This window comes from Pleurodeles waltl, chromosome 10 (assembly GCF_031143425.1).
Source record: "Pleurodeles waltl isolate 20211129_DDA chromosome 10, aPleWal1.hap1.20221129, whole genome shotgun sequence".
Classification (NCBI taxonomy): Eukaryota; Metazoa; Chordata; class Amphibia; order Caudata; family Salamandridae; genus Pleurodeles; species Pleurodeles waltl.
In genome coordinates this window covers 777,346,195-777,490,373 of record NC_090449.1, presented here as the reverse complement: position 1 = coordinate 777,490,373, position 144,179 = coordinate 777,346,195, and the positions used below count along the sequence as shown (strand labels likewise).

Here is a 144,179-nt window from a genome sequence, read left to right as displayed (position 1 = left end):
TTGGAGTGAGGATGAGGTTACCTATATGCAAAGTTTTGGTATTTTGCATTTTGAGCTGCGGTGAAGAGGTCTATTTGAGGTCTCCTCAATTTTTGGAAGTATAGATGAAGGATTTGGGGGTGGAGTTACCATTTGTGGTATGTTGCTTCATCCTGCTGAGCAGGTCTGCAAACTGGTTGCCCGTTCCTGGGAGATACTGAGCTACTATGTGAATGTGGTGATGAATTGCCCATTTCCATATTGTTTGTATCACATGGGACGGTTGGGATGAACGTGTCTCTCCTTGTTTTTGAAGATAGTACATGGCAGTAATTTTGTCTGTCTGTACTAGCACTACCTTGTGTTGCAAGTGTCGCAGGCACGCCTTTATTGCTAGGAAGACTGCTTGAAGCTCCAAGTAGTTGAAGTTACCTCAGGGCATAAGTTATAATTACTTAAAAGAACTCTAACTATAACTGGAGAATTTCTAAGGGTTTGTACTTTTAAAATGTGAGCCTAACTATAATGTCCCTATAACCTTTGTTTTTTTAAGCAAATTTATTTATAGATATTTTTTCTCATCAGTCGCATGGTGCACATGATAAATGCAGTGATGCTTCTGTCATTCACATTTTCAATAAATATGAATGTTACATTAATATTTACATTTAAAAAAGGACAATAAAGTATTTTCAAATAAAAGAACTATGTTTCATTTCTAAACAAAGTTTTAGCATTAAACAAAATGTATATGTACTTTTAAATATTTAAAATAATTTAATGTCTTTGAACATTAGTTCCTTGGGGACTTTCTCTTAAGTCCCCACCTCCATTGTTTTCTACGTGAGGGTGTTGCAGCACCAGTAGTTGGCAATGAGTGGTGCTTGACCTACTCCAGCTATGACCAGAATTACATTTATATCTGACTTCTGGTATTACATGTTTTCACATGGTTCCTTCAATAAATATGATTTAATTATGTAATCATAGTACCACATTTAAATGTGGTAAAGTTTGTTAATTTCCCTTTTTAAGAAAGGATGAACACTGAGGCCCTCATTACAACTTTGGTGGACGGAAAAGGCCGTCCGCCGAAGTCCTTTCCGTCCGCCGAAGTCCTGATGGGGTGGTTGCTGCCAATGTGGCTGCCTGCCCACTGGGGCCATTATGGGTTTCCCACTGGGTAATCGGGCGGAAACTCAGTTTCCGCCCGCTGGCCTAGCAGGAAATGGCCTACAGGAAATGGTCTCCGGCTCGTAACAGAGTCAGCAGCAATGCTGTAGTGCATAGGGTGCACCAGCAAACGTTGCAATGTTGACTGTCTGCTAAGCAGACAGTCAACATTGCGATGGGGCTGGCAAGAGAAGCCCCTGCACTGCCGATGCAAAGTGCGTGGGCAGTGCAGGGGCCCCCGGGGGCACCCTGTGCCCTGTCTCTACCAACCGTTTCATGGTGGGGTTACCACCATGAAACCACTGGTGGAGAAGGGGGTCATAATCCCCAAGGTGGCGCTGCTTGCAGCGCTGCCCTGGGAGATTAGGACCGCCAGCACCACCAGACCGGCGCAGAGATGAAAACTGGCAGTGCTGGCGGTCCAACTGTGGTGCTACTGCCGCGGTCATTATGTGGCAGTTGGACCGCCGCATTGGTGGCGGTCCGACTGCCACATGCCACCCAGCTGGTCAGAAGACTGCCAGGGTCATAATGAGGCCCTGTGTGTTGTAGGTCTCACTTCAAAGTAGAATCAATTATAATGATGGATCTTCTCACTTTTAGTCACACTGCCCATCTATGTAATTTCTGGTGACTAATCACCCTCCTAGAAGCAATGCAGTAGTTCCAGCAGCAAAATAAGACATCAGCGAGAAATGACATTTCCCAGTGACAAAACATATGGTGTCCCCTAAATAGGATAAACGATTTTGTCCACTAAAGATAAAAAGGCTTCTATGGGGGTTTACATAATTAACAATAACCAGCAAATGTAAGCTTGTACCTGGACGATCACTCATCCCTCATTAAAGAGAGTTTACAATTGCTTAGCACTGATGAAAGTGTCTCATCTCACATCAGAACATTGTTTAAAGAAGTAGTGGTAACATATGATCCACTGTGCTAGACCTAAGGAGTCTTTGGCAGTACCTTATTTTCAATCTCCTTCTGTCTAGATGTTTTATCAACTCTCATCTTTCAGTGAGGAGACTTATTCTAACTATGAAACTGTGTTCTTTCTTTGTGTCTGTCTCTGTATCTGCGTCTATGTATTTACCCTCTGCCGTGTCTCCCATTTTTGAGCAAACAATAATACAAGTTCAAGGCCTTCACAGATAAATGTTTCAGAAAGTTGACAGTATTTCCTTGTTGATTTTTATTTTTTCCAAACATGTCAACCTAATCAATTACGTAACCTCTCATATAACATCCTAGCTGCTGCTTACATCAGTTGAGCTTTGAAAGTGGCAGGTGATTATGATGCTGCGGTAGGGATTGTCAGGTGCAGGGTCCCTGAGATGGGGCTGACTGCCTGCCCAAACCTAAGTATGCTTTACCCTTCTTTACATTTTTCCTATCTAAAATGCTCAATTAATTTTAATTTCTCCCTTTAGTTTCGTTTTCTTTATACAATTTTATCGTATTGAAGAGGTTGTATGTGGGAATATCTTTGAGAAAAAAATGTTCTCACTTAAATATGGTGCCTTAATTGTCATTTAAGAAAATGTTGTCTGTGCGTAGATTCTACATTATTAACTCCAATGCAGTGGTATTTCTGAAAATGATATTTAGGACACAATATTTATGTCAGGTGGCATTTAGTCTACAATACATCAGTGCATGACTTTCATCAGCATGGACACTCTCCTGTTTCTTTTGTATTTCTGTTTCCAGAGACAAGAATTTCAGATGCTCCAGTATCATATGTTGCATAGATTCACTTGCCTGAATCATCCCCATCATCGAGCTGATAGTCCCACAATAAAATTCAGAAAGCAATACTTTGCTAAACATAGCCTGCAATGTCTAATAAGCATTTAATTATTATCCTGTTCACATCATTTGAAAAAAATTAAACTTCAGACAATCAAGTTGCAGCAACCTGAACACTACTCCCCTCAGAGGCTATAATACATCAGATTTTCTCCTGCACTCCGTATGAAGGAAGCTTCCCTGAGCGCTGCTCAGTTTGCTTCAGGAAAACCTAAAAATATTCAACTATCTTAATTTCTTAACTGAATTTGACTGCTTCAGATCCTCTTCTATCACATTTGCTCTGAACATGTCAAGTACATCCCAAAAAGGTCTCTTTAGGCCTAATGGTACTTGTAGGAAGATGAGGTGACATTCTGAAGAGCCTCACAAGAGATGTGTTCACTACCTCTCGTAGGACAAAGGATTTTAGGATCTGTTAAACCTTTCCCTCAAAGACTTTAAAAGACAGAGTAGATTACAGATTTGGCTTCAGAAAATCGAGGCCAAAAAAAACCTATTTTAGGGGGTTAGAATAAGGCCACCTCAGAGGGTGGAAAAATGGCACATAAAAGAGAGCTCTTTGAAGGTCACTCATCAAAACATTGTTTTGAAAAGAAGCCTCATAAAAAGACATCAAAGGATTCTGGAAAGACTACATTTCATCGTCAGATCTCTCTTATCAATGAAGCAAAAGAGATGAGGTGCTGCCAGGGCCTTCAACCCATTAATAAAGGTACCTTTAGTACTTACTATGACATTGTTAGCACAGTCGCTGATACAATCATTGACGATACAGAAACAGACAAAGCTCCCATCGACGAGATCTGTGTTACTTCCTTCAACAATGGTAACAATGACAACTACAACATCATTGACAGCGACCACTGCAGCAGTAATAGTAAATACCTCTATGTTGGCAGCCACTCCATTGACAATCTCAGTGGTATAACCACCGACAAAGGTACCAACGACGAAGAGGCAGATGATGAAGCCCCAAAAAATTACACTAATTACTGAGAAGGACATTTCAGTGCTCTTGCTGACAGAACTTACATCACAGAGCAAGGTGTTGCCTCTGTTGCCAAATCACCTACTGGGACAGTGGAGAATTCTGATGGACAATGACTCTTTGGTCCTACCTATAGCCCAGCTGACCCTTATGTTAAATATAAGGAGGAGGATGGAGAGTACATGGAGAACAAATACTCCTTTTCACATTCAAGCTGACTCACAGATGACAAACCGCAAATGAAGACCTTTCAATACTTTGAAGATTATGAAAAGAAAACCAAGAAGAGATGATGCAAGTTATACAAATTAGTTAAAGATTTGAGACACATATTGGTGGATTACTATAAGAGATTCCCTGAGCCTTCAAAAATACAATTGTCAAAGCAATCATCTTTTCCACCTCATTCTGTGGCATGGCCATCTACTTCTCGTACACCACATACTTTGCCATCACTTCCAAGTACAAAGTTGCAGCAACCTTCTCAAACTCTTCTGCTAAGGCATCCACCAGCGGCCAATGATACTTATTCTGATGATAATCCTGAGGAGGCAAAAGAACCAGATGATAAAAGGAAGGTTGACAGTGAAATTATTATTTAGCACCTGTTTCCTCAACAGCTGCTCTGCCACCAGCAGATTCACTACCAAATTACGTTGGAGGTTTTCATGCTTTTTTAGAATTAGCATCTAAAAGATTTGATTTACCATCACCAATCAACAAATTTGATTATTTCCATACAGTTTCAAGGAGCCTGCTTAGAAATCTGTTGAAGCCATTCCTATAGTGGATTTAATTTGAAATAAAGGAGTAAAAGTCAGGAGAAACCCAGCAACAGTGTCTGCAGTTGTTCCTCATCTGGACAAAATAATATAAGGCTCTGAAAGATGCACCTGGCTGTCTAATAGGTCTTCCTCAGTCTAATTCTGTAATAATGCAGGATGCATAAAGTAGATCAAGAAACCCAACTACTCAATGTACCAAACTGATTACCATAGTACACAATGGTTTTGGGGTTGGTTGTCGCCTCTGAGAAACCTATGTGATAGAAGATTTGCACTGTGACAATCATCGTTAGGCTCGTTAAGAAAAATGTATTTTGTGTTGCTAACTGTAATTTTGTTTGCATTTGTAATTTTAGGACTGTATGCCTGATGGTCACTTTGTGGGAAAGCTTAAACTCAGTACAATAGGCCTGAGCTGGTTATTGTGACAGCCCATCGATAAGGGATGTACTGACTAGATTGGTTCACTGGGATAAGTTATGTTTGATGCTTTAGGTTTCATCTGTATATTATGAGAAGTTAAAACCAAGGCAATGGCCTGGCTTACTTATTGTGAAAAGCATTTGTTAAAACCTTTAATAGTGGACTGTCACCACTCTGTGCTCAAGTTGTATGGATCACTGGTGGCAAAACACAGGTCAGAAATTGCTACCAGTTTTTTTTGTGACTAATGTGGAGTTTTGTGAACTGACCTATGTAGTTGTAGGCTGATACAAAAAACTCTGAATTCTAGTAGGTTGCAGTCTAATCTACCTCATCAATGTTCATAAAGTAAGTTGCATGTTGTGACTCCCTATAATATGGACCTATCACAAGGATGGTGCCCTACTGGGGTTAAGAGATCACCATGTATGTGATTGCTTTTTATTTTTTAAATGCAGTCTGTTTTCCTTAAAAGAAACGGGTCTGTGTAAAAACAAAATATTTTATAATATTTTGTTTAAGCATATACGGTAGTTCCATCGACCACTGCCTACTCCTCAACAAGTGGTTTTTTTTACATTCACAAAGGGGCAATAGGGTCCGAAGGAGAACCTTACCCTTTTGTGAATTGCTTACCACACCATGTTGGCTGTCAGTATTATTATAGGCCCATATTTATACTTTGTTAGCGCTGCATTTGCATTTGACGCAAAAGCGGTGCAAACTTGCAAAATACAATTGTATTTTGTAAGTTTGCACCATTTTTGCGTCAAAAAGCGGCGCAAACGCGGCGCTAAAAAAGTATAAATATGGGCCTTAGTGTATTGTGACCAGGGTATGGTTGCAAAACATTGACACATATCATAATGAATTGTTTTTTGGAATGGATACTCTAAAGACGCCCTTTTATAAAGCCACTTTGTAATTTTTAATGAAGTAGCTTTGCAAACAGGAGGAGAGAGGAGTTTGTAAAGTCATACTAGGTATGACCTCCATAAGTATTGCTTTTCTCACATACCTATCTAGGTCGACGTGGTCAGTCCCTATATGATGCAAAATACATACCAGAGCTTTTTTCAGGGTAGTTACCAGGCATTTGTCTGGCCATGTAAACCTCTGCCTCCCTAAGGAGTGAGTTTCAGTTCCAGGCATGGTGGACCAGTCCTTTAGTTTTCCATATTCTCCTTTTATGGATCCACTTTCATTCCTTTGCTCTCTTTTAGTTGCGGTTTTAGAGCACATTACAGCTCCCTGACACACCTAACAGGCCTCATGCTTGCAGCTCATTGCATTTGCAGTGTGCCTTATCCCATAAGATCACTGCCCCTAACTCAGGCAATCATCATAGAATGGTATTACCCACAGTATTTAATTATTTTACTTTTTCAGGGTGGCCCCCAAGTTGGTTCTAAACATGGCTGGCATGCTTAAACGTTAAAACAATGATGAATATGTACAATCCCACTATAAGATGACCATGTGCTGTTATCTGCAATGTATTTGTCATTGCAAGCAAATGCCGTCCATGAATACGTTATTAGGTTTGTGTGCTTATTTTTCATTGTGGTTTTGTAAATGGGTAAGTTGGTGGATAGATGAATGGATGTGCAAGTGCATGTGTGACGCCTTAAACCCATTAATGACTAAATAAGCACTTTCATGAATAAACTTCTTTAACCTTGAGTGATTCTGGTGGGTTTTTGTACCTTGAAAGATTTTTTATTATTCTTTCCCCATAGAATGTTCTTGAAAGATACTGTCTAGGGTCGCAACTGCAAAAGGAAGACCCACACTCTCGCAGACACGAAAATAGCATGTGCAACGCTGTTAATGAGAAGCCTAAGGCCCTCATAAGTGAAGGACCTAACCTTAGTGGCCTCAATAAAATCCAACTCCACTGGGTCAGAATTTAGCAGGTCAAATAAATAACCCCTAATAACTAGTTTGATAAAGATGATGGGGACTAATATATGGGGTTTAGTGCTTAGTGCACCCTAATATGCATGACCCAATAATCAACAGGTACTTTTCCTACAGAAGATTTTCATCATGTTTGACTTGACAAAATTTATCGGGTGAAAACTACGGGACTGCAGTGTTAGCCACAAAACACCAAAATGCAATTTGTGCAGTAAAATAAGTTACCAGACATTTCAATCTATGGAGACACTTGTAATGTGGGCTTAGGAGTGGCAGCAAGATGCTAATGCAGCTCAAAGTTACCAGATACCGAATGCTCAATATTTTTATAGTAGGGGCTTATTACATTCCTAATGGACTTCACATATGTTTAACTGTCCAGCAAGGGGCACCTATTTCTTTTCTGTGCACCTTGTATGAACTGTGATCTCGCTATTATCTTTATTGCAGAGCTTACATAGTATTCAGCCTTCTTTTGTGTAAAACCCTCACATGCCATGGTTTTGCATAAGGCAGCTTCTGAGGCTGCCTTGACAAGGTACTGAAGTTCACCTCCTTGGTGAGGAAGTTATATCTCTGCTTCTCTGCTTAGGAAAACCTTCTCTGTCTCTGCTACGAGAGGGCCTTCTGCTTTGCCTTCAGGGAATCCTTGAGTAGCATCTCCGGTCAGATGTAGACATCCTTGCATATGTTCTAGATCATAAATCTGTATCCTCAAAATCTGGATGCAACAAATTTAGTTGCTTTATAAAGTGGCTAAATGATTTTGCTTTGTCCTATGCCTGCTCACCTACGATCTTTTGCGCCTTTCTCACTTGGCCTTCTGTCTATATTTAAAAGGACTACTCTCTCATCCCACTTTTCATTATAGACTAGTCGTCATTCATAGACACTTTGCAGGGCACAGGACATTATTCTGTCTAAACAAGATCACCAGAAGGCACTCGGCCATGAGTCGCGTCCCAGCTCACTGCAAAGCACATTAAGGCAGTGTGTTTTTGCATCTATGTGTTAAGAATACAGGATGATTTTATGTAAATTTTAAGACCCTCCACCTTAGTTTGCAAAGTGTTTATCTTTGCATTACCTTTTCCCTTTTTCTGACTGCACTTCTTGTATGTAGCATGACTTTCTTTGTAAATTTCTGTATGTAATACCTCTATGGTTGTTATTTATTTATGCCCCTCCACATATGTGTGTGCAATTATTACCTATTGAATTAATGGTCTTGAGTTCTGTCTTCTAGAGTTATTGCATTGCAAATTTCAGTCTACAGGAACCAGCACCTAAAAGGGAGAAGGGACCTTAGGTAATCAGATGTGGGTAACATCAATTGGGAAGGAATCAATGCATGAATTATAAGTACTAAGGGTTGTTCTTATGCTTTCAGAAAACCAAAAAGATGATTGACATCTCAAGGTGGAAATCTGGAGTTGGCCCTGGTTAGGGTTCATCCCTTCATCCTGGTGGGTCAGGCATGACTACTAAGGAGTCTGTTTGATTCATAGGGAAGTTGGGAATTACGTCATGTCCATTTTACTGCTGTGGAAAGGTACAGGTCTGACAGTACGACAAGCTCATGTATATATATATATATATATATGTATATATGAATGTAACAGTACGCTCTAACATCTGCCTAAGTGTATAGGCTTGACAAATCTAGATAAATAATCATGGTCCTTTTGACAGTATATTAATGTTCTTATAATGGTTCCTAAGCTTAAATCAGCATTCATCTCCCAAAATCAAAGCTCTAGCTGTGAATCACTCTTCAATAATCCATGTCATATGCATGTGCCAATGTAACAACCTTAATATAAGTCTTTGATCACTTTTACCAAAAATAAAGCTGTATAGTAAATTTGGTTTTCTTTCTTCTTAGAAGAAACAACAAAAAATGGTTGGCTTCATCACTCCTTTCAACGAAACTCCATTAGACAAGTATTTCTTTCTTTGACTTTTGTACAATTCATAAATGTTACCTGAATGCATAGACTGCCGTATGAAAACTGTCCTTTGTTTGTCTTTTGCAGGTTGTCAGCAAGTACGGAGATAAGCGGCAGTAGAATCGACAACCCGATGGGAAGGAGAGACCTGCCGCACGATGCCTCAATGAATGTTAACCCACAGGTTTGTACGGAAGAGGAAGGGGAATTGACGAGGAATAGTCATCATGGTGCAGCGCAAAGCACTTGAGCTCCACCCTTAGAGGGGCTCCCCACCGAAATGCGTGCAGCATGCCAAACAGTTTCCTGTGGGGCTAAATAACTAGTTGACAACCTACAACGCTCATGCCAGAAAGTGGAACTCATATCTATAGCTCTGGTCGCCAAATTAATGTATGGGATGTTGCAGATAAGCAAGGCAATAAAAAAAAAATCACTAGATGATTGGCTGTGCCAGTAACCTCAATTTTAATTATTTCCTTGTAGTCTCCAATGGTTAATTAGACACTAAGAGGATCCGAAACCAGCATTTTACCATCCACTGCCTGTACCAAGTATGGTCTTTGCTTTCTTTTGGTTTAAATCTGTTGCTGTTTCACCCAGGCCTGGTTGATCTAAATATCAGCAACTTCTGTGTCCAGATTTGCTAGCACTTGCAGGCAGCACCCAGAATCCGCTGCATTAATCAAACTAAAAAGCGTAGACGCACAAGTAATATTGGCATAGTCTTGCCTAATATGTTTTCTCAGTGGTTTGATAGGTGTTACAAGACATGACTTTATAGTTAGCCCTTGCTGACCACAACAAAGACACAACCCTAAACAGTATCTATAAGCATGTTCTTCAACGCAACTGACAGACTTCCCTTTTCGATTCCTGTTGCAATAGGATCTTCATGTGAAGTAGTAGGAAGGTCAGGGCTGGCTGGCTACTATAGGTAGTCAAAGAAGGCACTTTATTTGCCTGTTCTTTTTTCTTTTCTATTTTTTTAAAGATTCTGAGCTGTATCTGCAAAATTAGAACATCCAATTTAGTCACAGAAACATAAAAAGGAACTCGTGCTAATTCATACTTGATTACTTCTCAGAGATCTCTTTGAGAAGTGTCATCTAGGTCCTTTAAAGCCAAATAGTCTATGCAGTAAGTTGCTAAATGGTAACATATGATAAGGCATTCATTGTACCTTGTTGGAGATCACAAAGTGCTTCTTCTGCAGGAGCCTCAACATCACTTGGACCAAAAATGCATTTAAACATTATTGAGAATGTTGGACAAAAAGAAAAAAGGGAGCACACTGCCTCACACTCAAGCAAAAAGTTAGCCCCAATGCATCATGGTAAATGCAGTCACTTCATTTCGTGCTGAAAAAGTAATCAAAAGTCTTTCACCTAAGGAGGGGCAGCAAGTGCTGTGTATCTCTGGACACGTGTTTCTAGGTTTAGCCCGTCATCAGCAGAGAGCAGCCAAGTCTGTGGGGTTGCTTGAAATGCCGCCAAAAGTCTTCTCAGGTTTATGTACCACTCACTGGCGCACAGGTGCCTCTCCAGAGCTCGTCAGCTCGTTAGCTCAAGGGAGCAGTCATTGGACAAAAAGAAAAAAGGGAGCACACTGCCTCACACTCAAGCAAAAAGTTAGCCCCAATGCATCATGGTAAATGCAGTCACTTCGTTTCGTGCTGAAAAAGTAATCAAAAGTCTTTCACCTAAGTAGGTGCAGCAAGTGCTGTGTATCTCTGGACACGTGTTTCTAGGTTTGGCCCATCATCAGCAGAGAGCAGCCAAGTCTGTGGGGTTGCTTGAAATGCCGCCAAAAGTCTTCTCAGGTTTATGTACCACTCACTGGCGCACAGGTGCCTCTCCAGAGCTCGTCAGCTCGTTAGCTCAAGGGAGCAGTCATTGGACAAAAAGAAAAAAGGGAGCACACTGCCTCACACTCAAGCAAAAAGTTAGCCCCAATGCATCATGGTAAATGCAGTCACTTCGTTTCGTGCTGAAAAAGTAATCAAAAGTCTTTCACCTAAGTAGGTGCAGCAAGTGCTGTGTATCTCTGGACACGTGTTTCTAGGTTTAGCCCGTCATCAGCAGAGAGCAGCCAAGTCTGTGGGGTTGCTTGAAATGCAGCCAAAAGTCTTCTCAGGTTTATGTACCACTCACCGGCGCACAGGTGCCTCTCCAGAGCTCGTCAGCTCGTTAGCTCAAGGGAGCAGTCATTGGACAAAAAGAAAAAAGGGAGCACACTGCCTCACACTCAAGCAAAAAGTTAGCCCCAATGCATCATGGTAAATGCAGTCACTTTGTTTCGTGCTGAAAAAGTAATCAAAAGTCTTTCACCTAAGTAGGTGCAGCAAGTGCTGTGTATCTCTGGACACGTGTTTCTAGGTTTAGCCCGTCATCAGCAGAGAGCAGCCAAGTCTGTGGGATTGCTTGAAATGCCGCCAAAAGTCTTCTCAGGTTTATGTACCACTCACTGGCGCACAGGTGCCTCTCCAGAGCTCGTCAGCTCGTTAGCTCAAGGGAGCAGTCATTGGACAAAAAGAAAAAAGGGAGCACACTGCCTCACACTCAAGCAAAAAGTTAGCCCCAATGCATCATGGTAAATGCAGTCACTTTGTTTCGTGCTGAAAAAGTAATCAAAAGTCTTTCACCTAAGTAGGTGCAGCAAGTGCTGTGTATCTCTGGACACGTGTTTCTAGGTTTAGCCCGTCATCAGCAGAGAGCAGCCAAGTCTGTGGGGTTGCTTGAAATGCCGCCAAAAGTCTTCTCAGGTTTATGTACCACTCACTGGCGCACAGGTGCCTCTCCAGAGCTCGTCAGCTCGTTAGCTCAAGGGAGCAGTCATTGGACAAAAAAAAAAAAGGGAGCACACTGCCTCACACTCAAGCAAAAAGTTAGCCCCAATGCATCATGGTAAATGAAGTCACTTCGTTTCGTGCTGAAAAAGTAATCAAAAGTCTTTCACCTAAGTAGGTGCAGCAAGTGCTGTGTATCTCTGGACACGTGTTTCTAGGTTTAGCCCGTCATCAGCAGAGAGCAGCCAAGTCTGTGGGGTTGCTTGAAATGCCGCCAAAAGTCTTCTCAGGTTTATGTACCACTCACTGGCGCACAGGTGCCTCTCCAGAGCTCGTCAGCTCGTTAGCTCAAGGGAGCAGTCGTTGGACAAAAAGAAAAAAGGGAGCACACTGCCTCACACTCAAGCAAAAAGTTAGCCCCAATGCATCATGGTAAATGCAGTCACTCCGTTTCGTGCTGAAAAAGTAATCAAAAGTCTTTCACCTAAGTAGGTGCAGCAAGTGCTGTGTATCTCTTATTGAGAATGTAACATAATCATCCACACAGGAATCAACAGTGAGAACTAAGGGCATAACTCAATATGAGGATGTCTCTCTAAAGCTACATAGAAAGTAACCCACTTTGGATCGATCAGAGTGAAATAAGAATTGAGAAGACATAAACTGGACCAAAAGGGCATTGAGGAATCCTCTCACCTTTAGGGGATCCCCATTAAATGTGGCCCTTTGAACTGGCCTTATGAGAGTCGACAGGTGAATCTGTGGCTGAGATTTTCTTTAAAGCAGCATCTTCGTTCTGCTGAGTCTGAATCTGAGCTAGCTGCTGCTGGATGGTAGGCAACAAACTCTAGATTTGTGGATTTATGGGGTCAAGGAGACCAAAAACTATTTGGCATCACCATCCTTTCAAAAGATGTAAAAAGAGGACAAAGGAGTTGATTCTTCACTTTCTTAGATGCTCTGAAGAAAGGGTGCATCCCTTAAAGAGGCGATGCTGTTTTCTGAATAACTAGGGTAACAGAGTAGATGCCTTCTGGAAAGAAGTGCCTGACAGCAAAAGGAGGAAAAGATCTCAAGGTGCATAAAACTACCAAAGTGCTGATTCTCACATTTAGGATAGTTGTACAAAGACTGGAGGTTTAGATCTAGGTAAGACCAGGGCCTGGGCAGAGCTGGTAGGCCATCAGCAGAGCTGGTGCAGTAGCCGGAGTACAGATGGAGTTCACAGGACTGGAGCAGATTTTAGTTAGAAGCACAAGAGCAAGACTGGTTTAGAGCTAAAGTTACCAGGACTTGAGCAGTAATGGAGCTAGCAGGACTTCAGCAGATCTGGACACAGCAGTACTAGTTCAGAGCTGGAGAAGACATGCAGCTGGATCTGGCAAGACTAGAGAAAAGCAGGAGCAATGAATCCAACAGCAGGTGCAAGCAGAACAAGTTGTTCTGTACTGGTACTCTAATTGGCAATGGGCCCTATTACAAGTTTGACTGGCGTGAAAGCCCGTCCGTCAAACTCCCAACATGGTGGCCACCGCCTATGTGGCGACCTCCCCACCAGAGTTATTAAGAGTTTTCTGCTAGGTCGGCGGGAGGAAACCTGAGTTTCTGCCCGCTGGCCTAGCAGGAAACAGGCTATAGAATTGTTTCTGGCTCGAGCCGACAGCAATGCTGTAGCCTGCAGGCTGCAGCAGCACCCTCGCAATGGTACCCCCATGAAACTGCTGGAGGAGAACGAGGTCATAATCGCCAGGGCTGCACTGCTTGCAGTGCTACCCTGGCGGATTAGGACAGCCACCATCCTTCAGACCGATGGGATTTAAGATCCTGGCAGTCAGACCACCAGGGTTGTAATGTGGCAGGCAGATTGCCGCATTGACGGCGGTACAGACCACTACTGCGACTGTGGCGGTCCGATCCTACAACGTATCAAGGATGTATACCTGATTTTCTCCTTCTCTATGTTTATAGATTGACAGCACAACAGTACCTATCTTAAATGCATCAATTTAAAATGTATTCAATTAAATTTTTATGAAAACAACACTTTTATCGCATCATTGTTATTATGTAAAACATGTAAGGCACCATAGTATTTAGGACCACCTGAGTGCACTTAATAGAACATAGTAATAAAACATTTAGAGCACAGTAATAAAACTTTAGGGGTTGTTGAGTACTGAAGGTGCCATGTCTCTAAAAGGTTTATTATTAAGCCTTCTTATTCCATTTGCAGGGAATGTCTTGTGTGGAGGATGATTCGAATTGGGACTAGGCTTCTTTTTAATGTTGGTCTTTTCTAGGCTACCAGCAGCATCAGTGTGTTGATTCATATTGTCATACCACTGATAGACAGGTGGATTACAATAGTCTTGTACTTGACTGGTCTCTTCACTAGCCATTTCCCAGTTCCTGGAGAAACATAAGTCTTGTTGCCAAGGTTACTGTCTCTGGCACCCCACTTTTTATATTGTTTAATATTTTACACCTGCTTTTCAAACCATTCATTTAAGTATGTGGTGTCCTAGATAGGTTCACAGGGGATAGATCCGTGCTAGGTTTTCAGTATAGAAACTATAAACAATATCCATATTTAGATTCATTGTATGCAAATGTATCTTGTGTTGGTATTCTGAGAACCAACACTGGGCATCCACGTTTCAACTGTTCCTCCTCCCTAAGTTTGACACAGTGCTGACTGTAAATTCCAACCTTCTCTTGGAAAATTCATAATCCTGTTGATGTAGTTATCCTTGTCTCACAGCAAACAAGCAATGGCAATGCCAATAGGTCTAGGCTATAACTGAAAGTCCCGCTTCAGTTACTTCTCACTTTAAACGATCAACCTATCATACATGCTCTCTACCAATCATCCTTGCACTCATGCATCCATGTATTCATCCACTGACTGTCTCGCATTCACTCACACACCCATCCACATACAAACTCAACATGCATCTGCAAGCTACATTAAAAGAATACAAAGAAAAATGGTTGCCACTTGAACATTGTGGGCATTTGCTTGCAATAAAAAAAATTGTAAAGAATTAAACATCAGTGGCCAGCTATCCTAGAATGGGATTGGGCTTAGTGAGTATACATTGCATCAGCAATCTATCCTCAAAGGGCTATTGGCTTAAATGTGCTTTTTGCAATACATAGGTCAGCACTATTGCCTTTGTTGAAACTTTTCATAATAAACAGAGCAGGCATCTGGCATTTTACATAGCTTTTCCCGCAAGATAACCAACTGGTCTGCAGTCATAGAATTATAAATATGTAACCAATCACATTTGGCAGAACCAAATAAAATTACCAAGTATTATCACAGCATACATCTTCTACTCTTTTGGCTTTAGGATATGGTTTTCACAATAAATGAGCCAGGCCTACTTCCATTCTCATAATATTTCATAATGAACAGATTAGTCTTGGTCATTACCTTGTCACCATAACCAACTCAGGCTTACTGTACTAAGCCTAGGCTTTCCCTCAAGGAAGGAAGTCCAATACATGCACTCTTTCAGTGGAACCACACACCTTCTACATAATCAAAACTTGTAGAGAGGAAGATCAGTAAGTAGGTTGAGCTAATCTCCTCTCTGTACTGTTTCTTAATGGACTTTTTTTCTGTTGACCTTATAAGGTAACTGACAGCTGGGCTGTCATGCCAGAGCCAAAAATCATAATTTTATCATCCTAATGTTTACGCCGGAACTAGTTTTAGCTACTTCAGTCTTTTTCCTGACTCGTCATATACAAGGACAAGGATAAGGTACAGAAACTTTTCCTTTGCTTGAATTAAACAGATAAATCTTCATCTGCTGACATGCCTGAGTGTTTGCATCAATCTGAGTAGTACGGTATTGTTATTATCATTCACAAAGGGACTTCCATCTTCAGACAGAGTCACAGGCAGCAGATAGTATTGTAAATGTTTATCTATTGTAAAATGGAACCTTTGGTTGACTTTCTTCAGGTCTTGTAAACATTTTCTGCTAGTGTTTTCCATCTGATCTCTTGGTTGAGCTTTATTTTGGGACAAAGTTTATTTTAGAGATAAAAACTGGTGCTGACTGCAAGATAGCCTTCCCTTCAATTTAAGTGTTACACCTTGTTTCTGAGTGCTTTCTTCAGTGCATAGGTAATCTCCGGTTTGAACACCCCCTTTATCAACTATCCACCAGACTTATTTTTTGTATCTTTTCGTGATATAATTAATGTAATTTAGAAGTATTTTTCTGAACAATTCATAAGCTAGAACTGCCATTAGAGTTATGCTTTGTGCTCTTTTCGATGGCTTTCACAGACCTTTGCATAATTTTTGTTCAAAGTTTTGAGTTCCCTTTTCAGCCATCAAAATATGGCAGAGTTTTTTTTTGCACTATGGCCTTGGCAAGGAAATATGATGAAGTATGGGCCCAGGTTTTGTTATTTTTTTAATACAGTTTCTCAGCTTTGGATTCCCAGATTATCTTTTCAAAGTACTTCACACATCTTGCATTACTGATTTTTGCATCTATGTCCTTCTAGTTAGTAGAATTCAGAATCTCATCAGGTCTTTTGATTTAACTGCTTCAATGGACTACCTCGCGTTGTGGATTTTTATTTTTTGGGAAAGCACCTTTCATGCATCTTCAAAGGATCATATGTAATCATGATCTGGGTTTCTTTTTATGACAGTATGGATGTCTTCTTAAACTTTCTTATATTCCTGGCATTCTTCCTCCTACCAAAGCAGGAGCCATCCGTAACCGTGCAAGAAATAATCTTCTAATTCTCCACACTATAATTATAACAATATCCTTCAGTTGACAACTCTTTCTTAAGATTACTCTCTGCCTCTCATTTATTTCTTAGGATCACCTTATTCTGCATCTGTTGAGTATTGTGAAACATGCATCTTTTCATGATTTTGCTCTAGGTAGTATCACTTCGTATTAAGTGTTAACGCATTACGATATATCATTTATTGAATCATACCACCATTTTTTTCTATCAAGCTGTAGTCAACAACCCAATCTCTCTGTTGGCTATGGCTAAGAGATTTCTTTGACTACTGGCTAAAGGTGTTGCAGGGAGAGATTAAGTCATGGTCTTTCAAAATGGTCATCATCATCATTTTGCGCTTCATGTCACTTGTGCCCTAAGGTAACTATAACTTTTGACTGCACCATTTTACCTTAGGGCACAAGTTATAGTTTCTTGAGATAAGTATAACTGCTGAATTTTGTTTGTGTAAAATATGTTGTCCCTGTAACCTTTAGTTTTTTTGAGAATTTTAAAGGTTTTTTTTTAACTCTATTTCCTAACTATAACATCCTTGTAACTTTTGGTTTTTCAGTGAATTTCTAGGCTTTTTAAAAAAAATGTAAAGTAATATTTAATTACCATATGTTAATCCAAACAGAGCTGTGCACAGCCTTTGGCCATGCGCTGTGGGGGTTGGCTGCTGGGCATGGCCTGTGACCCGGCACTTTGGCCAACCCCCCAAAGTCAGTTAAACCACAGGCCGTCTCCCCCGGGCCACTTTTGGCCAAAAGGACCCCATCCCCAGGGGCCCAGCAACATATTTCAGGGGGAAGGGGGCACAAGGCTCCCCTCCCCAGACTGATTTCTGCCCGAGACCCCATTTCTTGTGGCCCAGTAGTATATTTAATGGGGAGGGGGGATGCTCCCACACTACCCCGGCTGACTTCGGCCATGAGAACTCAATTTTCCAAGCCAGTTACATTTTGTGGGGGAGGGTGGCACCTGTCTCCCTCCTTGGGCCAATTTTGGCCCCAGGTACCCCATCCCCCTGGACCCACCACTATATTTATGGGGGACACACATAACCCCTCCCCGGTCCCAATTCAGTCCCGAGGACCCCATTTCTCGGGGCCTGGCCATATTGTAACGGGAGAGGAGGACACACAGCCCCCTTCCCTGGCTGATTTCAGCCCCAGATACCCCATCCCCTGGGGCCCAGCACCTTTTTAAAAGTGGACAGGGTATGCGCCCCGTCCTAACCAATTTCAGCCCTAGGAACCCTATCCCCAGGGGCCCAGCCAACAAACCTGTTTGTTGAGGGCTGCAGGGGAGCCCCCACGCCCCTGCGGCCACAGCCAGCTTCCCGCATCTAGTGGGAGCGCATTGCTCCCGCCCGCAGGGAGCAGCTAGAAATGCTGCTCTCTGTGGGCGGGAGCTATATTCAGATCCGTTTCCCTGCCTGCGTCACTGTGGGCAAGGAAACAGATCTGAAGTCAGCTCCCAGCTGGTGTAAGCTTTTTTAAAGCTCCCACCAGCTGGGAGCATACTTTGTGTTTGCTCTCTCTTTGTAGGAGCTTTGAAATTGCACCCCACCCAAGAGAAGGCAAACACAGGTTTCCCTGGCCTCCCAGTGCGGGCAGAGAAACTGCTATGTCCCAGAGGTGGACACCCCCTGCATAATATTTCTGTTATACCCTGGGGAGGTGGTGATCCCGGGGACTGCAGGGGCCTGAAACGGACTCCCTTTCTATTTTGTACACATTGCCTCAGGGAGGTAGTGTTCCTCGAGGCTGCTGGGTGGCTGGGCGGCCTCCCCGCATGAGTTTGCATTTGTGCCCCGGGGAGGTGGCCGTCCCTGGGACTGAGGGGGGGCTGGGCCAGGAGGCCCGCTCATTTAAAAAATAAAAACAATGCCCCCGGGAGCTGGCCCATCTGGGGGCTTATTAAAACACCAGCACAGGAGCTCATCTTTTTACGCGATTCATCGTGAAGGATCTGCGTCCCTAGATATACAAATGTATTTTCCCTTTAATTTCTCAAAAACTAAATGGATTTATACCAAATGAGCAAAAGTGTAATCTGTGTACCGAAAGCTAGCTTTCTGACAGATCTGATGTAATTCCGTCCAGCAGTTTGGTCTGTAGTTGTGTCTATAGGTCCTACGGGAGGGAAACGCAACTTTTTTGACCCCCCCCTTTTTCTCGACCCACCTGACAGATCACCCCAAAACTTTCCATGCACAACAAGAATCACCGGGCCACTTTTTTTTGGAAAATGTTGTGAAGAGTCGAACAGTGGCTAAGATATGCACAAGTCAAAAAACGCTTTTTCTATGGAAACATGATCCTTACTATAACTACCTAGTGGTGACCGCCACCTATATATCCGCCACTAATGTACTAATATATATACACATATATATATATATATATATATATATATATATACACACACACACACACACATACACACATACTAGTGGCGGTCACCACTAGGTAGTTGTAGTAAGGACCATGTTTCCATAGAAAAAAATATATATACGCATCTACAACACTAGTGACACTCTAAATCATGCCTCTTCCTTTCTCATATGTCAGTTTTTTCATGCAGAGTTTCGAAGCATAGGATTAACACAGTGCTATCCACGCCTAGCTAAAAAAGTGACCGAGCCTTTTGCCATTTTGGAGGCAAAGTCTTTAAGCACTGTATTAGCTAATGCTATCCACACCAAGGAAAAAAATGACAAAAGTATTTTACCACTCCAGTCACACTATTACAGCTTTGGATTGGTAAAATACCATTCACGCTAAACAGGAATAAGTAAATACTGCTCCAAAAACAGGACTCTCCAAAGCTTAGAGTGTTGCATAAATTAGGCAAAACAAGAATTGACTTTTAAATGGAAAATGCCACTGAACCATAACTGCTAAGTGGCAGATGTGCCACCCATGCACAGTGATGTCACCAATGATCTAATTTCAGACGTCATCAGTGTTGTTTTTTTCAATGATGTCACAGAACATGTTATGAGTGTTGTAAATGTAAGGTAAAAAGCAGTTCATGGCTAGGGTGAAATGTATAGTTACTTCAGTTAACTATAACTGGTGAATTACAGTACGGTTTGATGTTAACATTTTATGATTTAATTGACATTTTCACCTAACTATAACATTGCTTTATTCGTTGTTTTTTTCAAAACATTTCTGAAGGTTTTCTTTATGTAATTTAAGATATTATTATTATACCCAACTATGATATCACTTTTACATTGTGTTTTTTTAGTGAATTTCTAGTGTTTAAAAAAAAAAAAGTAAAGTAAGATTTTATTACCATGTCTAACTATGCCTCCCCCGCAGCACACAACCTTTGGCCCCCTCACCTGCGACTAACCCTAAAAGAGACCCTTCCACCACACCACACTTTTTATAATTGCTTTTCCAATTCTCACTAGAATTATTGCACCTTATGTATTATATACATATCCTTTGGTGACACCCTCAAATCACTTTGACAACTAGTGTCCTGAACCCTCTAATCACAACTCCCCCACCTATATCAGATACAACATCACAATGTAAAATGCTATCATTTTAAATAAAACAGGCCTTCTGGCGTTGTCAAGTGGTCACCACATCAATAGATAACACATACCTACTGGCTTTGGCAAAAATTCACCACAATAATAATAATAACAGTGCCCACAAGTTAGGATAGATCATTAAAAGCGAAACAAAATCAAGTATGCTATTAAACTACATTAATTATCATTATGTACACTTAAGTATGTTTGTGTATAAACTTGAGGCTGTGCATAGTGGGTGCTGGCCGCAGGGCCTCAAGCCAAACCCTTGTGGACTCCCCACCCCACACACGATCTTTAGCTGTGTGCAGCAGGTGTTGCATGCAGGGACTAGCCTCTGGCCAGGCCCTTCAGCCAGCGCCTCGTAGGCACCCAAGCACCCACAGCTTTTGGACATGCGCAGCGGAGTTTGGCCCCAGAGCCTGGCCTGTGGTCAGGCGTTGCAACCAACAACTGTGGACACCCAACCCACTCCACACTCTGCCTTTGGCCATGCACAGCGAGACATAAACTTTTTACATTTATAAAGATTTGTGATTTTTCCTTATTGATTGAATTTCCTGTAGCATTTTTCCCCAAACCAGGTGTTGGTTTTGCACTCAATGCACTGGAGTGCAAAGATCCTTAGGTGGAGATTGCTCTCTTTTGCTTCCTGCAGCACCTCTTACAGAACATTCTGTTGTGTATCTTTTACCTAGGATCCTAGTGGTTCTTCTGCTCCTTCCTCTCTTGCTTTGACGTGAGGTGTTGTTGGTCCTGAAAGAGTAGTGTCTTTTCCGCCCCGCTCACGTTTTAGTCATTTAGTCAAACAGCTTACATGTAACCCTTTAGGTGTTTGCTTTCTCTTTTCTAGGGGTCTGTGAAACATTTCCACAGAATTGAGTCCTTTTATGTTCTTTTACCATCCATGGACTCACCTGTACAAAGAACATTCTCTTCCTCTTCTGGCACTCCAGAACTTTCAGTAAACATTTCAATAATTATCCCAGTCAGCCTTTGGCACAGACACTCTCAATTTGCTTAGGCCTCCTGATTTTTGCAATATGGTGACTGTCCCTTTTATTAATGTGGGATAGGTACTTTTATGATATTGTGGATGGTTACATGAAGTCTCAGCTCTTTGACTTGGAAATATCATTGAACAATAGAGCAAGTTCTGTGTTCATTGCTAAGAGTGTTGAGTCGCAGTCTTGCAATTGAGACCAAAGATATGACTATGATCGCCCTGCCCTAAAATTGACTCCGATAGTAGTCTTTGATTTGCTAGTATCTTTGGTGCCATATCATGAACTTTTATAAAACTTGGCCTACCCCCACTTATCATGTTTAGCTTACACTTAATATACTGAGTTTCAGGAAAATCTGTTCAGCGGATACACTTAATTCGGTAGTCAAACAAGGTGTTCCCATTTTAACTCCCACAGGAATCTTTGCTCTTTGCCACGGAAAAAAACGAGAATGGTATTACACCATATTTGGCATGAAACTAGTACTTTACTCACCCAGGTGCACTCGCTTAGTTTAGTGTAGATCCATTCAATACTTTTTGAGTAATTAGCATCACAGAAATGTGTTGGTGGGCTTGAAAGGGTTAGAAGTTAGAGACATCTTGTTGTTAGTCGACAGAAAATCATAGAAACCAAGTTTGCAGACTTTCATGGATCCAAGTTTAAAAATGAAAGTCCCCCTAGTGCACAAGAAAACCTGTTGCTCCCGTCATCCATTTTAGGTCTGTATGACCAAAGTTGGGTTCCTAAACCACCCAACCTAAAAATATTTAAAAGAAATGCCAGGCCCTACGGCCTGCCCATATTGTGCTCGGCCACATGGGTGGGCAAGGGTTGGTCACCTACAGAGGGTTGGGTGAAGGGCCTGGCCTGTGACCATTTCTCATTGTACATGGCCTTTAGCCTCCCAAATGCATCAAAGAGACTGGACAACACTTATTTAACATAGCTTTTGGCCCCACATGCACTCTGTAGGGCCTCGCTAACCCATGCTGAAAACAGCCTCTTTAACTTTGCCCACTCCTCTGCCCTCTTGTCAGTTCTATTGAAAGTGCAAGTGGTTTAACTTGCTAACAGCCTGTCAAATACCATACACATTCATTAACTACCACTAAAGTTTTTAGCAAATGAATCCCCACCCTCATAATGGGCCCCTTTGTGAAAGCTCTGCATGGAGCTATATATAATAAGAATAAGCTAAACTTCATACAGGTCTGTGGTGCAGCACAAGAGAAATTAGCAAATGACAGTTTTTTTGACCATCATTAACATTGTACCTCTTGTCGGATCTGTCTGAATCCAAAGATTCCTGCACTAGGCTTAGGTTGCTAACTGCCTATTAAGTATCATGCACATTCATTAACCACGCTAAAGTTACTACCACATAAGCCTTTTTTACCACCCCTATTTAACTGTGCCCTTTCTGGATGGATTAGTTTGAAAGTCAATAAATCAAGAGTTCTGGTGGGCTCTCATACATAGTATGTATGATGTTAGCGCCCTGTGCGGGGTCAGCAAATGTGCTGTCCTCATCAGTAAATGAGCCTATATGTTCCTTAGATAAGATTCAAAACAGCATTTCAAAACTACAGGCTATTAATAAGGTAGAGAAGACAGACTACAAAATGGAGATCATGGTCAGAAATTTAGGAAAACCATGAAGGTTTACTAAAATACTAAAGTGTGAAACAGAAGGCAAAGATATAGCAGTCTTAATAAATCTGTCAAAAGGCAAATGGATCAATTGTCATGTAGGCGTTCATAGTTAAATAGATGAAGCACTGCACAAAATTTGAAAAATAGACTTAGTGCAAAATATGCAGTAAATCCAGAGAGAAACTGGCAGCATCTTTAGTGTCTCAGAAAAGAGTCTGGCTTACCCCAATATTTGAGGGATTTCTATAAAGAATGTCACCATAGAAAGCACTGAAAAGTGCAATGCCAACATCGGATGAGGAAATGTATCATTCTACTTATGAATTACAGTTCAGCATTATAAAACGTCATATAATACCACCATGTTAGCACTATCCCACTATATGAATTTTGATGTACCTCGTCGGAACTAATGTAATTGATCTCAGAACAAACTTGTTAGAATAAACAATGAAAGCCTTGTAACTAAACTGTCTACAGCAGTGGTTCCTAACCTGTGGTCCGGGGACAGCTGAGGGTCTGTGAAGCCTCTTCAGGGTTGTGGGTTCTGTGAGTAGAGCGGCCCTAAACCAGATTGCAAGTCATCAAGCAGGGAGATGGATTCCTAATTTAATACAATCTGCCGATTTTGCACATATGTCACAGATTTAGTATATTCAACTCAATTTTTGTATTTTTTTATTTGTGCATATTCAAAAGTGGGGATGGGTCTCAAAATGTCTTCATTTACTAATAACTGTGAAATCGTTTCACAAATATGCATGACATTTGGTGTTTTCAGTATGATTAGCTTTCTGCTGGCATGTTGGGTTTTATGCACATTAATGGGATTAGTGGGTGACAATTTTAAGGGGGATAAATAAAATTAATGTTTTGATTAGAGCTTGTGTGTCTTATCACAGATCTATATGCAATTTTGTAGACATCCATCATGTTTAGCTTACTCTTGTGGAAGTTATTTTCTGATCGGAATCATTTCTACCTTTTAACATGAATATATTACAATTAAAAACGAAATGCTATGTTGTATATGTGTGTTCTATGGCCTACTGCTAACTAGGCTTCACCTAGGATTTGACCCCACTTTATATAATCTAAGGCTGCTGTCTTGTAATATTCATTATGTCTTCATATTTCTCATTTGATACCACACCCAGCAACACATGCACTGTTTATTTTGTATGACATCATAACTCCCCGGAGAAAGCCTTTATATACATTTAAGAAGAAACTTCTTTCTCCCTTGCTGTAGACCAGTGGTTCCCAACCTTTTGACTTCTGTGGACCCCCACTTTATCATTACTGGGACCCGGGAACTCCCACTGAATCATTATTGGAATCTGTGGACTCCCAACTGAGTCATTAATGGAAGCTGGGGACCCTGGACCAAACATTGTCGATGATTTGAAACGCAAAACAATACACAAACAAATGCAGAAACAGCCATTCTATCAAACATGTAGACAGATGATAACACATTTGATTTAATTTGCAAATGGATATAAATAAAAAATAATTTAATTTGAATAGGAATGTTGAAGCTTTCCTAAATTCAATTAGGGACACATATCATTCATACTATATTCTGTTTGATGCACCTGCACTGATCCCACAAATCAATCTGGGGATAATAATTTAATTTTTAGCCTCCAGTTCCAAATTCCTTGACATTTACAGTATGTTTTATAATTTTCAATATTTAGCCACTTTATTTTTATACACTTTATTAATCTGGTAATACTATTTAATTTTCAAAGCAGTCAAGGCCCCTCTGAGGAGGCTTCACGGACCACAGGTCCCCAGACCACAGGTTGGTAACCACTGGTACAGAGCCTGTCCCTCTAGCACATGTGTTGTATATTTCTTATTGAATAATAAATAGGAAAAAACTTTACATTTAAACATAGAGTTGGCCTGCAGAAACAATGACAATCTTTTATGGTTGTATATCTGATTTGTAAGATACAGGAAAATGTTACAATTGCTTTATAATCATTTCAAACAGTGGAGTTGTTTTCTCCTCTGTTGAATTATGGAAAGATGTCTTTTACGGTCCCATTGTCTGGCAAACATGAAATGGTTTAGTGTCAGATTTTACATGATGGAAAACGTATACTAAAATTCAGAAGTAAATCATACAAATGTGGCCATTGTCCTTTTTTGCGGTGCCCCTTGTAATTGGAAATTATATTTTTATAACGCTTACTACTTCTGATGAGGAACTGAAGCACTTTGAAGCAAGTAGCATGTTACTCCGGATGCCAGGACTTGAGGTAAAATTAAATAGTTGGTACATTAATATGTGCTTTTTTGTTTTTAACATGTGGACTAGTTATGTTAAACGTATGTTCTTGTGTTCCTATGTGTTTAGTAGTGTTTTGAGTAGGGATGAAATAATAGGAGTGGATTAGAAAAGGAAAGCTAAAAATTGTTATTGGGTGTAGCAGATATATGTGCATGTTAGGTGGGTGAATTGTCTAGAAAGGTGGGGGACTTTGGAATGGATTTTTGGGAGTTAACAGTAGTCAGAAAAGTTGGGATGAAGCCAAGAGAGAAGGGAAGGAACAAAGGTTGAAGGGAATACAATTGTTTGTATTTACTTAGCAAAAAGATGAAATTAACATATACTTGTACAGAGTCATACTTACAGATCTAAATCTAAATATGTAATGATGGGATAGGCATGCATACATATGTCTCTCTCTCTCTCTCTCTCTCTATATATATATATATATATATATGTATATATATATATATAGATAGATAGATAGATACACACGTCACTTAGTAAAGTGTTAGTGTTTTAGTAGAAGACATAAACACACACACCCATAAGTACACACCCATAAGTACGTAAAGCAGCAATAGTTACACGAGCTAACATTCATATGTATCTTGAGGCTTCAATATTTACATTTATTTTTATATCTCAATTTATTTTCATACTCTTACCGATAACTTCCCTATAATCGGATTCACATAATTGTGACATAAATATGTTTTCATAGAACGAGTGTAAAGTCATATATACACACACCCATCGACGTACATGTTATGTAAATAAGATCTATTTATTATGTACTGTGACATGCACATATATGTAATACAAAATACGTAAATAGGTTGATATATACAGTTTTTTTCTCTTTTTACTATGACTGAAATAAAATACATATATACATGCATGCAGACGTGCCCTCTGACTTGCCCACATATTTAGATCTAACTATGTGTATAATAATAACAGACATAACATACATTGTATAATAAAATTATTTATTTACTGTTAGGTTGGTCACAAAACAAAGCTTAGGAAATGACTGACCAATTGGTTTTGTTGAAGGGTTTACTGATCAAGAGATTAATAGATGTTTCAGGACTATTTAAGAACCTTTCCAGCAGTCTTCCTCCAATTATTTTACACTATATTGTCTCAATCTCTTATAAAGTTCTCCTAATCACGGTTATTTTGGGGCGAGAAATAAGAGCTTAAAACCAGCGGTATTGTTTTTCAACACTCCCAAATACATCATCTTCATATAACCATTAATAAATAGTAGAAACGCTTCGCCAGTCAGATGCTCACTTTATTCGCTGCCATCTTTTAGATCTCTGAAACGCCAGCTCAGTATTTCATCCTTTTGACGTCGGTAGATGGAGTATCATTAAATTGGATGAAAAAACAACCTGTTACTAAAGTGCTTGAAAATGTCTATAGTGTGCTATGACGCTCTAAATAAAAAAATACGTTATTATATTTATTATGAGAGCGTGGTTGTTAGTCCAAGTTAATAGGACAAGCCTAATTTACAATTGAGAAAGTTTTGCTATTTTTCCCAAATAACTTGAAGTCGGACCCTAGCCCTCTGGTAGACTAGCTCTGAAAATATTTTAAATCTTTTGCCCATTAATGATCCCTTCATGAAAGACTATGCCAATCATCTAAAATAAAATAAAATACTCTGCAATCTTATTATACATTAAAATTGCTTACATGTTTCATCTTTTAAATAATAGACTATTTTGATAACATGTGTTGGTGTCTTTTTAAATAATGGGCATGTCCCAAAAGTCACTAGTTTATTAGTTTTGTATTCTGTCTAAATCCAGAAAAAAACCTCATATATTCGAAAAGGGGTGCAACATCAAGGCTATGGCTTTAAACATGGGAAGGAGCGGAGGCGAAAGATCCAAGTAGCGACAAGGCAGAGAAAGACACATTGAAGTAGGGTTGTTGTCTGTGAGGCAAAAAGATCGAAACAGAGGGCTTCCCATGTGTGCACAGGCATCGGGAACATTATTAAAAAAGAGAGTGCAACACATGGGAGTCTAGGGACCATAAAGGAATCCCCTTGTAAACAAAATATGTGTAAAGAACAAGAGATGGAACTGATGTGTCACGATCAGAAGCACCAGCGTTAACACAGCATAATCATAAAGGATCAAGTCTCACTTCCACAAAGCCACCACTCAACAATAAAATTCCCACTGCCCTTATGTTTTGGGGACAGTGTTGATCACATGGCCACATTCTTCTCACCCAATCCCCAAAATGTGTTTTTTATCTAAATGGAGAAGATAGGTTTCTCTAATCCAGTCAAAGCTGGAACAGGGGACCCATCTGCTACTTTTTGGTTCGAACTAAGACTTTCAAAGGCAACTGCATTGGCAACATGTGTATCTTCCCCAACCGGGTCACCTAAACGGACTATAAGCGGGAAAATCAAACAAATATTGTAATGTCTCCCTGGTAAAATCTACATTTGTGCCAGACGTTTATTAGGAAACACAGAAGGATACACAGGAGAAGTTATGACGAAATGGGTGTGATACCACAGGCTTGCAGCTAGGACTTGAAATAAAATGAGATCAGACAGCATGAGTAGTTACACTTCCAACACCCCACACCAGGAGGTATAACTTCATAGCACCATTTAGCTGCTGTGCTATGATGGCCAAAGAGCAATGGGACTGCTTTAAAACATGTAATGCCCATGTGCACTCTGTGGACTGTGTATGCAAATAGTTAGCTGATTTTCTTGACGAAGCTGGGGGTGTAGATTTCGAATGCTGGCCACTTTTCTCATCCTGGCTGTTCTTTCCTGGAAGGATCCAAGAGGAAACACACAAATTTCTTTAAGTCATCAGCTGCATCCTTTTCAAAGAGGATCTAAAACAAACATTAAGTTCAGAAACTTAAGTAAAGAGAGTATGAAAAACAAAAAAATATGGGAAACTGCAGCACATCTGGCTATCACCTTTAAGAGTAGAAAGGGAAAAGGAACGTATCATCCAGAAAACAGCATGCAGCTTAGAAGAAGTGAGAAAGTTGAGACTGGAACGGAGTATATATCTTAAGAGAAATAAAGGAAAAAGAAGATCACAACAATAAGGAGGTGGGAAAGTTAGAAAAGTAAAGAGTGAACTAGGAAAGTGGAAGCATGAAAATATATTGTTAGGTAATTTAGAGTTTCATCTTAAAGGGAGACCTTCACTTCTAGGCAGCAGCTCTAATGATTTTCCCACTCGAAGGTCAAGTGCATGAAACACCCATGAGTATCTAACAAAGCCTTAAATAACACATCACTATTTAAGATTGTTAGGAAGTCCCTGGTCCATCAGGAGTATATGGGCAGGTATTCTATGTTACATGTGAATTTGGAGCTCTTGTTGTTCAGGCAAAGGGTTTCCTTTAGCTTGCAAAAATACTTCATTTAAATATTAAAGGAGTTTGATAATACTGTTGTTGATCCACCCAGAACACATACGACAGGTTACATGTTGGAATGAGGGATCCTGGTAAGTCTTAGAGCTCACATTGGGCTAACAGTAGTGATGAGAGGTTAGCCAAGATGAAGGGCCAGTTTTTCCATTAAGGGGCTCATCTGTTGGAACAAAGAATATGGTGAGAGAGCGTAGCTTATATCATCTATATTAACATGAAATGTTTATGAATTAATGTGTGACAATGCTGCATAGAAACTATAATAGTGATTTTGCTTAATACGTGCATCTGAATTGTGACCACGGGGAGTGGCCACCAATAGATATATGTAGAATAATAACGATGACCAAAATGTTTATATTACGTTTAAATAAGCTTATACTAATGTTTGCGTTATTGAATATGTGCTGAAATCCTCATAGGCCTTAAGTTAGCATGAGCCGAAGCTTTGCTGCTTGGCTCTCATATTAAATGCATTTTACTATTTTTCAGTATGCCGACTCACAAAGGGACACGACCCTGCGTGTTCTTTTTCTTCAAATTAGAAGACGAATGTAACCATGTTAGATCCGTTCTCAAGCATTCTTCATTGCTTGCAGAATAAATGTTAAAAAATAAATTGAAACAGTGTAGATTAATGTAATGTACAAGGTAATTGAAACTGGTGAAGACAACGGAACTGCTGACCAAAAGATATACAAAGAATTACAGAAAGATGAAATCATACCGGACGTGCCACCTCGGAAGACGTCAATTATGAAGACCAATCAAAGATTTGTAAAATAATATGGGGTGAAGAGTTGGGTTACCTAATGTGTATTCTGATAGGTTAAAGATAATGGGGTATAACAAATGTCCAATAGAATTTTGGGGGAATGTACAATGGAAAAGGGATAAAAACCCATGTCATGGGGAGTCATTTAGGTGGGTTAGGGAATGCTATTGATTTTATCCAGAAACTCTGTCACTCTGCTTGGTGACTTGGTGGTTTACTTAAAACCATCCTTGCCCTTAGATTTGTCCATGTTACACTTTTACCTCCTTCTGAGGAAAGTGCCCTTTTGCCCCGGAGCTGAATTTTGACTGATGGCGAATTGACAGATGTCCTGAAGACAACGGCTGAACCTGTGCGCTGATCTAAACTTTGGAGGGTAATTATGACAATGCAATTGTGATTGGTCTGTTTGCTTTTCCTTTCTAGGTACCAACTGCTTACTTTTGACAGAGACCATAGTTAGATGTTTTCCAAATTGGTGTTCTAAATTGTTTTGCAAAAAGCCCAACATGCTAATGCTAATCAGTAGGTTAGGATAGGTGTTCATTAAACTGGCGCAAATAGACAAACAACCGAGACTCTGCTTTGTTGAAATGACGCGTTATTGACACTCTGCTAAATTTGATCTATGTTCACGCCGTGTTATGTTCTGATGTTTGTGATTCTCGCTTCAATGAAATCTTATCAAAGTTGCCATATCGTGACTATGCTATTATGTTTCTTGGTGTTGAGATTTACGCACCTGCTTTTAGACTGTAACTAATAGGGAATAAAACTTATAAAATTCTACTAAACAAGGTGTGGTTATTCATGGTTGAGAGGTCATGGTAGCGTCTTTGAATTGATTAATGACTTTGACTAAAGTGAAATGCATTGTAGTGATAAATATTGATGACATTATTGATGTATTGATTGACATATTGATTAGCTATCTCGTCCTAAGGTGTCTCTCAATTGGGCCAAAAGATTCATTGGCCTAAAACGAGTCCTGATGTGTAATAAATTATCATAAAGGGACACGTTACCAATGGCATTGACTCAAAGGACTGAAAACCTCTTTGCAACTGGATGAATGAGAATACGTGACAAATTCCTCCTTGAGAAACGTTTAGGTTGATGTTGGTCTGTTATTCTAACCTTGTTTACAGGGGAATGAAAAACATTGCCGAAAATCCCCCAAACACAGGGGTGAACATTGTCATGTGGTCAATGGGACAAGTCAGGTGCTGCACAGTGTCCCTGAAGGGTGTGCTATAAATAAGGGGACATAATTCATTTTTGACAACTATTCAATATGGAACCAGTATCCACAGCTACTCAGGTAGAAGCTCCAACTGATAACATGAGAACACAACAAAACGAACAAGGAAACATTACATACAGAATGGAATGACGTAACAAGGTACGAGTCTAACATCAGTACACATCATAATGATTGAGAAACTTTCCTCATGAACCTTTCAGATTGTGAACTATCGTGCCCACATCGACCAACACAACTCAAAGATCACTCTACATGTAGGGTAAGTAAACTGTCCTCGCCAACAACAAATACAATCATTCAAGTTGCATAGAGTGTGTTGAGGCATATAGGGGTATATCTATATATATGTAAACTGCACTAGCTTACTGATAAGCAAAGTCTTAGAATAATCTGACAGCAAAGTAAACAAGAAGCTATGGATAAAATTACACAACGTAAAATACTGTGGTTTTCTCAGGTTTACCAGATTGGGTTCTCTGCAGGCATAGGTGATGTGGGGTGGGCAGACAGTTTTTGTTTTTCCATTGCTGTGCCACAGTCACAGTGAATCTAGCATTCATAGTATTTTATCTCAATGAAAGCCATTTGTAACAAATGAATTATAAACCAATTGACCAACTTCATTTTGTAGTATGTGAAATAAAACAGCAGCATTACTACTAACATACTACAAAACCTCTCCTAGTTGTCCAGTGTGGAGCTCTCTGCCACTTTGGTAGAGATCTCCACATACATAAGTAAATATTTTTGGAGATACTGAAATCAAAGGGGACATTGAGGACTTTAGAATGAGACGGGGCAGGTCACACTGATTTCCAGGCTGTATTGCTGGATCTATAAAGTGGACAGCAGAACAGGTTGAATGCCTCCGATGCTTTGATTACAGGGCTTATATCACTCAAGTTCATGCGGAATGAGATCGGGCAGGCCGGTTGCTGGCCTAGTTGGTGAATCCCACAAACAGGGGATCAGTGATATTAGAACTTGAAACCAAACTGGGAATCCACCTTTTTAGGCAAACACACATCAGTAACGAATTACTATTATTCCCAACTCTACCAGAGTGCGGATGGAGAAGATGGGGCTGCTATTGATGCCTCCTTGTACCCCTACTTTTCCAGGTGGTAACGCCTGAGCAAGGAGAGGAACTGTGCAGAGAGATTACTGTATAGGAAGTCAGGGTGGCTATCAAATCTACGGTCAGAGGAAACAAGGACGGACAGACTCCTAGTTGAGTTCTTTGCCATATATGTGGAAGATCTGGCCCCTAAGCTATTCGACCTCTATAGAGCAGTGAAGGAGGCAGAGGAACTGCCGCTCATGTCCCAAGAAGCCCTTCTGGTTCCACTATTGAAACCCGGGATTGGGATACTAAAGCCTATCGTCCATTGTCCATATTAAATGTTGATTATAAAATTCTCAGTTGGATTCTGGCCACTAGGCTTCTTCCTTATATGCCTACCCTTATTCACCTTGACCAGGGTGGCTTTATTCCTGGCCGAATCACCGCACTTAATATCAGACGTCTCATTATACTGGACATAGATACTTATAGCCTCACGACTGCAGCAGGGCTCCCAATGGAAGGAGTTTGTTAGCTTAGAATTGCCATTACTGTACAAGATTATAGAACGCTTTCAGTTTGGTGGAGGATTCATAGCCTGGACTGAGCTACTCTACTTGACCCCTATGGTGAGAGTCCACACTGGAAGAACTATATCAGAGAGTTATGCGGTGGATCGTGGGACTCGACAGAGGTGTCCACTGTCACTCCTGTTGTGTGCCCTGGCAATATAGCCTCTGGCCAACGAGGCCCTTAAGGAACGTTGTGACCGGGGCACTGAGAGGGTCAAACACACCACATATAGTTTATATGCCAAAGATCTCCTGATGTTCTTCCCAAATATGATGGAGGCCTTGCAGGGAGCCAAAGAGCTCCTAGACCAATTTGGTGAGTTCTCTGGGCTGCAAGTCAGCTGGCACAAATCCAGTCTATTCCCAGTAATAGCCACCACAGACCCCCCCACAGACTCTGACTGCTTTGCAATGGGAATCCCTGAGTCTGCAGTACCTGGGGGTATGTGTTTACCATGCTAAGCAGGATCTCTTAGAGGGAAACATTGGCATGGCAGAACATGACTTTTTGGAGTACTCTACCCATTTCTGTAATAGGACAGACTGCAGTCTTAAAAATGATTGATCTGCCCCGCCTATTATACTATTTTGCTATTCTATTCTATTCTGTTATTATTTGTCTATTATACTATTTTACTACCACTATGGATACTGAGGGCGCTATTTCTAGAAACTGAATCCCTGGTTATCTCATTCATGTGGGGATTACGACCCCCTTCTCTGCCAGCGGTTTCATGGCTGGCAGAGAAGGAGTGCAGGGCCTGCCTCCCCACCTCCCCAGCCAGCACCCTGCTTTGCAGACAGTAAACATTGCAAGGGTGCTGCAGGCTACAGCATTGCTGCCACCTCGATTATGAGCTGGTGACAATGCTGTAGCTGTTTCCCACTAGTCTGGCGGGCGGAAACCTCAGTTTCCGCCCACCAGCCTAGTGGGAAACTCTTAGTGGGGCCGGCAGAGAAGTAGCCTGTGTGGCGGCAACCTCCCTGTTGGAAGTTCGGCAGGTGGTGAAAACTGTTCGCCAAACTCCTAATGACCCCCTCAGTGCCACCATTGTCATAAAACTACTAGCCTCAAGTGACAAACCAACATTGCCTGGTGTATTACACAGAAACATGTAACTCTGAGAGATGCTGATTTCTGCCATATACTGGAAGAGCTAAATCCTTTCCTCATCATGGACTCATGTCCCACACAGGAAGGACAGAGCCAGGAAGCATCCCAACTCCTCGGAAGGCTGCTCATTATTCCTTTAGACAGAACTCCTTCTTGTTGCTCTTACAGATGCCGCACACACCACTCGGCTGAAGGTAAACAACCACAGCAGATTCATCTCTGAATAAGCTCCCTTATAGACATTGTACATCGTTGAGATTCAGTGCACTCTCACCTGAAGACAAGGAAGCCTAAAGCTGTCACGGTGCTGATCCTGTCACTCCCGGACTGTAGTAGTGGGTGAGGGTGCTTATCAGGTGGACACACATTATTCGAAAGCGCACAGCCAACCTGGAAATGATAATGCGCAAACTGACACATTGGACACAATATTAGAAGCAGTCAACACCACCACGGTTTCCCTGGAAGCCAAGACAGATGTAGTTGCCATTGACATGGACCTGCTGCATGAAGACAGAAGAAACTTGGGACAGAGTGTTACAAGCAGAAGCCTCATTAAGATAGTCCAACGTCAAAATCCAGTCTTCTACAGCAGTTACAAGGCCTTATGGACCACAGACATTTACTTGAGGGCGTGCCAGAAGAAAACACAGTGACATGGTCACTTTCATGGAAAACTGGATTATGACCAAAATGGGACGCCAGAGACTTACCTTTACTCCACTGAGAGAGCACATCAGGCACTGCCCACATGTCCACCACTGGGTACACAACCCAGGTCAATAGTGGCCAAGCTCCTCCATTTTGAAGACTGTGATAATATCTCGCAGGCTACTAGAAAGGTTCAGTACTTTACAAAAGAAAACAGTACAATCCTGGCATTCCCCTGCTACACCTTGGCTGTCCAACTCCATACAGCTTCCTTTATGGAGTAAAAATCCAAACTCAGGGAGGTGGGACTTTTATATGCCCTTCCTTTCCCGACCGAATTGAGAAATGTAATGGCACATAGAACTTTCATTGTTACTGACCCAGAAGTGGCAAGGGATTGGGAAGAGCAACATGGATCCTCAGCACAGGTTGGTACACCACAACATTGGAAAAACTAAAATGCAAAGTATGGCATGAAAAAGAGTAGATCCGGATCAACTGTGCAGTTGTGTCAGACTTCCTTTTCAAACAAGGAGCAGCCTAGGGAAGTGAAAGCCAGAGTTCTGATGGCAGCACCATCCCTGTGCACCAGCAAGACACCCTGCAAATCGGACATCTCCAATGACATCAATGAAGGGGGAATATCAGTTCTCCTTGGTGACAAAGAGGATATGCAGCCCAAAGTGATTCCTCAAACAGCCCTCAACTTTTTTAGAGGGTGGGGGAGAATGTGAACCTTCCACATGCATGGTGGCTCAAATTCATGTAGAGTGTATGGTCTCAGTCAGAGGTATTGTAATAGAATGGAGAGGCACTTAATGGGAATCAGCAAACAAACGTTCCAATCTGAATCAGGACATCTCACAGGAAGAGAGGATTAGATGTTCCGTAATAGGTAGAAAGGTCAGCTGTACTAAACCATGTATTCAACCTTAGCCAGGGGTGTCCTTGTGTGGGTGTGATCAGGGGTCCCCTTCCGGTCAGGAGAGCAGCAAATTAACTCAATGGGAAGGAATGTCTATGTAAAAAGGTTCTAAATGGCAGAGGTATTCATATCTTAGGTCAATATTTCCCAAAAAGGGGCCCAGTCAGTCACCTACATACAGCTTTTTCACTGATCTCCAAGGCACCACATGAGGCATTTAACTATGTGTTACATAGTAATAAAGATAGGTCACATCTTCCCTTGCCAGAAGTGCGTGCACAAAAACTAGCATATAAATTGTCTATATGACCATAGGGCTGGGACCTGACTGAGGTCCGGAGAGCATTTATCCCCACAGATTGTGAATACTCTCAAAACTCTCCAACACGTGTGTTACAAACACGCTTTGACATATTTGTACCACCACATCTCAGGGGACATATACACACACAACAGAATACTAAAATCAGCCATGAAATCAGCCAAACATTGCCCATTGCTATTATCTTTCCACTGTGGTCCACATTGGCCATAATCCCTAACTAGTGGTTGCAGGCATCAACACTGGAGGATGTCACATTGAAGGGTACAGTCATGGAGGAAATTCAGCATTATTTCGACCAATGGCTATAATAGCCATCCATAACCCATACAGACACCACCTACATAAACAGACAATACTGAGGTATTTGAGCATAGTATATTACAAACAGTTAACCACACAAACGGGAGAATTCAGGACCGAGCACGTAGGGGAGTACCTAAACACAACTTGGATTCAGGATCTTACACCTGAAAAAACAATGGAACTAGAAGAACGGATCTCAGATGATGAAGCTGGTTCAGCAATAAAACAACTTCAGGGGGGAAACCCAAACAGGGATTTAAATTCTTAAAAATATATCAGAATTTGCTGATCGGGCACAAATTAGATATGGATAGACCACCAGAGAAGAACTCATGCTACTGCCAACATTGTGTGAATCCATTATAACAATGACACTGAAATCTGACAAGACCCTCTGAACTGTACACCATACTGACAAGTGTCCATATTAAACTTGGACTGCAAGATCCTATTCAAGATGATAAGAGATAGATGTCACGGCTGTCCAGGGCCACCATTGCAGCTTCAAGCCACAGAATAAGTGCAGTAGCAGAGTAATAGACCTAGCTCCCATCAGTGGAAGCAGCTCCTATCAGTGGGGAGGGTCACACTGCATAGCTAGGTAAAGGGATTGGGTAGGTTCCGTTTTCTGCATGCACACTCTCATGTGGTCCTTCTCACCACATCATTTCCGGGTGTGACCCGCTCTTAGGAGGCTTCAAGTTCTGGCTAGCTCAGGAGCCATTTTGGAGCCTTTCTAGCTCTAAAAGCCACACCCACCTGTGCTCATTGCCTGCTATTGAGCACTTACCTGCAGGGGGTGTCTGAGTATTTGCAAGTGATAGATTCCAGTTTTGCCGGTGAGGCCAGCCTTCTACAGCGCATGAACCCTGTGAAATCTTTTATCAGCAATGCCAGTCTTCAACGATCTTCTTCAGCACACAGGATCTGGATAACCCAAAAAGCAAGAAAGAAAACAAACAACAGAATTCTGATCTGCTAACCAAACAGTAACATGTAAATGGGTAGTGCTAAAAAGACAACACTTACCGTCCTTGGGAGAGCTCTCCCAGCAGTGGTTCTTTCGTTTTGCTTCATCTTGAGACATTTCCACCTTGCATCCACAGAATCTGCAGTGCCCTAAGGAATAAAGACATTAACATTTACTTGGAATCTTTGACAAAATATACAGCACATTGTGATTTAACAGTGCATTTAGATACTACAATTTGACTCAACAGCATAAACAGATATAACTTTGGAAGACTATTACTCGTTATTCCGCACACATTTGAAACACTGCATTCTGCAAACGTGATACAACCTTCATTGTTCCAAGGAAGCAGTTAATTCCTGATCACTGAACCTCATGGCAGAAGCTCCAGTGCAACCTCCATGTATTTAGCAGGGAGGATCTGGTGGAGATTTCATGGGAGTCAGATAAGTTGGAGTTCCTTCTGAAAATTCTTGTTTCCCTTTATTCCCTAGAAGATCCCATTCTGCCACCAACATCCTACATAAAGATTACTGGGAAAGAGGTATTGAGTGGTAAGTTCAGTTGTTGTGGGAGCTCAGATAGGGTGGGAGTCAGGATAGCATACACACTCCTGACATATTGTTTACTCTCATACAGCTGTCCAGCCAGTTCATCGATATGCGACCAAGTGCATCTAGTGATGAAGAGAAATCTCATGTGGGACTAGACCAGACCAATAATTAACACCGGAAAGGAAGACTTAATTTCTTCTCTCAATCCCGTTCACCAAAATGGGCTGACTGATTCCCAAGTACAAATGGGTACTGGGTTTGGCTCGTCCTTTGGTGGGGTTTAGAATTATCCTCAGTGAAATCATCGTACCTCCATGAGATCGGACATCAAAAGATTAGTGACCAGAATCCTGACAGAATAGCAGCCTTCATATACATCTCATGTGGATGTGATGAAGTCATAGACCTCCATCCACCCTTAAGGGGCTGGTACACCTCTTGGTAGCCTTACAGAACGATACCAGGAGCATGAGACAAGCTTTTTGACACACTCAAGAAAACACCTGATGTCTTACACACAGGTTAGAGACTCCACAGACTCCTTCTGGTACTCCTGGTCTGGGGTGTGGACGTGGTGTTCATTCAATGATAAAAACTTTGTTAAAAACCCCTACATTCGTTTATGTAAACCCTGCCAGCTCTCCCATAGTCACATCCCTGGATATACCACTTGCCCCTCCAGTACGGTTGTTTGTAGAACCTGTCAAATATTCAAACTTTCCTAAACCATTGCCATCTGCATTTTATGTGTAGACTGGTGTATTTCACGGCTGACTAGTCCACGATGGCCTTTGCTCGCTCATATTTGGGTGGAACAGCTGGAGCTTGGTCAGTTCCCTTTAATGAAAGGGATGACCCACTTTAAAAAAACATTTTTTTTTTTTTTTACAGAGTTCAAGGTCAAAATATAGAAGCTGTTCGACCGCCATACCTTCATGCAATCTGAAGACTCAGAACTCTTCAATTTAAAACAAGGCAACAAAGATCTGTTAATATAGCTGACTTAGTTCAACCACTTGGTGGCTGAATCTGATGATCTGAAGATCTATTGGCTCAAGTTGTAAACCCACCTGAAAGTTGAGAGGACTTGGTGAATTTAGTGGTTGAACTGGGACTCCATCTTTCTGAACGCGAAGGTAACCAAGTCAAATCAGATGCCAAGGTAGTAATAGTACACACAAAAAAGCAGGAAAAACAAGACCATCGACGAACTTGAACCAATGCAGATAAGCAGACTTTGATATCCTTTGTTTAAAGAAGAACGGCAATGCCATCACTATCAGAAACTGTGTTTGTATTGTAGCAAGGCCAGCCATTTCTTAAAAGACTTTATAGCAAAACCAAAAACAAAGGTTTTGACAGTTACAGAGGAATAAAAGGGAAATGCAAACACCCGGCATTTCAGGGGACCAAACCCCAGGTACAGTAGAAAAATGCTCTACCATCATCTTTCTAATACATCTAGAGATAATTAATATTCCTACTTTCACATAGCTGCTGACCTTTTGTAGCTGCCTGGTTCCCACTGCGTTGCTTTGAAAATCTTTTTGGACTAAGAAGCCACGGGTAACTTCATGGCTATTTCACTTGCACAACAGCTAGGAATACCAGTAGTTGATACATCTAGGTCTGAAATCATTAAGACGATCCATGGAACTGAAATTTCATCAGGACCAGTTTCTACTCAGACAATCTCCAGTGATTAAGGTTCTTTGTCACAATCATAACAAAACTATCAGTTTCAATTTGATTTGTGCACCAAAATGCACATTTGTTTTGGGAATTCTACGGTTCTAAAAGCACAACCCAACAATGTATAGGCCAATGAGGACCCTTAAGTTTCTATCACCACATTGCAAAGAACTATGCTGCCATGTACATTTGAACAGGTCTGCTCTCACTCAAAGTAGTCTAGAAAAGAGCTAAACCCACTATGTTACTAAGATTTTGCAGAGATTTTAAAGAAAGGCAAAGCTAATATGTTACCTCCATCAAACTTTGGATTGCTGAATCGATTTACAAACAGGAGCTCAACTCCCCTGTAGCCGCACATATGCACTGACAGAATGAGAACATTTACATTTACAAGAATATTTCGATAAAATGCTAGACATAGGTTGCATTCAACCTTCCAGGTTTCTGGTCTATTAACTTTGGTTCTTTGTCCCCGAGAGGGGAGTAGAACATTTGCATGGAATATACAGAGCTCAACCTCCTAACTATAAAGAACAGGTACCCATTACCACTGAGTTCAACCCTACTGGATCAATTGAAAGAAGTTGCAATCTACAGTAAACTAGATCTCAGACAGGCAGATCATCTTGCACAAGTCGAGAGGGTGACAAGTGGAAGACTGCTTTTCATACCAAATTCGGCCCCTACTAATACCTTGTCATTCATTTCAGACTGTGAAACACCCTTGTCACTTTCCAATACTTTATCACTGAGGTACTTCAGAAGTTCATTAATAGACTTGTGGTTGTTTACATTGAAGATATTTGAATCTATTCAAATTCCATGGATGAACATATAACTCATGTACAGTCAGTCTTACTAAAATTGCGAGAAAACAAGCTCTTTGCTAAGCTTGCAAAATATCTGCGTAACACCACATCAGTGAAATTCCTGGAATTTATCTTCTCCCAATCAGGCATCCAAATGGACCCTAAGAAAGTTGAAGAAATGAAACAGTGGAAGGTCCCACAGAACATGAAGGAAACAAAGTTTTCTTGGATTCACCAATTTTTATATGCATTTTATAGACCGATTTCAGCCACAGTGGCACCCAATACCAATCTCCTGAAAATGTGGCAGAATTTCCATAGATGCTCAAAAGGCCTTTGAACTACTGAAAGAAAAATTCCCCTCAGCTCTGATACTTTGCCTCCCAGAACACTCATGACTATTTTGGATCGAAGATGATGCATTACAGATAGCTGTCGGGTCGGGGGAGGAGAGGGGGTGCTATTACAGAGAGATCCTACCACTGGCCAATTACACCTCGTAGCATATTTCTCCAAGAAACTAAGCCTAGCAGAATGCAACTGTGGTGTTGCAGATAGAAAACTGCCATCCATTAAGTCAGCATTTGATAAATGATGCCACTACTTCTTAGGGGCATGAATATGATAACTTTTCTAACCCATCATTGTAATCTACAGCTTTTGAAATACATCCAAGTCCTCTAAGCCAGACAGTTTTGTTGGTCACAATTTCCTAATGACTGTGATTTTGTAAACACCTTCCAACCAGGAAAAAAAGAACAGGGCGGTTGGCAGTTTTCCTAGAGATGGATATCCTCCCTTAGAGTGCAGCTCCTACCCTCCTTTCATTATAATAGCTGAAAAGATGGGCGAGCTCATGTTCGTAGATGACTTCATGGCACGGTCGCATCAGGAACAAAAAACTGATCTGGTAAAAGAAGTGTTTGATAAACACAATGGAATTCAAAAAGACAACCTGTGTTATATTCAAAATGCTGTGTACTTCCCAACCACAAATTTACATGAGCAAGCCCTACATGGCTGTCATTCGAGCCCCTCAGCTGGTTATCCGGGGAGAAGAAAACCTTCGATCTTCTAAGATATAATTTCTTCAGGCCCACTTTAATCAAAGACTCCAATTCATCTGCTTCCTGCGCTCCAGGAAAAGTTCGGAATTAGTCCCTGCAGGGATTCTGCATCTTTTACCTGTGCCACAGCAACACGGCCACAGTGTCATCAGACTTTATCATTGAGTTGCATTGCACCACCAAGGGTTATAATACCATATTTGTTACTGTTGACCATCTGACCAAGGTGGCACATCGGACTTTGTTAAAAGGCTTACCCAAGGCAAAAGAACTAGCTGACATCTTTTTCAGGCACCTGTAAGTTTGAATGGTATACCCTCAGTTTTTCCATAGCTCTCCGACTGGGCCTCTTAATTCATTTCCTATTTATGAAGGGTCCCTTGTTAAGAAATAGGGATGGAAGTTATATTGCTTTGCAGCCACCACCCTCAAAAAGATGGACAAGTAGAAAGGGTAAAGCAATGTCTGGAACAATTCCGGCATTACCAAACCTTACTTCTGGGGGGGACTTATTGTGGAACGCACAGTTTTCCTATAGCAATTCTACCAATCAGTCATTGGGGTATTCCCTCTGCTACTGTGGCAGAGGAGTTTGTCCTAGAATGATTACCATAGAAACTCAATCTCCAACACCTGCTCCTGCAGTACAGTAATTCCAAGACCATTTAGCGCACATTCACAAGACAGCCACGTATAAATCCAATGCTGACAGACATACGTGCATGGGAACAGTACAAACCAGAGGGCTTAGGGGCCAAATTAAATCCTGGCAGATGGCTCGTTGTTCTGCCAGGATGAGGACTTCGCCTCACAAACACTCCATTGTTTTCTCAGCGCTCTGTTTCTCCTAGGTAGTTGAATTGCTCTCTCCATTCAGGAACAGGTATTCTAGTGAAAAATAAACCTAGCTATTTTGTTTTGGCGTGATACAACTTAGGGCCAGATGTATCAAACGTTTTTGCATTTGCAAACGGTACGAATCGCAAAATATGGCCGTTTACGAATGCAAAAACGTGGTCTGCGATGCATGAAAGGCATTCACAGACCAAAAATAAGAAACTCGCAAAAATTGCGATTTTTAGCGTTGCGACTTGGTTTTGCAAGTCACATTTTGCGTCTCGCAATTTGCGACATGAAATACTGAATCGCAATTAGTGATTCAGTATTTCTAGTAGGAAATTGCGAGACGCAAAATGCGACTCGCAAAACCAAAGTCGCAATTCGATGCACCAAAAAAATCGCAAATAGAGATTTTTCGCAGAATGGCATTTTGTACATGCAAAATACAACCAAGTGAAACCAGGTGGTAACCAGGTGCAACCTACTTAAAGAGGCCCAGAATGCCTCAGACTCTTTTCCACAATGGCTGCACTCTACGTCATGGCGAGGAGAATGAGGATTTTGGCAGGTTTGAGGAGAGGGAGGAGGAGACAGGAGTGCATTTTCAGACTGCGCATTACACTTTTTGACCAGACTGAGGAGGAAATATTTGAGAAGTACAGGTTGAACTCAGCCATGATACTTGACCTGATAGCTGAGCTACAACCCATATTGCAGCGCACAACACATAGGACTCATAGCATCCCCACCCATGTGCAGGTATTATGCTCCCTCCACCTACTCGCCTCAGGGAGCTATCAAGGAGTCATAGCAGCAGCTGGAGGGGTCTCAGAGTACCCTCTCTAGATTTTTCAATGCATTTATCAACTCAATGCGGAGCAGACTACACCAGTACATCAGATTCCCCCACACCCCACAGGAAATACAGCAGACAAAAATAGATTTCTACCAGATAGCACAGTTCCCCCACGTCCTAGGTGCCATAGATGGGACACATGTAGCAATCTGTCCACCATCAGCCACAGAGTATGTGTTCCGCAACCGTAAATACCAACATTCAATGAATATACAAGGGATATGCAATGCCTCCTATATCAAAACTGATCTCGTGGCCAGGTACCCAGGGAGCACACATGATTCATACATCTTTCGCCACAGCGGCATTTACACAAGACTGCTAGCTGGGGAGTTTGGTGAAGGATATCTACTAGGTATTGTTCCTCTGTACACTGGTGCATTGATGGCGTGCTGAGGTCAGATGGCTCAGTTACTCATTATACCCTCTGTTCCTTCCAGGAGACAGTGCCTACGCAGTGCGCACCTACATGATGTCGCCCTACCTAAATCCTACATCACCTGCTGAACTGAGATACAATGCAGCACACAGGGCAACCCGCAACGTGGTGGAATGCACCTTTGGGCTGGTGAGGAGTCGCTTCCGGTGCCTCCACAAGAGTGGAGGGGCACTAGAGTACAGCCCAGAGACAATATGTAGAATAGTGGCTACTTGTGCAATCTTGCACAATATAGCTACCACCAGAGGCATACCTGTGGAAATATGTGATTCAGAATCTGATGAGGATGATGATCCCATACCACCCCTACAGCCAGCAGACCGGACGAGGGCAGCAGAGGGCAGGCAAAGGCGTGCTGACATCATGCACAACCATTTCAGATGTAAGTATGAACAACACAAATCCACTGACAATTGTACTTGTAGTAAGTAAATTTATTACCTTAATGTCAGGTAATATCAGTTCCACTAGTAGCAAAAAAAGTAATTGAAACAATAAACAAAAGCAGTTAACAGATATTCACTATTCCTTCATAGTTCGTTATGGCACAAAAATGTACAGTCCCCTGTGGCCAATACACTAATTTCCTCCGGCCATGCAAGCCACTCGAGTGCGCAGTTGCCTCACTGGCACCTCTATTTTCTGCCTCAGTGACAGTGCTGTGCCTGGCACCGCGACGTTTGACATCCGTTGCGGGCACAGCTAAGCTGCTGAGGCTCGATGTGTCCTCCGTGTCCCCCAGTCCCAGTTCACTTGGTGTGGATGACCGGTTTCCCATGATATTGTCTATCACATTCGTGATCTGCACCAGTCCATGTGCCCCATTCCTACTGCTGTGCGCTGCCACTACCTGTGAGGCCACAGCACGCCGCGATATGAGGGCTGTTGAATTTGCCAGCCTAATGACAGAGCGACAAAAACCCCCAAACATACCCATGAAACGTCTCTCCTGTGTGCGGTGGCTTACTCTGTCATGGCGCAGCTCCTGACACAGTTCCCTCACTGCACTAGTCAGCTCCCTTGTATCCTCCGATGCTTGGATCTGTCCCTCATGCAGCTGTTTGATGTTGGCATTGAGACACTCCAGCTGGCGATGCAGACCCCCCATGTTTGTATTGTGTGCCTGCATCTGCCTTTGTAACGCAGAGATTTTTTGTTTTGCAGGGGCTGCTGCTTTAACATAGCTGATTCCAGGCCACAAAACAGTGATGGTCCCTCACCTGCCTCAAAAGCCTGTGCGCCTGCAAATGTAGGCATCCTGCGGGGTGTTGTGCTATGCTGTGGACGGGGCTCCTGCATCAGAGTGCATCTGCCACTTGGGGGAGGTGTCTGTGAGTCATCCTGCTGCTCATCGGAGTCCTGGCTCAGTTCTGGTAGTGGCAGTGCCCTAGGCCTGCGTCAGATGGGCGCTATGTTCTGTGACTCGCTGGTATTGGAGTCAGAAGCAGTTTAGGTGTCTGTTTCCCCTGCAATGGCACATGCTGTGGCTGCTGGGCCTGGGCCACCTGCAACGACAATACGCAGCATGTCAGTTATGTATGTATCAATAAAGGTCCCACAATGGTAATAAATGTACAGTTACTTCTCATCACAATGTTGTGGGTGTTGTGGTCTTCTGTGTGTCGCTCTGCCTATTACATTGCATGTGCTACTTTCAGCTCTGGGTTGTGGACTACCACTCCCATAAGGCATTGTTGTGTTGCTTCTAAGATGTGGAATGGAGTACTTCTCACAATGCTTTGCCCTACTTGCTAATTCCTAAGGGGCTTTTGTGCATACACATATGGAGTTACATTTCAATACTGCACTTACCTTTACTTGTACTTGGTGTGCCGGATGTGGCAATGTCAGTGACCCCACTGACTGCTTATGGGAGGAGTGTGGACTCCACTAGATCTTCCATCGGGTGGAGGGTGTCTCTGTGGGTGGTCCACCTCCTGTGCTCCTGGCCTCCTGCAGTCGTCTTGCCACCCTCTCCTTGGCACGGGCCGCAGGTCGTTCCACCTCTTCTTCATTTCCTCCACAGAGCGCTGCGCTACTCCAACAGCGCAGATTTTGGTCTGGATATCTACCCATACTCTGTGCTTTTCACTCTCAGGCACCAGGAGTGAGCTTTTGTCGAAGAAACGGTCATGGCTCCTGACCACTCCTCTGTGAGCACCTCCAGCTTTTGCTCACTAAACTTTAGTTCGCGCTTCCTTTCTCCCTTCTCCTTTCCCTGTGCAGAGGTGTCCATGGTGGTTCTGCTGGGCTGCCTTCTTCAGAGACTTGCTCACTGTGGCTGGGCTGACTCTCTCTGAGTGCTAGTTTGGGTGTGGCACCTGCAAACTGCCTGGGACGCCTCACTTCCTGCTTGTGATGTCATCAGGCTCCTCCTGGTGTGCGTTCTCGCAATTTGCGTTTTTCAATTACTGAATCGCAATTTGCGAGAACGCAAATTGCGATTCGGTATTTGGGCCTCACAAACCACAAATAGTGAATTTTAAGAAATCGCTATTTCCGATTCGCAATGGTGATACATGGCCTATTGCGACTCGGAAATAGCGATTTCTTAAAATTCACTATTTGCGATTCGCAAGGCCATTTCATGATACGTCTGGCCCTTAGTGCTCTCTTTGTTGAAGCTAATCTTATATCCTCCCACTATGGGTCTCCTACCAGCAACAGAAGTCCCTGTCTTGGACACTTCTCCCTCCAATGGTTTGTTCTGTGTGTAGGCTACATTCACCTCCTCACACTTGCTGATAAAACTGCACATCTTTAAGTATCAAGCAGTAAATGTTTAAAGACAACTGCCCAATGTTAAGACGTGGAACCCATACAAAGCTTTGATCTCAGCCAGGGCCTTGAAAGAGTTTTGGAAGAGGCTCCCATTGTCTCAACTGAACGGGTGACCGCCTTAAATCAGAGCTAATGATGCAAATGCTGTACTATTTCTAAAACTTGCAGCTAAGACTGCATAGGCCCTTCTTTCATGATCTTAACAACTTGCGTTCACAAGATGCAGGCCAACAACTTGAAGGACTAGGTGTCATCAATGTAATAACAATACAATAACTAAACTGATGATAGAACTTGTGTGGGGATCAGGCAGATGCAGAATGGCTTTGAATAAATTGTTTCTCCCAATTAAAGCCAAAGACCTAGGGCACCTTACTTTGAAACAGAGAATCTTTCAGCACAACTTCAATGAGTTGCAGCGTAGGTCACTCCACCAGGATATCTGGAAACGGGATACCTACGAACATCACAAGGGAACAATCAATCAATCAATCAGGGATTTATAAAGTGCACTACTCACCCGGTAAGGTCTCAAGGCGCTGGGGGGGGAGAGCTACTGGTCGAAAAGCCAAGTCTTGAGGTGTTTCGTGAAGGATAGAAGGTCTTGGATCAGGCGGAGGTGGAGCGGTAGGGAGTTCCAGGTCTTTGCGGCAAGGTGAGAGAATGATCTTCCTCCGGCGGTCGTGCGACGGACGTGAGGAACGTAGACGAGGGCATGGTTGGCGGAGCGAAGGTTGCGGGTGGGGGTGTGAAAGGTGAGTCTGTCGTTGAGGTAGGCGGGACCTGTGTTGTGGAGGGCCTTGTGTGCGTGGATGAGGATTTTGAAGGCAATCCTCTTTGATACTGGTAACCAGTGTAGGTCTCTGAGGTGGGGTGAGATGTGGTCGAAGCGTGGGATGTCCAGAATGAGGCGGGTGGATGCGTTCTGGATTCTTTGTAGCTTTGTTTGCAGTTTGTTAGTTATTCCTGCATATAGGGCGTTTCCGTAATCCAATCGGCTACTGACCAAGGCGTGGGTGACGGTTTTCCTGGTTTCGATGTGTATCCATTTGAAGATTTTGCGGAGCAGGCGGAGGGTGTTGTAGCAGGAAGAGAAGATGGCATTGACCTGCTGAGTCATGCTGAGTGTGGAATCCAAGATGAAGCCCAAGTTGCGTGCGTGGGTGGTGGGTGAGGGTGCGTATCCTAGGGAGGTGGGCCACCAGGAGTCGGTCCAAGCTGAGGAGTTGGTGCCGAAGAGGAGTAATTCTGTCTCATCTGTGTTTAACCTGATGTGGCTTGATTCCATCCAGCTGGCGATGGCGTGGAGGTTGTCCTTTGCAGTAATGGTGTCTTTCGTGAGGGAGATGATGAGCTGAGAGTCGTCAGCGTAGGAGACAATGTTGATGTGGTGTGTTCGTGCGATGTTGCCGAGGGGGGCCATGTACACGTTGAAAAGTGTGGGGCTGAGCGAAGATCCTTGAGGGATGCCACAGGTGATATTGGAGGCTTCTGATAGGAACGGCGGGAGGCGGACTCTCTGGGTCCTATCCGTGAGAAATGACGAGATCCAGTCCAGTGCTTTGTCGCGGATTCAAGCGTTGTGGAGGCATGTGCGGAGAGTGTGATGACATACCGTGTCGAAAGCTGCGGAGAGGTCCAGGAGGATGAGTGCTGCTGTTTCTCCTTTGTCGAGCATGATCCTGATGTCGTCTGTGGAAGCAATGAGTGCGGTCTCGGTGCTGTGCAACCATTCCAGAGTACTTGTTTAGGGACCGCAGTTGCTGAAGGTACTCCGTAGTATTTACGTATGTAGCAAGATTCTGCTGCGTCAGATACTTGAAGAAACTAGCTTGCCAAGATTTAAAAGGACACAGCTACTGACAACATGCCACTATGGGCAATACCCACTTTCACAAAATTAGGTCAACTCAATGATGCAGCTGCCTGAAAGTGGTGATTGCTACATGAAAAAAACTTCAATAGTGTATCCAAAAGGTTTGAACACATTATCAACGATAAGACACATAACAAAGAAGCAGAAAGTGGACCTAACATTTCTCAGGATATATGGGGAAGGGACCTCAAGATAGAGCTATTTGATGCCACCTGATCGACAACACTTCATAGTGTCTCTAAGGTGTCCAGAATGCAAGGCTTATGTTGTTACAATTTAACTTTGTGCATCACATGTATCTCAGACCTGCCAGATTGCCCACAATGTGACCAAATATTCCGCACATGGGCACAGATGTGGTGTCAATTAAGAAGATTTCTACATGACCTATGATTCTACTCATGATTCAGATCTTCTGGGGCTGGGTATGCAATCAGCTAATGAAACTGATCAACAAGCAACACATGTAGAATCTGAAAGAAGTCTGTCTCCTCTGGAAAATGCCCAACTACCCCAGCAATAGAGGCATGGAAGTCAGAAGTGTGTAAATAGCTGTAAGTGGAAGATGACACTAACAAGTGCATATAGTACAAAGCTGGGATATCCAATACTGTGGTGGAGTGGGAATACACCATACTGGCACTCACACCTAAATCTAATGATAAGCCACCATCAACTCAGGGCAAATTCATACATGCATAAGGTCTTATGTGCTCTCCAACACTTTCCACTATCATCTACCTTTGACCCAAAGCAATGACAAATAGAATGTTTGCTGAGAAAGTCAGAGGTGGTTGAAGTGGTTGGTGAAGTAGTCTCTCTGACAGAATGTATTTTTTGTATATTTTTTTTAGCTCTTATACTGTTATTATGTTAACAACACCTAGTCCTTCAAGTTGTTGGCCTGCATCATGTGAACGCAATGCTATGGTATATGTTATGTAACGCATGAGATGGTATAAATGATGGCCTCAATGTAAGGACATATACCAAATAATGTTTTTAAAAGAGAAAGTCTGAACGCCTTATAGTCAGAGTACAATGCAAAATTGTTTGTGCATAACCTCAGTGATAACTTACTATTGCAACTGCATACAGTAAAGCAGGGGAGTAGTTTTTCTCATCAAACGACTTAGAAATCACTGGGAACTGGTCAATAAACTTTAACTCATTAAATTCATAAACTTGGAAAAATACTTCTTTCCTTACCCTTATTCTTCTGGCAGGCGCCCACTCCCCTCTACACCAAGCCCGCTGAACTGCTACTGCCATGGTGAGTCTCTGACCCAGAATCAGTGGATTTTATTATAGAGGAAATGGAAAATGGTGTGGCACAGGCTTGATGATCTACCTCCCACTCTTCCAATAATCACATTAGCCTGCCCACCATACAAGTCTGCACAGAGCAGTGCTCTCTTTACAAAACAGACAAGATAGAAAGTCCTGCCACAAATATCACTCCTACATTGGTAGCCATCCCCTTCCAAAGGGAAAGAGAAATCCAAATATGAAGACAGACCCACCTGCATGCAGCTCTGGCCAGATAAGGATCTCACTGCTTTCAGCATCCAGACAGAAATATGGAGTCACCAGCTATGAGTTTCCAATAGCTTTTGTGCATGACCTTGGAACAACTAGGACCGATGCTTTCTGAACACCTACAAACACGAAAGTGACCACACAGCTTGTCCAGGCAACTCCCCATTACAATGAAGTCCTTTGCCAGAATGGTTCTGCAGATATGCAGTCATGCTCTAGGTGCACCTCTCCATTGCAAAACAGTATAGCATCATCACTTGGCTCAGTCATTCAGCTATTCACCCATTTTTACAACCTCCAACATAGGGCCAACATTAAAATCTTGAACTGATCAAAACTTCTGCCCCATTCATATCTGGCCTTCCTACTCCCTGAAGCATAGAAAGAGATAGCACACTCAAAGGCAGAGGAATAGAAATAGAGAACGTCCATCAGGTGGGTGTGAGATTGCATTATAGTTATCCAACAGTTCTCAAGTTCTCATGAATTTTTATTGTTTCTTAGTTTGACACCTTTCATGGCAATAATAAGCAACTTGAGGGCCCCTTTCCATGGTTCAAGCAGGCAAATTCATCATCTCAACCTAATGTGAAATATCACTCACCTCATTTATTCACCTTCTATGGTGAGTTGGCATGCAGTACCCGACAGCCATGTTGAACTTTACACTCTGCTCTGTGCTGCCCTGCTCTTGTTTTCAGCAGTTCTGCTGTACCTAACATGTTTTCCTGCTCAGGATACAGTGTGACAATGAACAAGGAAAGAGCCGTTCCACATTCACTGTAATATAAGATCCCTCTAGGGTATCCGACTCCACTGGCAATGTTGGTATACCAACAGTGGTCCTCCTTATGACATGTGTCACCACAGTCCCCGCTACCGGGCCCTGACAAGACAGGGAGCTGATAGCAGATGAGTGACTATCATGATATGCAGGACTTTTTACAGGACCCCAGGTTTTGGAATGAACATACTGCCCTCTGCTTGTAAATCTGTAGAGCCCCTCACTTTGTCCTTAAGAGCAAGATGTAGTCTCTTTAAGACTATTAAAATGTACATGGATTAGTTAGCCCTGTTTTGAAGTAGCCATATGTGTAGTGTACAGCACAAAGAATTTGGGTTGCCCGGTTAACCTAGCTGTAACCTTTTAGGTTGCTGTGTCCTTTGCTCCCTTCATGTACCTGCCCCCTATGATGCATGCATATACCTGTAGTTCTCAGTCCTCCTTCATCTCCCTCTCACGAGTAACATGCCAACAGACTTTTCAAGAGAGCAGGGTGGGATTCTTTGTGTGCATACCACGTTTTAAAGCATGCCGAACCAAAGCACCTTTAGCATCCAAGAAGCAATACCTTTAGAAAGGAAGAGGTTATGGGCATGGCAATCTACTTTCACCTTTGCAAATGAATGTTTTCTGCACCCATTCCTAATTCTATGGTTGACCCTGGTATGAGAGCAGAAGCCCAATCAATCCAAAGGTTTAGAATAGTTAGGGTTTGTCTACAGCAAACTCACATCCCATTGAGTATCATAGTCTGTCCAGCATTACCATAGACTCGGAATTGCTGGGATTATATTGAATTGAATTACTTATGTGGATGCAGTTTAATTTAATTAGCTCCCTCTAAATTTTCAACTTTGGCATAAGATCTGACTGACTGATTGGCCTGCCACCGACTGCCACTAACGCTTGAGAACAGAATAAAAATCCCCCTTTTTAATTAATAAATCTCAGTATACGGGCATGGAGGGAGGACTGAGTGACCAGGTCAAGACTATTTTGCTGCCCTCCTTTAACAGTCCAGGATAGCCTGTAGTACTGAATAAGAAAGCTAGCTGCTGATTAGAAGCTAGGCAGCCTTGTGCCCTAAGAACTTGCCATAACGTTTCTCAAAAATTGCAAAGACTCTGGTTATTCAAGCCTTGCTGTGAGAGCCTGTGGCCTGAGGTGAAGAACCAGTTCAATATCAGAGTGCTCTTGCTTCTGCCTAGGCCCACTTAAGATGCACTGCACAGACAGATTATGGAGATCCTTGGCTTGCCTTTGGAAGCTTGGCATCAGGAGCAAGGCAAACCTCAGAACAAATACCTATGTTGCTGAGCAGTCAACTCAACTCTCCTGTGAGCAGCCATTGAGAAGGGAAATAAATGCTAACAGTATAAACAGGGATCAGGTCAAAGAAAAAGTGGTTTGCTATTTTAGTGGAGCAGGCAAACCAACATAAAGGATTATGTGAAATTCACTGACAAACCGTATTCAGTTAATTGAAGGAGGGAGTTTCTTTCTGCTGGAGTCAGTCACAAAAACATGATCTGGATAGCTGTTCTATGAGTACCTACTAGGTGAATAAGCTCTCAACATTGTCTTCTTGCGCAAAGACATAGATCACCTTTCATATCTCTATCACCATTTTTATTACCAGTGAGATCAAACTCTATCTTCCACATAACCTCGAGTGCCAGAGGAGCTTAAAAACATTGGAGGTAAGCCACTATCTTTGGGCAGATTGCCACAAGTGTTTTTACTCTCCTATGGTTTGTCTACCCCTTGTTAGGGTCAAGCCAGCGATAGCATGCGCTAGCACATGCGTCTCGCTTGCAGGACTAAAAATGGGCTTGGAACCCGCCCATTGTTTACCATTTGTTGGCTTGCCTGGCACTGCCTTTAATGTCTAGTAATTTGTCACTGCAAGTCAAGCATCATTTCCGTTCCTGTCTGTGGAGCAGGGACCAACTACTGATTGATTGAACTCAATCAGTGCTAGTACCCTGCTCCCGACGTGTCTGACATACTTCTTTTTAACCTATAGGGCTATGCAAACAGAAGGGTTGTGACTGGCAAAAATGCAATTACAAAGTTTTATTTTCTATAGTTAACTTTTTCTTTAACTTTGCCAATTCATCTTTTCCCACTTTGCACTCATGTTTTGTTTTTGCTCGTGGGTGCTGTTCTCAAAAGGGGAGCACTATCTTCTTCTAAAGATTGCAAAGCAATATTGTTTCTTTCTTATGTGTAATTTCCGATATTATGTTTTAACACAAAATCGTCCAGTACACCCCAATCCACCCCACCGCAATTCAATCTGCCCCTCTCAAATCCACCCCACCTCACCCCACACCAATCCACCCTACTTCAAACCAAGCCACTCACACCAAGCCACTCACCCCAATCCTCCCAACAGATCCCACTCCATTCTATCCCATCTGCCTAACTTAAATTTGCCACACTCCAATCCCAAACAATCTGTCCAACTCCAATTCCAAACAAGCTGGCCCACTCCACTTCAAAACATTCTACCCCACGTCCATCCCAATCTGTCCCACTCCAGTCCAAAACAATCTGACCCACTCCAGTCTAAAACAATCTGCTTCACTCCAGTCTAAAACAAGCATTGGCAATGCAATAGGTCTCACATTTGCTTGAGTTAGAGCTATTGACATACTTATAATTCATAACTGGACTTTTCTTGCCATGTACATTGGTCAACCCTGCCAACTAAAGCACTTCCATTTACCTTCTTCCTCTATCTGTAGCAAAAAATGAAAATGTTGCCATTTAGTATCCTAATTTAAATCTGCCATGCTAATTCCAACAGAATACCACTTTCACCACCGCGCCATCAGAGTTGTTGGCTGGCTAACACAAGACAGCCACAGAGAAGAAATAAACTAGGAGGGTCACCAAAATATATCAAGAGTTATCAAACAGTCACAGTGTATTAAGGATGTTAGGTTGGCCTGAATTATGGTCATAATTGTAATAAGGAGAGATTATTAAAATATACAATTATCATTTAAACCTTTATCAGAAATTAATTTTTGGAATTAGACTGTAATGCTCAAAACAGACCCTAAAGCAGAGATCTTCAAACTGGGGGTCACGACCCCCAGGGGGGCCGTGGAGTCCTGGAACGGGGGTCCCGCATTCCCCCCAACCCATCCTCAAAATGCCTCAGCTGAGCTTTGAGTCTCCTGTGCTGTGAAAGCCCCACAGACAGCTAAGGAGGCCTTCCCAAGGCATCTGCTTCCTGAATGAAATGCAAACGTGCTCTAGGAGCAAATCTGCAAATGTAAAGGGTGCTTGGGAGCAGCTTTAAATCATTCAAAGCTTTGTGAGGACAAACATTAATTCTTTTTGAGGGATAGTGCAAAGAGTTAACAACTGCCCTGTGAAGTGTGCTTTTAATTGTATGTCCACAGTGCTTACTTCACCTGGAGGAGTTGAAGGGACAGCTATTAAAAAAAAAAAGGTATTGCATATGCCCTGATATTATTTAAATCTACATTTTGGAACCACAGTTTTAGCTTAAACCTTTTTGTAATGGCCTATCCTATACTGCTTGTAACACAAGTATAAAATAATGACTTACATATTCACAGTGCTTTCTGTCACAGGTTGTGACCTCATGGCACAAAAAATACACGTCACTGTTCTCAACTGCACCAACCAAGATTTAGTTCTGTCATTCTCTGACTACACACAGACCTCTGTGGTGCATTAACTAATAGAGGCTTCATAATGCACTATAGTGCATTTCCCACTGAGTAACAACTTTCTTTTATTTATTTTAATTTAAGCTGGCTTTATTTTATATGTAGCACCTGACAGTGAAAGACTTACAAACAACTTAGAATATTTTGGGGTTTATTTATGAGAGGCTTGCGCTGCTGGATCATCACTTTTATTTACGCTGCAGTGGCACAAGCCCCCTAATAATACGTATGAGGTGACGCAAAGCCACCCTGCGTGGATTTGAATGGCCTTGTAGATATTGAGTAAGGCAAAGCAGCGCAAACCGCTGCATTGCCTTAATTTGCGTCAAGGAGGCGTTCCATGAGCATTGCAGTGGGTGTTCCCATGCAACACAGACGGATTTTGATGTTGCCCCAGATTTACAAAATGACTTAAACTGGAGCAGTGCCAAAACCTTACGCCTCCACAGAGCACGCATAATAAGGAAGAAATGTTTTAATTTCTCCTTGATTTTTTCTCTTTCCATGTTTGTTGTGTTCTGCCACACATATAGAAAGAGGTGCCCCTTCCTGCACAAGAACAATCCTGCCTCTTTTCCCACTACGCAGCAATTTGTGCACCAGCGCAGGGGGAAAGGTCAGGAATGCACTGTGTTTCATAAATACGGTGCATTCCTGCCCTTTTGTATCGGCGTGGGGCAGTGTAGCAAGACTTGCGTCGCTGCCCCACGTCAGTTACTCATAAATGAGGACCTTTGTTTTTAGCCACACCCTTGACCACGCCCCCACACTTACTGACCTTTGGTTTGCTAAACACTGTTTAATATTATTTCCTCACTGTAAAAATGATTTGCTGTGGGAAATGGGGACATTTATTATTGTTATTGATGATGAGGAGTGGTCCTTACACCTTAAGAGGCGGTCCCGGCATCAAAAAGTTTGAAGACCTCTGCCCTAGAGGGTGTAGGAGGCTGGCCAGGCTTCTAGTGGGTATCTTATAGTACTTACACCTTGTGCCAGGTCCAGTTATCCCTTATTAGTAGATTAGTAGTGTTCTAGCAGCTTATGTTGATAGAGTTAGCTATAGCAGAGCAGCTTAGGCTGAACTAGGAGACATGCAAAGCTCCTTCTATACCACTTATATCATATAGGTACTATATCACAAGAAACACAATACTCGGGGTTACTAAAAATAAAGGTACTTTATTTTAGTGACAATGTGCCAAAAATATCTCAGAGGATATACTCCCTTAGGAGGTAAGTAAAATAGACAAAATATACACACAACCCAAAATCAGGTAAGTAAACAGTTAGAAAAGTAGTGCACACACTGTAGAATACAATAGGATGCAATAGGTCTAGGGGTAACACAAACAATATACTATGAAAGTGGAATGCGAACCACAAATGGACCCCTAGACTAGTGTAGTGTGTAGAGGGTCGCTGGGAGTGTAAGAAAACACTAAGGGTGTCCAAGATACCCCACCCCAAGACCCTGGAGAGTAGGAGTAAAGTACTACTATTTCCCCAAAAACACACTAAACTTGTGATAGTGGATTTTGCAAAGACCACAACTGACTGCAATGAAGACGGATTCCTGGTTCTGAGGACCTGCAAAGGAAGGGGACCAAGTCCAAGAGTCGTGAAAGTGTCCAGGGGCGACAGTAGCCTACTAAACCCCTGGATGAAGGTGCAAAATAGCTGCCTCCGGATGGAAGAAGCTGAGGATTCTGCAACAACGAAAAGTGCTAGGAACTTCTCCTTTGTGCAGAAGATGTCCCACCTAGTGCTGGAGGATGCAGAGTTGTTTCTTTGGCAAAAGACTGAAAACAATCCTTGCTAGATGCAAGAGTCTCGGTTGAAGAAAAAGGGTGCTGCCCGGGCCCAGGAAGGACCAAGATGTCGCCACTTGGGAGAGGAGATAGAGGGGCCCCTCAGCAACATAGAAAGCCCACGCACAAGAAGGTAGCACCCACAGAAGCACTTGAACAAGGGTTCAAGAAGTCTGAACATGGCGGTCGTCTCAACCCTACAAAAGAGGGTCCCACAAAGCCGGACGTCAACTCAGGGAGTTGAGCAATGCAGAACAGAGTGCTGGGGACCTGGGCTTGGCCGTGCACGAAGGATTCAGTGGAAATGTGCACAGGAGCCTTAGCAGCTGCAGTTCAGGCAGTGCACAGGATTACTGTCTGGAGAGGGGAGGCAAGGACTTACCTCCCCCAAATTTTAGACCGTCGGACCACTGGACAGTCTGGGTCACTTGGGTCCACCACCTGTGTTCCAGGGGCCATGCTCGTCAGGATGAGAGTGGTCCCAGAGTACCGGTGACACTGAAGTTTGGTGCCTGCTGAAGCAGGGGGAATATTCCGTCGACACACTGGAGATTTCTTCGTGGCTTCCAGTGCAGGAGGAAGGCAGGCAGCCCCCAAAGCACGCACTACCAGAAAACAGTCGAGAAATCCAGCAGGATTAGGCACTACAATGTCGCTGGTAGTCTTCTTGCTACTTTGTTGCAGTTTTGCAGGCGTCCTGGAGCAGTCAGCGGTCGATCCTTGGCAGAAGTCGAAGACAGAGGTGCAGAGGAACTCTGGTGAATTCTTGCAAGTCGTTATCTGAGGAAAAGCCCACAGGAGAGACCATAAATAGCCCTCAGAGGAGGATTGGGCACCTAGTCAGGTAAGCACCTATCAGGAGGGGTCTCTGACGTCACCTGCTGGCACTGGCCACTCAGAGGCCTCCAGAGTGCCCTCACACCTCTGGATCCAAGATGGCAGAGATCTGGGACACACTGGAGGAGCTCTGGGCCCACCCCTGGGGTGGTGATGGACAGAGGAGTGGTCACTTCCCTTTCCTTTGTCTAGTTTCGCGCCAGAGCAGGGACTGCGAGTTCCCTGAACCGGTGTAGACTGGCTTATGCAAGGAGGGCACCATCTGTGCCCTTCAAAGCATTTCCAGAGGCTGGGAGTGGCTACTCCTCCCCAGCCCTTAACACCTATTTCCAAAAGGAGAGGGTGTAACACCCTCTCTCAGAGGAAATTCTTTGTTCTGCCTTCCTGGGACTGGGCTGCCCAGACCCCAGGAGGGCAGAAGCCCGTCTGTGGGGTGGCAGCAGCAGTAGCTGCAGAGAAAACCCCAGAGAGCTGGTTTGGCAATACCCGGGGTCCATAGTGGAGCCCCGGGGATGCATGGGATTGGCACCCCAATACCTGATTTGGCATGGGGGGACAATTCCATGATCTTAGACATGTTACATGGCCATATTCGGAGTTACCATTGTGAAGCTACATATAGGGATTGACCTATATGTAGTGCACGTGTGTAATGGTGTCTCCGCACTCACAAAGAAATGGCCCTGAACTATGTGAGGGCACCTTTGCTAGTGTAAGGGTGCCCTCACACTTAGTAACTTTGCACCTAACCTTCATTAAGTGAAGGTTAGACACATAGGTGAGTTATAAGTTACTTAAGTGCAGTGAAAATGGCTGTGAAATAACGTGTGCGTTATTTCACTCAGGCTGCAGTGGCAATCCAGTGTAAGATTTGTCTGAGCTCCCTACGGGTGGCAAAAGAAATGCTGCAGCCCATAGGGATCTCCTGGAACCCCAATACCCTGGGTACCTAGGTACCATATACTAGGAAATTATAAGGGTGTTCCAGTGTGCCAATTTGAATTGGTAAAATGATCACTAGCCTATAGTGACAATTTTAAAGGCAGAGAAAGCATAAGCACTGAGGTTTTGATTAGCAGCACCTCAGTGACACAGTTAGTCAGTATACAAGTACACACATTCAGGCCACAAACTATGAGCACTGGGGTCCTGGCTAGCAGGATCCCAGTGAGACAGGCAAAAACAAACTTACATACATGTAAAAATGGGGGTAACATGTCAGGCAAGATGGTACTTTCCTACAGAAGGCACCATAACAAAAATATAATTTGTAATAAACATGGTCATATAACCATATTGTTAGCCCCTAGAGAGTATGATCCCATGAAAAAACAGGAGAAAGAAATGCAGTGCAGCCATATACATAGCCCCTAGAGGGTGTTTTTAGGGCTAGAAGGCCTACTACGATGATATTATAAACCAGACCTTTAAAACAAAACTTCTCAATCAATCAATCAAAAAAATGTATAGAGCGCACTACTCACCCGTTAGGGTCTCAAGGCGCTGGGGGGAGGAGGGGGGAAGGAGGGAGGGTCACTGGTCGAATAGCCATGTCTTCAGTTTTTTTCTGAAGAGCAGGATGTCTTTGCGGAGGTTGGTGGGGAGGGTATTCTAGGCCTTGGGAGCGAGGTAGGAGAAGGATCTGCCTCCCATGGTGGTGTGTTTGATGCGGGGGACTGTGGCGAGTGTGAGGTCGGCAGATCGGAGGTGGCGGATGGGAGTGTGGAAATTCACTCTTTGGTTGAGGTAGGCTGGGCCTTCGTTGTGGAGGGATTTGCGCGCGTGGATGAGGATATTTAAGGTGATCCTCTTGTCGATGGGGAGCCAGTGAAGGGATCTGAGGTGTGGTGAGATGTGTTCATGGCGAGGGAGATCCAGGATGAGGTGAGCAGCTGTGGTCTGGATTCTCTGGAGTTTGCGTTTGAATTTGAGTGTGATGCTGGCGTAGAGGGCGTTACCGTAGTCTGGCCTGCTGGTGATGAGTGCGTGGGTGACGGTCTTTCTGGTCTCTATGGGAATCCATTTGAAGGTTTTTTTCAGCGTGCGGAGTGTGTTGAAACAGGAGGAGGTGACGGCGTTGATTTGCTGGGTCATGGAAAGGGAGGGGTCCAGGATGATGCTGAGGATGCGTGCGTGGTTTGCAGGGGTAGGGGCGGTGGGCCACCAGGAGTTGTCCCATATGGTTTTGTTGGGTCCAAAAATGATTATTTCGGTTTTGTTGGAGTTGACCTTGAGGTGGTTGTCAGTCATCCAGGCAGCGGTGTTGAGGAGTGCAGCGTGGAGGTTGGTTTTGGCGCTAGTAGGGTTGCGGGTGAGGGAGATGATGAGTTGGGTGCCGTCTGCGTAGGAGAGGATGGTGATTCCGTGTGGTCGGAGGATGTTGGCAGGCGGGGTCATGTAAATGTTGAAGAGGGTGGGGCTGAGGGAGGATTCCTGGGGGACACCGCAGATAATTTTGGTGGCAGTGGATTGGAAAGGAGGGAGGCAGACTTTTTGGGTTCTATCGGTGAGGAAGGAGGTGAGCCAGTCTAGGGCTTTGTGTTGAATCCCTGCGTTGTGGAGGCGTGTGCGGAGTCTGTGATGGCAGACTGTGTCAAAGGCCGCGGAGAGGTCTAGGAAGATGAGTGCGATGGTCTCACCCTTATTTTCCAAGCTGTAAAACAAAAGTTCTAGCCATGAAAATTCTTTAGGGATTCTGAATGGGTATGGGGGGGTTGGAGTTCCCACTAACATTGTGTGGGGACCCAGAGATGGTGTGCACAGAAAGGGCACATTGTGGTCAATATTTGGAAAGTGGTCCCATTGTCTTAAGACCACCATAGGCTGAGTTATGAGCAAAAACTTTTGTAAAAGTAATGCCCTGCAAAGCATTATGGGGCAGGTTTCCTTGCCACAAATATTTTAATATGTTGATATGACTGTAATGGTCGGAATAGTCCATGGAGGACACCACAATGAAAATAGCATTTGTAAGAAACATGTTCATGTAACTATATAGTTGGCCTCTAGAGGGCATAACCACACAAAAAGAAAATGGCAATAAACAATACAAAAAGAAAATGGCAACAAATAATGCAAACTAACCATATATTTTGCCCTTATAGGGCATGGTGTATTGCATATTTTCAGGGGTAACAGGTCTATAGCAATGATACTACTATCAAGGCCTTTAAAAGCAAGCTATTCCCAGCTGTCAAACAAAGGTTACCGCCATGAGAATTCTTAAAAAAGACACTGAATGGTGGGAAGGGTTATTATTTTGGGGCCCCCACTAACCTAGTGTGGGGACCCAAAGATGACCTAGACAGAAAGAGTGCATTGGGTTGAACGTTTTGGTGGTGGTCCCATTGTCCTAGGATCACCACATGGTGAGTTATGGGCAAAAATGTTTTGTAAAAGTAATGTCCTGCAAAGCATTATGGGGGCGTTTCCAGAGTGCAGTGAATATTGTAGTATCGGCTCTCTCTCTGTGTCAGGATAGCCACTTTTGCTTTGAGAATTTCTGTTTTGTGTAAAGCATTTACCAATTTCAGGTGTTTTAAGAGGAGAGCCACAAGAAATGACTCTGATTAGGTAACTGTAAACCATGTGACCAGTGTTTCAATACTGCCGATCGAGTTCACACTGTTGTGCCTGTTTGCGCTGTGAGCGCCATGGCCGCCATGCAGCACAAAGGGGAGACAAAAAAAATAGTTTGCCCATGCTGAAGCATATTGGCAATCGTGCAATAATCCATGTAACATGGGCAGTCTGCAAGGTGTGACAAAAACAGCCTCAAGGCGGGACAAACGTAAAGCAATTACCAATAAAATCAAGTGATTTTTGAAAGGCAAGCCCATGAATAAGTGAAAGTGATGGGCTTGAGGTGGGTGTGGTTAAAAGTCCACAATACTTACAACAGGTCAAAGCGCTTGCACGCTCAATCTAAAAATCTTGCACATCCAGTGCTTGCCAATTTCACTGAATGTCAGTGCAATGAAGAATTTAAGATTAACTGTGCTGTTCAGCAATCCTTAACAAAATGAGCCACATTTACTTTCACAACTGAAATCCCAGAAAGCACTCAAGCTACTTTTGACCCAAAGAAACCAAATCATCACCAAGAAAATGAGAAAAAGATAGAGTAACGAAAGCTTAGTCTTCAAGTCTTGGCTCGTCAATTTTAGCACCTGCCTCAAAACGATCTTGCTTGTTTTATATGCAATCAGGATGTGTGAAGTTACGAGAAACATGCAGCTTAAAAAACCCACAACATAAGAGGTAATTAAAACAGTTGTTGCACTCACTTTTGAATCAGGCTGTGGGAAGTATAATTTTCGATCACAAACTATCTTAAAAAAGACAGCAGAGTTTTTTAATTTTTAGGTGATGTGGCTAATTCACTGCAGAGCTCATTGCCAATGGTTCCACGTATATTTTAAGATTAAGCCCCAACCATGTAAACTAACACACATAAACTAGAACACATATTTTCTAGTATCACTTTTTGGTATCACTTTGTTTGCCAGGACTGCCTTTTGATTCTCTCCATGAGGGCGAGGTGAAATAAAGAGGAGGGGTAATTGCGGTACACAAATTTGGGGGAAGAGGTCTTCTAATTGGCTAACACCCTCCATACTCAATCTAAGCGTTGCCTCAAAAGTCTGCCTTACATCCACTTTTCAATCTTTGAACTATGAGACAGCTCAGGAAGGGACAGCTATTGATAGACATCCATGCTACAAAGGCATCTCTATAGGTGTTCTTTGCTGCTAGGCGTTGGAGCCCTTACGTGGCACTAGCTCATGTGAGACTGGTGAATCTTCAAGGCTCAGGACATAGGAATCAAAATGCAGTTGTCCCCTCAGGCGAATAAAACCCCAGCCCTAATTTATTATTGTATGGAATATATATATATATATAATTTTTTTAAGTGTGATTAAGTGGAAACCCTTACAAATAGCTCACAAATGTTATTGTATTGCATTGTACGTTTTGTGAAGCGCACAGTTACCCAGGGAAAAGATGTCCTGGGTATCATAAAAGGCAATGGACCCACCAGAAAAAAGTAGGAAGAGAAAATATGGATTTTCAATAATTTGTAGAATTTAATCAGCACTTTCTCAGATATAAGTGTGAGGTGGAATATTCCTGTGAAGGTGCAACTCCTAGTTCACGCCTTCCTGTATTTGACAACAGACAGAAGATGAGACAGGCTAGATCATAGGGGCCTGGCAGAAGTATACACCAGAGCTTAATATGAGCCAGTGTTTCCGGTGCTCAGCACCAACACTTTATTGACAACTCTTTGTGGCCCTGTCTGTCTTATTTTTTGAGGAGCACAACAGCTGTTGTTTAATAATTAAAAATACATTCAAATCACTAATACCTGTCACCCAAAGCCATAAGAAAAGTTTGGGAGGCATGTATTAGTCATTTTAATGTATAGTTAAAATCTGAATTGTCACACTTGTATGAGTGTGATAACTAGTAGTGAACTAGTGTCATTTGCAGCACTAGTGGGAGCAATGGGTGGTGCAAGCTTCAGTGGTCTCCTGACAAGGCCCCTGATACTTCTTTTTTACATATTAAACAGTGGTATACACTGAAGAAAGAGAAGCCTTGTAGCTGCTGGCTGAAGGACTGCAGATACCCATGTGAATGAAACAAAGATTTGAACAGGCAGCGTTTTTGAACTGGAAGCCAGTGAAGGGTAATCAGATGAGAAGTAATTGGAGTCTCATCAATACATATCCCATCAAGCTTGTAGAGAAGGAATTAAAATAGTCTAACCCGCATATGATGAGATCTTAAATTCCGCTACGGAGCATAGGTATGATTTTCTTGATAACTTTCACTATAAAAAAAAATCGTAAATGTAACTTTGTTAATGTGACTTGCAAAACCTAACTGTTGACTAGAGATAATCTTTAGGTATGGGTGGGTGCAGTACCAAGAGATTGCACTCAACAGTTTTGCGACCATATAAAAGGATTTCCAAAATCAATCACCTCCATCTTGTCAGTGTTGAGCACAACAAAATTGAAGTCCATCAACTGGGCCACTGCGGAAAGACAGCTTTTGAATGGATGTTGTAGAGTCAATGTGTCACCAAGTGATCATTTTTATGTCATCGCCGTAGCCGAATAACTGGAGGCTATCAGATGCTAGCTCAGCCAGAAACTTTAACAGAGCGTGGGGCTCAGGGAAGAACCCCCAGGAACCCCACAGCTGTTTACATTCATGGCGGAGCAGAAAGGGTACAGATATGGTGTGTGCATGGCCCTTAAGAAAGAATACCAGGCACACTATATCTGCGGCCCTGAGCCCAATGTAACACAACCAATGAAAAAACACATTGTAGAACACTGTGTGAAAGGCCTCAGTGTTCCAATAAGACTAGGGCAGCTGTCACCAGATTTGAAAATCATGTAGATGTAGGTGTATGCAGAAACGTTTTAGTACCTAAATTGGGTCAAAACCCTGATTGAAAAGGGTTCTGAAGCTTATCACCGTCAATGTGGTCAGAGCGATGTCAAAGAGTGATTAGAGAGTTAATAAAACTTTCTGTAATTTTGGCAATCAATTCAAGAAGCGAGATGGGGCAATGGCAATAGTTTAGTTCGCCAAGACATAGAGGTCTGCAGTGGGCTTCTTTAAAATGGAAGACGTGTTTTTTTCACGATCCAGATACTGAGCAGTAACTGTGAGATGAGCAGCAGAAAGCCGTAAGGAAAGGAAACCAGAGAGGGTGCAACTGCCTTAGCAAATTTGGGAGGGCAGAGATTAAGAGGGTAACTGGGAATGAACTAAGTTAATTATTAATTTTCTCCTGGGAGAAATCTGAGAGTTGGGAGCATAGCGATGTTGTGGGAGATACCAAGGAGGATCCTGTGAAAACTGTTATAAAGCACAAACATTTTCTTAAAGAGCATTTGGCTCACATAATCCAGTCTTGCCAATCAGATTCAGCCCTGGGACCTTTTTGACCCTGATAGTCTACTCCACACGGAGGAGCTCACACAGTCACAGTAATGTCTCCCATTGTTTCAGAAGCCCCCGAGACTTTCAAAGATGCACGCAGGCTCTCAGTCACCCCACACTGTAAAAGCCCTGCTGAAGATGCCCCCACAGTCACAGGTGTATTTATCATTGTCTGTGAGTCACACACACTTTCATTAGGGTGACTATCACTGCAGTATCTCACAGAAGTACCCATAGAGTCAGCAGCCCCCATGATGCTAGATAGGTCCCCATACAGACTAAAAGATGACTGCCACTTGGACGCCTCCTCTGTCACAGAGGTGTCTCCATTGCTTCTTAACACTTACATTTTTACAGAGGTATACTGCATTGTCAGACTGTTCAATCGGTAAGCCCTGTCATTCTGTCTAATTAATTAGAGCCTGTCAGACCTGTCCTTGAGCACTGCAACAGGCACTGTGTCATCAACCCAGTGCCAGCCACAGCACATCGAAACTAGAGGTGACTGATATCCACCTGCATATAGCAGCCACCCCTACTATTACACACAAGGAACTGTGCAGGAAGGAAGCCAATAGGGACACTTTAGTGAAGGGTTGACAATTGTTAACTTCATTGATGGCCTTTGCAGTTTTAGTGTATCTTTCTTAATATTTGATTACTTGTTCAAGAACGTTGACAAAATATGATCAAGCCTCAAGTATGTGCATAATTTTATACAAGTGAAACATTTTTACTGTGACTATTTGATTGCATTACATTTTTTAAAACTACATGAAAGTAACAGAGACTGAAAAATCTCAATTTGATGTTCACCTCGATTTTCTAAGACCTCCTTGAGATATTTTAGACACATTTTACGTGGGCAGACTTCTCTTTTTTATGAATTTGAAAAGGACGTGTTTCTTATTTAAGATTGTGATGGGGCAGTTCTGCAATTGAACCCAATCGGGCAACCCAATATCACCAATGGGATTTGAATGCAAGTGTAATCGTTCACAAAGGGAATTGTTTCGAGTAACTCAATTATTTCAGTGATAGGTCAATTCCCCACTCTATATTTAACGCAAAACAACATAAGAAGTGGGTATGCATATTCTTAGTTGAAAACACTGTACCTAATTTAAAAAAAAGATGTTAAATAGTTATAATTTCATTCAAACAGGTTCATGTTGCATTGTCCGCAGTGAAATGTTTAGAAAGTACAACACAAAGAAATACGTCAAAAGATAAGGAAAAATGAATGTAGCCGAAAGGCCAGCATAGGTAATGATCCGTAATATGTTTAACAAATGCAATTATTTTTTTGAACAAAAAAAAAAGATATACAGCCGCTTCATATGTTCTTTTGAATTAAATGCCGCATAAGCAAAGCAAACATGTCAACCGCCCTGTTCGTGGACAAGGGTGAAGTCCAATATTTAACATCCCATTAAAGTAAATGAAGTATATACAACTTAAGGCGGGCAATGAAGGCTGCATAGGTGACCCTATTGTAGTCTATGGAGGTCTTTTGCTTTTTAGAGTGACGGATTTCTTTGAAAAGCTAATTGTATCCTCCAAATGAGGGTGTGTTGCAAGTGGGAAAAAGGTCTATTGTATATCGAACGCATAACAAATCATTTTATAAATCGTATATGGCTGACAGTGTACTGCTACTTATTAAATAACCACGAGATAAAAAAATGCCCATCGAGTGTTCCCGTAAAAAAAAAAAAAAAAACAACCGGATTCAAAGCGCCATGGCCACCATGAGCGCAAAGGAGAGACACAAAAGAAAAAGAAGTTCGCTCACAGACAAACATATTGTCAATCGTACAATTATCCATGTAACAGGGTCAGACCGCAAGGTGGTAACAAAACATCCCCCAGGAGGGACAAACGTAAAGCATTTACCAATGATAACAAAGGATTTTTGAAAGGCAAGCCCACGAATGGTGAAAGTGATGGCGATGTGGTGGGCGTCCTTAAAAGCCCACAATTCTTACAAGCAGGTCAAAGCACTTGCGCTCAACCTAATAATCTGCCCTGCTCCAATCCGCCCCCACTCTAAACTAAAGCAATCTACCCCACTCCAATCTAAAACAATCTTCCCCAAATCAAAACAATCTGCCCACTCCAGTCTATGACAATCTGCCCACTCAATCTAAAACAATCTGCCCCACTCCAATCCAAAACAATCTACCCCACTTCCATCCCAATGTGCCCCACTCCAATCTGCCCCATTCAATCTAAAACAATATGCCACACTCCAATCTAAATCAATCTGCCCACTCTATTCCAAAACAATCTTTCCCACTCCAATTCAAAACAATGTGCCCCACACCAATCTGCATTAATCCAATTCAAGACAATCACCCCCACTCCAATCCAAAACAATATGCCCCACTCCTATTCAAAACAATCTGCTCCCTCCAAACCAAAACAATCTGCCTCATTCCAAACTTCCCCACTCTAGTCCAAAACAATCTGCCACTCCAATCTGTTCAACCTCAATCCAAAACAATCTGCCCCACTCAAATCTGCCCTGTTTCAGTCCAAAGCAATCTGCCACATTCCAATCTACCCCATGCCAATCCAAAACAATCGGGCCTACTCCAACCTAAAATTATCCACCGCACTCCAAACTGCCCCACTCCAATCCAACACAATGTGCCCCACTATAATCTGCCCCACTCCAAACCAAAACAATGTGCCCCACTCCAAACCGAAACAATCTGCCCCTTTCCAATCTGCCCCACTCCATTCCAAAACAATCTCCCACTCCAATCTGCCCCATCTCAATCCAAAACAGTTTGCCCCACTCCAATCTGCCCTGCTTTAATCCAAAACAATCAACTCCACTCCAATCCAATGCAAAGCAATGTGCCACGCCCCAATTTGCCCCATGCCAATCCAAAACAATCTGCCCCACTCCAACCAAAAAACATCAGCCCCACCCCAATTCAAAACAACCTATCCCACTCAATCCAAAACAATCTGCCCCACTCTAATCTGCCCCACTTCAACCTGTCACTCTCCAGTTTCCAACACTCCAATCCAAAACAATCTGCCGCTCTCCAATATAAAACAATATGCTCTGCTCCAGTCTGCCACCTCCAGTCCAAAACAATCTAACCCATTTGACTCCAAAACAATCTTCTCCACTCCAATGTGCCCCATTCCAGTCTGACCCACTCCAATCTGCCCCACTCCAATTCAGAATAATCTGCTCCACTGCAGTCCGCCCTACTCCAATTTACCCCAATCCAATTCAATCTGCCTCACCCCAATCCAATCACCCCAGTCCACCCCAGCCCAATACACTACAATCTGCCCCACTCCATTCCACCCTACTTTAATCCAATTCACCCCACTCCAATCAAAAACATTGTGCCCCACACTAATCTGCTCCACTTGAATCCAAAACAATCTGTTCCACTCTAATCCAAAACAATCTGCTCCACGCAAATCCAAAACAATTTGCCCACTCCAATCCAAAACAATCTGCACCAGTCCAACCTGCTCCACTCTAATCCAAAACAATCTGCCCCACTCCAATCCAAAACAATCTGCCCCACTCCAATCTGCCCCACTCCACACCACCCCACACCAATCCAATTCAGCCCACTCCAATCTAATCCATCATAATTCACCCCAATCAAACCCAGACTACTCCACCTCAATCTAATCAGCCCCACTTCAACCCAGTACACTTCAATCCACCCCACTCCAAAAATCCATCTGACTTGACAAATCCACCCCACTCCAATTCACCCTACTGCAATCCACTCCACGCTACCCCAATCAACCCCACCCCAATCCAACCCAGTCCAATCCTCCCCTCTCAATCCAAATCACCTCATTCCAATCCAATCCACCCCAATCCAATCCAATCCACCCCACTCCAGTCCATCCCACTCAATCTAATTTACCATACTCAATCAAATTCACTCAGTCCAAATCACCCCACTCCAAAACAAACCACCACACCTCGATGCAATCTACCCCACTCCAATCCACCTCACTCCTACCCAATCCACCCCAATTAAAACCACCCCACTCCAATGTGCCCCACTCCACTCCAATCTACCCCACTACACAAAATACTCCAATCCACCCGGCCCCAGTTTAGTCCACCCGCTCCAATTAATCTACCCCACTCTAATCCACTCCCGGTCCAGTCCACCCCACTCCAATGAATCCAGTCCACCCCACTCCAATCCAACCTACCCCACCCCACTCCAATCCACACCACTCCATTTCAATCCAATCCACCCCACTCCAATCTAATCCATCCCACTCCAAACCACCCTACCCCAATCCAATCAACCCCACCCAAATCCACCCAACCCCAGTCATATCACTCAAATGCAATCCACCCACCCAATCAAATCTAATCTATCCAACTCCAATCCACTATAATCCAATCCACCTCACCTCATTTCAATCCACCTCACTCCAATCCGCCTCGTCCAGTTCACCCACTCCAATCCACCCCAACCCACTCAATCCTCCCAACTCTACCCCAATCCAATGCAGCCCACTCTACTCCAGTCCAAATCCACCAGACCACCTTAATCCATTCCCCCCCTACTCCAGCCCACTCTACACCACTCTACAACACTGCACTCTACGACACTCTCTGCCACTTCACTCTACTCCCCTCTACCCAGCTCTATGACACACTACTCCCCCTACTCTACTCTGTGACACTCTACTCCAACACATCCACTCTACAACACAACTTCCCCACTCCACTCCACTAACTTTTAGTCATGCTGAACAGCAGCCACACTGGTGTACAATGTGGCAAATTGCCAAGTCAACAGCTCTTGTATAGGCGAGACCTATTGGCTTTGCCAATGCTTTTCTCTGTGGCTGTAGTGGTCATGAGCCTGTCCACTCTTTTCAGCTGCCAGTTGTAGCCAGGCAGAACCCAAATGACATTCCAACTGCACTCACCCACGAGAATGAACCACTCCTTTGTTGCAGATCCAACTGGGGTACCATCATTTTACCACAGACTCTTTCAAGGACTTCCCTGAGGGTGGGCATACCTTCAGCAACATTGTATCTGAACCCAGCTCCTAGATCCCCATTTGCCTGGTGCTCTGAGCACAAAAGGCTGATATCTGACTTTGCAACAACACAGCCTCACATGACTTACCAATGCTGCCTTCTGCCCTACAAGAACACATTAGATTGAAATAGATTTGTTCACGATACATCCTAAACTTAGTACTTAAACCAGGAACACAACACATAGGCCCTATTCAGGGTTAGAAACGTGCATGTGGAACCAGTGTCCATTATGTAACCCGTGTGCAAGCGGAATTGCAACATTTTCAGATAAGTCAGTACCACCAACCTCGGTAGAAATGTTTTTGACTGTGAGCTATTGCAAATTAAATGTACTACTGGGCGTTTAAGTGAAGACAAATATAATTATTTCTACAAAGCAATACATATCACTGATGGAATTTTCCATTTACTGCATGTTGTTATTTATGTATTACTTGTATCTGATTTTCTAAACATATACTTTCCTGTGAGTCAAAGCCGAAAGCGGGGGCTACTTCCTGTGGTTTCAGTGGCAACAGGCAGAACTTGTTACAAGCATTACCAAGATGCATCAGAGTTTCTTAGGAACAGGTCTGTAAGGGCCTTTCAAAAGTTGCAGGGTTCAGGGAGATACATAACAAACTATAAAGTTCAGGCTTTTATGGAAAGCTGGGCCTTGATTATGCAATGGGTGCACTGTTCCTGTTTGCGCCACGAGCACAGACACACTGCGTCCTATTGCAATCAATGTGCTGCTCTCTGGGCAGTCCTGAACTTGCACTGCCCTGGGGGCAGCACATTAATGAAATGCAGACCAGCTCCTTGAAGCAGCCGCTCCATCTTTTACTGTGCAGGCAGGAACCGCCTGCACTTCAAAAGTCGAACAGCGATTGGCCTGCAGACAGGTGCAGTGAGTGAATGCACCTGTCTGCAGGAGGATTTCTAGGGGATCCATGGGAGTCCCTGTCCCACCTCCAGAGGGCTGACACCAGGCAGCAAACTAAGAGATCACCACCTCTTCGTGTCGCTCTGACAGTGCACCTCCTGAAGGCCTCTCTGCCTCCACAACAGTGTCTATAATACAGTGGGGGCACAGAGGCAAAGTGTTTCTCTCATTTGCATGGAGCCACGACCACATGCAAATGAGGGAACACCTAAAGCTGTAGCATTCCTTCTGTAATACTACAGTGGCCCGGAAGCATAGAAAGCGGGCGCACACGCTTGTTGTGCCCACGGAGCACTGTATAATTAACATCCCCATAGCCAGTAAATCCAATGACAGCACGTTTTACACATCTCCCTCCCCTTGCCAATGAGATCACATTAATCTGAACGAGGATTGCAAGATAATGATTTAGATTTAAGATTCTGAAAGAGAGGAAAAAAGTTTTACAGGTGATGTAAAATGTAGCAATGTCATATCAAGCTGTTCAGTACTTCAACTATGCTCTGCTTTGTAGCACCTGTGTGCAAGTTAGATGCTATCAGGTTCCTGTGCCATAATGATACTTCCCAGGCTGCCAACTGATATTGATTTCGTATCCACACAGATCAATATTTTCATGAATATATCAAGGGCACTCCCTGAATATTTCTACTACTAGTCCCAGAAAGATTCATAAGGAAAATGTAATATCAGAAAACGTCAATGGCAATAATAGCATTTTTTCTCCAAATGACAAACAGACATCAGCTTATTCCAGTTACTTATTGGAGAACATACATTTTTACAAAGACAAAACACAAGCATATATAATTACTGGCCATGGTAGCAAGAATTACATGATTTTGATGAACATCGAGCTCAAATATATGTGTGCAAATTATTGTTTGTCAGTGGTGTAATCAATGCTTTACTTTGTCTACCATATGATCTTGTTTTAAAATGTTCTTGATCCTTTGTGTTTATAACTCTGTTTCAGCGGTGGTATATTTTGAGCTCACACAAGAGATATCAAAATTAACCAATACTTTTTTAATTTGCAGTGGCATTAGATGCCAGCATGCGGTCACTGTACAAACAGAAACACTAGTTGTGCAATTTAATAATATTGTTAGCAGAATTAGCAACAGATGTCATAACTATTGTCAGAGTCTCTCTCGCTTAAACAGTTATAGAGGAGTACTGCTCAAGATTATCTAACCGTGGCGTCACCTTATAATAGTATTCCCTGGCGACTGAACATCAAAGATCTCCCATGTAGTTTTCTTCTCTTGCTTTTCCCGTCGATCTTCTCAGCTATAAAATGAATGCCTTAACTGGTCTCCATAAGACAGCGGCTGGGTCACTTTTCACAAAAGGAATTTAATTAAATACATAACACACATACATTGTGCCTAAGACGAAAGATAACATTCTGCAATGGACCTAAAGTAGAAGTTTAATTGATTAATTATTTCCAGCAAAGGTTTTATTGCTGCATTATTAAAGAAATAGGTGCTCAGAGGTCTAAAAATCGAATGTTACAAATATACATTAAGATGCTCGTAGCGAGGACTTTCGTTTAAGCTTATGTTCTTTAATTTTGCAATGCTTAGTAACGATGGAGAACTTCTGTCTGAGCATATGGCAGTGAAAATATGGATTTAGTGCCCGTCATCCAAGGCATGAAGTATTTGTGCTATAACAAAAAAACATATTTCGTGTACAAGTGCATTTATACGGTCATAAGAAACCAGCACCATCAGAATAATTGTTTTCTTGAGTATGTTTTGTAGCACCAACAAATATTGTTTATTAGCCAAACAAATACGGAATGCTGTTTCTTAAGAGGTTCATTCAAGGAATATTTAAGGAATGTGCTTTAATAAGTCTGCTAGGAAGATTTGGTCACATTTGTGTCTAACTTTAGTGATCCATCATATTTCCTGATACCTTTGACAAAACATAAAAAACGAATCATCTTGTAACGTTCATAAAGTCATATAGCACAGAAAACTGCTGTTCAGAACATGATATATTTTATAGATGAAAACAATGCACAGCGTTCTTTGTTTAAGAAACTAATCAAAGTGTGTGATACCACTTTACATTCAAACATTAAATTAAGCCTGGGTTTTAATAAATCATAGCATAGATAATGAATGCTTTGTGCACTATTATTTATTAATACTTGTACACTGACCTTCAAAATTGCTTTTATGCTATTTTGACCTACAAACTTTACATATCTACGTTCAGACCATGTCCCCATACAATACTGTATTCAATGGCAATTTCTAATCCATGGTTTCATTTACTATATATTTATAACTCGTAATAAAATATTACAATACATAGGAAGGTTTCTAAAAACAGTAATGGTGTCTCATTTTTGTACATGCACATTAAAGGGCAGTAATTATACCAACAAAGAAAGACAACAAAGATATACTTTATCAGACTATGATTAGAGTTTAATGGGTGTAAGCAAAATGCATCTACATAATTTGTTAAAGACTTAGAGATACAACACATAGCACTTGATTGGATCACAAATATTTTTTGGGGAAATGTTCATATAGTCACTGTACTATATCTCGATATAATGGCTGGTGTTGATTTGGGTTTGGCAAATAGGGCCTCATTGTATACAAATAACACTAATTATAAATAACACAACTGTTATACATTCTGTGAAAGTGAATGCTAAATGAAAAACCATGTATATCCATAACTGTTGTCATCTGTTCAAATAAAGATAATATTTTAGCTTTCATAGATAAAGAAAGCAGAAACGTTGGGTATGCAAAACACATAACCCCTATAAGGTAGCACATATTTCCAGATGATAGAAAAATAGTGGTTCTTACTAAGCCTGCAACAAGAGTATGTATGAACTAGTTCTTAAATTGGTTACTGATTTTAAAACACAAACTTAGCATTACAGCTACTCATGTAAAATGAGCATTCTAAACTATTACACCAGACCGTCTAAGGGTATTCAAATGGAATGAGTCAACTCATATATTTGAGGAAGTATCTATCAGGGATGGAGTGTAGAAACCCTTACAGTAAGATGGGCTGTGTGTGTTTTTTCCACACTGAACAAATTAAGCAAGTTTTATTCATTAAGGTGCAGGGTAGCTGCTGTCCAATTTACGTCCTGCACTAATAAGAAAATACCCAAAACGATGCAGTGTACAACATTTTCTTATCCAGAAGATTGAGCACTATTTTGGTTTTCATATAAATACCATCCTTCTAAAGAAATGTAATGGTAAGAGCAAAAATAGAAAATGTATAATGAGTTTGCTTAAACACATTGTTGGGACCTGGGGCTCACACTGACCATAGTAATATCAGTATTATTTCAACTTGCACAAATAATGTACTGCAATAGTAAAAGCTCTGACAGTGCCTTTCACACTTTAACACTGTGACATACATAATCTATAGTTTGTTAAGAACAATACCATCTGTACTAACATGTTACCTCTGTTTCCATTGGTGGTGATTTTGTTCTTAAATTAAAAGTCTATAAACGTTTAAAACTGATACGGAAAAGTCTAGAGAGTATAAAATTAAAACCGCTAAAGACCACAGTGACAGAATTTGAATTAAACATGGACATTTACACATCAGCAGGACAAACAAAATAAAAACAGCTTGCAACGAAAATAATAAACTATTTGGAATCATGAAAATAAAAAGGGAACGTTGGTTAATGCCATGACTGGCTGCAGTTGAACCTTGACAGTGTATGTAAATGAAAACTTACATTTTGTAGACAGCTTGTGAACTAACGCGGAGTTCTTTACAGACAGTATTTCTAAAACTGACATAAGACTATTTTCCCTATGCAATACATCTAAGCATAGCTGTTAATTAAATGTCTAAAACATAAATGTACATCACACAAATGCATTTAATAGAGCCATTAAAACAGTTGTTGTCTATGTTAAATATTCTTTTTCCTATAAAATCCCTGTCCTAAAATGTATATTCCCTTAGATAGGATTGGAGAGTACTCATAAGTTATGATGAAAGGCTACAGACTTTGTTTGTAGGGGAGGGGTTGGGCGGCCCCCCACATTAACTTTAAAAGGTTTGCCCCAGGGAGGTGGCAAAATTCAGCAGTTAGAGTTAGAGTTAGCGCAAGTAACTATAACTACTCTCCTAAGGTGACTATAACTCGTACCCTTGCCATGCATTGCTAATTATCCCACATATTTGACGAAAAAACTGTAAAGGGCAGGGGTGCAAGTTATAGTTACCTTAAGGCATGAGTTATAGTTACTTGAGGTGAATCTAACGATATCTGCTGAATTTCTATAGTTCTGTATGCTTGGAATGTGAGCCTAACTGTAGTGTCCCTCTAATCTGTGTTTCTTTCAGTGAATTTCTATGTTTTTATATTTCTTAACTATAACGTCCCTATAACCTTTGTTTTTTTCGATATATATATATATACTAGGCGATTGAGAGTGCATTAGCCAAACAGAGTATACCTGCAGATGTGCTAGGTGTACCTCACCATTTATAGCCATTGTCGGCTGCATGCAGTTATTGACCATAACTCATGGAAGTGTAAGCCTAAAGTAGGTCATGATGCTAAATGCCCTACATTAACAATGGCAATAAACGGCTTAGTACTCTGCGGATCTGCTTGTTTTGTTCATGTCATTAAGTTTTCAAGTGAAGAAGTTAGACACAAAGGTATTTAAACAGAACCATAGCACAGTGCTGTGTACTGAGCAGGAGTGAGATTAAAAAATTATTTTGAGTATCAGCCGGTTATTATTCATAGCAAAAATATATAATCAAAACAAATAAACTAAAGCATGCGTTCATAAATGAGTGATAAAATTTAATCTCCAGGCAGTAAAAACTTTTTTCAAACATCAGTTACTGCATTACGGAAATAATGGTTTGACTGTAGTGTTATAATGCATATTGGAATGTATGTTCATTAAACACTATTGGCAGATACATTTTATCAAGCCACATTTATTTACCTCGTATGGCATGCAAACACACACACGAAGAAACAAGCACATTTTCTCTATGCTATTTTTATCAGTGGATATCAGCTTATTTAGCGACTGGTAAACATCAGTGGCAATTAGAAATATAACCACTAAGAAAGCATTAAGAGTAGATTCCTGTCTCTGAATTTGAATCTAAATATCTTCAGCATTGTCCAAGTGACAGTGACTCTCTAAAGTTCATGAAAGAAGGTGTTCATAGGTGGCCAAACGTCCACCTTAACTGTAAAGCCTGACCCCTGCAATTGCATTTCTGATCTTTTTGTTTAGACCCAAAACATGTGACTTTGTATTTCCTTTGTCTTATTAACACATGTATTACTCTTTCAGTGTGTGCTTGGAGAGGTTGCAATTAAGAATTAGCTCTGCAATACTAGCTTTCAGACCTCTACTCTGCAGGCCACGAAAACAAGAAATGGAGAAACAGAAGAGCAGCCCCTTATATAACCTCCCCTCCCCCAAGCCCACTGGCAGGGTAACATTATATGGTTTTCTGACAGGGGGAGGGCTCTATGTTAGTTAATCCTCTCACTCAACCCTCTGTAATGTTTGAACATGCTTTAAACTTCTGAATGAACCATCTGTTTGTTGGCTTGCTATCTACAAAGCATTGTTTTGAACATACTGCCGACATAAATCTAGTGCAAATTACCTACCACAGAAAACTGTCCAAACCAACATTTTCTTCAGTGGATATTTTTTTTCATCAGAGTGAAATAAAATCACAAAGCTTTTTACCAAAATATGAATACCTATAACGTCTGTGAGAAACACGCTGTTGGAACAGTATATTTGTTTTTAGGTAAAGGCTAAAAGAAAAAAAATGGTCTTTCACTTTCTGCACTATTTTGGAGGGAAACAAATATGCATAACTCCCATAATTCCTGATTGGATTTTACTAAGTAATGAAAATGCCATTTAGTTTTCCATTCTAAAACTGAATCTAAAAATGTAAGTTGATCTAAAAGTTAGCCTCATGGGAAATTACAATTTTAAAAGTGGGTTGATGGAGCAAGTGCTCATGTAATGCAACCAGGACACTTCCAATCAAAAGTAAATAAAACAGCAACCGTAAAATTATATTTTAAAAAATTCAGGGGAGACCTGAATGTTTGTGTACTTTGAGCAAGCGGGCCCCAACCAGCTGACAAGACCCCGAAGTCGGCCTCATTGTTGTGCAGACCGAGGTCTGGCTCGAGGATAAAAACAAAACCTTAGAGCCGAAGAAAACTGAAGAAAAAGCAACGTAATAACAAAATACCTAATCCAACTATTTCTCAATTCGAGGTTCTGTAAAATGTCACCTCAGATGAACAGAGGCTCAACGCACATAAAAAATTATTTATAAAAAAATATACAGTGAACAGGAATAGCAAACATAGGTTCAATCGAATACTACATAAATGAGCAAGATTACAAGGTTTTGTGTGCAGTTCTGACTGCTAGTGGATTGACGCTAGCAAACTATACGTTTAAAATTAACTACTAGCTTTGAACGCGTAAATTATTTATGTAGAACAACCAATTGTGGAAGATTAAAAAAAAAATCCCGCTCGAAAAAAAAAGTTACTCCGCGTGGTTAAGTCTTGTGTGAATAAAATGACGTCCTGTGAGTGTCTACTGTAATTTAAAGTTGTTCAGAGAACTAAAAACACACTCCAATCAGAAGCTTTAAAGTTTGTTTTCTCCATTCTCTCTTGCCCAACGTTACCCACATCGATGGAGTTTTTAGCACAAAAACATTTTTAGTTCAGACATTTTTACCATTTCTACTTACTTCACGTGTTGGCAAAAAAGTATCCACAGCACGGGTTGTTTATTAAGGAAAATAAAGTATGCTCTAGTCTAGGAGGTTCTTGGGTGATGTTAGTGAGAAAAGAAAGTAGATGACCCCATGAGTGTAGGAGGCACGCGCATTAAGGTCAAACACGTCAAAATCTATCTCCCTTAACGTGCCGGTAGAACAATCTGCAACAGAACATCCCGTGAGATACATGGAAAACGTTTAAGCCTTTAAGGTGTTATCGAATGTGTGGGAAAAGGCCGCTTTTGGTTGCCCATGTGTTTTTTATGTTTACTGGCTAGGAAACTGACTCTATAATGAGCCAGTTATTCTCTTGATTTTTTAAGAACTATAGTAAGAGAAATGTAAACGATGCAGTGAAATGCGTGAAGATTACAGTAACTCTTAAAATATATGCATCGTTGATTCAATATTCGCGAAAATTAAATTGTGTTTTAAGATGAGATGCTAAATTTAAATGTTGTAATATTCCATACTTTTAAAAGGATGTTTATATGTTTATTTTATAAACCATTAAAACGATACATTTGAAATATATATATATATATATATATATATATATATATATATATATATATATATATATATATATATATATATATATATATATATATATGTTTGGTAATGTGTATATAAAAAAAAAACATAGATTGTATACATTTAAGCTTGCATTATTCATTTTAATATTTTATAGCACTAGCATGACTAAATCGAAGCTTCAGAGAACGCAGAGAGAGATAGTAAACAGAGGCATGAAGACAGAAGGCTAAGGCTGAGACAGTAATATACTTCGTATAAGTGGGTCTTACTCTCAATACCTTTACAGATCACTCTGGAGTACCCATGGAGACGTAAAGGCAGGGTTGCAGAAGGGTGGTTCAGAAGGGAGAGTTTTAGCCAAAAGGCTGAGTGTTTTTGTACGTTTCACCAGTAACCCAGAAAAAGAATTATTGGACCACAAAGCTCATTTGGCCTGAAATGGATTTTCATATTACATTAAAAAATATTTTTCTTTGCTTCTCTGCATTTGTAGTTCACATTTTTTGGAACGTGTTGTGCGCAGTAACAATAAAATAAGTAACATGTAGAATACTAGAAGAAATGGGCCACTGTTTATTGGGAAAACATTTGCTTTTCTAGCAGAAACTGCTGATAGAGTTACATAAGTGGTACCTGAGACCATGAACACATTGGGTAAAGGCATGTTAGAGGTGTTAAAAGTAGTAACTAGCGGCGATGGTGCAACAAGAGACACACTAATCATAAGATAATGTGACATTGTATATTTCATAAATCACCATTAGAATAAATAGTGTCTGTAAACTGTATCTGCAGTCTAGGACAGGACAGCAACTCACAACGTAGGGTAAAACCAGTCCAATGGATGAAAACGTCAGCATTTCTAGTTTTCTCTTAAATATGTTGCATTACATCAACACTACAGGAATATTTGTAGAGCGGGCAGTCACCCTGATGACGTCTCTTGGCTCCATTGGCAGATATCTATTGTTAGCCAACTCAATTGACCTTGGAAGGATGAAAAGCTGAGTGGGTATTTCAGGGACCAAACCCCTGACCTTCTTATCACACACAGATCAGTGGATAAGATACTTTAACACCGCTCAGCCACCAGCTCTACATGGCACTGTATTAATCAATTTTGAGTTAGTGAACTAAGGCTGTCAACTGATAGCTTGTATTGTGAAGACACCCAACTCCACAGTGGAGAGAAGCCTAAGAACATCCAATGGCAAACACTAAGTGCAGGCCTTAGATACAGTATGCAGCTGATCAGTAGCAAAAAACACTTTCTCTTAATGTTCTTTTTGGCATTACCGTGCATTTAGTCTTAGGAGCAATAGGAAACAGGTTCCAGTACATATTTGTAAGCTACTTCACATGTTTTAGGTTTAACTCAAAGTTACCCATTGTTTGATACAAATGGCAAAGCCATTATTTTAGCATCTCCTCTCCCCATTGGGCCTCCAAATATGCATGACATTGTCTAATGGCACATATGTTGTTTATTCCTCAATATTTAACATAACGAAAAGGTATTATCAGATTTGTTGCACCACTACATTAGAATAAGTATAGGTTTTTGTATTGTTCAGTATACCAGGTTATATGATACTCACAGGTGCCTTGAGGAAATCTTAGTTGTAGCAGTTAGGCATAGACACTTAGAAATTGATTTTAAATGAAAATAGTTACAGATGTACAGAAAAACAGATGCCTAAGTTCGGGTGCTCCTCATAATGTGACTGAAAGCCTAGTGGGAGAGAAAATTTTGCAGTAAATATAACAATGTGGCTAGGAGGTATCTGTATATGGCACAAATGTAGCTTTTGGGAGGCATCTGGGGCTATAGAGAACAGAGCATGTTGTCTTGAGGTATGGGGTGAAAACATGCTTGAAGTACAGTATGTTTCCGCTGAACGGGAAGGTACTTCAAGCATCAATATTTTATTAATTCTAGTGGGAAATTCTTGATAAGCAGGGCACACAATTGTGAAGTGTATGATTTTTTGGAGGTACAGGAATTTGTGCTTAATAAACAGGACCAGCGAAATTAAGCAAATATCTAAATGATAATGGAGTGGTCTCATAATTCACCTACTTTAGTGTAACCAGCTAAACACATCACAACATTTTCATTTCTAGCACCAAACGGCTTGACGAGGTAGGTGCACACAGCAAAAAAAAAAACCAAGCAGTGAAATGCCATTAGGAAAAGGTCAGTTCAAGGGAATAAACTCAAAACACAAATCCACCTTAGGCTGGAACGGGTAATGGCAGGCTTTGGCAAGTTTCGTTAGTTGCCATTACTTAAAGCCCCAAATTTAGATTTTACACAAAAAATAGGATAATTTACACCTGCACTGGCTCCCTGTCACCAAGAGGATCACCTTCAAACTCCTCATCCACTCTCACAAAGCTCTTCACAACACAGGCCCGGCCTACCTCAACAAGCTACTCACCTTCCACACTCCCACCCCCCAACTCCACTCCGCCAACCTCGCCCTCGCCACTGTCCCTCACATCCATCAAACCACAGCCGGCAGCAGATCCTTATCCCACCTTGCAGCCAAGACCTGGAACACCCTCCCCGCCCACCTTCAACAGACCCAGGACCTCCTGACCTTCAGGAAACCCTCAAGACCTGGTTATTTGAGCAGTAGCAGTCCTTCCCTCCTCCCCTCCCACAGCGCCTTGAGACACTAGCATGGTGAGTAGCGTGCTTTACAAATGTTTTGATTGATTGATTGTACAGGGCTTTCTGTGGAAGGAAGATAGTAGGTGAACCCTCGAATCTTTCCACTAATCAAGCAGAAAGAGTTTCTGGTACATTGGGCTTAAGTCCATTGACGGGCTGAGGAAGCACTGTGCACCATTCTGTTTCTCACTTTTTTCCTGATAGCCTGGAGGGGTCTCTGACACCTCCTTCCCCCCACCACCGGGAGGGTAGCTAGGGGGTAAAAGCCTCATTCTGACAACACAGTACAGTGAAAAGTACCAGACTCCAGAGAAAAAAGTGTGAAAAGAAATGGAGTGGGGCACTGGACCTTCTTGGCGTCAGGCCCATCGATGGGCACCAGTGTTCTTTTCCCCAGGGAGAGGCGGAACAGGGGGGGGACCCCATCTCTGCCAGCCCATATGTCAAAACTACATCCAAATAAATCCATTTGTCCTATGACTTGACCTGGGAATGACTGCAGTATTCTGGATGTGAGACTGCTCACACCTAGGGAACTATTAATCTGGTGCATTTCTGATACCCTGAGACCCATTGGAATGCAGTGTAGTGTAACTTGTGTGGATCCCAATAGGTATGTTTACCCAGAATGCCTGCATCAGTCAAAGTATAGGTCAAAAAAATATTTTTTCTATATATTTGACAGAAAACTCAGACACTTCCAGCCAATAGCCAAAGTCTTGTTACCCCATGATTTCACACCTACTAATTGAAGCGCTGCCCCTTCATATGTGGTTAAAGTAGTTATCAGATGGAGGGTGTAAGGAATTTTGTAGATCCTTGCAGATTCTGGCATTGTCTCTCACAAAAAGGAAAATCTGTGATCTGAGCAAAAGTTTGACCTTTGGGTAAGAAACTGTGGATTTATCGAAGCAAACCACACAACGCAGGACTCTCCTGGACAGCATGTTTACAGTAATGTTTGGGCTTGGTAGGTTTCCATGACTACCGAACAAACCCTGCCCAAAATACTGCAGCCCCCAAATGATCAAATACATGAATTTCAAAGGAAATATCTTGAGGGTTCCTTGTTGTGTTTTGGGGCCTGTCCTGTCACAGATGATAGACCCAGCCACATGAGAGGGGTACTGTTGTATCAGAAGTAGTGCTGAAACACAGAAGAGCAGATAGTTTGTTATTATCAACTGAATTTCTCTCCATGTTTGACTTTGTAATGTAAGCCAGTGTGCAAAGAACACAGGGGGTTATTCTAACTTTGGAGGAGTGTTAATCCGTCCCAAAAGTGACGGTAAAGTGACGGATATACCACCAGCCGTATTACGAGTTCCATAGGATATAATGGACTCGTAATACGGCTGGTGGTAAATCCGTCACTTTTCCGTCACTTTTGGGACGGATTAACACCTCCTCCAAAGTTAGAATAACCCCCATATTTTGCAAAATGCCCACTGAATCACATTTTTGGTAGCACCCAATTCAGAGTTTTACTAATAACTTCTATTCTTAATCATACTTAAAAATACATAGGTTTCATCATACTAATTTTCCTCCTTTACAGTTTACCATATGAATTGATGCATGGTGGGTGCACAACAAAAAAACAGATTATAAGCTGCAGCTCTGGGGTATCACACATGATGACTCGGGGTATCACACATTTTTTGTTAAGCAACAAACACTATGGGCTTCATTATGACCCTGGTGGTCTTAAGACCGACAGGATCGCGGTGGCGGTCGGACCACCGCCAATATGGTGGTCCGACAGCCACATTGCGACCGCAGTGGTAGCGCAGCGGTCGAACCGCCACTCTACTGCCACAGGATGGACTGACGGTGCTGGCGGTCCTAATCCGCCAGGACAGTGCTGCAGGCAAAGCTGCCCTGGGGATTACGACACCCCTCTCTGCCAGAGGTTTCAAGGCGGTAGCACCCCCATGAAATGGCTGGCGGAGACAAGGTGTTGGGGGCCCCAAGGGGGCCCCTGCGCTGTCCATGCATTTGGCATGTGCAGTGCAGGGCCCCCCCTGGCCGGCCTCGTCACGATGTTCACTGTCTGCTGGGCAGACAGTGAACATCGTGACTGGTGCTGGTGCACCCTACGCACTACAGCATTGCTGCCGGCTCGATTACAAGCCGGAGACAATGCTGTAGGCTTTTTCCTGCTGGGCCAGAGGGCAGAAACTCTGTTATTTGTTCCCAACACAGACGTCCAATTCTTCTTTGACTAACTAGGGATCATTGTGTTTTGTATTATGGTTCTGGTATCCTTCCCCGTCTGACAGTTTCTTTGTTTCTTCCAAGGACGTCAGGATCCTCTGTATTCCACTCCCAGACAGCCAGCGAAAGAAGGGGAGAAAACAAATGGCAAGCCATTGTCAGCTAAGTGGTCTCTCTTATCTCAGTATCTGTTTTATTGTTTTCTGTGTGCTTGCAAGTTAGGGTGCTTTGGGGTAGGGGGAACACTTGTTGTGAATATGATAAGGGGTTCTTTTAAGTTGTGCTGCCCAAGGACCCAGTATTGATTTTCTTTTCTTAGGGTCTCCTTTATTTTCTTTTTATTATGTGAATCAGTGCAGGTTTAATGAAGGAAACAGGCATACCGAGAAAAACAAAAAACTATGGTGCGAATATAGTGCTTTCCCTTATTAGGGATTGTTTCCCGAGGCAATAACCCTCTTCATCTCCACGTGCCTTTATTTCCTGTGCTCCCATCCCCTACTCGGTCCCTTCCTACCATTCCCATCAGCCCTGTAAGTTGACCGCGTAAGTGGTCACGTACCTGGGAGAGCCACGTCTCTCCAGGGACGTGGCTGGCTTCTCCGCTCTCCCCGTTCCTTAAGGTGGATCTCCGGCTCTTCTCCTCGATTCCAACTTTGTGTCAAGTCCGCTCTCTGGGATCTCTGCCTTTCTTGCATCTCTGCCTCTCCTCCTCCATCTCTCCTTGGATTCGAGCCCACACTCCTGGGTCTCTGCGCTCCTCTCCCGTCTCGACACGCTCCTCTCCAAACTCGGCGTGCTCCTCTCCTCTTCCGGCTTTTTTCTGTGTCCGGAAAACATCACTGACGTCAGCATGTTCCTCCGTGCCTGCATCTACTACGATATTAGGAGTCTTTGATTTCAGCAATTTGTTTCTTTGGGAAAACCATGAGGGATCAACACAAATTAGTCCTTGCTGAATTCAGAATTGTATTCCTTTTTCATAAATGTGCAGCTTCCTGGATTCGCCCATGGGTGTCACACCCGATTCTGCCCGAGTGCAGAGATTCCGCCATGAGTGCAGAGATTACTCACTCGTAACTTTACAAGTCGTAAATGTGAATTGACCCCAATCTATCTGACCATGATAGGTATAATTCAGAACCCAACATGGAACATTCTGGTTAAGGCATTTTTCTCCTATTATCCCACAACACAATACGATGGTTCGATTGATGAGCAGAAGGTAGTTGCATAAATCGATAATAAATAATGAGACCCAGATAATATAAATGTGACATATTATTGGTTTTACATGTATACACAAGTATGAGAGTCAAAGGGATCACTGATAGAATATCGGAAACGGAAATATTGTGTGTACAGAATAGCATGCCAAAAATATTGAGGACCAAAATATCTAGAAAGTAAGTGTACTTTGGAATGTATAGGTTTACTATTCATAACTCAATGTCTCCGTACCTTCAAGATATATATATCATCAAGGTACATATTTGTGGTATTATATACAGTAAAACATTGCTTACCTATAGAAACTTACTATCACAATATTTTTGTCCTAGGTATTCTTGAGATGTTATTTGGTCCACACAATATTTTTTAACTGATATTTTGTCTGTCAAAGTACAATATAAATCACTTCAAGCACTGCCCTAACAGGTACTCCACCTTTGTGTGAAAAAAATAATTTAGCTTTTGGCTGAGGATAGGTTTCATATTTTACTTAAAATGGTCAGCCCCTCACAGTCCTTTCTTTTTAGAATTCTTATTGCACAGATCTTGGTGAGATTGAGCAATAGAAAATCACAGATATGTACTAAACCCTTTAGGGAATGACAAACATTTTTTACCCTGTCTAAATGATATATGCAACTTAAACAGCAGCTGGGCACCCATTTCAGGCCTCTATTTGTCAACTTCTTGGGGGCCATTGTGTGCCCGCACCCAGTTTAATCCTCACCAAAGTCTAAGTATAAAGCTATCTAATGTCAGATATTTTGGGAGTTTGTGCCAAAGCATCCACCGATCGACATAATCAAATGCTGCTGCACAGACAACAAACCAAACATATACACACTCATATATATTTTTGTGTTGTCAGGGTTGGCTGCAGGGTTTGCCTGACTTTGCACTAGGATTATTTTGCTAGCTGTAAAATATCATGCAGAATAATTGAACAACACCAAGATTATCAATAATTACCCTCCACATTATTTCTGTCCCCCTATGAAACTGCACAAAACTTGACACAGCCACAAGTAAGCTAAATCAGCTATTTGTCTGCTCAATTGTGTGTGGCTTCATCTAAAAGTGGCAAATATTAGTGGATAAACATTTCTTTTAACCCCTCCTCTTGAAATCTCTCCCCCATGCCAAAGGGCCCGCATGAAACTGAGAACACCAAGAGTAGATTAAACATGCAAAGCCTTTGACACATCTTACGCAGATTCATTAGACAGCAGTACCAAAGTTATAAGTAAAATAAAAAAAATAAAAAATAAAACTCCCCCCCCCCACCCCTTCTTTAGTTGCACCCCCGCAATAGATCTGCACACAATCTGAAATACCTGCACTGGGTATAACTTCCTAACTGCCTGATATACTTTATGCAGATTCATTAAACAGTGCTAGTTAACCTAAGGTAACTATAAACTCGCCCCCACCATGCACAGTTTTCTCCTAAATAATTTCACTGCAAATGTTACATTAATATTAAGAATGATGTTATCAAAGATATCATGAGTGATGTAATATGTAGGGTAATTTGCAGTGCATGGCGAGGGTGAGAGTTATAGTTACCTAAGGGCACGAGTCATAGTTACTTTAGCTAACCATAACTATAACTACTGAATTTCTATGGTTTTGTGCGAGTAAATTCAAATTATAACTATAACGTCTCTGTAACCTATGTTTCTTTAAGTGAATTTCTATGCTTTTTTTAATTCTATTTCCTAACCATAACATCCCTGTAACCTTTGTTTTTTTCAGACAATTTCTATGTTTCTTTGTAACGTAAAGTAGTTTTAATTACTGCCTTTGGCTGTGCGCGGCGAGTAAAGTTAGCCGCATAGCCTGTTGCGGCCAATCCTCTGTAACCACCTAACCCTGCACCATGCACGACCTTTGGCCATGCGCAGCAGGGATTGGCTGCAGGGCCTGACCTGCAGCCAACCCCTATAACTAGCCCAACCTTGCATGCATAAGTCTCTGAGTGGGTCTGTGAGTGTGCACATGAGTACCTCTGTGGGTCTGTCAGTGGGTGAATGTGTCTGAGTGGGTGCATGAGTATCTGAGTGGGTCTGTGGGTGTCTGTGTGTGTGTGTGTGTGAATATATGAGTGGGTCTCCGAGTGGATGCAGGACTGTCTGAATGGGTCTGCGAGTAAGTGTGTGAGTGTCTGAGTGGGTGCATGAGTGTCTGAGTGGGTCTGTGAATGGGTGTCTAAGGGACTGAGTGGGTCTGTGAATGGGTGTGTTAAGGACTGAATGGGTCTGTGAGTGGGTGTTTAAGTGTCTGAGTGGTTCCATGAGTGGATGTGTGAGGGTCTGTGTGTGGATGCGTGAGTGTCTCTGTGAGTGGGTGCGTGCGGGTCTGAGTGGGTCTGTGTAGGAAGCAGACCTGGTGTGTGGTGGGTATCTATGGTATTTACACCTTATCCCAGGTATCCCCTCTCAGTGAAGTGAAGGAGGTGTCTAGAAGCCAGGATGAGCAGCCAAGGCTTATCTAAAAGATATGCAAAGCTCATGCAATATCACTACAGTCACACAGTAGTTACACACAAGAACGAGAACATTTGGTTGTACAAAAATAAAGGTACTTTATTTTTGGAACACAGTATCAGAAAATACTAGAAAGGCAACCCTCCAATAGGAGGTAAGTAAATACACTATCTACGTACACTAATAAACAGTAAGAGGCATACAAACTTTAGAAAACATTGTAAAATAGAGCAATAAACAATAGTAGCACCGGGGGAGCCCAAACCATATATTAAGAAAGTGGAATGCGAACACAGGGCCCCATCTAGGTAAGTAAATCATGTAGAGGGGAGCTGGGAGTACTAGGAAACTATACAGATAAGTAATGTAGTTCCCCTCAGCGACCAGGAATGCAGGAGTAAAACACTGGATTTCCCCAAAACCACCCCAAAGGATGAAAAGAAGAAAAAGAGGACACCCAGAACAGACTGCAAGGAACCAGCAGAGGAATACCAAAGATGGAGACCTGTGGAAAAAGGAGACCAAGTCTAGAAGTGTCTGTGGAGTCCAGGAGGAGTAGGAGATACTACCCACCCAGAGGTACCTTTTGGAGTTGGTTGACGAAGAAGGAAGACAGGTCAGCACTGCAGCACAGAATCTGGAAAAGAGTTCCTGATGCATGCAAAAGGTGTCCCACACCAGAAGCTGGATCGCAGATGGGTGTCGGTGAAGGATTGCCACCAACAAGCCTTGGCAAACGCAAACCCGCAGTTGGAGGAAAGGGGTGCTACTGGGGACCAGCAAGGTCCAGGAGGACTCTACCCAGGAGGGGGAGTTACAGGGGACCCTCCACGTCACAGAAGGCCCACAGGAGCAGACGCAGCACCCACAGGTTTCCCACAGGACAGGGACACACAAAAGTCACAAAAGCAGACCATGCAGCACCACATAAGTTGCTCCCACGGCATCAGAGGACCACGCAGAGGCCCAGGAGTTGCAGGAGTGAGTTCTGCGGGGAGGAGCTACAGGTCGCCTGAAGTTCCCCTTGGAGGTGAAAAAACAAGCCTTGGCAGCTGCAAAGGACGTGGTGCTCGGGGGTACTGTCTTGCGTGGAGTGGAAAGGACTTACCACCACAAAGAGTGACATCTGGTAGAGAGGACCAAGGGAGACTCTCCGGACCACCACCCAGGATGCAGGACAAACGCCACTCAGGATGTCGGGAGATCCACACAGCTGGTCATCGATGCAGCCAGGTACCTGTAGTTACAGGGGAGTGGTGCCTTCATCCCAAGTTAGATTCCTTCTTCTTGTGGAGGCTGAAGAGTTGCAGTCTTCTGAGGATGCACAGCCAGGGAAATGTTGCAAAGCTGTCAGGAATTCTGAATACAATGTTGCAGAAAAGTCTTCCTTTCGGATCTGCAGATTATAGGTTCCTGGAGGGTCCTGTTGAGGTTCCGGAGGCCAGAAGTCGAAGCAGAGGTTGCAGAGGAGTCCTGCTGGAATCTTGCAAGCCGAATCTTAGGACCCACCCCCCACAGGAAGACCCTATATAGCCCAAAGAGCGGGCTTGGTCACCTAACCAGGTAACTACCTATCAGAGGGTGCCTCTAATGTCACCTGCCTGGCCTGGCCACTCAGATGCTCCCAGAGTTCTCTGCCAACCTTGGAATCAAGATGGCAGAACCCAGGGACCCTCTGGAGGAGCTCTGGGCACCAACCTTGAGGTGGTGATGGACAGGGGAGTGGTGACTCACCTTTCCATTGTCCAGTATCATGCCAGAGCAGGGACTGGGAGTCCCTGAACCAGTGTGGACTGGTTTATGCACACAGGGCACCAAATGTGCCCTTCAAAGCAAAACCTGTGGCTTGGGGAGGCTACCCCTACCATGCCAGTCACATCTATTTCCAAAGGAAGAGAGTGTTACCTCCTATCCTAAAGGAAATCCTTTGTTCTGCCTTCCTGGGCTTGATCAGATCTAGTATCAGGAGGGCAGAAACCTGTCTGAGGGGTGGCAGCAGCTGGGCTGCCCGGCAAAACCATGTAAGACCGGTGGTAGCAATGCGATGGGTCCTCCAAGGAGCCCCCAGAGTGCATGGAATCATACTTCCAATACTTGCAACAGCATTGGGGTATGATTCCGACATGTTTGATACCAAACATGCCCAGGTTCGGAGTTACCATTATGTAGCTGGCCATAGGTAGTGACCTATGTCCAGTACATATATAAAATGGCATCCCTGCACTCACAAAGTCCAGTAAAATGCAGCTGGAGTTCTTTGGGGCACCTCTGCTAGTGCAGGGGTGCCCTTACACACAGGGACCTGCACCCTGCCGTCTGGGCTGAGAGGGCCTACAATAGAGGTGACTTGAGTCAGTGACCTGGTGCAGTGACCTGTAGTGGAACTGTATGTGTGCACCCGGTTCACGCAGACTGCAATGGCAGGCTTGCAGAACCCCTTGCATGGGCTCCCTATTGGTGGCAGAATAACTGCTGCAGCCCATAGGGATCCCCTGGAGCCCCAATGCCCTGGGTACCTAGGTACCATATACTAGAGACTTACAAGGGGGCACCAGAAATCTCCTTCCCAGCTCTCCACGTCGACGAGGACGTCACAATTGCACAGCTCCAGGCGACTCCGTCTGACGTCACTGTGCCAATAAGAGGTCTTCGTCGGCGTGCTGTCGTCAGTGTCACCATTTTTTTTTACGTGCCTTTGAGGCAAACAGGTGAGAACCGACTCCACAGTGACTCCAATAAATACATATATACATAAAAGCAAAATAATCAAAACCATCATTTATATATACGTAGGAAAAGTATCAATATATATATACATTTATACAACCACAAATCGAAGTGCAATCAGACAGGCAATGGGGAGGCGGGTGGGACTGTGAGGAATCCACAGGTAGCTATTGTATCCACCGGAGAAAGCGTTACCGAAGGCAAGTAACTTGTTCTTCTGATGGATACAAACTACCTGTGGATTCCTCACCTGATGAATAGAGCCCCAAACCAGTACCGCACTCGGAGGTGGGTGCCTGTCTGATTACACCAAGAAATCCTGCAAAACAGATCGTGCAAAATGGCCACCCAAGTTGCCGCCTTGCAAATATGGACCACCGGAACCCCCTTTGCCAGGGCTGAAGTAGCAGACTTAGCCCTGGTGGAGTGGGCTCTGATACCTTCAGGGGAAACCTTTTTTGCCAACGAGTAGCAGATCTTGATACAAAAGATAACCCACCTGGAGATAGTTCTTTTGTGGACTGCTCTGCCGTTCCTCTGTCCAACGTTCCCCACGAACAGCTGATCTTCCAGGTGAAAGTCATTCATCCTTTCAATGTAAAAATTAAGCGCCCTTTTAGGGCCCATCCGGTGAAGCCTTTCTTCCTCCTTTGAGGGGTGAGGAGGAGGGTAGAAAGATGAAAGGGTAATAGTCTGCCCTATATGAAAAGGAGTGACAACTTTTGGCAGGAAAGCAGCCCTGGTTTTCAACACCACTTTATGTGGGAAAAACAAGGTAAAAGGGGTTTTTTGCAGAAAGAGCTTGGAGCTCACTAACCCGCCTAGCAGAGGTTATGGCAACAAGAAAAACTGTCTTAAGCACTAAAAACCTTAACGGGCAAGGGTGCATGGGCTCAAAAGGTGACCCCATTATAAAGGTCAAAACAAGATTTAGGTTCCACTAAGGCACATGAAAAGGAGTGGGAGGAAAAGTATTAAATAAACTGTTAAAAAAAAACAACTACAATAGGTGACAGAAAGGCTGATAGAGCAGCTAAATAACCCTTAACCGTAGCCACTGCACAACCCTTCTTTGCTAAGTCCAAAGCAAATAATAAAATATCAGAAAGGTGGGCCTTCAAAGGGTCAATTTGCTTTTCTCCGCACCAAGCCACAAATTTTGCCCACCTACTAGCATAAATGGTCTTAGTGGAGTGTCGCCTAGCCGATAAAATAACATCACTACATCTGGTGGGAGAGAAAAGGAACTCAGGTTGCCCCGTTTAATCTCCAGGCATGAAGGTGAAGGCTCTGGAAGTGGGGGTGTAGAACCTGCCCTTGCGACTGTGAGAGGAGGTCTGCCCTGAGAGGGAGACGGAGCGAAGGGTACTGCGAGAGTTGGTGAAGGTCCGTGTACCACACCCTTCTTGGCCAATCCGGGGCTATTAAAATAACCTGAGCCCGATCTTGGCGAATCTTCCTCAGAACTCGAGGAATCAAGGGTATGGGGGAAACGCGTAAAGCAACTGGTTGCACCAAGAGATCTGAAACGCGTCCCCCAAAGCTTCTTGCACCAGATACTGGAGACTGCAGAATGACGGGCAGTTCGCGTTCTCCCGAGTGGCAAACAGATCTATCACCGGCGTACTCCACATCCGAAAAATGTGCAGGACCAGATCTGGATGGAGACGCCACTCGTGATCGGCCAAAGGGAGCCGACTGAGAGAGTCCGCTCGCACATTAAGCACCCCAGCCAGATGATTTGCTATCTAGCAAATTTGATGATCCTGAAGCCAGGACCAGAGACGCTGAGCTTCTCTGCAGAGAAGATACAACCCTATTCCTCCCTGCTTGTTTATATACCACACTGCAGCAGTGTTGTCCGTAAGGTCCTGAACTGACTGACCACGAAGGGACAGAAGGAAGGCCTTGAGAGCCAAGCGTATCGCCCGCAATTCCAACAGACTGAGATGAAAAGTCTGTTCCACTGGAGACCAACGACCTTTGATCTCCAGATGAGCTCCCCACCCTAGAGTGGAAGCATCCATCATGACCGTGGCCACCGGAGGCAGCAGTGAAAATGGCCTTCCTTGCAAAAGGTTGCCGTTAACAGCCCACCATCGCAAATCCGCTGCAGCGTCTATGGAGATCGACTCCTCAAGATCTCCTTTGTTTTGAAACCACAGCCTGCGGAAGCACCATTGGAGAGCTCTCATGTGCCAACGTGCATGAGTGACCAACAGAATGCAAGAAGCGAACAGACCGAGCAGGCGTAAGACCTTGAAGACTGGAACAACTGCTCCATTTTGAAACATTGGAATCAGCACCTGAATATCCTGGAGCCGCTGAGGCGGAGGATAGGCCCGAGTCAATGTTGTGTCCAGCACTGCTCCTATGAACAGGAGGTGTTGAGAGGGCTCCAGTTGAGATTTGGGTACATTGATAGAAAAACCCAGCCTGAACAACTGAGTTGTCAATCGCAAGTGACGCAACAAAAGCTCTTGACACTTGGCTTTGATCAACCAATCGTCCAGGTAAGGGAATACCGATATCCCTTCCGAGACTTGCTGCCACCACTGCCATCACCTTTGTGAAGACTTGAGGTGCTGAAGTAAGACCAAATGGGAGGACTGCAAACTGGTAGTGTTGCGACCCCACCACAAACCGGAGATATTTCTTGTGTAACTTGAATACAGGGATATGAAAGTACACATCCTGCAAGTCAACAGACACCATCCAATCCTCTTTGTTGAACGCCAGAAGTACCTGCGCTAGAGTCGGCATCTTGAATTTCTCCTGTTTGAGGAGTCAATTCAAAATCCTTAGGTCTAGGATTGGTCTCAAACGACCATCCTTCTTGGGGATCAGGAAGTATCTTGAATAACAACCCTAACCCCTTTCCTGCTCTGGAACCAACTCCACCGCACCTTTTGACAAAAGGGTCAGAACTTCCTGTTGCAACAACAGGAGATGGTCTTCTGAACAAAACGAGGGACGGGGAGGGATGGGAGGAGGAAACTCCTGAAAAGGGTGAGCATATCCTTTTCTCACAATGTTTAGCACCCATGAGTCTGATGTAACTAACTCCCACTCGTGGAGAAAAAGACGTAATCTTCCCCCAACAGGAGAAGTATGGTTGACAAAGGGGAGAAAATTAGGGCTGCTTCCCTTGCTGTTGTCCTCCAGAGGAAGAGGATGACGTAGGGTGCTGCTGGGTGGCCCCTCTTGTTCTAATCCACTCCCACCCTCTAAAGGACCGATATGGGAGTCTGGTAGGCTGCTGGACTGAGGACTGGGGTCTCCCTTGATAAACTGCCCCACGTCCAAACCCCCTGAACCTACAAACGGATCTAAAAGGGGTAGCAGAGGAGGCTTGCAATCCTAAAGACTTTGCCGTGGCCCGGCTGTCTTTAAAGCACTCTAGGGCAGAGTCTGCTCTATCTCCAAACAGTTTTTCCCCATCAAATGGCAAATCCAACAAGGTGGTCTGTACATCCGAAGAAAATCCAGAGGACCTTAACCAAGCGTGCCTCCTGGTAGCAATAGATGTACCCATTGCCCTGGCCACCGAGTCCGTAGAGTCAAGGCCAGACTGAATTATTTGTTTTGCCGCAGCCTGCACATCAGACAGGAGTTCCCCAAATGGCCTCTGTATCTCTTGCGGCAGATGAGGAACCATGGCTTTTGCAGAGTCCATGAGGGAGTGGACATACCTACCCAGCACACAGGTAACGTTTGCGGCCTTGAGAGCCATGCTGCAAGAAGAAAAGTCTTTGCGGATTGCTCCATCCTCTTGGATTCCCTGTCAGATGGAATCACAGGGAAAGAGCCAGGAGCAGACCTTGTAGAGCAAGATGTCTGGACCACCAAACTCTCCGGGGTAGGATGTCATGATAAACACCCCAGGTCACCAGGCGCCACTCTATATCTTCTTGCCACAGCTCTATTCACCGCAGGCAATGAAACCGGCTTTCTCCGAAGTTCTAAAATGTGTTCTGTAAGAGCCTCATTGAAAGGAAGTAAAGGGTCTGCAGAAGCCGAAGAAGGATGCAGCACTTTTGTTAAATTGTTCGTTGTAACTTCTGCAGCAGGCAATGGAAGTTCTAAAAAGTCCGCTGCCTTCCTGATTACTGTGTGAAACAAAGCTGCCTCCTCCGTAAATTCCCCCCGGTGAAGACAAGTCCCATTCCGGTGAAGTATCCAGCCCACTGGCCGACTCCGAGCCCTGATACTGTCCCAAGGGCTCGACAATCTCTCCTTCCTCCAACTGCCTTTGATATTCCTTCTCTTCCAAGAGACGCAAGGCCGTCCTGCGTGACCTCAATCGAGCCTCCAACCTCGGCGTCGACATGGAATTTGCCGACGTCGCTTCAACACCTGACGAGGCACCGGAGAAGAGGGTCGACTCCGCTGGAATCCATCACCCGGGTCCGGCGCTGGCACGGATCCTAATGGCGCCGAAGATGCATGTGACTCCACCATTGGCGCCGGCTGACGGGGTGATGATATCGGAGCCATAGATCTAGAGGGCAACGTCATGGGATTCACAGGACCTCGAGGCGAAATCATTGGCGCCGGTCCAGTACCCTCAGCCGGATAGAATGGCATAAACGGCACCGCCTTGTACGGAGCCGGGGAGCCCAATGAAAATGCCAATGGACCCGTGGGACCAGCCGGTGCACCAGCAGGGGCCATGGCGTTGAACATAGTAAACAAGGCATTCAAAAATGCCGCCAGAACCGCTCCCGGAGCTGGGAAGGCAGGATACCGCTGGTCTCCCTGTTGCTCCTGTGCTTGCTGACCATCTGACTCCTGAGCAGCAGGTGAAAATCGAGGACTGTCCTGAGGTGCCACAACCTCAAAGACGGATGGCGCTGGAGAAGCCTCAGGACTCTGGGGTTGCGGAGTCACCGTCAGACTCTCCTCCCACGTCATACGGCACCGACGAGACGGAGACCTCCATCTTGATCAGCTCCGAGCCGAACGGCGTGGAGAGTAATGACGGCGCTGTTTCTTATTCTTCATGGAAGAAGCGTGGGAAGAGGATCTTCTATGGCTCCTATGACCCTTCTTCGCCTTGGCCAAAAAGAGTTTGGCCCCCCTTTCCTTTAAAGCCTTAGGATTCATGCTCTGGCAAGACGCACATTCCTCTACGTCATGCTCAGAGCTAAGGCACCAAAGATAATCGTCATGAGGGTCAGTGACTGACACACTCTCTGCAAGGCTTGAAACCGGACTTCATCGAGGGAGACATTGTAACTACAAAGAGCAACAAGATGAAACCTCCAACAGAAGCGAGAGCTAGGAGAAAAACGTTAGCGTCAAAGGCACGGAAAAAAAGGAACTGACGTCAGCACGCCGACGAGGACCTCTTATTGGCACGGTGATGTCAGACGGAGTCGCGTTGAGCCGAGCATTTGTGACGTCCTCGTCGACGTGGAGAGCTGGGAAGAAGAGTTTCCGTCGAATGCTGGCGCAAAGGGGAATTCATAAGTTGAGGAATCAACAGGTAGTTTGTATCCATCAGAAAAGGCTAGTAGCACCCAAACATGTAGGGCAGAGCATAATCACTGGGGTCCTGGTTAGCAGGATCATAGTGAAAACAAGCAAACACACTGACAACAGGCAGAAAATTGGGGTAACCATGCCAAGAAAGAGGGCACTTTCCTACAGTCTGTGAGTGGCTGCATCTCTGAGTGGGTGCATGAGTGTTTGGGCGGGTCTGTGAGTGGGTATGTAAGTGTCTGAGTGGATCTGTGAGAGGGTGCATGAGTTTCACGGAGTGGGTGAATCAGTGTCTGAGTGGGTTTGAAAGTGGGTGCATGAGTGTCTGAGTGGGTCTTTAAAATGGTAGTGAATGTCTTAGAGCTTTGTGCGGCAGCCAATTGTCATTGTAGCATTGTAAACAAAAGGTGCAGGTAATACTTCACAGAAAGCTTCCCTTTTCTCTCCCCCATGATTAGAGCCCCTGACCTGCAGCATGGTCTAGCATTTAAGATGTTTGATGTTGGGAGACCCCAGCTCTAATCCCAGATATACTAGTTGCTCCTGCCCAGACTTCTTAATATAATGTAAAGAAAACTTAGAAACAGACCAAAGAGAATGTATTTAATGTTTTATAGAAAACTAGATAATTATATATGTATGGAATAGGTACACTTTAACCTACAGTGCTGTTTCCCCAGCTTCCCACTTGGAATGAGTTATAGATTATCTAGCAAAGAACCCACATTAATGAAAGTAGACTTTATGTTGCGTTGTAACATCGGTCTGTGCAGTTGTCTCCCAAGGCACAGCACTTGGTGGGCTGTACCTACTTTTATAAGGGACATATCTCTCTCTGCCAGCCAAGAATGCCTACTGCCATACGCACCCAGCTCAACACACAGACACGCTCCCTGGTGCACAGAAATGTGCTTCCCTCTAGATCTTAATAATTTGTGTGTTTTATAGACATCTGAGGAGACAAATGTTACAGCAAGGATAGTGAGGTCAGAACAAATTTTAAAGCAAGGACTGTGAAAGCAAGTTTTTAGCTGCAATTTGGAAGCGGACAGTCACTGCCCTCTAGCGCTCTGAGGGGTACTTCAAGGCACTGATCAAAGCTACAGGTCTCAGTGAAACGGGATGCGCGCTATCACCATACCTCCTTTTTTTCCTTTACATACGGCTGAATGTAAGCTTACTTCGTATGTTTTGTTTATCTTTTACAAATAATGGCCACTTTCAAATATATCGCCTCTTGACGCTTCTATTAGTAGCAGGGTCCCTATTAGCTACAAGGGATGGAAGGATTCAGTTTCCTTCGGAAACATTTAAAGGACATTCTTGCACCAAGAATAAAGTCACTGCAGGATGATTTGTAAAAGTGTGTGTGAAGGTTCTTTGCTCCAAAAATCTAGCTGTAGCTTTAGGAAGAGTGAAATCTTTGGAGAAAGGCTGAGCTCACCCTCTTCCAGTGAAAGATTGCCAACAAGGGAGGAATGTTTAAAGGTACCATAACTGAAAGTGGCCAGCACTCTTAAAGGGCCATTAAAACGGTGTTCAGAATGGAGTGATGCGTTATTAATAATTTTCACATGCATAGGGCAAAATCTTCTTTTGGTATGCAAAATGCAGTGCCTTTCAGCAGCGTAGGGTATTTCTCTCCAAGCTCTGTAATGCAATATTAGAATGGAAACCAAAAACATTAGTCTGAGAGGAATTACTACAAGAATATGGGACCTACCTTCAAGGCCCAGAAACCCGGGTATGGAAAGGACCAGAGGGGTTGTGTGAAGCTTCAGAGCACAAGCTGCCTTCATATCAACTATATCGCTTTGTTAGGATACTTGCAGCTGATTCTAGCACTAACTCCACTATTTCTGCACAGGTCATTGAATCAGACAGAAAGACACATTGACATGCCTAAATGTGGCTTTAAACATGTTTCATTTCATTTTTGCCACAAATTTGTGAATTTGCAGCAAAACCTATTTCACAAAATTGCTTTTTTGTCCTGCCTGAGTCCCCCTGGGAAACGGAGAACAAGGATGGGGGGGTCAGGGTATTTCTACACTGGCCTATTTTCTTTTTTTTCAGGTTTCTTTGTGGCACGTGCCTGAAGCTGACTCCCAAGAAGAGTCACTTCCTGGTTGAAGTGATGGCAGACAATCAGAGCTCTGCATTTCCCTGCACAAGCTTGTCATTATTCGCGAAGTTGTTGCAGCCTCAGATATACAAATTTGGATTTCCTTAAATTTCTCATCAACTACTGAACAGATTTACACCAAATAACTAAAAGCCCAATCTGCAGAAAAAAATCTATTTTTTTGGCATATTTGGTGTAATTCTGTCCAGCGGTTCAGGCTGTAGTTGTGTTCAAAACTCCAATGGCAATTAGCATGGTAAACACACTTTATTTTTTTACCACCGCTTGTTCGCAGCCCCCACCTGACAGATCACCCCAAAACATTCCATGCACAACAAGAATCATGGGCATAGTTTTTTCAGAAAAGTTCGTGAAGATTCGTCGAATGGTGCCAAAGATATAGGCAAGTCAACAAACGCTTTTCCTATGGAAACATCGTCCTAACTATAACTACCTACTGGCAACCACCGGTAGGGAATATATATATATATATATATATATATATATATATATATATATATATATATATATATATAGAGAGAGAGAGAGAGAGTATGTGTGTGAGTATATATATATATATATATATATATATACACTGATGCAACAAAAGGGACCCAAACCGTGGGGGGCAGAGCATAAAAGACAGCATCGAAAGGGCATCTGGATGGTTACTTTATGCATGCAGCAGACTGCTGCCTGCTGTTGGCTTCCTTTGTTCATTTGGTATGAATATGGTTGATGACAATTGTGATCTCAACATCCAGAAATTCAACCCTGTCTCTGCTGATGCTAGCCATGGATTCCAGGTTAAGGTTATAGGCTCTGAATTTGATGATGAAGATTTCAGCTCTGGACTTTCATCAACAAACTCAGAGCCATAACCATATTCATACCAAATTACATAGGAAGCCAACAGCAGGCAATAGTCTGCTGCAAGCAATGAGTAATGATCCAGATGCCCCGAAATGGAGCATTCCCATGGGGAATCTCCTCTGGGCCAAGAGAAATTGTAACATACATAAAGCCTACATAAAAGAACAGCAAGTGATGGTACAGAGATTCAGGGAAAGACGTTATGCCACTTGGGTTTTGTCTCGGGCCATAAATAGAGCAGCACAAATTGATAGGGATAAACGTTTGTTTAACAATGATACAGACACTGATAGTGTTGAGGGAGAAACAACCACATGTCTTATAACATCTTATAATGGGGGTCACATAAAGTGCATAGGACCATACAAAGAAATTAGGATATCCTAAAATGTGACCCTGTGCTAGTTAAACCAGCATCACATATCGCACGGGGCACTCCTTGAAAGATCTCCTAGTCTATAACGATATCACGGTCACAGAAGGGAATCTCAATTCCATTCTTCAGGGTCTGTTTTTCTTGTGGCCATTGCAAGTCATGCAAAAACAGCACCTGCAGACAGCAGTATGTGGTCCCCTACGGGAGGGGCAAGAGAAAAAATACTGAAATTCTTACCTGCAGCTCCACACATGCTGTATATATTCTCTTGTGCCCCTGTACCCTGAAATTTGTGGGAATTACTATCCACAGTATAAAAAAACACATGTCTTGGAACATACAAGAGCAATTGAGAACAATGACGCTCCATATCCTGTGACACGCCACTTCCATGACAAGCATTTTGTAGACAGGAATCTATTAACATTTTTTGGTATTGAACAGGTACCCTGTAGTATCCGAGGAGGTAATTGTGTCTGTGATTACACAGAAAGAAGTCTAGATACACCAATGATCTTGAAACTAAACACCCTCATGGACTAAACTCCGAAGAAGAACTTAAAGTACATCTAGGGGAGTCATGATATATCCCTATGTTTGTAGCGTAGCCCCAGTTCTTCAATAGCCATTACTGTTTTAGCCTCCCATATAGACCTGTTTTAAATCTGTACATATGAATTTGTTTTATTTCAGGAGGAAAGGAAGGGGATTTCATGCTGGCGGATGCTGTCAAGACTGAGTCTTCCCTACTCTTTTCTTGCCCATCATATTGAGGGTGACTGGCACGCTTTCACAGATAAGAACGAGCGTTCATTTATTTTTTTGACGTTATATTGGATAACATGATATGTTTGTTGACATCTGTTTGGGCTTTCAATTTTCATTAGAATGCTGCCATGATATAATAATGCTGCCATTTTATGTTTTATTGAATTGAACCAACCAGCACCATATGTATGACTTTTAAAGTAGTGGCCGGCATATCTCTAATTCGGCACGTGTACATATATGCTGACATTTATCCAGTTAGGGTTCCAATTACCTCAGGCTTTAATCTAAGTTATGTAGCCACTGGTGCAAACCATTTTGTATATCATTATCGCTGGTTATGATTTCCCTTGTGTATAGCGTGTGCAAGCTTTTCCAAGCATTTCTCTATTGTGACAGTATATGCACACATGAACTTTATTTTGACGTGGAACTTATGTATTGTGATGTAACAGTATTCTATATTTTGCAAGTTACACAATGCATTGGCAATATGACAGAGATTTTTTTTTTATATGTATCCATTGAAATATTGGGTATACACATATCTACATGGTGCAGTTCTTTACGCCTTTCTTGCCACACTGTGTTCACTGGGTTTGTCCTTTTTTCATGTCACCATAATTTATATGACATGAAAAAAGGTGATCTAAGTAATCTAAGATGTCATGTGATCAAGGCTGTAGTGCGGCTGAAATGTGTCTTGTTTCACCAAATAAAGTGGTGTTTTGCGATCATCCATCCTGCGTGAGCGTTACTTGAAGGAGTTTTTGTGGTGTGAATATATATATGTATGTGAGTATGCATTTAAGAAACTTTATTCATGTACCTTATGAGGAACAGTCATCCCTTGGTGTTGTTTTAGATCATAACCCCTTTCAAGAGGTAGACAAGAACATGGTTAAGTGCGAAGTACTGAAGGAGACATATATGTTTGTTTCCATTATCCTATTCAGTTTTTATATGTGTTATGCAGCCCTGAAAAGGAAACTGTGTCTCAAAAAACGTGTTGGCTGTTGGTTTTCTACATATATGCAAGATCTGATGCGCTACAATTTTCAGATGTTTTTTACTGTGTATATGCCGTATGTTCCACGAAACCTCAAGGAATATACAACAATAAAGAAAATTGGCATTGACATTTGGACTAAAGCTTAAGGACTGTTAGTTATTATGTTTTCTCAGATAAACCACTGCACAATTCATTTATATAACCTATGCTGGTAGGGTAACAGCACATCTAGGAAAGCGCCAGGCCTTTTTTAACCCATACTTATTGTGTGTGTATATATGTGTGTGTACACACACACACACACACATTGTCAAAAAAACAAAAGTTAAAGGAACGTTATAGCTAGGTGAGAATGTGAGATAAAGCATACCGTTTTAAATTAACAAAACCACTGCTGAAATTCACCAGTTATATTGAGTGACTAACTCATACTCTAAAGGAGGGCAGTTATGAGTGATGTAATATTAGAGGTAATTAGGAGTGCATGCTGAGGGTGCAAGTTGTAGTTACGTTAGGGCACAATTTATGGTTACTTGAGATAACTATAACTAGTGCAGTTCATTTGTTTTGTTGGTTTAAAACAGCATACCTTAACTGTAATTTTCACCTAACTATGACGTCCCTTTAACCTTTATTTTTTCAGTGAATTTCTAAGGTTCTTTTTAAACGTAAAGTAAGATGTCCATCACCGTGCTTGGCGAGGAGTTGGGCTGAGAGTTACAGGTGAGGTAACAATATAAAAGGTTTCATTTTAAGTAAGACACATCTATTTACTTTGTTAAAAGGTCAGAACACCAAAATATAAAAGGCAGACCTATTGGTTTTATCAATTGGACCGAGTATCATCATATATAAAGAAGATCTACTGTCTTTATGAAAAACATGCAGAGGAAGGAGGAACCAAATTAGCTCAAGCAGGGATGAGACCTTTGACGAAAGTTTGACTACAAAGTCCACCTGCCAGCTTACCCTCATGGAGTGATAAATAGGATGCTATTGAGGGGGAATGCGAACATAGAGACCTAATGGGATTCTTACGACCCAGGGATAAGGAGGATACTAATTTCCTTACTGTATTCCTACCTGTTTTTATCCTTCTCAGGGAGCCCTCCAAAATAATATTAACTTTCAAGATACCCTATACCATATGAAAATCTAGGATCCAACCTGATAATCAAACATCTCCCTTGGTTACCAAGGCTAAGCCCATCCACTTACACTAGGAATCTGGTTGAGAGCTCTCATGAAGCATGCCACTGAGAATCTTAGTGGATGAGAGTGCTTTTAACACCATAGTGTGATCCTCTTCGGCGGGCACAGAGAGCTAGACTAAGCACAGTTGGGGTTCTATCCTATTGTTAGTGAATGGTTAGATGTCTGAGAAGGTAAGCAAACCCTATATCACGTCTTACTCTGTCCTTTATTGGTATATATTTGGTAAAAAGGTAACAATAACTACAATCAAATGTATATTTTTTAAATTCACACATTGCAATGTTTAATAAAAGGGATTGTCATAAAATATTTTAAATAAAGTCTTACTTAAAAACAAATCAACATGTCTGAGTATTTTTTAACACTCGCCAGGCCACAAAATGCAACCCTAGACCCACCACTAGGGGGCCCTGCACTCCAGCTGAAGCGCATACAGCTCCAGCTCGGCGTGCTCAAGAAAAATGTGGTAAGGTCTCATTAAGTCATGGATTCAATGACCCAGGAGACTTGCTCTGTTTTTTAATGTTGCTGGGAAGCTGCTATACTCCATGTAGCCATCCACAATGTTAAGGAAATGTTTGCTGGTGTCCTTACCCTTCTAGGGACACCATCAGAAAGAACATAATTTAAAAAAGTAATAGGGCATTATTGGTTGCTCATTGCATGGAGCAGTGAATAATAAAGTAGCATCTCCTGATGCTCTTTTATTATTCTTTTTTCTTTTCTTTTTATGGGTGTCCTGGTGCCCATATGGGGCACCCACAACATGGCAAATGATAGCGACCGTGGGAGAGCCCAAATGCCCCAAGGCCCCCCTGGATTTCCAGCTACCAACCATCATGGCTGCTGGCAGAGCTGGCCATTTATAGGGTTGAGCGCACAAGCGCTCCATCCCTGTTGTAATCTCTCTTTGGGCTTTTAACCACAAACATGTCACGCCTGTCACTTTCATTGGTTCGTGGGCTTGCCTTTTAAAATCCGCTTGATTTCATTAGTGAAAGGCATGCATACGTCATGCCTTTTCAGGTGTTTAGCCCTCCTTGAGCGCACCGGCCAACAACTGAAAACATACGAGGCTCCATGTTTTCAGCATGGTTTCCGGACTACTTTATCTTTTTATTTTCCACGCAGCACACTCGTTTTTTTGGTTTTCAATTTCAGCGCGATGCGTTTTACATAGCAGTTTTTTTTTCAATTTCTGTAGCAAGAAAAGTCCGGTTAGGAGCTCACAACTCTAGTAGCTCTAACTTGAGCAAATGCAAGACCCATTGCAGTGCAAATGCTTGTTTGTTTTTGTGGGTGCCTCTGTACCCATCCAGTGCCTCCATATCTATAAAATACATTGGGTGCCATAGGAAGAGCCCCAGGGCCCCTGCTGGATCCCCGGTCAGCACCTACCCTGCCTTACTGCTCCTGCCAGAGGCAGAAACGGTACTACAAGCTTCAGGGTTGGGATTCTAGGGGGCATGCTATGGCCCAGGGAGGGGGACCCCTTGCCTCACCCCTAAACATGAATTCATCTTGGGGGATGTGTCCCAGGGGCCTAAACATGCTCTGGGGTTGTCACTCATCCCCTACCCTATTAAAAGTAAAGCCTCTCTATGGAATGGTGTCAAAGAGGCCTTAAAAAGGCTTGGGGGTGGGGTTGCATGCCCCATTCCCCAATGAAAGATTGTGCATTGACCCCCCAGGCCCTGGCCCACACCAGGGGGCATAAAAAAGGGCAGGAACCCGCTATTGTTTTTTTAGTTGTTCCAAGGATTCACTGTACCACTAAAAAAAAAAGAAACAAAAAAAAAAACTGGTTTTGGACCCCAACCCTCTTTCCACCGGGCCTAGGTGAGCCACTGGCTATCCAAACCGAGGCCTCATATATGTTAATTCTTTTATGTTTTTTTAGGACAGGGGTCTAAGTTCCAGAGTCCTAAAATGGCTGCTGCCACATCTTTGTTAATGTGGTGGCATCCAATCAGATCTTAACCCTTTGAGTGGCAAGGATGTAACGGTTATGTCCTTGGCTGCACCGCTCGGGTGCCAAGTACATAACCGTTACGTCCCGGTATGGTCCCTTGGGGGACGTGCTAGTACCCCCCTCCCATGGGCAGAGATGGAAGGGGAACCGCTTCCCCTTCCAACTCCACGCCCCACATGCCCCTGTGACGTCTGATAACATCAGTGAATAATCGCGTGCTGACCTCATCAGAGGCTCGCCCCACCGAGTGCTAAAGCATTTCTCTTCCAATCACAGGCTGGGGGTGGGAGAGGCATCAACGGAAAGGAAAGGCTTTTCCTTTCCTTTGATGTCTCTGAGCATTTCTGCAGCCTGATCGTGAAGCGATCAGGCTGCAGAAATGCCCACTAGACACCAGGGACCTTTGGCAAGGGTCGCTCCCCTGGGAGAAATTTTGTTAAGGCCTCTTGTGCCCCCTCTGGGGGCAGAAACCTTTAGACGGCAGAGATAAAAAAAAATTCTTGTTTAATATTTTACACGTGGGGAGCAACCCCTTAGGCAAGGATTGCTCCCCTGAGGGGGCAAATTGTCTTCATGCCATTTCTGCCCCCGTTGAGGGCAGATCTGCCTAATATTATTAGGCCAATCTGCACCAGGGGGGCAGAAACCACTAAACACCAGGTTTGTTTTTTTAGGTCAATTTCATGCAAGGGGAGAGACCCCTTAGGTAAGGGTCACTCCCCTGGGAGGCAAATTTATTTTAGGCCATTTCTTCCCCCAAGGGGCAGAAATGGCTTATTTTAATTAGGCCGATCTGCCCCAAGGGGGGTAGGCAGATACCACCAGGCACCAGGGATTTTTATTTTTTTACAGATGGGAAGCAACCCCTTAGTCAAGGGTCCCTCCCCTTGGGTGCAATTTTATTTTAGGACATTTATGTCCCCGCCATGGGGGAAGATCGGCCTATTTTTCTTAAGCCAACCTCCTGCAGACACTAGGGATTTTATTTTTTCAACAATTAAACGTGAGGGGAGCGACCCCTTAGGCAAGGGTCCCTACCCTGGGGGGCAAATTTATTTGAGGCCATTTCAGTCAACCTTAGGGGCTGATCAGAATATTTTTATTAGGCCAATTTGCCCTCATGGGGGGCAGAAACCACTAGGCACCAGGGATTTTTATTTTTTTTCAATTTTTTACAGATGGGGGGGCTCCCCTGGGGGCAAATTTATTTTAGGCCAATCGGCCTATTTTTTTTAAAGGCCCATCTGCTCCCAAGGGGGGGGGGGGCAGAAAGCAACCCCAACTGAAGGGGGTAAATGTCTTTCAGCTCTCCCCCCACACACTAAAACATCTTATCCCATAGCAAACAAGAGGACATTTGATTATTTTGGGTTTGGGTTTTACATTTGGGCCATGAGAGCTTGTCTAACTCTCAAAATCGCCCTACTTGGAATGGTGAGGGCTGCTCTTTTTGGACTTTGGGACGCTGCCATGTAGAAAAATCTACAAGACTTAGACACATCTGAAAACTAAACATCTGAGTGAGTCCAGGGTGGTGTGCTTCGCATGCACCCCGTAACACTTTCTTACCCACAATGCCCTGTAAACCTCTAATTTTGCTTGAAATCAAACATTTTTCCCACATTTGTGTGATAGAACCTTCCGGAATCCACAAACTTCCTACCAGCCAGCATTGTCACATCTATACTGATAAAAAGTCTGCCCCACTTGTCAGCCTAAAAATGTTTTTTCCCAAATTGCCCTTTTGGAACCCCTTTGGTTCCCCCTCATTTTCGATATGTGTTTGGCTCTTCCCTGTCACAGGTATTTGGTCCACCTACACAAGTGAGGTATCATTTTTACCAGGAGACTGGGGGAACGTTGGGTGGTAGGAAATTTGTTCCGGTGCGGTGATCCGACACAGAAACGTGGGGAAAATGTGATTTTTTTTTTAGCTAAATTAGAGGTTTGCTGAGGATTCTGGTTAAGAAAACACTGGGGGATCCAAGCAAGTCACATCTCCCTAGACTCCCTCGGATGTCTAGTTTTCAGGAAAGTTTGGTTTTGGTAGGTTTCCCTAGATGGCTGCTGGACCCAGGGCCAACAACACAGGTGCTCCCCCGCAAAAACAGCCAAATTTGAGGTTTGATAAGGATTCTGGGTAACAGAACATGGTGAGAGCACCACAAGTTACCCCATCCTGGATTCCCCTAAGTGTCTAATTTTCAGAAACGTCCATGTTTGCTGTGTTTTCCTAGGTGCCTGCTGCGCTAGAAGCCAAAATCCATAGATAGGCACTCTGCAAAAAACAGGTCAGTTTTCTATGGGAAAATGTGATGTGTCAATGTTGCCTTTTGGGGCATTTCTTGTTGCGGGCACTAGGCCTACCCACACACATGAGGTACCATTTTTATCTGGGGACTTGGCGGAAGGCTGGGTGGAAGGACATTTGTGGTTCCTCTCAGATTACAGAACTTTTTGTCACTGAAATGTGAGGAAAAAGTGCTTTTTTTGCCATATGTTGAGGTTTTCAAAGGATTCTCGGTAACAGAACCAGGTGAAAGCTCCACAAGTCACCCCCATCCTTGACTGCCCTAGGAGTCTAGTTTTGAAAAATGCAAAGGTCTGGTAGGTTTCCCTAGGTGCTGGCTGAGCTAGAGGCCAAAATCCAGAGCTATGCACTTTCCAAAACACATGTCAGATTTCAATGTAAAAATGTGATGTGTACATGTTGCGTTTCCTGTCGTGGGCATTAGGCCTACCCACACAAGTAAGGTACCATTTTTATTGGGAGACTTGGGGGAACACTGAATAGCAGAACAAGTGCTATTGCCCATTGTCTTTCTCTACATTTTTCCTTCCAAATGTAAGACAGTGTGTAAAAAAGACATCTATTTGGAAATGCCCTGTAATTCACATGCTGGTATGGGGACCCCAGAATTCAGAGATGTGCAAATAACCACTGCTTCTCAACACCTTATCTGTGCCCATTTTGGAAATATAAAGGTTTCCTTGATACCTATTTTTCACTCTTCATATTTCACCAAATGAAATGTGGTATACCCGGTATACAATGTGAGGTGCAGCTATATATCCCCGCAACCAGAAGAGTCCAGCAGACATAATGGTATATTGCTTTTGATAATCTGACATCGCAGGAAAAAGTTACAGAGTAAAACGTGGAGACAAATGGCAGTTTTTTCACCTCAATTTCAATATTTTTTGTTTAAGCTTTTATTTTCTGTAGGAAAACCGTGTAGGATCAGAATTTTGTCTATTTTATAGAAATGTTTAGCTGTCCAGGTTCCAGCATTGGTTTCAGATCCATTTCTGTCACTAACTGGAAGGAGGGAAAAAGCACAAAAATAGTTAAAATCGGGTATGACCCGGTAAAACGCCAAAATTGTGTTGAAAATTTTGGTTTTCTGATTCAAGTCTGCCTGTTCCTGAAAGCTGGGAAGATGGTGAGTAGAGTCCCAGGTTGCAGGACCCCGCGTGGCACGCTTTGACGATCGTGCTGCATTTCTCTCATGCGACACACTGACTGCATGCTCATTGTATGGGGTGTCCGATTCACAGGTTGCAACCATCGGAGGAGGGGGCATACCCGTAGCAGTGCGGTGTTCTACCTCATGTGGCACAGCTGAACTTGCACTTTTGTTCGTGATCAGAATTGTCTGGTGCAACTCAAGCCCCGCGCACCAGACACTGTGCCTCATTCTAGGGAGGTACGGAATTGGTAACTCTTTGTGTGTGACTGGAACTGTCTGGTGCGACTCAAGTCATTCATCACTAGACGTTGTGCCTCATTTAAGGGAGATACGGAATTGGTAACTCTTTGTGAGTGACCCAGATTGTCTGGTGTGACTCAAGTCATCCTGCACCAGATATAGTGCCTCATGCCAGGGTGGTGCGGAATGGGTAACTCTCCGTCTGGGTTCAGAAGTGTCTGGTGCAACTCAAGTCATTGTGCACCAGACGTTGTGCCCCATTTCCAGGGTGGCGCGGGGACACAGATTTGTGTACTGGAGTGCCCGGTTTGGCTGGGCGCTATTGTGAATGGCGTGTGTCCTACAGTGAGCCTCCTCCTGTGCTCAGCAGAAAAGGGCCTGTGCCGGAAGGCACGATGCAGAGACCTTTGAGTGAACTTCCCGAGTGGGGTCCATACCTCAAATTTGTCTACTGCTGCCTGATGAGCCTGTATCTATTTTTCTTTCCTCCAACTTTCCCCCAGGACCCTAAATACATATCACTCCGGCTGCGATCTGCCTAGTACCTTTCATCTCCAGGTGGTGGGGGCAGATAGCAGGGGTTGGTTGAAGGGTGGAGGGTGGTTTGGGCCCACCGGGTCTGCAAGTACATTAACAACTGACCTGCCGGATATAAGTGTACTGCATTAGGGTGTTGGGAGTGTGTGTGCGAATGCATGCTTCGAAGAGCCTGCCTTGTATCCGTGGCAGTGTGTAGCAGTGTGGAGTGTGTGTGTGTATGGGAGTGACTGTCTGTGATTAACTGCACTGCACAGTAGTGTTGCTGTACACATTATTTGCTTGCCAAAGGATTAGCACTGTTGACATTGTTTTTTACCTGTGCAGCCTAGGCCCACAAGGTTATTTTTAAAGTGCTATAATTATCAGTGTGTATACATTGCTGCTCTTATTGTGAGCCAGGGTGCACTCTATAACTGTGTGGTATTGAACTGGAATAATTGCTTGGGTGAGTCTCATACTGACAACGTTTTGCACCGCATGATGGTTTTGGGAGAGAAAGTAGGATTTTTCCCAAGTGTACAAATTGCTGACGTCGTCTTAACACAGTTGGGCTTAGCACTGCTAGTGTTCTTTCCGAATGTGATTTATGCAAAGAGGTACATGCTTCACATGTTCTGTTAGTTAATGTGTGTGTTGAATACAAATCTTCTTAACTAACACAATGTGCAAAAGTCTCTTTTGTGACACTCAGTGTATTTATTATGTTATAGTGGTGCGCCAATGCTTTACACATTGCCCCTGTAATAAGCATGATTGCTCAATGTCAAGCTACCCAAGGGTGAGCGCATTCTATACAGTGAGTGTAATCACCCACCCATGACAGTAGTGGCAGGTTCTGCCTAGCTAGGGTCTTCCCTCAGCCAACCAGAACGTGCCAGCTCCAACAGGGGAAATACCAATGATATGGGTCAGAAATCTTACTAGTATCTCAAAATCAATTATTTGGTTCATATGAATGCCTTATTACAATATAATAATGTATTAAATGTTAAAAAATAAATGCCTGAAATGAAAAAATGTGGTTAATGTATGGGTTTTAAGATAAATTGGGTTCAGTAAGTTAAAGCTTTGTGGTCATTTGATTATCTAAAGCAGCAATATAAGATCAAATCAAGCATTTGCAATGCAATGGGTATCACGCTTGCTCAAGTTAGAGCTATTAACGTTGCAAATTCCAAACTAGACTTTTCTTGCCACATAAATTGAAAATGAAAAGTAAAACAGTTGACATTAGCGAGCAAATTCAAAGGGTCACGGTCACCGTGAGCATAAAGGAGAGACGCAAAAGAAAAAAAGAAGTTCGCTCGCAGTCAAACATGCATTTATCCATGTAACAGGGTCGATGTCCAAGGCGGTAACAAAATCGCCCCAAGAAGGGACAAACGTAAAGCATTTACCAATGATGATAAAGGATTTTTGAAAGACAGGCCCATGAACAAGTGATAGTGATGGGCGTGTGGTGGGTTTAGTTAAAAGCCCACAGATAGATTACAACACCTGACAACACTTACGTGCTCGACCTAAATACTGAAAGGCATAGATACTTCAAACTGAGTTAGCTTTTGTCCTCTTTGTTTTAAATGGTAAAAGGAAATATGGGGAGGTTCCAAGAATATGTAAGGGGATCCATGATCACTGTTTCACTCCCTCTTTAATTAATAAAAAAATCTAAAAAATGTATCCGTAGATTATTGCTATATCCCATGTTAGGGAGAATGGGTGGATCTTAATGTGGATAATAATGATGAAAAGTGAGATCACAGTTGTAGCTCAACCCAGTACTTGCTTGGTGTATGGAAAACCTATGAGTTCTACTTTTTCCATATGCTGTGGAAATGTAGCAGGGTTGAGGCATCCTGGAAAAGTGTTTTGACTGTGTTAGTCTGGTAGTAGGAAAATGTAGCAAGGTGAAGGTATTATCTGGTATGACCAGGTAGTCTTACCATGGAATACCAACACAATACCCAGTAGTGGACCACTGATTCAATCTCAGCAAACCCTAGCTCGGTCCTGGAAGTGTGGCAAAGAGCAGTCAGACTACTTAGAGGAACATGTGTAAAGCATTACACATTACCAACATGGACAAAAAGTAAAGGGCACGACTCTACAGAAATCCGACACCAATTTAGAAAAACAGATTGAATTTTAATCTTAGTTTAGACACCAAAAAGAACTGTGTAGCTTTCGTACAACTGGAGTTGGGAATTTTTAAGTCTTTAGAAAATACAGTACTTTGTAGATTTAACGGGCTTCCGTTGAAGTCAATGGGAAAAAATAGCAGTGTGCAATCGGGCAATTGTAGGGTGAATTCTGAAAAACCCACAGGAACTTAAGGTTCTCCAGGAACCTAGACCAAAATTCAACAGTCAGACTTTTGTTACCTTTCCCATGGAGTCCGGTTGCAGTGGTGACTTGGCTGTCCTTGGTACTGAACAGTCCACAGTGGCTAGTTTGTTTTGCACTCCGTAGCAAAAGTGGACTTGGGGGGTGGACTCACACTCTACCTTTCAGATGTAGAGTTCTTTGGGGGACCAGGACTCGACACTTGGATCGTCACGACCTTGTCTGGTGACTCCGCAGCAGGGGTAGCTCCTAGCTGTCCATTATTGGGCTGGTCGTGCGAAAGCTGCTTTGCTGCTCCTGTCGAATTCACATCCTTCAGCCTGCAGTCCCACAGGAGAGGGGTCGCTGGCGACGTCAGTTTCTATGCTGGGGGAGGTGGGGGGGTGGCCTGAGCTCAGTGAACGTTGTGTGGTTTCCGGGCAGGCGACAGACAAGCCTTGGTAGCTGCAAGGGTGGTCCACGGTCTTTCTGGCAGCTGGCGGTCATTTGGCAGGGAGTAGAGGATTGAAACTTGGCACGAGTCTCACTCCCACTCTTAAGATGCTGGGCACCAAGTTTCTTTACCATCAGACACACAGAGTCTATTGGGTTGCAGTTCTTCGATCTCAGCCCACCTTTACTCCTGCAGTGTACAGGGGACTGGTATCACCAGTCAGGGGAGTCTTCCTTGGAGTTTCGGTGTCCACTGGGGTCCCTCTAGCTGGGAACAAAGAGTCTTCATCTCGGACACGTGGTTCGAGTACTGGTCTCCTTAGGTCACTCTGTGTCTTCTTTGCACTGGGGCTGGTCCAGCTCCTGTTGTTGGAGCAGACGTCTCTTTGTGGTTCTTTATTCTTTTCCAGGTAAGATCTACATTCTGGTGCCAGAGGAGCCCCTTAAATCCTGGTTTAGGGAACGTTTAAGGGTGTGAGGGACAGTGGCCAATGGGCTACTAGTCCCTGTGGCTAATCCCCCCTGCTGTGACGACTTCCAGTGGGAGTACGCCACTTTCTACCCAAAACCCACTGTTCTTAGAGTCTGTCAAGATGGCAGAACCCTCACTCGGCTGTGCAGACCTCCAAGCCCACCCTCAGGGTGTGGCTAGTCCTATGAGGTTGCCCATCTCCTGCATAGCTAATTTCCCACCTTCCTGGCCGGGCAGGACATAAATGGCTTTTTCCTCCACTGGGGGGACAGGTACTTGCACATCAAAGGCGGGTGAAACCTTTGAGGCTCATTGCCCTGATGCTTTTCTCACTAGCCAGCCTGGGTGGAAGGAGGTGTTACTTCTTTCTTGCCCAGGCCCTTTGTCTTGCGTCCTGCCAAGATGATAGCACTACCGGCAGGAGGTCAGACGCTTGTCTGCGGCAGCAGCTCGGGAGAGCCTGCCAAAACAGTACTGGAATTGGTAACTTGGTGGGCACCCTCTAAGGGTGCCACCTGGGCATCTTCTTTTTAATCCAAAACATGGGGATCATGTTCAGAGTTAAAAAGCACAGCATTTGATACCAAACACAACGGAATTCGGCAGAGCCATTGGAGAGCTGGACATCTGAGCAGTGGTCAGATACCAGCCCATGTTATATAGCAGACTGCCGGTTAAGCGGGCTGGCCCCGCGTTTTACATGCCAGTACGGGGGCATATGTGCTCCTGGATATATGCTGTCACTCATGGAACAGTACACCCTGTCCCCGGGGCTAGCGGGGAACTGCCTTAGGGGTGACTGCCCTGTCCATGGGTAGTAAAATGGACTCTGCCTGCACCTGGTGTGGGTAGAGGCTAACTCAAGCAAGAGGCTTCTTGTGCAGGCTCACATGGCAGCTCTGCAGTCTCTCTTGGGGTGCCTAGGGTGGCACAATCAGTGCTGCAGCCTTGGTACCCCCTTTACCACCCTTGCCCTGGGGATCATTTACTGGGGACTTACAAGGGTGGTAAGGTGCTTGCCAATTGGCCTATGTAATTCAACATACCATTTTAAGGGAAAGAACATTCGTACTAGGGCCTGGTTAGCAGGCCTCAGTATACTGACAGGCGAAAACCAACAGCATTTGACAGCAAAAAGTGGGGGTGACCATCCAAAAGGGGCACTTTACAACAGAAAACCTATACATTTTTTACTGTCTATTCCAAATCTGAATGATATACCTAACATTTTAAACCTAAACTCAGGTGTGAAGCAATAGCTGTATTGAGTCAGGATTTTGGTAAAATATGTCCTAAAAGATTTCAGGGATGTGGAATTCCTATCGCCCGGGACATCTTGTTTGGGGTCAAGGGCAACAAGTTTTTATGTTTACTTTGTCCTTGGGACAAGTAGGCCCAACCCCCTGCAGCACAAACCCTTTGGCTGCCTGTTTACAGAGAGTTGAACTCTCTGCAGTTGAGGTAATGTGTTTCCAAAAGTTAATGCTGTTCGAACTTGTATTTATGGTTCATTATTTGAAAGCCTTCATTATTAGGGTGCGTGCTGTAAATAAATGTTTTAAGGTCACACTTCACTACTGACGTTGGTTCCAGTACAAAAAAAAACATGTACACACATAGTTGAAAAGTTTAGGCTAAGAGCCTAAGTATAATGCTCCCAGAATGCTCTCTGATTATATGCAAATGAAGTGTCATTTAGTAAAATGTGTTGATGCATGCTAGTATTTCCCAAAAATATTTCTAATGGAAAATCAGTGTAACCATTTTCAACACGATTATGGGAAGCATGAAAATAAACAAACACTGACAAAGCCAACTGATCTGACTTATTTTTATAAGTCTTTTAGTTTCATCAATGCGTGTCTTGTTTTGACATGGCTTTTGTAACACTTTATTGTTGGAGCTACCAGGCCCTCAACATTGTAACAAACATTGGCAAAACCCCCCCAAAAAGTTTTTGAACTCTTAAAGCACACGTTGCCACCAGCGGCACAAAAAAGGCCCCGCAGCCGCCCTCCAGGGGGCCCCATCAGCACAGCACCTGCCCTGAGTGAGTCTGGAGAGGGGGCTCCTCCATGTTCTTTACAAAGGGGCACCCTCCAGTTTCGTTACGTCACTGATTGCCACTGTAGTTCCTGACACTGAACAAAACTACTTTGTGTGGCAATATGCTCCTTGTGGAAGAGAAGAATGCGATCACTCACAGTAAAGCCAGCCGAAAGAGAGAGAAATAGAAGTTTAATAAAAACAAAATGTCTTTGTTAACACCAGACCTAATTAGGGACCAAGACCCACATGTAGGTAGCTTTTTGCATGTCGCAAACAGCGACTTTCGCTGTTTGCGACGTGCAAAAAGCACATTGCGATGCACAAGCCCAGTTTTGCGATTCAGTAACCTGGTTACCGAATCACAAAACGGGTTTGCGACTCGCAATTAGTAAGGGGTGTTCCCTTCCTAATTGCAACTCGCAGTGCAATGTAGGATTGTTTTGTGAACGCGGGCGCAAACCAATCGCAGTTTGCACCTATTTCAAATGAGTGCTAACACTTTTGCAAAAGGGAAGGGATCCCCATGGGACCCCTTTCCCATTGTGAATGTCACTAAACATTTTTTCAGAGCAAGCAGTGGTCCTGTGGACCACTGCCTGCTCTGAAAAAATGAAACGAAAACGTTTCATTTTTCGTTTTTGTTATGCATCTCGTTTTCCTTTAAGGAAAACGGGCTGCATTACAAAAAAAAACAAAAAAAACTGCTTTATTGAAAAGCAGTCACAGACATGGTCGTCTGCTGTCTCCAGCAGGCCACCATTCGTGAGGGGGTCGCAAATTGCGACCCACCTCATGACTATTCATGATGTGGGCATTTGCGAAGCCCTGGCGAATCACAGATGGTGTCAAGGACACCATCCTACATTCGGATTTGCGACTCGCAATTTGCAGGTCACAAATCTGAACCTACCTACTTGTGGCCCCAAATTCTTAAAGAAAGTCACAAAAGTGCACCCATGGTATATGTCGTACCCCTATAAAATATTTGTGAACTGTATTTTAGCGTGGGTAAATATGATGTGTAGATTTTCTCATTTGCAAGTTCATTTTCCCTCCAGCCACTTTCTTCCCAACCCTGGAAGAAGTTCTAATTCTGCCATTGTCAGGAGTATATGTCCAACCTTTCTTATTATGAGAAAATATTAGAGAGAAGCTGGTAAAAATCTTTAAAAAATGCAAGTTAGTAGGTTTGCAGACTCAAAGGCATTCTAGCCCTGGAACTATTGCTTACTGCTTCCTCCAGCCCCAGTATGCAGATCTGCAGAAAGGTGGCAAAATAAGGAAATTGCTACAGTAGGGATTGAAACTCCAAGTATTCAAGCCCTACTATGGTAGTAGCCCTGGCATAATCAGAGAGGCTATTAATTGCTGCCATAATTTGTCACCACACTACATGGCACCAAAGGGACAAGTAGATCTTTTTATAGGACAAGTAGATTTGAGAAGCAACCTGTCCCCTGGACAAGTAGATATTTTAATAAATTCCACACCCCTGGATTTGGCAATCTAGATGAATAAGGATGACTGAAAATTGCTACGGAGATGTGGTGCTACTGTCCAAGTCCGAACAAATACATAATCAGAAATGTAAAGGATTACGAAAATATGAAGACATATGTTCTAGGTTTAACAAACTGTATGACGATTAATCTAGAGGTTCATCTTTGACCCAGATTCCCTCATATATCCCTTTGCAGCTTCCTGGCTTGTATGGGCAGGTATTTTTGTACATTATATTGTGAAACAGTGACGTGTTCTGTGGCATGATTTAATATAGTTAGCAATTATGTATCGTGGTAATATGGATACAATGTGCTCCTGTGGTCTCTATATGTAAACCTATCTTAATATAGTGCTTATAGAAAATGTTTATGTATTGGTAGGGCTTCATTACACTACGTTCACCTACAAATTCACAAAAAGTAGCCTTTAGAAATGGACACAGTGCTCCAGAATGAGGAGCAACATTTCCAATACACACCCCTGAAATTACAACTGCCCATTTTTAGGCCTCCAGATGAAAAACACAACATTCTAGGTGACACATCCAAAACTGGACACAACACACCAAATTTGGCTTGCAGAACTGAACACAATATTCTATGGAATGCTTCAAGAACTGTACATAGTCTAGATGAAGCCCCAGCCCCTGAAGGTAGGGGGCACCTAAGAGTGCTGGGAAAGGTAGCTAGATACCAGGTATTTACTTTAACAGTCTAGGGACAAAAGGGTTCTTGCGACGGTGGTGCAGAAGAATTCAGAATGAAAGGTCTGTATGGGAGTTGATTTCCCTAAACGTGGTGAGCCTGGTGGCAGGATGGCACGTGTTTTAAGGGGTTGAGGCAAGTACGCTATAAGAAAGTGTATTATTATTATTTGATGTTGGCGGTTGCCCACTTTAAGGATAACACTATCCTATCAGGGTGATCCCCAAAGGTCACGAAATCAACCTGAGAACAACCCCAGGTAGCAACTTGAGGCAATGTGCAAAGAATATACACAGTACCAAAACAGTAAGAAAGTCAAAACATTAAACAGGAAAAATCCCACCGCCAATTAAGAAAATAAAGTAAATTTAATAAACAAAATGACATCAGAACGATAAAAATAAGGGAAACTAGATCAATTATATTTCAAGTTTTAAGTAAAAATTGTGTCAAAAAAGCAGTAAGCGCTAATGATAGTCTTAGGAAATGGTAGATCGGGACCTAAGAGCAATTTCAGGCTGACCGGTATGGAGCTCAGGTAAGAAACAACCAAGCAGGTTCATGGAGGTCAAAGATTTTACTTTTTGATTTAGGACCTGATTTGGGGTTTGGTGGACGGAGTAAAGACAGACAGGTTGGCGGAGGACAATAGGTTAGCTGTTCTGCGTTACTCACACTCCAAACTTAGATATGTCTGCTGGCCCCATGGCCATCTCAATACATTGGCAGGAACTGCCGTCATGCAATTCCTGTCAATGAAAGAAAAGTTTGGCAGTTGACTCCGTAAAACATGACAGTCAGCCCTCAAACATTTCCAAAGTACTTTATTTTTTTAAAAACCAACTCCCAAAACGGCAGTTGGTTTTTGAAAATTTTAAAACATATGATTCCCACACCATGGAAGTTTCTTCCATGGTGTTGGGGTAATTTCTCTTTTTTTCTGTCTTTACAGTTACTTATTGTCAGGATATACCTGGAAGCCACAAACAGTAAAAAAAAAAATTAAAAAAACAGCCATCCAACAGCCAACATTAAATAGGGTGAAAGGTCAGATGGCTTACCTCCAGTGCCTCTATACTCTCTCAGACAGTTGCGGTGATGTTAACACCGATGGAGTAAACTTTATTCCATTAACGCAAACTTAGCAGTCCACCTACCTTTAAATCAGGTAGACAGACTGAGATTTTGGCACTGACTGTCCTCTGTCATCAATGCAACAAAGTGCCCTCTCCACCAAACTGTTAATCAGCCCCTTATTTTTATGGAACTCAAAATCCTCCAGTTATATTATGTAATTTCCATTTAGTAAAGTGTGGTGAATTATATCAAGGGTATATCTTGGAGATTGGCCAGTATAGAAACCCCACAACAGCTAGAAAAACCAAGTCTTCAAGAGTTTTTTTAAACTTGGGAAAGTCCAAACAGCAGCACAGATGATACGAAAGTTGATTCCAGGCCAAAGGGGCAAGAAAGGAAAAGGCTCTACCACTCAGTCTGGTGGCATGGACGCGGGAGACAATCAAGATCACTGTCACTTGATCTAAGCGTTCTTGCAAGACAGTAATAACTCAGTTTTGTCCTTTAGATATGAGAGGGTTCCACTCATCAGGGCCTTGCAAGTGAGGTAGCAGATCTTGAAAATTATGTGTTTTCTGACCACCAGTTAGTGCAAAAAGCTCAAATTAGGCAAATTGCAAACCAGGCGGTTGTATTCTGCACTATCTGGAATTTAGCTTGTAAGGTGTCATTAGTAGCCATAAGCAAGGTGTTGCTGTGGTCTAGTCAGTTTATAACCAGGGCCTGAACCAAGGTTTTCCTTGCAGAAGATGGTAACCAGGAGGAGATTTTCTGCAGTAGTCGCATGGAGGAGAAGCAGGCACAACAGATTGCAAACACATGGCCCTTCATGGACAATGATCAGTCTAATTTGACTCCCAGATTTTTCAGACACAGCTTGGGAGAGGGGGCAGCCCTAACTTCAGGAGGCCACCACTCTAGAGACCAAAGGTCCTGGGCTTCGTCACGCTGCAGTTTTTCTGTCTTGGCACTATTTAGTTACAGACAATTCGCCGACATCCAGGTCTCAATCCTGGTTATACAGTCCATGAAACTGAGCTTAACTCTAACATAGTCTTGCCTAAACGAGTTAATCAGCTGGGTATCATCTGCATATGAGATGACATTGCAAGATTTGATGATCTGGGTGAGAGGGGTTAACTAGACATTGAACAATCCAGAGCTCAACATTGAGCTCCGAGGCACCCCTTGGTTGATGGAGATTGGGCAAAACTTAAACAGGCCCAGCATGATTGTCTGGCTGCATCTGTCAAGAAAGTCGGCAAGCCAATCGAGAGCTTTACCACCAACACCAATCTCATACAGTCTATGCAGCAGAGCTGCATGGGAAACAGTGTCAAAGGTTGCAGACAGATCAGCAGCACAAGCATGGCAGGTGAGCCCACATCTAAGGCGAGGCAGATGATGTCAGTGATTGCCACTAGTGTTGTCTCCGTACTGTGGCCGGTTCTAAATGCCAACTAGGAAGAAACGAGAATTTTATGATCCTCAAGGAATGCCATGGGCTGTTTGTTAATTAGGCTCTCCAAGATTTTTCTGAGTAGGGGAAGCAGAAAAATAGGGTGATAGTTGGCCAAATTGTTAGGGTCTACATTCCGTTTTTTTAATAGTGGGGAGACCACTGCAGCTTTCTAGGCTAGAGGGATTTAGGCCATGTCTAAGGAAAGATTAAAGAGAGAGAGAATAGCAGGGGCGATGATAGTTGCGAGTTTAGCAATAACTCTAGGAGGGCAGATGTCAACAGGGGAACCGGATTTCACTTTAATTAAAAGCCCCGTCAGTTGATCTAACGTGCAAGGTTCAAACCTGGTTAGGAGGGGTAAGGAATCATATGAAGACGATGCACAATCCATTGGCTTAAAGTGTCTCTGGCTTGTGGGGATCTTTTTATAGATAAGTTGGGCAAGCCTGAGGGTGTATCCGACGAAGTTACATAAAAATCGGACACAAGCACTGCAAGTTTCCACTGATGGCTCCAGGGGCCTTGAAAGCCCAAAAATGTTCTGAGTCTCAACTTTTTGTATTTTTTGGAGCAGCTCCTCTGGGTTCATTCTATGGCTCGCAGGGCCGCGGGGACAGCGCTTAAGGACCAGGACTCACCCCAGCAGAGGCCACCAGAATGATCCAGTCGCAATCCAATTGGAACTGGGCGCTCCAGGAACAAGGCCTCTTGCAGCTTGTTGTGTGTCCCTATAGCCATGTAAGAGATCAGCCAACTAACACTTTGAGCCCACTTCTTTGTCCTGGGTACAAGAGGGAACAGGTCCATTCCTCCAGAGCTTATCTCAGGTCAATGACAGTAGGTCCAGTTCTATTCTGGTCGTCCACTTGTTCAGAAAGTGCTCTGAGGAAGGTTCCTTGGGTTTACATATTTATGGTTGGCCCTGGCGCTAATGGGTGATGGTGACTCCTTGCTCCTTCCTAACTACTGGAGTAAGATTTCCCAGGGGCCACACCAAACATTTTTCAGCAGTTTCAGTTTGACCTACTGAAAATATTTCGACATTGCAACTTACCCCTAAAATAAAAGATGGGGAAACCCTTTCTCACTTGAGCACAGCCAGTGTGCCCCCCCCCACCCCCCAGTAGGTGTGCCCATGGAAATAAGTAGCCCCCCTCCTTTGTGGTCACTCAAAACTGGTTCTTGGCATAGCTTCCTTCCCATCCATTGGGTTTGGAGCCAGCCTGGCTAGGAAAACAAAGTTTTGCCTTCCCCAAGTCTCACCTTACATTTACTTGTGAAAGAACAGACCATTTACAAGCAAATATAGTTTCTGTGTCCACTCTAGCTAGTCTTCCTGCAGTGGAAAGCAAAGCACCTGCCCATACCCGTGATACTGTTTCTGGTCTGGGAGCAGTTTCCATGCCTCATTAATGTATATTTCTAAAGTTACTTTTGCTAGACATCTGATAAAAATCTGACTACTGTTAAATTGGATTATTAATAAATATTAAAAATAATTTTTGAATGACTTTTATAGCTATTTCTTATCAAATGTTAGAGATTCCAATGTATAACCTGTACTTTAATGTTTTCTAGGACTCAGCCACAGCCCTGCCATTGAACAAAGATTTTGGGGGCTAGTCACTGGAGGAACAGGCCAACTTTCATTTTACACATGCTCTACTTTTAAAAATCAGGCACCCTACTTTGTGGTTAACAAAGTGTACTTATGGATGACATTAATATTTCAAAGCAGTGTTTCCCTCCCGACAGAAATTGCTATTTTGACAGATTTTACAGCAAGTTTTTAGGCTTCTGCAGTCAGGATACTCATGGTAGGCATAAAACAATCTTTTACAGACCCATTCTGTGGGTGGCACAATAGGTGTGACAGTCAACAAATGACATTTACCTCCAAGTCCTGTGTGTATTTTCTACACCATATACTCGGGTCCTGTGGGTAAGTCAAATGTGGCAATAAGGAATAAGAAAATGTATCCATGTCTAAAGGGGAGCACAAGCACAGTACTACTATTTAGAAGGAGTAAAAATGCACAGAGTTCTAAGCCCAGCAAAAATAGGGTCCAGACAAAGGAGAAAACTTTGGGGCGACCATGCAGAAAAGAGATATTTGCTACAAGAGCCATGTTGTACATGGCTGTCCAATGCCTCCTATACCTCTGCACTACTCATCTAACCAGGGGAGTAAATTGGGGAATATAAAAAACACATAATTGTAAATAAATACTTATTAATGACCTGCAGTTTTCGACTTCAGGGTTTTAGATGCCATCATAGAAAACTCCAGCTTCGCTCTTGTCTACTTGATGTCATATGGAACTCCTTTTCTACAGCCATCAATAATTGCAATTATTACAAGTGGGTGCTACTGCTGCCTGTGCTTCCAATGTTATCTGTGTAATACAATCTTACACCACTGCTGCCAACGTGTTTCTATCCTATATATTTGTTAAGACCTCTCTACACATTGCAGTTTATGTGTTGTAACCAAACAAGTAACTAGACTGTTTACTGCAAGTAAATTCACAACGCAGAACTCAAAACAATTGCATATTTCGATCTCTCACTGAACCGTATGTGCTTTATGAAATACAGTATGACATACAATTTACCCTGCAACATCATCCAAGCAAAATATTCAAAGCAATACATGCATAGGTGGGTTGGTTTTCAAATGTTTGACAACCTAATACGTTCCTGTAAATGCATAGCTCTCATTTTTTTTGTCTCCAAGAAGGGAGAGAGAGAATGACTTTGGAGAGTGAGCCAATTGAAACTAACTGAAATGAAACAATTTCGGACTGGGGGGCACCACCTAAATCTGTTTGGGGTATTTTCCTTTTCTGAAGCGTGGAGAGGAGTCCGATGAGGGTGACACTGGAGACGAGAGGTGAGAGGTACGTGAAGGTGACGTGTTTAAAGCTGCTTATCAGTTTGCGTACACTGGGGTATTGCCATAAAACGTGGGAGGGTGTATACTTTCTCCCTTCAGTTAAAATAAATGAAGGATATCTATGACGGACAGGGGCTGAGTTTAAATGTGCTTTAGTGTCTTTGTATCTCTAATCGTGGCTGGCAATCTGCTCGTTGGTCTATGTAAACAGGAACAGCAGCTCCATGTGATCTACGTGGAGAGGCACACATCCCACCCGAGTCCTTCTATCATGAAATTATTTCGCGTTTCCTTTTTTTTCAAATGGGAACTGTTCCTCTTTCTCTCCCTTCCACTAAAAACTACTGACATGTAAGAAATTTGCTGACAGGCTGGACTGCAGCTCCTAACAACTAAATTAGCAAGGAATGGCATGGCACATACTTGCATAGGCCCCGCCCCACCGTCTCCCTTTTATTTGATATTGTTTTAATCAGCTAAATGAATCCTAAATACTAGCATCATAATAATAATGATCAAGAAAATGGATAACAGGCATAGGATTATGCTAAACACAATTTGGGAGAAAGATGGCGGCACGTTAACGTTAAAAACTGTTAATACGTTCAGTAAAAGCTGGTGGATGTGGAAAACTGAGGGCTCTGCAAATAGCACTATACTGTCGTGTTACCTAGTTCATTAGTACAACCATTTACTAGTGCCATAAATGTACCACCATCATTTATCGATGCAAACATATCACTTGCAAAGGTTTAGAATCTATAACCATATGCATGAACGTTCGTGTAAACTCACTCTGATAAGAAAATAAAAACATAGATCCATATATAGAGAGAAGCAGGTGGTGGGGACTTAGTGCTGTTTACTCTGTATTAACAGAAAACATGTCAAAATGTATATGCACTCAATTCCGAACCACAAGCATACATTAATTTTGAAACACTGTCAGGCACACCTCTGTAAGTGTACAACTAAATCTATGCTTTCCCACGCAATTGGATTTTAAAACTAGGCCTACTAGAAGGAATTATAAAAACACATTTCGTGTTTCTTTTAATTAGGGTTGTTGGGCAGTGTTGCAGTGATCGATTTCTGCAGAAATGAAGGCAACTGATATAATCAAGTAAAACCGCCAAACAATATTTAGATGAAAATGTGCAAACTGATATATCGACTAAGTGCCACGCAGAGGGTAGCTAATCACAAAAGACATAAATTAAGCGTACAGTCCATAATACCTATGTACAGTGTTGAACTTACACTTGTACATTTCCTTTAATAGTAGGCCACTTTGCCGTTCAATTACATTTTTGCTTGCAGGGAGCTTCAACAAAGACTTGCTGTGTTATTGTGAATGCATGTAGCCTGTGATGCGTTATGTATTTAACTGGGTATGCACCCCTTCCACACGCTAAGCGTGCTTGACTACTGGCCTGAAAAAAAAATCGGAAAAGCAAAAGACAAATGGTATAATGTGTATCAATATCTGTTTGGGATGGTATAGTGATAACCTGGAAATCAGGAAAAAGCCGCGATCACTTTGGGACACTCTTTAGAGGCAGGTATGTAATATGTACATAATAATGTGCAAGTTACCTCATAATTTTACATTTATTCACAACCGAGACGTGATGCTAAAAAAAGAGCAACCATCGTTGTGAATTCTGTGAAAGACTGCCTTGTCCAGAAGTTCACGAAGTGTAACTATAAATAACAAGATGAGATTTTCGGTTCCATTTTGGGAGAGTTTTGCTTTTCCTCTAGATAGTGTTTTGAGCACGGTAAACCTTCCTCACCGCCTTCTTGGTACTTGATCGCCTGTGCTGTAATGGTAATGCGGAGACAGAAACTCCTAGTGTGTCACCTATTTAAATGAATGCTGCATTTACTACTGTTAAACGGGAAACAAACTCTAGAAACAGTGTTCCTAAAAGCTCGCTCGTCATTAAGTGAAAGTGGGGACCTGGAAAACCAGCTTGATGCACAGTATGTCACCAACATTGTGTCGAATGCACGTTCAAACGAATTTACCAGATGCCGAGCTCACGAAAAAAATGGCTGTTTTGTTGTTGGTTCTTCTTGGTACTAAAGGCTTCCCCTCCAAATCCCTGGAAAAAAAACACCTCAGGAATATGTTAATCGGTTGCATTGTATGTGTGAAGGGGGGAGCGGGTGTGGAAGAAACCAGTTTTCCGGTGGAACCAAATGTTTAGGAGCATGCTTTGCCAGTAGTGTTTCCAAACGGAGAGTGTCTGCAGAATTTCTGGGAGTTTTGCCTTGGCATTTATTTAAAAATAAGTAATTATCTTAATATGTACATCTGCTGGTGTTAAAGGCCATTGCGTTCAATTCTATTCCCTGCAAAGCACTGGTCAGTAGAAGGCTGTTGAATTTTAAAGGTGGTCACAATTACAAAACGTTATCACTGATTGGACTAATTTACATAGATAAACCTCCAATTGACATTATTTTTAAAAAATGTCGAACATGAAGGATACTTAAAACAAATATAACCACAATAGATGTCTGGGTGTTTATGCCATCACGTGCCTTTAATGTTGCAAATTTTGCTTTAGGTGCCGAATTAGTGAAAACTTCACCCCCTTGCGGATGGATATATATATATATATATACACATACACACAGACAGACACACACCGCACACAAAAGCCATGGTACGTAGCCAGAAAATAGCCAGTTTGACAGCGTGAGGCCTTAAGATCTAAAGTCCAGAAGGCTAGCAAGATTAACAGGTACATCTAATTCCTGCCACACCACTAGCTATTTACATGTTCAGCGGCTTCCGTGGGTGCCTCAGAATCACAATGCACAGCTTCAAATGTTGGGCAAAGTGGTGGGCCAGCCTTCGTATGCATGTGAAATGAACTCACACCTTACATTGCAAAGATGCACTGAATAATCAGATCTGATAGGGCTGTGTCTACCAACAAAGTATTTACAAACAAGAAAGCCAGTCCATATTTCAGGGGAAATTAGAAGGTTTAAGTAATTAATGTTCTTGAGATATGCATATCATGGTTTGATGTTGAGAAAAACGATTGGATGATTTCCGGGACTGATGTAATATGAATGCACATCAGTCTCAGAGTTATTTACGGATCTAAAAAATTGTAAGGATTAAGATGGAGTATTTTAAAAAAAAAAATAATAATAATCATGACGAAATATACCAAGTTTAAAAAAATGAACAAAATGTTTGCACCCATCGAATGAATATAGAAAAGGCATAGTGCACTATCCTTATCGTTATATCAACATAACAAAATACCAAGCCTTCTAATATAAAATTAACCAAATATAGGTAAAAGAAGTGTATAAAAACAAAATCGAATATGCTATAAATGTGCAAGTGACGCGCTGTTCATATTTCGCACCAAACTGTAATCCCCCTAACTGTTAGCAAACGCAGGGAGCTTTCTTGCTGGATTCACGTCTATTAAAAACTTTCAAGACATCTGCTGACTCACATGCTTTGTCAGTAGTTACTCGCTCACACGTTTTATCCTGCGTTCTAATGATAATCTGCCCAAATCTGTCCTCGGAGTCTGGCCAGTTGATATGTCTGCTCTATTTGCAAAACATTCATAAGAAAAATCCACGGTTGCAGAGAAGCAATAAACACCGCCACGGTGACTAAGGAATGTTCGGTATGCTGAAGGAGTCAAGTATATAAGGCGCTGCCTCTCAAGAATCTGCAGTCTCCTCCCTGCCCGACAGCAGTAAACAATTCGGACGTGTGGGAACAATGGAGGGCCCCAGGAGGACCAGCTTAGTTTCAGGACAGTTTGACTGTTTTAGGAGCCTACGATGGGGTACAGTTCTCGTCAAACGTAATAAGACTGCGTCCGAAACCATAGCTAACCATTTTTTAAATGATGTATAAACTGGTGCTCGATGACCTAAAACATTCACAGTTATTACAAGTCTGAGTAATGCAAACTTCATTACTACATATCTAGCGGGAACGTTACATCACTTGAAAACTGAATATACGTTTCCAACGTTTCCAGCAAAATACATGTCATCATATGTTGTCAACTTCTATGTAAGCACATATTTAAACAAATTATAATCAGTACACTTTTGCAACTGAAAAATATATTTTCAACAGTGGTATCTCGATATATTTTTTTGGGCTTTAAAAAGGATAGATTCCCGCTGTTTGAGAAATTTCCCTTAAACGGCGTTTAAAGTTGCTCTCCCTACATTAATGTTGAAATCGGAGTGCCATGGGTAAGGCACATACCCTAGCTAGGCTGACGTAACTAATACATCGCAGACGTGGAGGTAAAGAGGGAATCTACACTGTCCCCAAGAAGAGCTGGAGCCCCGACCATCAACGTGAGTAACTGTGAACCTACCTAGCCTGCACACGAACAAAACCATTTATCGGCCAGCCATATTTGAGTCAGGCTGAACGTCGACGCGTTCTCGGTGTTACGTGACGTGTTCTTGAAGACATTGTCAGAGCATTGATGTTTTTCCTGACCCTAATATGGCCGGCGCTTTGGACTTCACCACTCCCTCTTGTTGCCTACACGTACCAAGTGCGTGGTTTTGAAACGAAACCCGTTAAACTCTTCAGCACGCTTTATGTTTTCATAGAGGGTACGTTGTGAATGTGCGTTGTCATGCCATCCAGAGGTGATTTATCTGCATCTACTCTTCCAATATCTGCCTTGTCACCTAATACCTATTTGTGCGTTTTTGTCTCCGGGTTTAAACATGAGGTCCATTCTGTAGGCCAGCCGCTGCTCAAATCAGTAAAGCGTTTTTTTTGTTGTTCCTAATGCTTTTCAATCTAGGAAAGCCCGACAATCCGTGGAGGGCATTACGTCGCTTCCACAGACCTGCGTGTTAAGGTACATGTAGTCTGGATGTGGTGCTCTTCGCGTACAACGGTATTCCTAGTTTTCCGTACAACCCAGTCTGTCACCCGCGACGGCTTGTTCTCTGCTGCGCGGTTTCAGCGCGAAACTTGCTCGGTGACGCACTTAGATTATTGTTTGGTAACCCTCATGAAATCTTGGACAGATGCCGACCTCTTACGGAAATGTTTACAAGGGATGTTAGAAGGCTACTAAGTGCTAATCGCACATGCCGTGCAAACTAATATTGCTCCAAGGGACTGGAGGCTTTGCCAGCCACAGGTAGTCGTTGCTGCGGTTAGCATTCCTCTTACTATTTAAGCGTCCTATCTCGTTTTCCAGTTCAAGCTTAGTTCAGCTGCAATCTCTAGGAGAGCCGGGAGTCAAAACATGTTTACAGAGATGTCACCACATCTACGGCAAAAATGCATTTAACTAGGCCCGCTGAGCGATTACAAATGCATAGCATTTGAGGATAAAATGAGCGCGAATTACCTTTTTAGTGTTGGTCGCCAGCTCGAGCATCGTCCACCATCTTCCAGAAGCTTCCTCTCATGTCGGAAAATGCCAGGGCGCAGTAAATATAGTGCACCAGCGGTGCCTTTGTCTAGTGTTGTTTCTTCGCAAACTGCTGATGTGAATGACTCGATTCACTTTCTCTTCTTAATAGCACAGAGATTCTCCTTTTGCATTCCAGTGTAGCTGGGTCCATCTGAAAGCGGGCACATTTTGCCACACCGTATCGAACACTTTATTTTTCTCGGCGTGTTCTTTAATTGTGGCTGGGCAGATGTGCTAACTCGAGCCTCTCTAGACCCAACCCCTCCCCTTCCCACAGCCTTGTGAATCGATCAAGTTTGAGAATGCTCAAAAGTTGCCAGTAAAAAGGAATCCGTCAGAACTAAAAAGTGCATGGGAAAATAATCTTGGAACTTTCTCTAATTACAGATCGGCAACGAGAAAGGATCAATATTCAGTAAATTGCATGTTATCGTAGGCGATGTTCCACAAGCTACACATCTTATGTTCTCTAAATCATAAAGCGTGGGTTGGTTTTAATGTGCCTATAAAGAAATGCAGTAGTTTTATTTTAGCAGAGCAGAACACTTTTTTTTCTGCTAAATTATTTTAAAGCCTCCTCATTTTTTAATCACATATACATGTTCCTAAAAGATAAGCCGGTTGGGGTTGGTTGATGGAAATAAAATGAAAAATTCTGGGAGTGAGTTCAAGAAAATAAACGTATGACAATGCAGCGCCACTTTTAGTGGAGAATAAGTATGTGACCCTGCTATCTGTACATTTGCCCTGCAAATGATTGGAACCTGTTGATTGATAGATGATTTTCTCGGCACCACTGGAGCGGACCATATTCCAGTGTAGCCTAATAGAACGAGGACAACACTGGTTGCACAAAACGTATAAAGCCTGAAAGCAAACAATGCAGGAACATGATGTAACTATCGGTCTCGCGTTTTGGAAACCTCGGTTCAATTTAAATGATGCCAAGTAGCAGTTCATCGCAAAAAACATAACTTGCATAAAATTAAAAGCAATGTGAATCCAGCATTAGAAAGGAAGGTGGTTTCTGCAATTGTGTACCGGTGGAATGTACCCATTAAGTAGATGTAAACACGGTGTGTTTACTCGGCATACACGAGAAGGCAATCTTTCACCCCCATGGTGATTAGCCTGTCCACTAACCTGGGAGATGGGCTCTCCATAATTAAATGTGCCTGGAACTTCACGTGTAATCTCTCCCTCCCCCAAAAGCCACTCTTGTCCTTCACTCCTCCCATCTGCTTTTCCCCCCACAGCCATTACAGATCTGAGATTGGGAATGCCAGAAAACCGGGTAGGCCATTGCTCACGTCATTAAAGTGATTTGCACCAGGCTGCTAATTAAGGACAAGCTATAACATCTATACTCGCATGTCTTCCTACGCTAAGACTGCTTTTTATGTGGCAGTTCAGTGTGCGGGTACGGAACAGTCTCGGGGTACTTGCATACACTTTGGAGTTTTGTTATCACAAGTCTGTTTAAAAATGCACACTTTGGAGCCCTTTCAGGACAAAGCCTCCGCAAATCCTTTTACGCCCAAGGATTTGCAAATTTAGAAAGGCTGCATTGAATTCAAGATGGGTCAAGGGGCAAAAAAAGGGTAGGAGGTCACTGCATTTTGATTAAGGGTCAGCAGACAACATGGCATGCAGGATGTAGCCTCAAACTGCTGTTAAAAATTGGCATCCGAGGAAAGAAAGAATGTAAGATTTGGAAGGGGGTTTCTGCGATATTTGCAGTTGTTTAGGTCTTTTAAAAGAGAGTTGCAGTTTAAAGGGAATGCTTGGTGAAATAATTTGCTGAAAACAAACGTGTTTTGTTTAAAAGGAAAACCAACGTGGAACAATTATATTGTTTAGCCTGTTGCATGCAGCTTATCGTGGTTTTTCGTATCTTATGATGCTTGTCAATATATCTAGCAGTATAATTATCTATTTAGCAAGCAAGACAGTTTAGCAAGGTGAGAAAACGTTAGCATTTTACAGGTTCAGGTGTGCACATTTGTGGCAGACTAGATGATACTTGGTCTTTTTTCTGAGGCTTGGTTTAAACGCACATTTTATGGACCACCTAAATATACAGTTATGTGCCTATGTATGTAGAGGGGGCTCTATGTTCATATAATGATTGGTCTGTGGGTGCACAAAAACACAGGTCTGGGCCTTTGTGTGTAAACTCACGGATATATGTGGGGCTGTTTGTTTATAATTTGTGAATGTGTACACGTGTTTTGGATGGCATGGCCACACACTCCTAAGTGGAACTAGGATTGTGTGTGTGTTCGCGTGAATGTGAAAAGGCATGTATACTTGAAAGCAGGACGGCGTGCACACAAATGCATTTACAAGTCTAAACTCTTCCGCACTTTCTACGAGAACGTTAAATGGATTCTTTTTATGTGTGGTTGTGATTGTGAAACAGAATAGATGAACAGCCATTTTTCAACTTAATGTAAAGCGAGGGATATTTTTTCTTTGGGCATTGGTGTTTCATCCTGCATCCCTCAGCTAATGTAGGAGCAGCAGCTAGAATATCCTGGAATGCTTTTATATGTGCTCTCAAACTTAAGCAGTGTTTCCCCACACCCTGCTCTAACTTTTTATCACTTTCACATGCTTCTTTGAACTGGTTCCTCTAGCAGGAAACAACATAAACCACCAGTCCTCACTGCTACACAAACAATGCAAACACCATAATTGTCTGCTGTGTTTCTTTCTGTCTTTATTGTTTGAGTTTACCTTTCTGATATTCTGCCTGCCATCACTGCCTTTGCCAATATCGCACACTTCTTTGCTATCCAATAATATTTCAGATATTGATATTCGCATGGGAGCAAAAAAAAACGTATTAAAGGTACTGCATTAAAGGATATGCCGAGCCTGCCCTGCTTACCCCAGGCTCACGTGTGTTTTTGTAAACTTTTGGATAGTCCACACCTTGTGACATACCTGCCTGTGACAAATAGTCCCTTGTGTATTAGAGTGTTTACATTTCTCAGAGAGGTGAAACATTGTATCCATTAAACCATCTTCTCTCAGAACACACCAGTTTTCCGTTTTGGTATTATTATTATTATTCGTGGGATTCAGCAAAAAAACGCACACTGCCACAAAGGATGGCTGTTGTTGAGCGAAACCTTCTTTGTGCATTCACAGCCACCTCCAGTTCCTTTCATATGCCTAGGCACAGAGGGCTTTTATCTCACTCGTCCCCAAGGTGATTGCAGAAGGCCCAAGACGTACTGATGGCCAGTGCAGATCTGTCTGACAAAGATAACCCCCGAAAACGAGGGGCAGATTCAAAGAACAATGCAGTTAGCTGAATGATGTGGAGAAAGGCTTAATTACTGAAATGGAATAGCAGGACGTAATATTATACAACATCGACGTTTTTGACATGCTTGTGCTTTAACTGCATCTGCTCACCAAGCGCAGTGTATTGTTTTAATGTACCCACAATTATTTAAGTTTCAAATTTAAATTGTGACTAGAGTTGAGGTACTTTCTCTTTTCATGTGTAATGCAACAACCCTCTTCAGGTTGCCACACGGACCTGTCAAACTGTCAGAATTGGTGCCCATACTAATTCGTAATCCGTTTGCCAGAATCGATATTTTGCGAACCTTTGTGGGAGGTTTGCGATTTGTAGTAATCTTTATTGCAAAGTTCTGCCTTAAAACAGTGTGCTTTTCTAGTTTTGGGGTGTGTGTGTGTGTGTGTATGTATATATATGTGTGTGTATATATATGTGTGTGTATATATATGTATATGTGTATATATATATGTGTATGTGTGTATATATATATATATATATATATGTATACCTCACAAATGTGTGAGCTTTTATTCAAATGGGTGTTTCACTTTAAGGCTTACCACAGCTTTTATACAAGTCCACGTTAAGCGGTCATGGATAATGCAGGTGTGAGGATGTCTATTCCTGCTATTCGCTGTGAGTAAAGCTCTCTTGATTAAATAGTACCTTCTCGCGATTGTGCGTCTAAATGTCGTTTTTTCAATCTCGATGCATCTGTCGCCTCGTGCATCTCTGATTTCCTGGATGCAAATGCTTCCCTTAGAGACAGTACATCGCCTCCACTGAAAGGGAGCACGCCTGCCCCCCATGGAGTCAAAGTTAAGAGGCTGATTTTGCAACAGTGCGAATTTACAATTAAAAATCTCGGTGGCGATCAAGTAGGTCGCCTGAAATTCGAGCTGCTTTTAATGCAATTGCCGAACCTTTCCTAGTTTTTTTTTACTAAGTTTTAAACGTATGAGTTCTCTTTCGCTTGCATGTGGCATCCATATATCGCATTCATTTAATCAACACATGGGTGTTATGACCTACTGTAGTGGCGAGCAAACACATTTAGAAGGACAATAGGGCGACCTCTCGCCCTGGCTCTGCTTTATGTTCATGTGGTGTTTGGTTTTCAGTGCACTAATGCATTTTAGAGGACACAATGACTGCTTTGGACAGAGTTCGCGTTCGTGATCGAAAGGAGGGGTGGGGCGCGCATATCTATTTCACACCCATAATATGCAAATTATGCTATGCAACCTGTCTAGCTTTACCATAAAATGGATGTAGCTTTTTTTGAGGGATGCGAGGTTATGTTTAACAACAATGGCGACCCGACTTCCTAAATTATTATTTGTTAGTTCCTCTGTTTATATTGAAATTTAATTTAAAAACAATGCAAATCTATTCTGGATATAAAATGACAAGTCAGGCACAGAAGCATAAATAACTGGTTTCAGGTCAGTGGTTTGTGATACGGCACCGTCAAAGCTTGTAAGTCGGTGGTCTTACGTACATCTATGTTCGAAGCACATTGGTTCTTTTAGGTGTATGTGATGTTTTTCCTCCTGGAACTGAAGGCAATTAGCTTATAAGAGATGTGAGCCTTTGAAAACCTGAGTAGACAAAGGACATGGAGCTGACTGCTCGTGGCACGCTCCAGTTTCAAAATAGTTTTGCCCCTCATCTGCCTTGTTGCTCGCCTGATGTTTGGACCAACCCACATTTCAGAAAATACATGCAGAGACTGCATTGTTAAAGTACCTCCGTTCTCCACCGTGATAACATGCGAGGCAGTAGCGCTGCCTTTCACTCCAAGGAGACAGCGTACCTGGAGCGAGGGCTGCATCGGAACTAAAGATGTAAGTATTTTCCTTTGTTAGGCATGCACATATCATTCGATATCCTTAGAGGAATAACCTACGGTAGTGCCTGTATTATACTTGTGTTCTGATATTCCCCGATATACACTGGAACGTTAATAAGCGTCAGCCATAGAATAGAATGACAATGTAGCCGGTAAAATCAGCTGGATTTGAATTTTTTTTCTCCAACTGGGTCCATTTTTATGAAATTAGCCCTAAAATGTAAGAACCCTAGCAGCTCACGCACACACATATATATGTATGAGTTTACGTGGGAGGAGATATGAGACTATGCTAATTAGTGGGAGAATTTTGGGGGAAGGGGTGGAATATCACTTTTTATTGCATCACCTGTCAGCAGTGCCCAATCAGCGCAGGCTTTGGGTAAATTAATTGATGGAGGTGTCTCTGGGCGAGCTCAGTTCCCTCTGTCATTTTATTTGTAGCCAAGGCAGAAGTGGGAATAGCAGCTGCAGCTTATTTCCCCTTTCGTTTCTGCCCCATTCTCACAGTGCTCAGAGGGGGATCGGAAATTTAAAGCACACAGTACAAAAACATGCATGGGCACGTGTGGAACAAGGAATGCTCTTTAGTTTCTTTTTATTTTTGTACGTTAAAACTTGTTTTTTTTCCTCCTGGACTTTGGCAGCAAATTGCACAGAAATAACAGTATGTTGTTCTATTAGCAGGATGTCTTGTCAAGAACAACTGGCAGAAAAGTATTCACGTTTTTGATGGCGTCGACTGTGGGAAGTAATTCGGTGCAAGACATGGGAGATCTGAAATCGGGCTTTGAAGAGGTGGACGGCGTCAGACTCGGTTATCTCATTATCAAAGGAAAGCAAATGTTTGCCCTATCCCAGGTTTTCACTGACCTCTTGAAAAACATCCCCAGGACTACAGTCCACAAACGCATGGATCATTTAAACGTGAAAAAGCATCACTGCGACCTGGAGGAGCTGCGGAAACTCAAGGCCATCAACTCAGTGGCTTTCCACGCTGCTAAGTGTACTCTGATTTCCAGGGAGGACGTGGAAGCTTTGTACACCTCTTGTAAAACGGAGCGGGTTCTTAAATCAAAAAGGAAAAGCCCGGGTGCTTGTCTACCAGCGGTGGAAGCGCAGGCCGTGCGAGCCGAACCCCAGTCGAGTTTTTGGAAACAGAGTAACCTCTGGCTGAATTTGAATGAACCTGCCCCGTCGCTATCAATAAAGCGAAAAGCCGCGGAAAGGCCGGGCCACGGCGCGCTGCCTCCGGCGCCTCAGCTACCTCACTTTCTGTGTAAATACAGCGGCCGACTCTACCCGGAAGCTCCCCGGCCCACCTCCAAAGTTCTCCTAACCTACGAAAACGCAGCGACCACCAGCAACTATGTGGCGTTTCACCCCAGCCCGCCGTTTTTTCGAAGCGTGGCGTGCAGCAGGCGTCCTGCGTGCTATAAAGCGGCCGCTGCTAACCAGCCCAAGCTCTGCCTGTCGACGGGCATCCCGCGCAGGCACAGACGGAGACCCCGGGAGGGCAGCAGGGGTGGCACCCGCGGCCTGCTACTGGTGCCCGAGGTGCACGCTTTGAAAGCCGTCCCCGGGGGCCTGGAGAGGCTGAGGCTCCATGAGGCCTGCGCCGCCCAGTTGTTGCTTCCAGCTACCCCGGACCCTTACAGCAGCGAGTCTGAGTCCAGCTCATACTCCGACCATGCCGAACGCGACTCGGACTTCGGCTCCAGCCTGTCTAGCAGCAGCAATTCAGCATCCTCCGCAGAGGATAGCCCCTCAGACTCTAGCAACTGGGACGAGGAAAGCTCGTCGGACTCGGACTCCAGCTCGGCCTCTAGCCAGGCCTCCGTGGAAAGCATCCGCTTCCGCAGGACTAGCTTCTCCACCCTGGCCGGCAAGCCGCCACTAGTGGCCCAAGCCAACGTTGTGTACCATTTGTCCAGCGCCGCCGCAGGCCCGGGGTTCGGCAGAGCGCAGGAGGCGCGGACCGCAGTGTGCGAGATCAAGGCTGAGTGTCAGGACAGTCCGGCCTCCACGTGCCGCTCCGCTCGCACTGGGACTCCTTTCACAGAGGTAAGAAATGACAGGACGGCCGGGATCACATCCCTGCATTCAGCCGTCCCCAGTTGTGGCAAGAGAAGTGACTCAACAATGTACCGCGTTACAGAGGGGGCCTCTTCACCCCGCCCAAAGAGAACTGCATTCACACAGCAGAGCACGCCGACGGAGGCAGGGGAACGCCTCCAAGCAACTGTTACACACTGTGCGGATAGCAAAAACACCACTTCTCGGGTGCCGAAAACGGATTTTTCATGCACAGCCCCTCCAGGAAATGGGCCCAAAAGCTCTTGTTTTAAGGTCTCTTCGAACTCTCACCCTTTGCCACCTCTTGTGGATGTAGTTACGGCCTCTGCCAATTCCTGCCCTGATATGCCATGCAAGCTCAATGTTAAAATCAAAGTAGAAGACATAAGTGCAAATGAAGGTTATGAGATAAAAGGTACAACTCATAAGGTGAAAAACGAGTGCAGTGTTAACAACGAAGGCTTTTACAATGGTTTAACTGAACACAAGGCGGAGGGTTCTGCTGCCACGGGCAAGGAAGACTTTACATGCACTAAGGCAAAAAACACCTTTTCAGATTTAGTAACAAGTCAGCCTGTTCCCTTCATACGGGGGCTGCTTAAACCCGAGGATGGGGAGTACAAATTTGGTGCCAGGGTAAGGAAAAATTACAGGAAACTCGTGTTTGGTAAGGGGCCAGTTTCGATGACTCCTTCTGGCACACACAATCTACGTTCAAACATAGAGCCAACCTTTAATGACAAAGCAGAGGCTTGCGAAGAAACACTGGATGAGTTTACAGCTACAAGCAAACGTAGGAGGCTAGCCATCAATTTATCAGCAGTGGCGAAAAGGCCGTTTAATTTCATGGCAAATTTCCCTTGTCCACCGTCGCTAATAATTGGTAATGATGGGGATCTGCTGCCTGCTTATTCACTGAATACTACACATGATGCGCACACGCCTAACAGGGTCCACCCTATATGGAAATGGCAACTGGGCGGCTCCCCTGTTCCATTGCCACCTAGTCACAAATTCAGGAAATTATAGTTACTTGTGCATTTTTTTTGACAAAACATTCCCAAACTATCTCACTTTTGCTTTGAGGCTGAAATCCCAGTTGGATGTTGTGTCCCTGAGCTCCAGCAGCGGCTTCATTAATATGTTCCTTGGGGTTTCCATTGTTTGATGACAGGAACCGATTTATACTTTCTCTTGCAGGTTGAAAATTGTCCTGGTGACATTCCGCAGACCACTTTAATTTCAAGAACCGAGTGCAGCTCGAGGCTTGTAGGGGGAACTTGGAACCCTTTTGCTGTTTAAAATCATAAACTGTCAGTGGGTCTCAATTTGGTTTCCACAAGTAATGGCTGAGAAGTTGAGTGACAGTGTTTAAAATGAGCCAGTACTTGTATGCACTTGATTTCGCATTATGAGCTGAAAGTCTAAACGGCGGTTAAATGAACGTCCCTTAAAATACGTTTTGAACAGTAAAAGTTTACCACCTCTATGTGACAGTCCCTGCTTTACTGTTTACCTAAATAGGTAAGGGGGTGTCCTTAGTATGTATGAGTTGTATTTCCTGTTTTCCTGTTGAGATTGTCATGTAAGCAGAATCTGCGCACTGAAAAAGCTGAACCACAATAATTAATACACGTTCTTATGTTCTCTTTTCAATATCATCCTTAAAACACCCAGTCACCAATGCCAGTGAGGTAACTTCCTGTCGACCTGCTTTGGCCTAAATATGATTTCTATTTTCCCCTGATGACCAATTTACATTTTTGAAGAACAAAAATAATTTGTCGACTTGAATAAAAAAGTGTGTTCGTGTGAGTGTGCTAAAGAAGGACACACAGACTGACGTTGTCCTGAAATGTATATCAAAGAGTTCGTGGTTTGAAACTGAATTCACGAGTCCCCAGCGTGTTCTGTGACTATTTATCTGACCTCAAAACTTGAGTATTTGTTAACAATGTATGTAGCAGGGGGTATTTTATACTGCACGGGACAATCGGGGGCAATAATAATATTTGCACTTCATTTTCTAGTGATAAAACGCGTGTTCTTTTGGAAGATCTCTTGGGCAGGCCAGTTGTGATGTTTTTTTTTGTGGTGAAATTGAAAGAGTAAATAAACCGATAAACATTTGCACTGTGGAAAGGCGAGTTTTGGATCTATGTTCTTACTAAGATTTTCGAGTTAATAAAAGTGACCTCAGATGCCAGTGAAATTTAGCATTATTGTTTTTACTTTTGGGATGATTTGGAGTATTTTAACTTTCTGATTGAGGAGGTTGCTCTACACGTATTGTTAATATAGCAGTATTAACGTGTGTGTGTATATATATATATATATATTTAAAGTTCTGTTAACTTTGTAATAAGATTACCTTTATTGGTAGTGTGACTGCGCTTCATCATGCGCCGTTCAGGAAGGGGAGAGTTCATCATATTCATTTTTTGTCCACGAATATGCTGGTTGCGTTATTGAACACTAAACCCGGGCGTGCTTCTCATGCATTCATAGTTTCTCTCCATGATACTCTTCGAAGCTACACAATTTGGTGCTTAAATATAACTACATACAGCCTGCCGTACTTTGTAGGGTGAAGTATAAAAGCTGTTGGCGTTTCTTCACGTATACCAACTTCTATGTATGTATTCTTTGCTGGGGGCCTGTTTTTATGGGCCACATCCCCAGTGATTTGAGGTTGTCATTTAATTCGTGCCCCTTTGTGCTCAACCAGTATGTTAAAAATTAAAACCTCACTTGGATCACTGCCTCCTCGTGCACGAGCTCTGATAGACATACAAATACTAACACATGCAAATCCTTGGGATACTGGCCACAATTGAATAGTAAACTGTGTGAAACGAGTTGGGGGAGGGTGGGATTCTGACAAAACCAGCACTGGGAACTGTAATGCTTGAAATACTTCCCCCTCCCCCGCTCTGACATTCGCAAGACAACTCTTCAGAATCCGTGCTTCAGTTCAGAACAGCCAGCCAAGGGTTTTCAAGAGTATCCCTTCAGAGATTCATGGTACAACGCCGGCAAACCATTCTTTAGAATTTACAAATATTTTATATGTAAAGACCACGTCTAAAATATAGGCTAATATAGGCTATTACCAAGGTCCTAAGACAAAAGTTTTCTTTATTTCGTTAATTTTTAATTCATTGTTCTTTCTCCCCATCTTTCTCCCTTTCCTGCCTCTCCACTTCCCTCCCCTGCCCTTTAATCATTCTTCCACCCTTAAATTTTTCTTTTGCTCTTCATTTTTCCCATTATTTCAGTAGCCACACTATAAAGATCTCTTCTTCCTTCTTCTCCCTCTCTTCAATTTCCTTTTCTCTCCCCTTTCTCCATTTTATTTTTCCCCTTTTCCCTTTTCATTGTGACTTGTCTGTAAAGGGTATCTTAGTATTATCTGCATATTAGTTGCCTTCCTCCAATACAAGCACTCATCACTTATACAAACTTACTATGTGGTGGAACCTCTATAGAGCAGGGCTCCCTGTGCTGGTCTTTATTTTTTTTTAAAGCCAGAAGGGAAACCATAGCACTCTTGGTCCTGTCTGCAAGAATACACGTTAATTTCTTAAATAGTTAACCAGCATTGACAGAAAGACACCTTTGCCACAGTATTTGGCTTGTATGCCGCAAATTAGATATATTCTTGTTACACATGATTTGTGCATTGGTATTCCAGATACATAATAGGTATAATGTATCTGTAATTTCAGTGAACAGAAATTACACAAACAGTGGAACAAAAAAGAGGGAATCCTGACATGAATACATTTAAAATCATTCTATATCCCTCTTCAAATAAAAAGAAAAGCATTGCTCCAGGTCTGCACCTGGTAATAAGTGTGAAATACTGCTGTTTCCTTTATTGTGCATTAGATTATTTGAAATTCATTTGCTGTTGCATAGTATTAATCTCTGATTTTTATTACGGGCACAGGTGTGGGTTAAACATTGGCGGAAAGGTGCTGTTTTGTGATTAGTTCACATTGTACAACACCACATTTCAGACATGTTCTGATGAGATTTTACTTGCAACAAGAGTTCATATCGAAGTTGCGACCACCGTTTTGTATATACTTACTCCTGTTCCTGGATGCTTCCTGCCCCTCGCTGCCAAGAGGCAACTATGGAGGTGAATTCAGCAGTTATGAAAAGAGGTTGTTATGGGAATTGCTGGAAATTACTTGGAAGGGAAGACAGATACTCTACAAAGTACTAGACAAGAATGGCCACAAATTTATATCAAAACTTACAGATAAGGCACACTTTCCCACTGTCTCTCACATACACAAAGGCCATAACAGCCAGTACACAATATAACATCAAATATGTTTTGCTGCTTAGTGAAGCGCTTCATTACCTCACTAAGTGTGTGAAGGAGAGAAAGTGCATTATCACATGTTTCGCTTTTCAGTTTGCGTAGGGCAGAGCTGAGTGGTGGTGGCCTAACAGCACTTACGTGACTGCAGCCTTTTCCATCAGTGTAATAGTAAATTGTAACCTGCAAAATCTCTAAAGGTAGGCAGTGTGGTACCAGCCTCTCATTCAATCACATTTGAAATGACAGTCTTTGTCAGTAAAAAACAAATTACATCATGGGACACGATTTTGACCATATTGTTCTAAAATATTTTGAAAAATCTAATTGCCTCCTTCTTACTATTTAAGGCAACTTTGTCTTGCTGTAGTTACCTGCATGTGCTGCGTATTACTCTTTGTATCAAAGACGATATTGACAAATTTTTTTGATTGATCACCGCAGGCCTAGTAAACAATAGGCCAAATTTGACATTAAAACACAGAAACTCTGCTTCACTCTCACACATGCCAACTCTCTTGCACCACACACACTTGCTTACATCCTATTTCTCACACACCCAGATATTCTGCGCAAACAATAATTAGTACGCAGCATACCACTCCCTACACAATGTAGTAATACTCAATATATTTCGCTGATGAGTGAGGTGCTTCTTAACTACCACCAACAACCTGGTGTCCTAAACAAACCAATGAAGAGTGTCATAGCACATGTTTTTCACTCTTAAGTGATTGTAGGCCAAGGCTCAGTGAGCAAGGTCTCTCCATCACTCAGTGTGGCCTCTTACTTAGTGTTGAGGGGAAAGCACAGTAAATAATCTTCTAAAGTAGGTAGTATTGCACTAGTTTTTACTTCTTTAAAATGTATCAAAATATTAATTGCTCAGAAATTGAAACCCTCTGCTAACGTTCTGTTTGAAATAAATGTAAGCATCGCGTTTTTACTTTTTAGAGCATTGTGTTCTGTTAAAGAGTTGGCAATGTTGTGCAGCCCAATTGCTCCAAGTTAAAAAAGTAGTGATAAATGTTTCCGAATGATTGCCACAGTATCTCATACATACACATCAACACAGACTGCACAGATGGTACGAATCATGTATTCATTAGTACACCTTGCATTTGCCAGTACAGTGTGGAATGTCCTCTAAACGTTAGTATTTGAGGTGCTTTATAATTGGCACCTTTAACATTGGGACATTAGTATGCCAGGAAAGAGTTTTCTCTCAACTATGTCACAGTTTATTGTGCGACGGCTATGTCCTAGTGAATGCAGACTCCATGATAAAGAGTGGGGCCTGTTGCCTCAATGTGGAGTGAAACATGGCAAAAATAGGCGCTTACCAGACTCTTCTTTCTCCTTCTATTACATTTTCTACGTTGAATGCATTGCGCATATAAATTGGTGGCCTATGGGAAGTCTGCTGGTGCTAAGATTTTTGGATCGCATTTTTATTTATGTGGCAGCATAACATTTCAGGCAGATGTTTTACAAAAGTGCACTAATGAGTAGATAGAATCGTGGGTGTGTGGCTGGTTAACAGTTAAGCCAGTTGAGAGTATGTCAGAAGAGGTGTTCCTGCTATTGGTAAGTATTAAAACATTTTTTTGTTTAGAACAATTTGGTTTTTCTAGGTTAGATAGTTTAAGTGGCCAAAACTGCTCCGTGTAATAATGAAAGTAAGAGAGGGACTCTATGAGCACATTTTATAAAAACAACATGAATACTACAGCCAACACTGTTTTTCATTCCTTAAAAGGTGTATACCAAGGTAGAGTGTGGATTCACATTTCAAAGAAAAAGGGGCACTTGGTAACCGGCCACCACTGAGCTAAACCTTCAGTCAATGGTAGAATATTTGTGATACAACACAGTCTCCTTATGCATGTAGTTTATTTGCTTTAGAGATTTTAATATTGCTCTGGCTGGGCTCTTTGACAGTTCAGCTAACAGTCAGTTAAAAAAGATGGAAAGCAGGTGAGATTTTTTTTTTCTTTGTCAAACGTTCACTCTTGGAGCAAGTAATGTGGGAGAAGACACCCACTGATGCTATCTTTGACCTGAAAGGGTCACATGATTCTTCTACAGAAAATATGTATACTATCTACAGTACACATGATTCTGGAATTTGTATATAAAGCTTAGGGTGGAGCATGTGAATCTGAAATTACAGTCTGTCCACCTGGCACACTTGTACTCCCTTACTGATGTTAGCACTACAGTAGAGCTTACATTCTAAAAATCAAATCATGCTGACCCCCATTTGCAGAGCCTGTGGTCTGTTGCTTAATTATTTATGACATAGGAGTCCTCGACCAGTAGATAATGTTCCTTGTGATAATCCGAGCTATACTTTTAATTTGACTTCAACAAGTAACCTTAGGTGATGTCTGGGCATTTATAGTGTTGATTTATCGCAAATGATTAAAGCTAGAGAAGTATGTAAACTTCAGTTCCTCAGTGTAGTGAGGTCTAAAGATTGACATTATTTGCCAAGGTCCTACAGTGCTGGTGAAAGGGGGGGGTGTACTTCTACCTAAGTCTGCAGGCTCCGTTGTACATTTTCTTCCACAGGGCAGCCTGATTCCCAGAAGGAATACATGAGAAGGAGTAATACACTCAGCCCTTGCAGTGGGCGACATTAAATAATGCAGTCAGCTACACACAGTTATCACTGTGACATGGAATGTGCAATCTGTTTCCAAACAAAATCAAAGTCCTGCCATTCCATGTCTGCGTTAGAGGCCTCCCTTGGCCGTAACCATCTCCTCTTGTTATTTCCTCTCTGGATAGAACAGTATGAGTTAGGCACATAATTGAAACAGTAGTACTTATCAAGCATTTAAAATGGGTAGCTGCTAAAAAGTGGCAATAGGTGACTTGCTAGCTTTAACTCCCTGTACATGCATGTCTGCAGAGTGCTCAGAATATAATGATGTGCCCCGATGTAGGCCTCTTTCGTTTTCTTTTCAATCCGCGCGGCCTCACAAGCCCCAGCCCTGAAAGGCCCGAGATGTTTTGCATGAGTCTCTCACAATAGGACCCGAGGTAACTGACAGTTTCAAAAACAAGGCTCCCTTCCAGATGCCTGGACCCTTCCTCCACCGTCCCCTGTTTGCTCTCTTCAGCTGGTGGCGTAGACCTAGAAATGAAGCGTCGACAATGCATGACAACGTCGTGGGTAAAATGGGGGGAGGAGCCCTAAAATCTGTTCAGCAATGCATCATATTCTGCGTGAAATATGCTTGATTGTGATGAACTGGACACATCTGCGCCTTGCACAAAGTAGAAGTCTGCAAAATACACGGCTAGGCGCTATGTGCATTTCCACACCAGAAATGCTCCTGTTTATCGTTTTAAATGCTGACAGCTTCAACCAGAAACTGGGAGAAAAAAACCCTAAAGTGTCCTTTATGTTTTTCTATGAATGCTATTCAAATATGCCATTTCATACAGTTGTGGACAAAGGAGTGACTTGACAATCGCCGTCAGCAAATGCCTTAGTATCACAAGATTAAATAAATATATGAACAGCTTAGAGTAGCAATGCTTCTTGTGAAATAGTTCTGTTTGGGCTTTTGTGTTATGCGTTTTATGTAGTGCATGACTGCCAATTACTTGATCTCTTTTGCTTGTAGACATATGTGTCTTTGTACAAACCTTTCATTGAGCAGACATTTTTTGCTTTTCTTTATTACACTGGGGTTCTATACGTTTTAGTAAAGCCAATGGTTTTTAAACTTTTCAATATGACATGGTTGTGGAGAGTGCCTGCATTTCACATGAGTGTCAAAAAATGTTAAGGCAGTGCAAGGGTTCCCGCATGTGTCTGTATGATCAAGGATTTTCTACCGTTTTCCACAAAGCATTGGGATTCTAGATGTCTTCACTATGGGCCAGATGTAGCAAAGGGTTTTTCCCATTCGGTGTCAATGGGAAAATGTGCTCGTACATATGGCCCTATATTACTATTGCATTTCTCTAACCCCTTTATTTGCGTTTAGATGTGTCCAAACGGATCTAGGTGTTTTCAGTGGAAGCCAATGGTCGAAATTACGTCTGATATGCAATTACTGATGAAAACCTTTTGTTCACAAACACACTTACATCAGGTCTCGTTTTTTTTGTTGGTTAACATAATAGCTAAACTTTCACCAGCAGTACTCTGACATTAGATAAATCACTGCTATAACTCCAAACCCACGATACTTGGAGCAGGTGTTTAAAAAAAAAAAAACTTTTGGTCCTACACCAAATGTATAATTAAACATTATGTTAAGTTTATTCATAATATGGTGCTTGTCAAGTGTAGGAAGCTCAGTACTATTCACTTTATGCAATGTAAAATAAATATTAAGTTCGTCACTATTGCAGTGTTTTGATATAGTGTGATTAGATAATTTACTGCTATCTCCATTCTTTCCATAAAGGAAACAGTGATCGTGCCAGATGTTAGGCACAGTATAGTTCACCATAGTGTGATCAAATATTAAGTTCAAATATTAAAATTGTGATGGCTATAATATAGTTTCAGTAAAATCGGTTTTGGTTGAACAAATAAGCCAAACTGATTTTCAACCATTGTTTCAGTCAGTTGGTTTGTGTACTTTTATAGTTTTCCATCAACTAATTTAATGCTGCCTACTTGGTACAAGGATTTCTAGCCATCTCTACATAATGCAGGGATTATCACAAATTGCCTAGCTTTCAGCGTGTGGATTTCCCTTAGCAATTTAGTACACCTTAGCAGATATGTTTTTAGACTTTGATAGGTGAAGCCGTTGTTTAGGGTACCAACACAACACTAGGTCTCTTTCTTTGGGCGTTTCTAGATTTTTTTTTTTTTTACACCCTAGGTGTTTTTTTTTTTTATGTATTTGTTTTCTAATCTGCATATACTTGAAAGGGGTTTGGCACTCTTATTTCTTGTAAATATGCCTTCTTCCAATCACACCATGTATTCTTCTGTTGTATTCTCTGCTTTGATTTTATTCCCATCACTCTTTTGAAACCTACTTTGTTCAGCATGCAGTATCCCCTTCTCGAGTCTAACAATACACAGATATTATGTAGTTGTTTAGCTCACACACACCTAAAAAAAAAACTCGGTTACTCTAAAACTGCTCATATTTTTTGTACGTAAGACCAACGCTGAGAGACAAAGATAAGAGACGTGTTTGTGGAAAACCCACAGTAGCGTGACTGCCTTATTTTAAATGTGTATAGATGAAAGAAACATACAAAGGGCCCCTTTCTGGGTGTGGTACTCTGCAGTGCGCTTTGCAGAGAAGCACAACGGTGGAAATGTGATGGTTGCTCGTTCCCTACTGCAGAGAGACCATTAGAAAGAGGTTTAAACACACTTGCGTGCCAGTATTTAAAGCCAGTTGTAACGTGCGTGGAATTATGCACTGGTGTTTAAAATACTCGCTTTCTTTGCAGTAAACAGGCCGGCCTTTGTCAATGGCGTCATTATGTTGTTTCTAGTAAATTGTGGCGAGGGTCCCCATTGTGGGCCTGAATGGGTTTACGAGCCAACCCGATCACTGGTGCAATCAACGGACAGTGACAGGCGTTCTGCTACTGTGTCCAGGACAGAAAGGGATCTCAGATCTGCACTCTGTGGTGACCCCGGAGTCTTCTTCGGGCAGGATACATTTTCAGGACCGCCGATTTCAGAATGTTAATTTTAACTCACGAGTAGACCAACTGTGTACTGATCTGAACATATCTTTAGCTCTCTACCAGGACGTGGTTATTGTGCACACTTAGCGGACTTTACATTTCTTACCAAAAGACTTGAGTATGTGTGCAGCTCACAAAGGAAGCGTATACTTTATATTTAAATGCATGCAGAAAAATTCACGTGAACTGTGTTCAATGACGAGGAGGTGTAACACACACCTCAATTTGTCATAGACTCAGAAAACAAAACATTCTTTGGCAAATGGAAGTGCAATATAGAAATGATCCAACGTTTTACTCGGTGGATAGAACTCTAGGTCTGATTTTATTGTAAAAAAAAAAATCTTTGCATTGTGTATTTATCTAATCCATACGGCAAAACGTATATATTTTAGTTTAAATAGTGTTTGATTCTGTTTTCCCAATTTTTGATTAATCATATGTAGCTTTATTTGTTAATGCCGCCACAAAGTCCAACGACTTTAGAATTACAGTAGTGATCACGAAATTGAAACAGCTGAATTTCTGGTTACCACACATATGGATTGCAGGTTGCAGATTGTACGCTTTATAGTTGGAGCAGGATTTCATCCCTCAGACACGTGGTCTGTGTATCCTATGTAGCCTGTTTGTATGGCTGTCTGCCTATCTGTCTGTATGTGAACAGTGTTAGAAATTAACATATTTTTCGGGAAGACCAGCAGGCTTCCTGCATTTGCATCCTGGTACTGAAAAATGAGCCTTGTACCCGTCATTGAAGTAACACCCGTACGCTGAAATAGTCACTCTCTGTCTTTTGCTTGTGCTCTGCAAACTTGTAGCCACATTCTGCAAAGACGCAATTTGCACTACATTTCCTCACCCACATGTTTATTTTTAAATGCGAAAACAGACTACAAAAACTCTGTTTAAAAAATATCAACTCAGAAACATAAACTGCCAGAATCTCATCCTTACGTGATTGCCCATCTAAAAAATGTTGACCTGTAAGTAATCCCTAACTTGTTTCCTACCCTGGGTTAAATTACTATTCAAACTCCTATGCTGCCATATGTGTGCCAAGTGTTGAGTGATTAGGTGCCAATCCGATTTTTTTTGTACAAACATAGCTATGTAAGGATGAGATATTCGTAGTCTCTTTTTTGGAGTCTTGTTTTTAGAAATTGTTTTTGTAGCTTATGCTCCCCCGCTTACACGTTTTGTACTTCCCAGGTCACTTTATACATTACCCCAGCAAACCAACCAAGTTGTGTAGGCCATAATGTGCACTGTTCCAGCCAAATTCATTTGTGCTGGGGGAGGAGAAAGGAGAGGTTATCATTGCAGCTCTAGTGAAGTGCCTGCAAAAGGAGTGAAAGTACACACATGCACACACTCTTTCTATCCCCCCCCTCCTACCATAGGTCTGCAGGGGGGGAAGAAAATCTCTGGGTGAGGAAAAAGAGACTTGGGTTAGCTATGAGGGAGCCAACAGGTAGATTTTAATGTGGAATCTTCTCTGATAACCATGCCCATTGTTGATGGTCAGCTGGAGTCTACAGGCAGGTTGACACTCATTACGTCTCTCCTTGCATGCAGATATGGTCAGCATAACATTGGTTATTGGTGAGGAGGAAACCACTAGGGAAGCTCTGACACAAGTGTTTCCCAGCTATTTTAAGTGTAGAGCGCAAAGCGCTGCGTTCCTGGTGTAATCTCTATGGGCTTGTAACCACGCCCATGTCAAGCCCATCAGTTTGGTTAGTTTTTGAGCTTGCCTTTTAAAAGTAGCTTGATTTGGTGAAAGGCATGCATACGCCATGGCTTTTTCGGTGTTGAGCCCGCCTCGACCGCACTGGCCAACTACTGAAAACATACGAGGCTCCATGTTTTCCGTATGGTTTCTGCACAATTTTTTCTCTTTATTTCGTAGGCAGCGCAATCTCACTGGGCAGTAGTAGAGAACTTTGTATGACATCGACCCTCTTACATGGATATTTGCACTTTAGCCGGTTACATAGATAATTGCACTTTTGCCAATAAGTTTTACTGCGAGCAAACTTCTGTTTCCTTTTGTGTGTTTGCTTTGCGCGCTCATGGCGGCCGTCCGCTCGCTTATATGAAACTGTTTTACTTTTCAGTTTATGTGGCAAGAAAAATCCAGTTGGGAGTTTACCACGCTAATAGCTTTAACACAAGTAAACGTGAGACCCATTGCATTGCAGATGCTCGATTAATGCCTGTTACCCCTCTCAAAAAGGAAGGTCTAGGAGCCTCCTAGACTACCTACAGAGGGGCAACAAAGGGCGTTATGTATATGTGTATGTATGTGTGTGTGTGTATATATATATATATATATATATATATATATATGCATGCACATTGCCTGTTTGTGCCAGAGGCTGAAGTTCGGGGGTCTGAGCAAAGCACCTGCAGTCCTGATATACTTTACACACGTTGTTCTCTTGAAGAAAGAACACCTCAGACACTCCTGATGTGCGCAAACACCATTCACGACCTCTCCCGATGCGTTTCAGCCACAGCTGGCCTTTCTCACGTTTGAATATATGTATACATAGTGAAAGGACTAACTGTTGCCCCTCAGCAGATTTCAACTATGTACAAAAGGTGGATTTATTTCATTTTACAAGAAAAATGAAACTAAAGAAATGGTTTGACTTGAAATCTACTCATCATGCACATACAGCTTTCACCCCG

At 42.8% G+C, this 144,179-nt stretch overlaps 1 protein-coding gene and 1 long non-coding RNA gene across 3 annotated transcripts; one reads left to right on the top strand and one right to left on the bottom strand.

The window, feature by feature from the left end:
* Positions 1 to 25,864: 25,864 nt before the first annotated feature.
* LOC138261864 (uncharacterized) lies at positions 25,865 to 124,460 on the bottom strand. 2 transcript variants are annotated; one of them, XR_011199161.1, is made up of 5 exons: positions 124,155 to 124,460; positions 36,559 to 36,648; positions 36,320 to 36,456; positions 33,600 to 33,715; positions 25,865 to 28,697 (listed from the first exon to the last, which is right to left on the bottom strand). It is a non-coding gene; the product is annotated as an uncharacterized lncRNA (long non-coding RNA). The 2 variants fall into 2 exon arrangements; XR_011199160.1 differs by having other exon boundaries at positions 25,865 to 27,914.
* Positions 124,461 to 129,182: 4,722 nt separating this feature from the next.
* SKIDA1 (SKI/DACH domain containing 1) lies at positions 129,183 to 132,953 on the top strand. The gene is made up of 2 exons (XM_069211386.1): positions 129,183 to 129,383; positions 130,073 to 132,953. The coding sequence occupies exons 1-2, from the start codon at positions 129,228 to 129,230 to the stop codon at positions 132,491 to 132,493; spliced, it is 2,577 nt and encodes an 858-aa protein (XP_069067487.1). The 5' UTR covers positions 129,183 to 129,227; the 3' UTR covers positions 132,494 to 132,953.
* Positions 132,954 to 144,179: the final 11,226 nt, after the last annotated feature.

Excerpts from the sequence above, each read along its gene's own strand:
- SKIDA1 (XM_069211386.1), top strand. The coding sequence starts at position 129,228 with ATGTTTGGACCAACCCACATTTCAGAAAATACATGCAGAGACTGCATT. Across the intron at positions 129,384-130,072 it reads GCTGCATCGGAACTAAAGAT|CAGGATGTCTTGTCAAGAAC; the intron begins GTAAGTATTTTC and ends TTGTTCTATTAG.